Genomic DNA, 144,179 nt, shown 5'->3' on the forward strand with positions numbered 1-144,179 from the left:
CCCCTTTTTTGAATCCTCAGGTTTCCATAATTTCATTGGTTGGTGCTGGTTGATGACCAAGGCTCAGACTTTTTTTTTTTTTTGATCCTTTTTATACCAAGCATCTCAGGAATTTTAGGTGGGTACAAAGGCTATTATGATTAAAAGTATAGGTCTATTATGAATTGTGCTGCTATGAACATGGGTATGGATATGTTACTGTAATTTTGAGTTAAACCCCTTTGGAAAAATACCCAGGAGTGGTATAGCCGGATCAAATGGTGGATCTATTCCCAGTTTTCTAAGGAATCTCCACACTGATCTCCACAGTGGCTGAAGTAGCTTACACTCCCACCAACTGTGTAAAAGAGTTCCTCTTTCCCTACATCCTCGCCAGCATTTGTTGTTGTTTGATTTCTTTATGCTTGCCACTCTGATTGGGGTTAGATGGAATCTCAGTGTAGTTTTGATTTGCATCTCCCTGATGGCTAATGATGTTGAGCATCTTTTCATGTATCTATTGGCCATTTGTATCTCTTCTTTTGTGAAGCATCTATTTAGTCCTAGGTCTCCATCAACAGATGAATGGATTGCAAAACTATGGGAAATACATACAGTGGAATTCTACTCAGCTATAAAGAAGAAAATCATGTCATTTGCAAGAAGATGGAAAGACCTGGGAAATATTATGTTAAGTGAGGTCAGCCAAGCACAGAAAGAGAAGGGACATATGTTTTCTCGAATATGCCCAAACTGGGGAGTATTAGGGATACCAGAGGGATTCCAGATAATAAAGGGGAAACCTCAGCAAAGCTAGAACAGAAGGATAGGAGAGGAAGAAGGCTGAAGTTGATTAATGGAGGAGCTACATCCGAATATGTGTAAAAGTATGACTGTAGCATGGTTAACCTGGACACTCATTGTTGGGAGGGGGGAAAGAGAAGCGAGGGGTGGGGCACCAAGCACAGTCTGAATGTATGCCATTTTTAACATGTTCCACATGTAAAAAAATGAAGGTCTACTGAGGAACTTTTCCTAAGAAAGGACAAGCCAGGTAGGCCATTATGATTAAAAGTATGTTCCATTAAGGACTTTTGCCCCCAAAAGAGTATGCCCTGTAGGGTGAAGATAATGAAGTTTTTAGATTGTAAAACTGTAATTTTCACCTTCCTTTTCAATTTGAGTCTTCTTACTTATTTTTTCCTCTCCTACCTCAAGCTCAAGGAAGTGGTCATTCTGAAAACACACAGCCCCCATCCTGCCCCTTCTTGGAGGCTGGTGTTCTTTAGCTTTTGCTGGTGGTGGTGGGGCGGTGTTCACATCTCTGTCAAGCACAAGCCTGTTTCACAAGTCTCTAAAGGTCAGTAAAAAGGAAACTACTCAGATAAAGGCTCTCAAGCCTATGAAGTCTTGAAAAATTCAACTTCAAAAATCTCTTCTGAGCTGGGCGTGGTGGTGCACGTTTGTAATCCCAGCATTTGGGAGGCTGAGACAGAGGATCTTGGTTCACGGACAGCCTCAGCTACTTAGTGAGGCCCTCTGTAACTCAGTGAGACCCGGTTTCAAAATAAAGAATAAAAAATTGGGTAGGGGGTGTAGCTCGGAGGTCAAATACCTCTGGGTTCCATCCCCAGACCCTCAAAAAACAAACAAAAAAACAAACAAACAAAAACCAAACAAAAACTCTGCTGAGCTGGGCATGGTGGCACATGCTTGTAATCGCAGCATTCAGGAGGCTGAGACATTCAGGAGGCTGAGGATCGTGGTTCCCGGACAGCCTCAGCTACTACTTAGTGAGGCCCTTTGCAACTCAGTGAGACCCTGTTTCCAAATAAAGAATAAAGCAATAGGGCAGGGGGCGTAGCTCAGAGGTAGAATGCCCCTGGGTTCCATCCCCAGGACCAAAAAAAAAGAAAGAAAAAAGAAAAAACCAAAAGAACAAAAGCAAAAACAAAAAAACCTTTTCTGATGGGCTGGGCATAGTGGAGGTTTGTAATCCCAGTACCTGGGAGGCTGAGACAGGAGGATTGCAGGTCTGGTCAGCCTCAGTAAGTAGGTAAGACTCTCATCAATCTAAGGAGACCTTGTTTCCAAATAAAAATAAAGTAGGGTTCGGGTGTAGCTCCGAGATTAAATGCTGCTGGGTTCAATCCCTAGTACCCCTCCCCCACACACACAACAAAGGAAAAAAAAGGAAAAAACCTCTCTGACTTCTTACCTCGTGTGTGTTGTCTTAGAGACAGGAGCGGGGAGCACAGCAAGGAGCAAACAAGACAGTGAAGGAATTTGACATCCTGGCTTGTGGAATGGAGATAGGACCTTGCAGGTACGATGTGCGTATGTAAGGTAATAAATGACTGGACACTGGAGTCATTTGCAAAGTGAGTATTTGCAAAGTGTAACATAGGCACGCGATTTCCCCCTCCCCCCCTCCCCCCCCAAAAAACCCCACAAGTTATTCCTGAAAATGTAGAGGTATATTTTCAACAGGAGCAGCTTAAATGGAAGCAGAGATAGGAACAAAGTTATTCATTTTTTTCTTTAATTTTCAAACAAACGAACTTGACATCTTGAGCAAGATCCCGCTCTAGTACGCTAGCTGGATAGAAGTGTCAACAGAGAAAAAGCATCGCGCCCACTCCAGTGCTGGTTTCGTCTGCTTGTTCAGCGCTTCCTGGCCCGCTCTCCTTCCTCTACCCGCGGTACCACCTCCGAGAACAGGGAAGGAGGAGCCAAGGGGAACTTGCCCCCGCCCGGGGCTCCCGCGCAGCCCGCGCAGTCGAGGCCGCTGTGGTCAGGTGGGATTTGGAAAGGAAGTGGGCGCGGCGAGAAGGGGCGTGACCAAGACGCGGTGGGCGTGGCCCGAAGGCGGGGCCAGCGTCTAATCCACCCGGCAGCGGCAGCTTCTGTGTTGCCAGAGGAAGTGGGAGGAACACGGGGCGGGTCAGTGGTGGGCGTGCGCAGGGCGTGGCCAGCCAGCTGGGTTCTGGGCGTGGCCCGGGGCCTGGGCGTGGCCTGGGCGTGGCCGAGCCCTGTCACTCTACCCGCCCGCCGCCCGCTCCAGAGCTGCAGCGCCGGCCTGAGCGCGGGACGCGGCGCCCCGGGAGGAGGGCGCAGCGACGTGGCGATGGCTCCTCGGGGACTCCCGGGGTCCGCGGTCCTCGCCGCTGCCGTCCTCGTGGGAGGCGCCGTGAGTTCGCCGCTGGTGGCCCCGGGTGAGTACCGGGTCGGGCGGGGGGCCGGGTGCGGAGCGAGGGGTCGGGCCAGCGGCCGCGCTGCGCGGAGCTGCCCCGGCTCGGTTCGGGCTCCCGCGCTCACATCTGGCCGTCCCGGGGCGGCACCTCCCTTCCCGGCCGCCCGCCTCCCGGGCCGCTTCCGAGGACCCGAGTCGCCCCGACCCCGGGCTGCTCCGGGTGCAGGGACCGGCCTTGAGTCGCCTTCCTCGGATGCGCTTGCTTCCTGGCCGCGCGCCTCGGCGCCCCGCAGGTCTCTTTCTCACTCTCAAAGGCCCGGGAGCGAAGATCGTGACACAGAGGACCGAGTGCTGTCACCCCCTACACACACACACACACACACACACACACACACACACACCCAAACTCTTGAAGAGTTCCAGTGTCTTTTCAGGTGTTTGTTTATTTTAGTGGTGGGTGGGTTCAGGTCAGCGACTCCACATCCCCTTCCTCTCCATAGATTCTGTAAATAAGGCTAGCAAGAAGGGAAGGCACATATGTACACTTGCATTTCTTCTTTCCTTCCCTGCCAATCCCTGTCATCACTACAGGGACCTTCTGTGGTCTGGGCAGGAAGCCACCAGCTGAAATGCCGGTGTCCCCAGCGATGAACTATGAACAAGTGTTTTTAATTGAAATGTCTTAAGAGGAGGTGTAATTTTTGCAGAAGCCCTGTCTCACACTCTTGTTTTTATAACTACAGGCACCAGGGATTCCTTTCTATCATTCCCCCTCTTAATTGCCACCAAACAACAGCAGTTTGAAAAAATTAACTTCATTCTTCTTGGCCATTTGGGGTTACCACAGCCTGGGATCTTACGTCAGCAAGCTCTTCCAGCTTGTCTTTGGGGGTGGCTCCTCTTTAGGTCCAAATAATAAGCATCTGGAAGCCTTCCAGCAATGATTATCTCCAAAAGAATACTTTTGCTGCTCTTGTCTCCTGAGAACATTCCGCTTATTTAAAGATTTTAAACTGCCTTATCACTGTGGCCTTCACTTTTCATAGGAAACAGAACGGGTTAGGAAGGGAACAGAATGGATAATATGTCTCCTGAGTCTTTATTAGCAGACCCATATTTCCTTCAGCCATCCACCCCGGGGAAATGGCAGTGAGTGACATGTTTTATTGGATGGCAGATTTTGATTTTCACCCTCGGTTTCCTTGCTGGGATAAGTAGGTACTTAGGTTCAAATTGTACTTGAGGTTGTAGATAGTAGGTAAGAGGGCTAGAGTCACTTGATTCAGATTTGGAAAAGAGCTTAAACTGGGAGCAAATCAGCCATCAGCAGGAGAAATCCATCCGCAGAGTAGTAGGTTTGTGTTTGAGTGGATCTCTGAGTAACATCCAGGTCTCAGGAACACAGAGTGACTGGAGAAAGCTCTTACCTAATTGCACAGTAACCTTGCTGATGAAAGTTAGTGCTTAAGAAGAATGAGGTACTTAAGAGGGAAAGGATACAGAATACAAACTTGCCAGTATGTCTTGAGACCTGTACAGAGAGATGTCCTGAAGCACCAGCATCTGATTTCTTTGGAATAGAAGATGTGTTAATGTTTGTTAGAGAAAAGGGAAGAAAGAAATGGAAAGTCGTGCTGAGAACCTGCTGTATACCAGGTTTTAGATTGGACACTTTATATATGTTTTAAACTTATTTCTCCAGACCTTGCAAACTATTTTCAGTGGGGCAACTGAAGCCCCAAATCCCTTAGGTATTCTATCAGTCAGCATTCAATCAGAAAAAGTATAACCAGTAGGAAGTGTGTGTGTGTATATGTGTGTATGATTATAAGTAAATTATTCTGGGATAATCCAGCCTGGTTGATTCTCATTTTATTCTTTTTCCACTGAACAGAACATATGCCAATCTCAGTAATCTTGTTGAGATTCTAAGAGTTTAAAATATGATAAACTTGTAAGCATGGGGTTCTCAGAAATTGTGCAGTAGAGGAAAAAAAAAAGGACAGATAGCTTCACAGTAGGGGTGGCAGTATCTTTTTTCCTTCCTACCAGAAGACGCAGTCTCTTTAAACTCCTGTCTCTAAGTAGCAGCATTTGAAACTATATACCACAGACACCAGAAAGGATGATTTCTCCCATCTTGGCTTATTTATGACAAGTTCTCTGGTTACCCAACCATTAGGCTTATTAGTTTTTCTACTAGAAGTGGGCATGACCTTTGAGTTAGAAGTGGGTGAGAAAGGCCCAGGTGTTGGTGAGCTGGGAACTGCGCAACCCTTGGGTTCTGTGGGCTTCTGTCCAGCCTCCTGACTCCTCATTGAGATGCTAAAGATAAACTTGATTAAATTCTGGGTTCTCCTTTGGCCAGGTAGCCACTCAGCAGTACACCCACATCATACTTAATCAGTGGGTAGAATGATTTTTAAAAGGGCATTCCTTGGAGCTTGGGATCCTCTGATAAAATTTAATTTCAGGAGGAAATGAAAAATTTTAGAAGTGCTTGCCTGATGTTTCCTCTCTCCCCTCTGTATCTCCTTCCCCTCTGCCAAGAGAGAGAGAGAGAGAGAGAGAGAGAGAGAGAGAGAGAGAGAGAGAAAAGAAAAAAGAAAAAAGAAAAAAAAAAGATAAGAGTCAAGTAAACTAGGAGTTTGAATTGTTGGATTTAAATGAAAGCTGAGCCGGGTGTGGTGGTGCATGCTTGTAATCCCAGTGCTTGGGAGGCTGAGACAGGAGGATCACACAGGTTCGAAGCCAGACTCAGCTACTTAGTGAGACCATGTTTCAAAATAAAGAATAGAAAATGGGGATGGGGGTGTAGCTCGGAGGTAGAATGCCCCTGGGTTCCATCTCCAGTACTACAGGGGGGAAAAAACAAGTCGAAGATTTCAGCCAAAGCTGTTTTTTGATTCCAGGTATTGCTAACAATTTTATTGTTACTTTTTAACAATATTACGGTTGACTCTGATGTTAAAGTCGAATTACCTATTGGTACAATATAAAAATGACTTAAAATTGACAAGAAGAGGGATCTAAATTAGCACTGGTTATTTATTTTGAAGCTTGGCAATGTGGCCCATGCCTGTAATGCCAGTACTTGGGAGGTTGAGACAGGAGAATCTCAGGTTTTAGGCCAATCTCTCCAATTTAGCAGGACCATCAGCAACCTGGTGAAACCCTTATTCAAAGTAAAACATAAAACAGGGTGGGGGTGTAGCTCAGAGGTTGCGTGCCCCTGGGTTCAACCCCCATTACCAACTGACCAACCAACATACAACATTTATGTTAAATGGTTCCTAATAATTTTAGAGTGTGTGCTTCAATAGTTCTTAAATATTTGGTGGGCTGTTGAAAGCCAGTCGAATAATGAATTTGATGTGGCTTACAAAAACTACAGTTGGAATTTAGTACATTGTAGACACCTTATTCCTTTTAGAAGGAATTTGATGATTATTATTACCTATTATGTGGCAGGCAATGGTCTGAGTACTTAGATCATTTCATTCTTTCAACACCTTGTAAGCTATATATCTTTATGTTTTTATGGACAAGGAAATCGAGTCTCTGATACACTGAAAAAGTCACCCAGATAGGTAAGCTTTTTTTTTTTCTTTTCTTTTTTTTCAGTACTGGACATGGAACCCCAGGGGCATTCTACCTCCAAGCTACAGCCTCAGCCCTATTTTTTTTTTTTAGTCTTTTTGTTTTTGAAACAGGGTCTCACTGGGTTGCCAAGGGCCTCACTAAGTAGCTGAAGCTGCTCCGTGAACTGTAATCCTCTGGTCTCCACCTCCCAAATGCTGGGATTACAAGTGTGAGCCACCACACCGGTGCGTTAAGCTATTTTTTCATTTTGATATAGATCGGTTCCATTCTGAAGCCCATGTTTATTATTATCAATCCATTTTATTCTTTTCTGAGTAAGAAAACTCCTTTTATTCTAAGATGTTTTGATGGGACAGAGGCATGATAAAGTAGAAAGAGGACTGTGCTTTAAAGAGCCTGAACTTGAAGCCAAAGCCAAGAAGAGAGTCTGCCACTTGCATTTCCTCACCTGTGACATGGGTATTGTGCCAGCTCTGGTCTTTATGTTTGTGAGGTTGAAATGAGCTGTTGTCTATGAAAGGCTTAAGAAATGGCAAAGTGACATATGTCTATTATCCTGTGTATTTTTAACTGAATTTCTTTCCCAAAATGTCCCTGCGCCGCCTTCTTCTTCTTCTTCTTCTTCTTCTTCTTCTTCTTCTTCTTCTTCTTCTTCTTCTTCTTCTTCTTCTTCTTCTTCTTCTCCTTCTCCTTCTCCTTCTCCTTCTCCTTCTTCTTCTTCTTCTTATTATTATTATTATTATTATTATTATTATTATTATTATTATGGCACTGGGAATTAAACCCAGGGACATTCTGATCTCCTCCCCCAGCCCTATATTAAATTTTCTTTTGAAACAGGGTCTTGCTCTGTTGCTGAGTCTTGCTAACTTGATGAGCCTGTGATCCTCCTATCTCAGCCTCCTAAGTACTGGGATCACAACGTTTGTGCCACCACACTGGGCTTGATTTATAGCATTATGTCAGTTAAAATGCCTAGTAAACGCAGACCACATCTACTCTAAGGTTTTCATTCCAGAGGTGGTGATGGTTTTGCAGTGCTTGCTTATAATTTTCTCCAAGCCCTCAGGTGAGTTTGCTGCCACGGAGTGGCTTGTTTCCATTCCCCCTCAGCTAAAGTACGCTGCTCTCGGTACTTTTGGAAAGTCTGCACTCCCAGGAATTGAAGTTTGTGTAGAAAAGGGAAGATAATCACCCTTGTTTCCATTCATCTGAGTACTAGCCACTGTTAGCGTAGAGTTCTGGTCTTCTCTGTGCAGAGCCTGTCCCTCCTTCAGGAGGAACATATCCTGCCCTTTCACCTCTTGTTATAAGCAAAGATTTTTTTCCATTCTGTTATACATATTATATATATTACTATTACTATGCATTTATTATTTTACCTATGGTGCCCCCTTTTAGAAGGTTTCAATGTGGTACTGCTTGTTTTAAAATTCAGTGAACACCAGTGTAAGGCTTTGTCTAAATATTGGATGACTTCCACTGAAAATGGGATCGACTCATATTTTTATTTATTTATTTATTTTTGGTACTGGGGATTGAACCAAAGGACATTCTACCTCCAAGCTATACCCCCAGGCCATTCCCCCCCACCTTTGTTTTAAAATTTGAACCAGGGCCTCCCTGAGATGCTGAGGCTGGCTTCATACCCACAGTCCTCCTGGCTTAAGGATTGTAGGTGTGAGCCCCTGTACCTTGTTGACATTCATATTTTTGAGGTCTTTGATGACTCCTGTATTGATCTGAAGGTTGTCCAGTTTACGTCCTCACAGCTGTGGTCTAAAAGTATCATTTTTCACACTCTTGACATTTTTTTCTCAAAAAACATATTTGCGAATTTTTAGGTAAGAATTTGTACCATGATTGTTTTAATTTTACATCATCGATTACAAGCAGGTCAAATATTATTTCTAGTATTTGAGGCATGTTTACATGTCTATAATCTATTCTAAATAACTTACTTCCAAGTGTGAAAAGCTCTCAAAATAAATTTTTTTTTTAGCCTTTGGTATGGTAAAACATAACCTGAACCAGTACGAAATTCTACGGTATATATTTGTCTCACTTGGTTTGAGTATTCATGTTTTGCTTCAGTGATATTAACAAGTTTGATTACTAACTGTTACACAATCTGTGTAACATATCCTGCATTACCTTTCTGGAGTCATAGAATCTGAATTTTGAGGCACTTATGACCCGCAGGTTTTCAGATGAGGAATTATGGTCCTGTATTTTCTCTTTCTCGACTCAACTGTTCACATCTGTTGGGAGCCAAATGTAGGTATCTTATGTAAATACCCAAAATATCCTATAAAGAAACAACAAAAATCCTACAGACATTTTAAAAATAGCAAAAGATCCAGTGAAGATTTTTTTTTTAAATATAGCAAAATATCCTGTGAAAAAAGTAATTCCTCAAATGCATGGAGCCTCAGGAGAAGAATCCCTGCTTTGATACGCTCATGCAGATTGAATATAATAAGGACATGCGGACAAAGCCCAGGTTTCCTTTGTTTGGGTGGCTTTTTGGACGCGTCCCCGCCATAATGGAACCTTGGTGGAGGGATGGAGAGGTTGGGCTGAGTTTCTTCTCTGCTCTCCTCTGCCAGTTGTTGACACAGCCCTCTTTGTGGGAGAAAGAAACTTAACACCACCCAAAGGACTGTGGGGAGGGTGGGCAGGGTAGAGGGGGGCGGGCACCCCAGGCAACTTGAGTTCTTATAGCCAGCCTGCGTACCCTGAGGATCCTTTTGCCCGACCTGCATTCAGGAGACCTAGTTTTCCATTCCTACATGCAGTACCCTGTGGCCCCCAGCCTCTTGTCTTTGTTCCTTTGGTTCTGTCCCAGGACTCCAAACAGGGACAGTCGCCAGCCTGGGGGTCTTGTGTTTCCTGTGCCGGCTCGAAGCCCTTCCCTAGGTCCCCTTCCCTACTTTGTTTGCATACTTGCTGTACTTCAACCACTAATAAAAGTGCCTGTTGTACAGAGAATAAAATCTTTAAACCACTCTTCTTATCTGTATTCTGGAGAAAATATGGCTGAGCTGCCTCAAGGAGTTTCTACCACAATCACGTGAGATAAACAAGTGAGTGCTTGACACAGGGCCTGGGACACTGTCACCACTAGGAAGGCCTATTGCTATTATGTGTCCTTTACCGGACACTAACCCTTCACAGCTAAAGGATGAAAGCGAGTTGTAAGCACTCCAGAGTTTTCCTTTCTGGTTGTCTGCCATCACCTGAGGTGTCCTTGTCTCCTTTGGCTCTTCGGTCCTGGATGTGGTGCTGACTGTGAATGGGTAGAGTGGCTTTGAGGAAGCCATGCTGAGGCCCCAGGGGAGGAAGAGTAGGGGCTGGTGGGCTTGGCAGAGAGCTGTCTTGGGAGGCAGCCGACTTGTGGGGCAGAGCCACTGGCTTCTACCATTAGGCATGGGAGGACAGGAACAAGAAGGAAGAAAACATGACTTTCATAAAGATAGCATGCAGTACTTCCTTTTGGAAGATCTTTGGACTTTTCCTTAATTGACTTCTAGCTAGCTGATCTGTGGGATGAGTAGGACCGGAAAAAAATGAGAGGAATTGTGTTGCTCTTGGTCAAATTCTTTGAGGGTGAGAATGGACTTTGGTAGCTGTCTTGTCATGAATACTCTCCTTTTGCAGATGGGGAAACTGAGTCCAGAAAGCTTCAGTGGCCTGTGGGAGTCGGGGCAGCACAGTCTGTGGAGGAGCAGACCTTTAGGAAGAGGCTCTGTGTATCTTGTTCACTGGTGGAGGCTCAGATCCAGGCACAGGACCCACCCAGAAGAGAGTAGATTCTTAAAACTGTGAAAGGGGAAGGAGGCCCGAGTTAGAATCCAGCTGTTCTAACTTTTTCTTTGTAATAGAAGTGAAGAGTTACTCTTGCCAGTGCTCACAGACAGGTCTCAGCTGTAAGTCTCCTCTGCCCCTTCGCCAGAGTTGGCAAGAGGCTGTGTTGTCTGCAAGCCTCTTTGGGCTATATTGTTCCAAAGGTGGAAAAATCTGGCTATGGAGAGAAAGAGAATGATAACATCAAGTAATCGAGTACTGTCATGTGGGGTGAGGGGGAAGAGGATGACATTGGGAGGAAGTATTAATGAATGTTTCCAGAGTGAAGGTTTTCAAAACCCAAATCCATTCATGAAACTCTTTCAAAGAGAACTGAATGAAGGTGTATTTCTACAACCGGGGCTTCCAGCAAAGCTATCAGTTGTGTATATTATCCTATTCCTAATTTTATAGAATGCTCTCTACCCTTCAAAACCATTTGCCTCATGGATGTCTTAGTTTGTCTCCTGCTGCCTTACGAAAATACTTGAAACTGGGTAGTGTAGAAGAGTTGGAGTGTGCTCCATTCACAGTGGTGGAGGCTGAGAAGTCCAGGAGCACAGCACCGGCATCGACCGGGCGCCTGGTTCTTGTGGGCACAGGCTTCACATGGCGAGATGGAGCCAGTGTGGCTAGTCTGGTCTCTGTTCCTCTTCTTATAAGGTCACTAATGCCATCATGGGTGCTCCACCCTCTCATCTAATCCTAATTGCTGCCCAAAGGCACCATCTCCAAACACCACTGACATGAATGTGGGGATTAAGTTTGTCATGTGAACTTTTGAGGGACACATTCAAACCGTAGCAGCAGGTTAATTCTTTGATGTGTTTAGTCATTCAGCAAATGTTAACAGAGTGCCCTATTGTGTGGGAGGCACCGAGGATAAACTGATGTGAACAGAATGGACTCAGTCCCTGTCTTTGTGGAGTCTCAGGTTCACAGTGAAGACAGTTAAATAAACAGAACGATACAGTGTTATTATTACCTCAATGAGGGAGACATGGCACAGGGCCAGGCTCTCTCCTGGGGCTGGGGGTGGAGCACGGAAAGAGAACCTGGTGGGGGGCAGGGCTTTCAGGAAGAAATGAAGCTTAAAGTTCAACTTTCAAAGCAGTAGGACTTAGCCAGGCCAGCAGGACTGGTGGTCACTGAAGGGTGGAGGTGCCATGGTGTAGGCATGGTCTGAACTTGGCCTGCTACAGTTGCGGTGTTGAATTTTCATCTCCAGTGTGAAACATTAAGACAGTGGAAACTTGATCTGAGTATGGTGTGTAGAGGTGGGGCCTTTGGGAGGTAATTAGGATTAGATAAAATCTTCAGGGTGGGGCCCCCATGATTAAATACTGATGGCTTCATAAAAAAAGGAGGAGAGACTGGAGGAGATGGGCGTGCACGTGTATCCACATGCACTCCTGTGGGTGCTCCCTGCCTCTAGCCATGTGATGCTCTGAGCCACCTTGGGACTCTGCCAGCAGTAAAACCATCACCCTCTACAGGCCCTTGAACTTCCAGAACTGTGAGCGAATGAACCTCTTTTCTTTAAAACTTTCCCAGTCTGTGGCATTGTGTTATCAGCAGCAGAAAACGTACTGATCCAGGAGGCAAGAGCAAGCCGTGGTCCCCAAACTGGCGCGTGTGGGAGTGTGTCTGTGGTGGGGCAGGAGAACCGACTTTTCTCTCACTTTTCCCACTGATGCTGGCTAATTATCAAAAGTGAGAAGGAGAGCAGGGGAGAGAAGAGGCTGAAGAAGTAGGTGGCTTGCATCCCTCGTCATCCAGAATTCACTTCCTTCCTTCTTCGTGGACTTTCTAGATCTGCCCTCGACCCGTCCGTCCTTCAAACTGAGATCAAGGGCAATCCCCAGGACACTTTTCTCTGCATTCTCACGGGCTGTCACCCCCTGTGTGCACATGTTGAGCCCTTGAATACCTATTGCACCTGTTTTGTGTTACCTAACCCTCCACTGTATGCATTTGTTTCCAGTGTGTTTTGTTTAACTAGAGTTCCTTGAAACTGCCAAGTATACAAGGTGTGCACAAGTATTTGGTTGCCTGATCAAATTCAGTTCTTGGAACCATTATGAGGAGCAGATTGCCAACCTCTCTGTTTTGGAGAGGTGAGGAAATTGAGACTCACCTAGGAATAACCAAGAAGAAAAGGAGTGCAGTTTCTCACTCAGGTCGTAGAGGAGGGGAAGCCAGAGTCAGGTGTATATTTGGTCTTCTCAAATGTGCTTGGCATGATGTGAAATGACACATATTTTGTGCTGCCTATCACTGGCAGAAGGAAAGGTTTATACTGAACTTGTCCTTTTCATCGTAGTTCCATTTACTTCAAGAGCAAACCGAGGAAATCTGATGAATTAAATGTAGACTTCTGTTTTTGTTGGAAAATGGGTGATTTGCCTATAAATTCTCCAAATTGTCCACTTGCTTTTAGAATAAAACACAAGTTAGACAATGAGGTGGTTACCCTTGTTAACCAGCCAGATAAGTTCGAGGGGTGGAGATTTGTAAAGAACCTGTGATCAACGTGTTACGTGATAGGTAGGGTTAAAAGCAAGCAAACAATTCCTTTCAGTACTGATACTACGCCAAGCCTTCCTCTGCATCCTCCCCATCCGTGTACAAACGCATAACATGGTTTTCAGAGATTCCTGTGAGGGGTGGAGGTCTGGAGAACTCACTGGGCTTTCTGTCTCACGGTATAACTCAGGAACACTAATTTCCCAATATCGTAACAGCTCTTCAGAGCTGGAAGTCTCCAACACAATTGTGTGAATTACTCACATTATAAAAAAAACTGGCAGCTGGCAGTTTCCTGGCATTGGAGAGGTGGCAGATGCTAATGAGCATGCATTCATTTCTTTACCTTTCTTTATAAGTTCTCCCTACAGGCTTCTGTGGTCTGATGCTTTATTGCTTCCTCCCTTCTTTCCTCTCTTCTCCCCCTCCATGAAAGCTAAGACATGAACAACCACCAGAAGAAAGCTGGGGCCTTGGGCAGTGCTTAAAGCTAGGTGATAGAATCAAGAGGCAGGGTTTTGAGGGGGAAACTTACTGCACATGCATATTTGCCAAGTAGGTATCTTTTGGTCTTTGCAGGCAAAACTTGCAGGTATTTTTTTTTTTTTTAATGCACAACCTGCACTTAGTTTAAAAATGAGGTTTTCCTCATTTGAGATACCGCGAGGTATCTCAATTACCTAAGTGTATTGCAGGTATGTCAAATGAACTACATGTTTGGTTTCTGTTCTGCGCAAACTTGTTATGGATGTGGAACAGGTCGTGAGATGATGATAGGTTTGGAACCATGAGAGAAACACGGCTAGGTGCTGTGTGGGATTACAGCGGAGGAGGCTTTCCTTCTGATGAGAGGGATGGGAAGGACTTTAGAACCTAACAATTGACATTTAAGGGTACCTTCAAGGGAAAGGGGACAATGTTTCATATGAAAGTCTGGGCAGAGGTGTGGAAGTAGAAGGAAAAAAGTCAGTGCAGACTGTGGGGACAAAAGTTCACAGTGCAGCGGTGAGAGGAAACTCCACAGGGGAGACCGAGGCAGAGCTGCCGAGCTGCTAAAACTGTGCACTCTTTTGTGCAGGCTGTGGGGCTGAGGAGCAGGGTGTGGGGTGAGGACAGGGGTCAGCGAGAGGCCCTCAGGCCTTCTCTGGTGAGGGGAGAGTCCCCGAGACTGATCTGAGTAGGACTCGAGTTCATGACAGGGTCCCATACTGTCATGGAGGGAGGGAACAAATAATATTCATTTTGTTCTTCATATCTCTGAGTCATTGACAGGATCAAGCAAATAATAGCTCTTTTAAAGTAACACACATATGACCTATATATAGCATAATAGGTTTTATGTAATGCATACTGGTATATATAGATGGAAACAATTCTTGTTTTCTAGTTTAAGGAAAGCTGGGAAATGAGTATCAGGAAGTAAGTGTAGTGGATTTAGTCTGTATGGTAAGAAAGCCAAGAAGCTTTTATTAATGGTAAAAGCTGACTGATTATGTATTTGTCTTCAGTAAATCCTCAGAAATTGTACAGATCAGCCTGACTACTGAGTTCTTCACTGTGGAACATTTATTTTAAGAAGATGACTGAGTATTTTCATTTTTCATCCCTGTTTTCCAGCTAGGTCCACATTGTTTTCTTCTCCTTTCTGGTGTGGAAGGCTGTCAGTGGTAGGGCGATGCCTGTAAATAAAACATGCAGACGGGCAGGGGATGATTGATGAATCCCTGCTTGGCGGAGGGCTCCACGCTGTCACTTCCTGCAAGTCTGTTTTCCCAGTCTCTCAGTGCCTCATAATGTGATTGGATAGACCTGGGGGAGGAAAAATAACCAGTCTGGAAGAAATCTAGCAGACTGTGTGTGTGTCTGTGTGTGTGTGTGTGTGTGTGTGTGTGTGTGTGTGTGTGTGTTACTGAGAATTGAACCCCAGGGGCATTCTATCTCTGATCTATATCTCTAGTCCCCCTCCTTTTTTTTTTTTTTTTTTTTTTTTGAAACAGGTCTCTGCTAAGTTGCCAAGAGCCTTACTAAATTGCTGAGGCTGGCCACAAACCTGTGATCCTCTTGTCTCAGTCTCCAAAGTACTGGGATGGCAGGCATGCACCACAATGCCTGGCTTCTAGTAGACATTTGATGCCTCCATACTATGGAAGTGGTGGTTACACGAGTCTTTTTAGTTCCTGGGTGGGTGGAAGGGGCAGGAATATGAGAACTCTGTTGGATAATATTGATCTTTTTCATTCTGGTTCAGTGCTGTACCTTGAAATATGAATGAGTAAAGACTCTTGACTCTGAGTCAATATGGTATAATAAAAATATCTGTGTTTGATTTGTGCCCCTGATTTCTAGCACTACACTCCTAAAACCCTGGGGATTTTGACTTTTGCATGCCAGGACTATCTTTTGCTGTTTATCATGAGGCTTTAGGTAATACTTGAGTTCATTTAAATGAGGTGACTTCTGGTGGGATTTCTAACAACTTCTGGATGGGGCTGGTTGTCTGGGGTACCAGTGATGTAATTAGAGGGTTGGCACTCAAGCTGTCCACCAGCCAGTGACTTAATCAGTTATGTCTCCTGAAGAGAGCTTCCATGAACACTCTGAATCAGAGAGGCTGAGGCATCCTCTGTGTGCTGAGCTCATGGATGTGCTGGGTGGTGGTTCACCTGGGGAGGGTCTGGCCACCTGTCCCCTCCCTTCCCATCCCAGCCCTCTGCCCCTTGCATCTCTTACATTTGGCTGTTCCTGAGTTGAATTCTTCATAATAAACCTGTAATCATAAGTACAAGGCTCTCCTGAATTTTACAAGTCTTTGTTGCGAATTATCAAAACTGAGTGGGGGGTAATAGATAGTAGAAGCCCCCAGTTTGTAGTCAGCTAGGCAGAAATGTGGTTAACCTGTAGACCCCATTTGAGGCTGACATCTTGAATGAGGGCCAGCATGTGGGACTGAGCCTTTGACCCACACCCACAGGATCAGTACTAATTCCAGGTGGCATCAGAATTGAATTAGGACATACATTGGGGGGTGAAGAATTGGGTGTTAAAAAAAAATCAGTCTCACCTTTCTTGTGGGGGAAAAACCAACTTATAATATTAACTCATTGTGCCTAGAATAATCCCTTTCAACTTATACTTGTTTTCTATTTGGAGAAAGGCTCAAAGGCATAAAAAAAAGTCTAGCGAAAAAGAAAAAAATTTCCAGTGGGAAAAGCCAGTGCTTTACTTTTTCTATGTTTACCTTGTGTTCTATAGTGCAGTAGAGTGCAAGTTTTAGCACTATATGGTTTTCTTTGACCCTTGTTTCCTGTGGTTTAGGCCAAAGGTTTCATAGCATTGTTTCTTCCTCTAGTCTGTGGAAATATCTAGTTTGTCAGTATTATGGATTGTAGTTATAGGCATTTCCCTTACTGGGGGATTTCCAGTACTCTGTTTTTTGCCTCTGCAACATTAATACCACCATTAGTTTGAGTCATGTGAAATGACCAGTATTCAACTAATTTCCACCTATAGTGACAACAATTCCATATGGCTCAACCAAATAGTAATGAAGGTTCCTTATTGATTTCATTATCCATAGCTTAAAATCTAGTTCTTCTGATTATCACTAAGATATTTTAGAAAATGCGAAAGTTAGAGAAAAAATATTTTGAAGTTCCAACATTGAGTATATTGGGAACATATTATCTAACAGGCCTCATTTTTCTAGGCATAGGTCACCCTCTTCCTTTTTAGAAAACCTTTTTGTGATCTGTGTTCAAATGAAATAGAGAGAGTGTGGAAAATACTGAAATAAACTAAAACTAAAATAATCACACCACTCAAAGATAACTAGTGTAAACATTTTCTTTTGCTTATAAAACCTGGTGTATTAGCACTAAATACTGCTTTGTGTTTATTTTATCACAACATATTTCATTAATGATTGACACTATTTTGGACAAGGTGAGATATGACAAATCTGATCCCGTCTTACAAATTGTTTCTATTGTTTTAAGAGTCAAAAGGAAGTTTAAGATTTCTGAGAAGCAGCTGTAATTTCAAGTTACATATGTAGAGCAGGGCAGAATTTAAAATTTGCTTCTTATCCCAGGATCGGTTATAAATTAGCACTAGATGCCAATAAATAGATACATCTTATTGGATTGAATGTAACTTTTGAATGCATCCTCTCTTCCCAATAATTGATTTGTCTCATTAGGCCAAACCTTTCTGTCCTTCTGGAATTATTAGGGAATTAGATGAGTAATGACTGTCTGTAGATTTTCTACTCAAAATTCTTGCTCAACCCCTGGAACAGCATATTATTTAGAGCAGAGATGAACCATGGAATTTCACTGAATGTCAAAATTGTTCACTCTTACTCTTCAGAGGCCGACAGAGCACCAGGGCCTGGGCTCTGACTCTGGAGCCAGCCATCTAGACTAAAGTTCCACATCTGCTACTTGCTAGTTGTGTGACCTGGTTTAAGTTACTTGACCACTCTGCGCTATACTTTTCACATATGTAAAACAGGGTCGAAAACCTACCCCATAGGGCTATTGTAAGGGTTAAATGAGTTAATATCTACGGTGTTTGGAGTAGCAACTGCACAAATAATGCACGATTCTTAATGTGATAATTCATAGTGTTTTTTCTTTTGGGGGCATCTCAATGGCTGCTGATGGTTTGCAGAGTGGTTACTTGTGTTTCATGCCAATGGCCTTCACGTTCATTCCTCTCCCTTTCAGTGAACATGTCTGTGTCTGGGGTTTTCCCAGGGTTTGCCTTTGCTGACACCAGGTTTGTCTCCTCTCTGGGCCTCCTTTCCCTTGCTCCTTCTCCAGCAGTGGTAGTGCGGATTTCTCATTGGGAGACTTCAACCAGGACAGAATCTCAGGCTGCATGGTTACTCACCTTCATTTCCCAGTTCCCAAATTCTCAGAAGCCAAGTCACGTGTTGTCTTGCAGGAACACTGCCTGGCTTAACCTGTGACTAATTTGAAAAGTTTCTGTTAGGACTTTTGTAGCATTCTGTTTAATCATTATCCGCTTCCTGTTCCTGGAAGGAAGAGAAGCGCCGGGCCCGGTGCTGGTGATCTGGGAGTCCCGGTGGTCCTTCCCGAGCGCTGTGGTCACCTGCTGCTCCTGGCGCATTCCAGCATTCCGCACTCCCCTTTGGACACTGAACACCGCCTCCTCCAGTCCTGCTCCAGGGCCGTTGGCTTTTCCCTTTGTTTCGTTTCTATCCCTAGATGAGCTACAAGCTTTGGGAGGACCACACCTGCTTTATACTGGTAGTAATAATTACCACCCACTCATAGTTCTCACTGCAACACTGGCCAATGTTTATTGTGCACTTACTCTGTATCAAGTGTTACCGTGGTACAGCAAAACTGTACCGGTGTGAGATATAGCTGCGGGTTCTTGTTCTTAGCTATGTTGGAAAAAAAATAGCCAAAACTCTGTTTTTTTTTTTTTTTTTTTTTACTGTAAGCTTAAGCAATTTTATTATTACAAAGACAGAAAGAAGGAACAGAAATTAAAGCACTACACCAGAGGGAGTAACTTGAAAATAAGTTACTGAAGTTTTTGGATACAGAACAGTTTTTATAAAGATATATTGTCCTTTATCTTGCTCAACCAATAATCTTCTGACCTGACTATCCGCCCCTTCTCCCCAGCAAGTCTTTTGATGTGGGGATTCACTATCTTATATCCCGTCTGACCAAAATCGTCTTCATATAAGTGTAAACTCAGATCTTTTAAGATCCCCAAAATGTGTCACTTCCATAATCCAAGTCAGCTATCTCTTGAAGGCATGTGCCCTCCTCTCACATCCTAGTCTATCCACTAGAAGTTGCTTGCCTTTAAAATACAAAGGGCCCTGGCTCCCTCTATTTTCTTGCTAATCCCCCTTGGTGCTGGGAACCCTGCAGGGTCCCTTCCCTGAATGCCTGCCCGCACCCAAGCTCTGACTTCCTAATACCAAAGCTATTTTCAAATACATTTTGAAGCTCTTTCTCAATACCGGCACATTTTAGGCACTCGGGTAAGCCCAAGTTCATCTCATGTAATACTCAGCCACAGTTCCACTATTATCTCCAGCTTATAGATGAGAAAACAGAGGTGCACAGAGGAGTTCATCAGCCAGCCGGGGCCTCACAGCTAGGAGCTGAGTTGAACGCAGCACAGCTTTGCTTTGTTTTGCTTTGCTTCTTGGGGAGCAGTTGAGCTCAGCGTGGGGGCCCTGCCCTCAGACCTCAGTTCATATCTCCACCCAGCCTTTCCCCAGATGGGTGACTGACTTCATCCTTTGTGTTTTCTGGCCTCCATTTCTAAGATGGGTTTAGTAATAGTTGTGGAGATTTAAAAATAGATAATGCAAGTAAAGATGACAGGCAGGTAAGTAGATTCTCAGTGGAGTGGAGTTGCCCATAGCAGTTGGTAGTGAGGCAGCTGAGCCTCTCGGAGCCCTGAACTTGCAATCATAACCCCCAAACTCTGCATGCGGACAGTCCATATCTCCCTCAGTGGGCTGGGTCCTGTGCTGACCCAGTCTCCCTTTCTGAATTTCTGGCTTGCTCCAGCTAGGTCAGCCTTGATCCTAGTCTCCCGACTCAGTTTGTACTGTATTCTGTAGTGGAGATAGCTTAGCTGGCCTCCAACCCTGTCAGGGCAGCTCGTACCCAGAAACCAGTAATCCAGCGCCCTCAGGCTTGTCCTGGGCACCAGCTCCCTTTGTAAGCTTCTGGGATTCACTGATTCCTTAAGGAACAGCCCCCCCCCACCCCCACCCCAGCTCTGCTCTGTGGTTCCTCCCGGAAACAGGCCACATCTGGGCCTGTCCCCTGCTTCCTGTTTGATGGCTCTGTTCTGGCACTCGCTATGCGGCCTTTCTGCCGTCATTTAAGTCATTTAACCTAGGCCTTGCTTGGCCTCTTGCGAGGAATGTGCCTGAGCAGATCTGTCAGGAACTGCAGCCCTCTGCAAAGTGGGCAGTGGCCTTTGGCGAGGTTATGTAACCTCGGGTTTAGTGTCCCCTTAGGGATCTGATGGTCTGGGATGAGAGAAAGCCCTGTGAAAAGCTAGCTGAGGGCCAATTCCCAAAGCGGGGTTTAGGAATGTGCTGCTATTTGTGGCCCTCTTTTGGATCTGCATACTGGACCCCTGCGTTGATTCTGATGATCACAGTGTGTTGTTCTTTCAGAAAGGGCCTACGGGGCAAGGGTGTGAGGTTCCAGGGTGTGTCAGTTGTCCAGCTCTAGAAAGATTCTAGTTATGTTTTTGGACACAGTTGGTATTTGGCAAGTAGGGTGTTAAGAATAGTGGACATTCTACCCTACCCAAATAGAATCTTAATTAAACTGCTTATCAAGCCACAAGAAAAGCAGGTCACTCCAAATACCTGGAGCCCTCCTGGAAGGAGACAGTCTGCTTTCACAGGTGTTTAGGGGGCCCAGTGTTTCAGGAGTTGTGATAGGGATCAGAGGTGCAAAGACAGGGCACCCTGCCCTGCACTTGGGCACACAGCACTGTTGGGCTTAAACCTGGCTTCTCTGTTGAGTCTGGAGTCCCATCTGTCTTTGCTGACTGCAGTGTGTCTGAGAGGCGTGTTCTTGCAGCGAGTGGATGGGGAAGGCCATAGTAGCTTGCGGGTTAAGAGTTTTCTGCAGGGCTTTTTCTGCCTTTACCTAATGGTGCCATGTTCAGCCACTGCCTTTATTTTTAAAATAAGGATATCATCAGCTAGTCGTAGTTCAGTCTTTGGGACTAGGGTTTTAAAATAAAATAATGACTATTGGAAGTGTACCGGATGATTGAAATTTTTCTTCCTCTGTTCCCTTCTTACTTTTCCTTTTCTTCCTGGAAGATTTTTAGATGCCATATAATTAACATTGTTGGTGCATGTTATGTTGGCAGCAACTATTGCATAACTTCCAAACACATAATGGTTTGTGAGTATTTATGTGAACACACACATATGTGAACGGGATACTTTGTAATAGAGAAAGGTCTTCCTCTCTGTCTGCATGTTGGTTATGGAGGGGAAAAAATAGAGCTACACTTTATTTTATTTTATTTTATTTTATTTTATTTTATTTTTTTGGTGGTACCGGGGTTCCTGGAAACCCTTCTCCGGGCTACACTCCCAGACCTATTTTTTATATTTTTTTATTTGGAAACAGGGTCTCCTAAGCCAGCAGGGCTGGCTTTGAACCTGTGTGATCCTCCTGTTTCTGCCTCCCAGGCGTGGGGATTACAAGCGTGTGCCACCACGCCCGGCTAGAGCTACACTTTAGAGTGGCCTTTTTTTCCAGTTAAAATTAATGTTGGGACATTTTTATAATTCGGAGATTTAAAAAACCCAAAGTCAGTATAAATGTTACCTTGTCAGATCTGACTTTAATTATTGTTCATAGACGGGCGCGGTGGTATACTGCTGTAATCCTAGTACTCTGGGAGGCTGGGATAGGAGGGTCTCAGGTTCAAAGTCAGCCTAAGCAATTTAGTGAGACTCCTGTTTCAAAATAAAAAGGACTGGGAATTTAGCTCAGAGGTAGAATGACCCTGGATTCAATCCCCATTATTAACAAAAACAACAACAACAAAAATATGGAAGCGATTTTTACATGAAAAGAGGATGCATGTAGATTCTAGTCTTAATCATATTTAAAGGGTCCTTTGGAGGGAGGCAGTCTTTTAGTGTTTCAGAGCATTGGGGTGGGTCTAGGTAGGCTGCAGGCCACTTTTATGGTTGGTTGGTGATGCTTTAAACCACCTTTTCTTTTTTTTTTTGCAGTACTGGGGATGGAACCCAGGGGCATTCTACTTCCGATATACACCCCCAGCCCAATTTTTTATTCTTTTATCTTGAAATAGGGTCTCACTGAGTTGTAAAGGGCCTCACTAAGTATCTGAGGCTGTCCTCGAACCATGATCCTCCTGTCTCAGCCTCCCAAATGCTGGGATTACAAGCGTGCACCACCACGCCAGGCTTAAACCACCTATTTTTTGAAAGGTGTGTGTCACTAGATAGAACCAAAGGCCCTTTCCCCTGTCACAGGTGCTGCTAGTAATACATTTATGGGCCCCGGGACCCATTGCTTGAGCTGGTTCCTGCCCTGACACATCCTGGGGCTTGCTATTGAACCCCCGTGGGCTTCACTTTCCATATGTGCAAATGGGGTGACGAGAGAAGCTTCCTTACAGATGCCATGGAAACCAGATGAGACTGAGCATGCAACTTCCAGAAGAGTGGCCCTGTAAGCACACTGTTAGTGCCGCCGTTTCAGTCATTTTAAAGGAACAACCCATTCTTGATAACACACCACCTTTCCAAAGGACTTGAAGCAAATTATAGGTTTTGGTTTCTTTAAGATCACTTCAAACAATAGAGTTTTTGAAGAAGTCCATTTCTTTCTTGACATAATTTTACAATTTGGAAGGTACAGATGGGTCTTCAGTAAAATCCTCTGCATGCCTGTCCTCCTGCTGCTAGCCCTTTCCTGGGAGACAGACAGGGTCACCAGTAACTGAAGACTCATAAAAACCCCTAATCAACTACGCTGAAAATAGCAAAAGGAGGAAGGCTCTCCACGGCCCCTTATCCTCCTCATTCTTCACATTCTCCCAACTCGGAGGCCTCGGCTAGGGCCACGCTGGGACTCCTCAGCCTTCTCAGCCATGGAGACAGGGTGGATGTCTTCCTGGCCTGGGTCCCAAAGCGAAAACTTGGTGAGGCCACTTGCCCGGGCTGGGTGAATTCGGGCCAGCTGAGCCTTCTCTTGTCTCCTGAATGCAAAGTATTGTTTGAGGTACACAGGAAGATTCTGGAAGGATCCAGAACTTGAGCACCTTGCCTCTGAGGACACTGAGATTCAAGGAGAAACTTGGGGGTAGGGTGGGCTACGGCCCCTGGATGTGTTCAGCCATTTGATGCCCTTGGGAACCTGTCAGTTTGTCTGTGGCCTTAGAAGTGATGTCTGAGCTGGGTGTGTTGGAGCATGCCTGTAATCCCAGTACTTGGGAAGCTGAGACAGGAGGATCGCAGGTTTGAGACCAGCTTTAGCAATTTAGCAAGACTCTCAGTAACTTAATGAGATACAGTTTTAAAACAAAAAGTAAAAGAGGTGGGAGTGAAGTTTGGAGGTAGCATGTGCCTGGGTTCAATCCTCAATGCAGAAACCAACCAACCAAACAAACAGAAAGAAGTAATATGCGATGGTAAATCTAAGACCAAGAAGAGAATGCTAGGGACTTTCTCTGACTCTACTAAGTCAGAATTTCCCTTTTAGTTTTAAATCGATACTGTAGATGGTAAATATTTAGATTTCCTTTTTTTGTTTTCTCTTCAAGTTTCTTTATATTGACGTCACACTAGTTTCAGTCATTTGCTCTTGTAACAACCTGGGGTTTAGGAGTGATTCTCTTTTGCCCCCAAACTCCTGCCTGTCAAGAATATTTGTTCCTGTTTTGTCCAGCCCAATTCAGTTTTTCTTTTGAGGCCTAATGTTAAGTGTTTTTCTTCCTGGTTCACCCTTGTTGCTTTCTTTCTGGACACCTGTGGTACTTCCATAAGGAAACCCCAGCTTGAGGAGGGAGTGTGCCCCCAAATCTTCCTTTAGAGTAATTGGGTTGGAAATTGAAGTGCATTTTCCTGTTACAAATAGTAATGTCATTAGTAATGACGGTTTCTCAAGGAGCCCCTTAGCTGAATGCAGCTGGAAATCAGGGTGCACACCCGCGCGTTGCTGAGCCCAGCGTGTTTACTGAGCTAGCTGCCTGTGCTTCTGCCTGTTTTCAGATGCCGGGGGAAATCAGACTTTGGTGCTCAGGTCTCCTGGTAGCATTTTAGGGACTTTGGCAAAGTAAAGGTCGACTGAGGTGGGTGTTGGCGTGTCGAGGGCGAGTGGGCAGCACCCCACCCTGCCCTGTTGGCTTCCTCGTGAGGGAGGCTGGGCCTGCAGCAGCTGTTCCGGAGTTGCCTAGAAGCTGGCTCGGCTTTAGTGTCACCAAAAAGTTTAGCACTTACTTATCCACTGCCTCACATTGTTCTCCAGGTCCCATACAAGCCCATTTGTTCTCTTCATCCATTTGAAGCTTCTGGAGTTTGGGCCAAGGCTGAGTCACCATCTCTGGTCTCAAGGGGCATCGTCTTAGGGCTCTGTGACTTTAGTTATCTTCACAGCCACGCAGAAATGACCTGGAGATGATTCTCTGGTGTTTGCTTTGCCTCCTTTGCTTTTAATAGTGTAGGTAATTAAAGTGGTATTTAAGCAATTAACCTAATAAAGGAGGTCATTTTGCACTATCTGGTAAGCCCTTGCACTATCTAAGTCGGCCCAGGAGGCAATACATGGATTTGTTCCAAATGGCCCTTGAGGCAGGGACTGCCTGGGTCTCCTCCGGGCTCTTTCCAGTTTTTAAAGATGTGGGCACTTGGGCCATGCCCTCCCAAGACCTCCTTCCCTTTTCTCTAAAGCAATGCTACTTGTCTCTTAGTTTTGTGAGGATCAGAAACTCTTGAGGCCCTTGGGTCTAGTGGCCTAAACTCTAAATTATGTGAACCTCCTTTCCCACCAGAGGTCTAGTCAAATCTATTAATGTTTATGCAGCAAACTAAGTGGAATGGAGATTGTAAATCACTGAACATCAGTATAGGTTTTACTACCAAATGCATTTGTCAGGTGTTATTTTGTCGTGAAATGAGTTATAAAGAAGTTGGCGTTCACAGCTTTTTGGTACTGGGATTGAACCCACGGCCATTCTATCTCTGGGCTATACCCTGAGCCCTATTTTGTATTTTGAAACAGGATCCTTAAGTTCCAGAGGGCCTCACAGAGTTGCTAAGGTTGACCTTAAACCTGTGGTCCTCCTCTCTCAGCCTACCAAGTACTGGGTTTATAGGCATGCTCCACTGTGCCCGGCTACAGTTGTGTTCTTATTTGCAGTAGCATGAACCCAGAGTGATTTGTGGATAGAGCTGGAGAAATATGGGGAGCTGTGGGATTTTGAGAACTATGAAAAATAGAGGGAAAAAAAATTTCTTGCTTTTAACTTTTTAAGTAAGCAAAATTAGCCAGCCATGGTGGCACATGCTTTAATCCTAGTACTTGGGAGGCTGAGACAGGAAGATCATAAATTTGAGGCCAACCTCAGTAGCTTCTGAGGCCCTCTGCAACTTAGTGAGATCTTGTTTTAAAATAAATAATAATAATGATAATTAAACAGGGCTGGAGGTGTAGCTTAGAGGTAGCATGCTCCTGGAATCCATCCCCAGGACCACACATGAGCAAAATGAGGTCAAGAGAGGTGAAGTAACTTCAGTACTCTGAAGGTGTCTGGTGCCAGAGGTAGATGAAGAAAAGCCCTTTAGAGAGAAATGAATGTCAGGCATCTCTGTAATCTTGACCAAAAATACACTGTTCACAAATACTGTCATGAATGTTAGCTAGCCCTCCCCCCAGAGAAAAAGGTAAGGGCGGATGTGAGCATTTTAAAAGCTGTTTTCCACCCGGGTTGGCCTGGGTTGTCTGCTTACCAGCCAGGTCTTTTCCCCATCCAGTGTGTTGGGTCACTGCTGGAAACCCTAGCTTCTGAAAATGCACACCACTTCCTGATAAGAGGGGACGAATCGCTATCAGAATCATCATGGTGCTCCTGGCTCGGCTGCTTTGGTGCTAAGCTGCTTGGGAGAGGCCACAAGGATGGCTTCCAGTGATGTCAGTGTCCTCCCCTTTATTTTAGCAGCTCCCCACAGGGCTTGAGGAATGCCATTTCTGTGCCATTCTGTCTCAGCTCCGCTGGCCTTCGGGGTCTGGTTGAAATATAAGTATTCCTTGGAAACAAGCTAGAAATTTGCTTTTGATTTTTTAGATTATTTCCAGCCATTCCTCATACCTACCTCTTCCTCACCTCACTTCTTCCATCTTTTTTTTTTTTTTAAGTTTTCTTTTGTAATGTCACAGGATCTTTGCAAAACACACATACTTAGTGAATCCTCATAGTATGGTGAATTAATCAAACCTGGCTGGGTCCAGGAAGTACCCAAAGAATACTGATAAATGCTGGCCTTTGTTGGGCATTATTTATTTGTGATGCTGTGGAAGGGGACGGTTCCTTTGAGTGTCTCTTGCTGTGTGCAGAAGACCCTTCAGGGGAGGTGATGGGCTTGTTCTTGGAAAGGCAGCAAAGCTGCGGGGTTTGCTATGATTTGGGAGTTGGGGTGAGACTGAGGACAAATTTGCAGTTGTTCATGCTGGAAGCTGTTGGAGTCTGATAAGGGATGTTTTCAAAACATATCTTTCTTCTTGAAGTTTGTCACATTTTAATCTAAGCCAAATTGTAAAATATGAGGAAGCAGCCCATAATTTAGCATTTGAACAGAAAAGTGGCTCAATGAGATGGTGGAAGAAAAGTCACTGAAATATACTTGAAACAGGTGCTGATAGTTGTTAGATGATGATTTTTTTTTTTTTTTTGGATTGAAGCCAAGGGCCTTCTACTCTGAGCTATACCCCCAGCCATTGTTCTATTTTTTTTTTTTTTTTTTGAAACAGGGTCTCACTAACTTACGGAGGGCCTCACTAAGTAGCTGAGACTGGCTGCAAATGAGCGATCCTCCTGTCTCAGCCTCCCAGTATTGGGATTACAAGTGTGTACCACCACAGCCAGATTAGGATGATGCTCTCATAAGCCCCATTTAAATTCGCAGATGCTGAGACTAGCAGAAAACCCAGGCAGGATCCAAAGTGTTTTGTTGGAACCCTGGCACTGCAGCTTGGTTAGAGGCTATGGGACCTTTGGAGTGTTTCTTTGTCTCCATTTCTCCATCTGTAACATGGGGGATACTACTGGGATGCATTTCATAGGTTTGTTTTAAAGACTGAATGCTTAGCTAAGTTCTGGTTCATAAATGCCCTGAAATTGTGATAGTAGCTATTGTCAGTAGAAATAATGGTATAATAAACTAGTGTGAGTCAGAGATCTAGAACCATCTCACTCTAAATTGCTCCCTTCTCTGTGTTTATTTTATTTCTTGTGGTACTAGGGATGGAATCCAGGGGCCTTCTACCTCTGGGCTACACCATTACACCTATTTTATATTTTACTTGGAAACAGGATCTCACTGAATTGCTGAGAGCCCCACTAAACTGCTGAGGCTGGCTTCGAACCTGGGATTCTGCTATCTCAGCCTCTCAAGTACTGGGATTACAAGCGTGCGCCACCACGCCTGGCTCCCTTTTGTGTTTTAGTCCTGTTTACTTTTCATTTTGACCCTGACTGCTTGTCCCTTATCTCTGGGCTTTGCAGCCTGCACCATGCTCCCTGAGCAGGTTGGTATACTTGGAGATTTGGGGTACACAGCACATCTGTGTGCTGAGTGCCACTCTGCCGTCTTTCCAGTGGCTTCTCCCAGGCGCTCAAGCTCTCTGCCAAGCCAGCTGTGTCCTCATGCCTGCTTTTCTTCCCTACCCTACTAGTTTTCAACAGTTGCTGTTGCTTCTTCTGTAATAGAAAATAAAGGAAATTAGTTTCCTGTTTCCTGAGCTTCCTTCCACCTACCATAAAGGATGGCTCATAAAGAAGTGTCTCTTTTCCTGTTCAAGTGTTTAATTTATCTCTGTATTGATCAGCTTTGCGTTGCTGTCACAAAATACCTATGGAAAAACAACTTAAAGGAGAAAAGATTCATTTTGGCTCACAGTTCAGAGGGTCAGTCCTTGGTCCGCCGGCATCGTTTCTTTGGTCCTGAGGTGAGGCTGGAGCATCATGGAGGAACAGGGCCCAGGAGAGGGGAGGTGCTTTGCTCACGGCAGCCAAGAAGCAGGGAGGATAGAAGCAGAAGAAAGGCGCTACAGTGACCTACTTCCTCCAGCAAGGCCCACTTCCTACCATTTCCACCAGTTCCCAATGATGCCATCAGATTATCCACTCACCAATGGACTAATCCATTGAGGAGGTCCGCGCCTTCATGATCAGTCACCTCCCAGATGGCCCTGCTCTTGACATGGCTGCATGGGGACCCTGACTTTGTACAGGAGCCCTCGGGGACTCTCCTGATCCAAACTAGAGCAGTCTTCTTCCTATGGAAGCCACCTCTTCAAGATCCCGGCTCCATATTCCTTCACAGTCTTCCCCTTGTTAGACACTGTTCCTTTCATTTGACATATTAATAAATACTGCTGTGACTTGAACATGACTCCCAAAAGTTCATGTGTGGGAAAACTCAAACCTCAGCGTGGCAGTGTTGGGAGGTACAGACTAGTGCTTGGCTCATGGAGTGAGGCCTTTAGGGAATATGAGAACCTTTCTTGAGTGTTCTTCTTCTTTTGAGTTTGTGAGTTATCCCTAGAGCACTAGATTTGTTAGAGTGTGCTGCTGTGTTGCTGTAAAGCGAGGCTGCCACTTACATTAGCATTCTTGCATGTGTCCACCGGCCCTTCCGCCTGTCACACACTGAAGGGGCAGGAGGCCCTCACCAGGTGCAGCTGACCTCCCAGTCTCTAGAGCTGGAGCCACAGTGAACCTCTTCTCTTTATAAACAACTCAGTCTTGGGTATTTTGCTCTAGCACCAGAAAACAGTGAGACAAACATTTTAGTTTCATCAACAAAAATTTCTTTCCTTTATTTGAGTGTGAGTAACTCTCCTCTCTTGGCTTGCTCATTCTGGGCTTCTGGAAAGAGTAAGCCAAGGACTCTAGTTTCTCTCTTGCCTTAAAGTCTATTGGAAAACAGCTCCATCCAAGGCCACCAGAGATCTACTGGTTGTTTTTTCTCCTATTTTATTCTGTTTTTCAATCTATTTAATTTTATTTACTTAATTTTTATTTTTAGGATCCTTAAAGAACATTTACTTCAAGAGACTACAGAGAAATAGGGAGTAGACTTTAACAAGGGGGAAGTTAAGAAATTCCAAGCTCGAAGCTGCTTCTTAAATTAGAAACCAAAGATTTCCCATGTATTAGATTTGTCCAAGTCCTTCTCAAGTCTCACTCTAAAGATTCCTTTCAAGTGTGTTTCTTCTTCTCCTCCTTTATTGTAGTGGGAACACTTAACATGAGTTTTATCTTTTCAACAAATTTTTAAGGTTATTGTTCAGAACTATCAGATCTCTTGAACTTACTCATTTTGTACAATTGAAGCTTTATACTGTTTGAATAGTAGCTACCCACCATCCTTTGCCCTAGTTCCTGGAAGCATCATTCTACTCCCTGTTGCTTTTGAGTTTGGCCATAACAGGCCCTAATTATTCATGGTTTTGCTCTGGCTTCATATAACCCGAGATCAACTGTATCTAAAAATATCAAATGGAAAATTCTAGAAATAAAAACATGTTTTAAATTGCATACAATTTTGAGTAGCCTGTGAAGTCATGAACCTTCCTATACTGTTTTACCCAGTGCAGAGAACCATGCCTCTATCCAGGGTATCCATGCTGTATATGCTACCTGCCGGTTAGTCATTTACTATACATCTTGTTGATCATATCGACTGATTAAAGTGACCCCAGCCGGGCGTGGTGGCGCACGCTTGTAATCCCCGCGCTTGGGAGGCGGAGACAGGAGGATCGCGCAGGTTCGAAGCCAGCCGCGCTGGCGTAAGAGACCCTGTTTCAAAAATATAAAATAGGTTTGGGAGTGTAGCCCGGAGGTAGAAGGGCTTCCAGGAACCCCAGTACCACAAAAAAAAAAAATAAATAAATAAAGTGACCCCAAAGTACAAGAGTAGTGATGATGGCAATTGGGATATGCCAAAGAGAAGCCATTAAATCCTTTTTTTAAGTGAAAAAGTAAAATACAGTAGGCTTTTGAGAGACAACAGTCATATAATTTCTATTGCAGTATATTGTTATAATTGTTTTATGTTTAGTTATTGTCGTTCATCTCTTATAATGCCCAGATTACACATTAAACTTTACCTTATTCATTTACATATGGTACATGTGGGATTTGACATTATTTATTTATAGTTTCAGGCATCCACTGGGAGTCCTGGCATATATCCCCAGTGGGTAGGAAGTAATGCTATATTTTAGATACTTCAAATAAATGAAGTCTTGTATTGAGCTGTTGTCCTGTACATGCCACATGCTAGGTTGGCTGGGGTTGCCTAATGATGGACCACCAACTGGGTGGCTCACACACCAGAAATGTATATCACCTCACAGTTCTGGAAGCCAGAAGCCCAGCATCACCGTGGCAGGAGGGTTGTTCCCTCCTGAGTCGGTGAGATCTGTTCTGCGCCTCTCTCCCGGCTCATGTTGGTTGCCAGCAACCTTTGATGTTCCTTGGCTGTTGAAGCCCCAGATCAACACCTTTATCCTCACATGGTGTTTTCCATGTGCATGTCTGCCTAGAAATCCCCCTTTTATATAAACATTGATCATATGGGATCAGGGGTTACCCAAAGTGACCTTAGTTTAACTACTTATCTTTGTAAATAAAGTTTCTGTCTCCAAATATGGTTACATTCTGATGGGAATTAGGAACTCAACATATGAATTTGAGAGGGTGATTGACAAATTTCAAAATATAACACAAAGCAAAATTGCTTTTTTATTTTTTATTATTTATTTATTTTTGCCGTACCAAGGATGGGACCCAGGGGGTATTGTACTTCTGAGCTACACTTTCAGCCCTATTTTTAAGTCTTTTGATTTTTGAAACAGGCTTTCACTGAGTAGCTGAGACTGTCTGTGAACCACGATCCTCTGGTTTCAGCCTCCTGAATGCTGGGATTACAAGCATGCACCACCATGCCTGGCTGCTTTTTTTTCTTTTTTCTTTTAGATAGTTTCTGTTTCTTTGGATGGCAGCAATGTCCTCAGTGTTGCTGAAGCAGAAGTATGGACATCATCTATATTAAGCCACCTGCCCTCGTGTGAACTTGAGGTCCAAGAGCTTACAGACATTGGAGGCCAGATTTTACAGTTGGACTCATCCACCAAGGGTCTGACTCCCAAATGGCTGTCAACCCAACCTCTGCTTGCTCTGCTCGACATCTTTTATTTATTATTATTATTATTTTATTTTATTATTTATTTTTGAGGGGGGAACTGGGGATGAGACCCAGGGGCCTTCTACCTCTGCACTACACTCCCAGACCTATTTTGTTTTTTATATTTTATTTGGAAACAGGTCTCACTAAGTTGCTGAGAGCCTCATTAAGTAGTTAAGGTTGGCTTTGAACCTGCATGATCCTTCTGTCTCAGCTTTCTGAGTATTGGGATTATAAGCATGTACCACCACGCCCGGCTGAAATTTTTAACTTTAATTTAGTTTTTTTTTTTTTTTTTGTGTGTGTGTGTGTGTGTGTGGTACTGGGGATGGAACCCAGCGGCTTTTTACCTCCGGGATACACTCCCAGACCTATTTTATATTTATATTTAGAAACAGTGTCTCAGTAAGTTGCTGAGAGCCTCACTAAGTATCTGAGACTGGCTTCAAACCTGCACAATTCTCCTAGCTCAGTCTCCCAAGTACTGGGATTGCAAGCATCTGCCACTATGCCCAGCTCTAATTCAGTTGGTTTAAATTTACATTTAAGAAGCCATATGTAGCCAGAGGCTATTTTATTGGGTAATGCAGGTCTATAATTATGATGGTTAAAGCACTTTTATAATGTTTACCTTTTCTTAATCACTTATGTATTACATGTTCTTAGTCATTTACATATTAATATATTTAATATTTATGGTGATTTGTCTTCTGGTTACTGTTACTATTTAACAAGCTACCCCAAAGCTTTGTGGCTTAAAACAAGAATCATTTGACTTAGGGATCTGCAGTTTGGGCCAAGTTCATCAGCGGCAGCTCATTTTTGCTCTGTGCACATCAGCTGGGCTCTGGGCTCTGTTTCTAAGCCAGCTTAGTTTCTGGCCGGCAAGTTGATGGCTACTGCTGATCCCTCTCCACAGGGCAGGTTAGGCTTCCTCACAGCATGGTGGCTGGGTTCCAAGAGCAAGTAGCTCAAGATTCGGGAAGGGGAAACTGTCCATTTCTTAGGGCCCAGGACCTGGAAATTAAGCTTCACTCTCTCACTCTGCTGGGCAGGCAAAGCACAGAGTGTGTTTAAGGGGAGGAGATGTCAACTGCACCTCTTAGTGGGAGCAGTATCAAAAAATTGGGGGGCATGTTTTAAAATTATCATACATAAATACCATGGTTGATTCGGTTTTACAGATAAGGGAACTAAGCACAGAACAGTTACATTACTTTCCCAAGGTGATATGTGTAGCTCGTGGCCAAGCTGTAACTTCTGCCAGACAGTCTGAACTTTTAATGCCAGTGCCCTCTTGCATCCCCTATCATTCACATGTCAAATTTAGATCCCTGTGTTCTTCAGTTTGTCTGTGGTATAATAGTTGCAAGATTAGGTAGAAGATACATGTTTGTAAATCACGAAACTCTGTAAGTAGATAGTATGTGTAAGGGTTTTCTGAGGTCCAGCTGACGATGAAGACATGTTTTCAGCCACCTAATTCCCCAAAGGTAGTTTATGACCCACTCCAGACTGAACAGTCTGGAGATGAGACAAAACTCCTCAGTATCCAACTACTCCTCATGCATGGAGTACATTAGTAAAAGAAAGAAATAAAACTTAATTAGCAAAGTAAAAGAAGTTAAAAAAAGATGGTTTTCATTGAGAGTAAGGCTTCAAGTAAAACTAACAGTATATCTGCTTATATTTAGGGGCACACACAGTGTCATATGTTGCTTAATGATGGGGATACGTTCTGAGAAATACTTCATTAGGTGATAGTGTATTTACACAAACCCAAATGCAATCACTTGCTGCATGCTAGGCTATCTGGTACTGCCTGCTGCCCCTGGGCCCTACACCTGCTCGGCATGATACCATATTGAATACTGTAGGCAATTGTCTCACAGTGATAAGTGTTTGTGTGTATCAGCATAAAAAAGGTACAATAAAAGTAGTAGGTGATAGGAATTCTTCGCCTTCACTATAATCTTGATGAGACCACTGTCAAATATTTGGTCCATTGTTGACTGAAAAGTCATTATGCAGTGACTATACTATGTGTATAGAGTTTTCTTGGGAGAGGAATCAGAAAAAAAAATGATAGGTTATCTCAAATGCTAGAGGTAGCCTGATAAAATAATGAATGCAACCTTTTACAAACCAAGGGAAGGAACCAGTTCTTTTCTTTCCTGTTCAAAGACAATGGACATCCTGTGTGAAAGAGAGGGTGTCCTTTGTTTGTTGGCCTCTGGTTTGCAAATTAAGCTTTGTTTGATACTGTTTGCTACGGTGATGAATTATGGTCGTTTAATACCAGGTATTTGTCCCTAATACAGTCGTTATAACACTGCTTCTTTTCTCACCAAAATGTTCCCGAGAAAGTTTAAAGTTAAATGTCTATTTTCCAATTTCTGGGTTTCGTATTCAGTCTATACACATCTCCCCGATGTAGAAAGTGTCACTTCCGAATACTCTAAATGCTGAGACTTCATTTCAGTGAAATTCTGTTTTCCTTTAGTCCTTATCTACCTTCACTTGCTACGTCTCATTTTCCACGACATGATACTTTGCAGGTTTTCCGTGCAGTCTGCGCTCTCTCCTCACTGGCCACATCTTGTAATTGTGAGCTCCAGGCTCTCCCTGTCTCACTTTCGGGAGGTCACGTGGCATGCCCACAGGCAATGACATCAGGTGTGTGTTCCTGTGATGCCTTGATGTGTCTAAAAGCAAACTTCTTCTTTTCTCCAACTCTGCTCCCTTCACAGCTTCCCTGTTCTTGATACAGTAAGACAGCTCCTCGCCATTCCTTCCTCTCCCAGTGGCCTGTATTCCTTCTTTGGCATTTCTCAGCATCTGTCATGATCCGGGCACCTGACTTGCCTACTGCCTCTTTCTGATGCTCTTCTACAACTCTGAGATGATGAGACCAGGAGGCTGGTCACATAACGAGCATGCAAATATTTAAATGTTTATTTGGATCAGAGAATGGATAAACAAATGTGCAGTGTTCCTTTTTTTTTTTTTTTTTTTTGGTGGTACTGGGGTTCCTGGAAGCCCTTCTACCTCCGGGACACACTCCCACGGGCTACACTCTCAGACCTATTTTTTAACTTTTCTATGTGGAAACAGGGTTTCTTAAGCCAGCGAGGCTGGCTCCGAACCAGTGCGATCCTCCTGTGTCCACCTCCCAAGCGCGCAGTATTCCTTTTTTATACGTATCCTAGATCAAATACCCAATGTCATCCCTGATTTCTTTTTCTCGTCATTCTCTAAATGTTAGTTCACTGAATCCTTCTGGAACATAATCTTCGTGAGGGCGAGATCATTGTTGTTTTTCTCAGTATGGCGCACCTGTATCTAGAATGGTGCCTGTCAAGAAGGCGGGCGTTTGCTGAGCTGCAGAAATGGTCCTAAGTGCTTTTCCTGCAGTGGTTCATTCCATCTTCATTACAGCTCAGGATGGGTGGGTAGCCTCTGTTAGTGTGGCCCTGTCACAGGAAACCGAGGTATTGAGATGTTCTTATTTTTCTTGCCTCCCAGCCGCTAACTAGTGAAACTGAGCTTTGGACCCCGGTCTGTCTCCATAGCCCATGCTTGTAACTACTAAGTTTTGTGCTCATCACCACCTACACCTTATGTGTATCCTCTGTGTTGGACGCTTCACTGAAACCCATGTGCCTTTATAAAACCACTGTGTAGGGACTCTCACGCATAAAGTTATAACTACTTTCAAGAGGTTAAAAAAAAAAAAAAAAGAAAACTGATCCAGGCTGGGGCCCTGTGTATGAGTGGCAGGGACAGGAGGCGAGCTTGGACCATTTATGTTCCAGCCTGGGCTCTCTTTGTGCCTGTGCTGCCAGAACCTACAGTCTCTGCCTGGTGCGTGGCTTGGGGGCCAGGCAGAAACTGACTTAACAAGAACGTTTCTCGAGGTCACCAAGGTTTTCCTGTGCTCTTCGCTGACTTCTGACGCAGCTGTGCACATTCCTTTCTGCAGACAACAGTGGCAGCCGCACGTTGCACTCCAGGACAGAGACGACCCCGTCGCCCACGAACAATTCTGGGAATGGACACCCAGAGTACGTGGCCTATGTGCTCGTCCCTGTGTTCTTCATTATGGGTCTCCTTGGCGTCCTCATCTGCCACCTGCTCAAGAAGAAAGGCTATCGTTGTACCACAGAGGCTGAGTCAGATATCGAAGAGGAAAAGGTTGAAAAGATAGGTAAACGAGCTGGACTCTTGGTATTGGCGGGCTGGGAGTGGGCAACAGTTTTTAAATAAGAAACCACTTGTGTATAGTTCCTGCCTCTGAGGGAAAAGATGGATTTTCAGCAGCAGCTGCACACTACTGTGGTGAAACGTGAGTGGGCCTTTTGTGGTAATCGTAACTAGAGTTTGAAACCTTCCTTTTTTTTTTTTTTTTTGCAGTAGGGGATGGAACCCGGGGGCATTCTACCTCCGAGCTATACCCCCAGCCCTATTTTTTATTTTTTATTTGGAAACAGCGTCTCACTGAGTTGCAAAGGGCCTCACTAAGTAGCTGAGGTGGCAGTGAACTCAGCTCCTCCTGTCTCAGCCTCCCAGGTCCTGAGATTACAAGTGTGAGCCACCACGCTTGGCTGAAGCCTTGCTTTTAAATCTACTGAATACCTACTAATTATTTACCCTCTACTGGTTCTATGTCCTTGGGAAAGTTATGTGTGCTCTGAATATCTGTCACGTGTGATTTATCTTAAATTTATTTCTATTTAACTTAATTGACATTTAACTTAATTTAAATGAGGTTAATAATCTCTACCTTTTGTAGGATTACTGCAAATTTTAAAAAGAAGATGCATTGGGGATTGATACATATGACCACTCAGAAAATATTAATCCTTACTGGTTATTTCTGAATCAGATTCTAAGGAGAGTGTTCAGAAAATTAAATGTATCACCATTTTTGCAGTAGTACTTTTGCTGGGGGGTTCTGTCTTATATCTATGTGATTGACATTTCAGTTGGTTAAATAAATGATTGTGAAAGTAAGATAAAAACTAGTGGCTTAGAATGAACTTCAGAGTATCTCCTCTTTTCTTGGCTACATAGAGTTGGAGGTAGTGTTGGAATAAGCCTGAGACATGAATCCTGTTTCCCCACTGATGTTTCTTTCCATTTATTCTTTAGGGAGTTTTTCCTGACTTGAGAGGGATGGTGGATAACTCGCCACATCCCTCTTAGCCCCTCTAATGGACAGTCCTTGCATGATGGTGACATTTGGAGTAGGTCACCCGTGGAGCAGACCCGCAGGGCCAGCGGGGGGAGGTTCCTTCTTCCTTGCCAGCTTGCTGGACTGTTGGTTTTTCCACCCCCTACTGACCTTTGAGGCTGAGGAAGAACACGGTTGCGGGATGAGTCATGTGTAAGCTCATGAGCAAAGCCAAGCGGAGTGTTTGTCAACAAAGAGGGCAGCCTCCCCCTCTGCTCCTTCATAGACGTCCGTAGGTCAGTTCAGTCCTCCCTCAGCTCAGACATGAGCCTCTACATAGCGGGGAGGGACCTTGGGTGGAGATGATACTTTTCTAGTGACTAGGTGGGTTCCTGTACAACTGGGTTCATTCTTTATGTACTAGGATGGAGTGTTTCAACCCCCTCTCTTCTCTTTTCTCACTGAAACAAATGACACTGATCATTTTCCATGCGGAGGTTTGATTATATTTTTTTTAAGAGACCGTCACATATAATGCTGATGCTGAGTCCTCCAAAGTAAACTGAGTTTGTGGGCAAATAACCACAGCCAACATTTAGTTAACTGGGAAGTCCGTTATAAAAGATAAAAGAGTTTTATAAACATGAGTGAATTATCCAATTTAAGAATTAAATGAATTCTTCAAGTTTGTGTACTAAGTCTGCAATTAAATTAAAAAAATAAGGAAATTTTTTTTCTTTTAATGAGCTCTCATCTCCAATTTCCCCTAAGGGCTCAAGGAAATGATGAGAAAAAAAATAATAGCAGCGAGGACTCATGTAAATGTCTTTCCATATTGTAGCTGTGCAAAAGTGAGCAGGTATTTGATTTTGAGAAGAGATGGATGGAAAATTCTGATACTTTCCTTTGTATACCTGTTATGCTGGTAAAGTCAAAATACATTGCTCTGGGAAATGTGGGGCTGGGAGGAAACCTAGATTCTTATTAGAGCCCACGCGGTTGCCTGAGCTTTCCGGAAGCTGTTCGGTGAGGTCCTGGGCTCCGAGACTACATGTCTGATTGTGGTTGTCTCACTCTTTTCACTTGCAGAATTGAATGACAGTATAAATGAAAACAGTGACACCGTTGGGCAAATTGTTCACTACATCATGAAAAATGAAGGTATGAGCATTTTAGTATTCCACATCAATTTAGTATTCTCGTTTTATTAAGAAACCTGCTTCGAAGAGTCAGGACCTATGTGGACTCTCATTGATTTTTACCTAAGCCCCCTAATACCTCAGCTTCCAGCATTATCCACCCACGGGGACTGTTTGTTGGTGAGATCTCTGAGTGTCTGTGGGTCTCAGAGTGGCAGGGAGCCAGCTCTGGAGCTGAGGGCTCGTACCCATGTCCTGGACTCACGTCGTCCTAGTTGCGTGCAGTGGCGGCCCAGTCATATTACCTCATGAAGCCTCAGCTTTCTCTAGTAAAAGAGAATCATATTTAACTCATAGAATTGTTGTAAAATAGCACACATGAACTGTACAGTAAAATCACATGTAGGCAATGTTATTTGTTCCATTTATTTGTTTGTTTGTTTATTTTGGTACAGGGGATTAAACCCAGGGATGTGCTACTTCTGTGCTACACCTCTCAGGTGTAAATTACTGTGTTTTGGCTTGGAGCCTGTGATCCTCCTGTGTCAGCCTCCCGAGTACTGGGATTACAGGCATGTGCCACTGCACCTGACTCTTTTTGACACTTAAAGAAATTTTGCTAAATACACACACCAACAACAAAAAGAATCACTATCATATCTATGAAGAGTTAAAAACTTAAAAAAAAAAACACTTAAGCCTTATGGATTTATAAGTTGTTTCCCTGGGAATTGTAGTTTAGACCTTCATCTCCTTAAGAGGAAGATTAATTTACTCTTGATTAAATAAAATGGAGTAATTGTTCTGAGCACTGGTTATCCTCTCAAGAGGACTGGCTATTTTCTGTTGCTACAAGTGAATACTATAGACTGTGTATTTCATAGAGAATAGAGGTTTATTTAGCTCAAGGCTCTGGAGGCCACCGCGTCTAAGCATAGTGTGCCACCCGCTCTGCACCTGGGGGGCCTTCGTGCTGCATTATATAATAGCGGAAGGTGCTGCGTGACAAGAGTGATCACGTAAGACCGTGCCTGCTTTTACAACAAGCCCTTTCCCTCAAGAATCCCTTAATTTGTGAATTCATTAGGGCAGAGCCTTTGTGACCCAGTCACCTCCCAAATGCCCCACCTCCAAAAACCATGAAGAGATGGCGCTGAGGGTTGAATTTCCAACACATAAGCCCTGGGGGCCACACCCAAACCATAGCCAATTCTGTGCCTTTAAGGTGTGGAACATTCTTTGCCCACATGTTTAACAACCATGGATTTCTATACTTTGAATAGTTTGAGTTCTTAAGATTTTTAAAAAGAAAACTTCTGCTGGCTTGTCTTTGTTCTAATCAGCTTTGGTTGACCCACACAGCATGCACTGATATATCTAAGGTATTCGTCTTAAAGTTGAAATACCTTTGTCTTGATCAGTGAATACCTGCTGTTCTGTTCTCAGCTTTTCTCCTGGGGAGTTTTCCACTCCATGTCCTCACTCTTCAACAAGAGCCTCACCTGTGTCAGTGTCTTCAATTCTATTCAATTGATTTTTACTTAGAAGAATAGCAGTTCCATATGACTGGACATAATTTCATTGCTGTGTTTAGAGCACGTTTTATTTGTTTTGCATAGGTCTTTATATATATAATCTCATCTAATCTTCAAAACAGCCTTACACCCTAAATTGGGATTACTATATCTATTTTATAGTTGAAGAAGGAAAGCTCCAATGGGTTAAATTTACACAGTTAGTAAGCAAGTGCCTTAGACAGCTTTATTTTCACTTCGGCCAAAATACCTGACAAGCATAACTTAGAGAAAGAAAGATTTATGTAGGGCTCACAATTTCAGAGATTTCATAGGTTTCAGAGGTTGGTCTATGGACAGCCAGCTCATGGTGGCAAAAAATGGCTTGGTTGTATTGCTTTAGGGCAAGACAGAGGAGGAAAAGCTGCCTCCTGCTCATAATGGCAGGAGCAAAGAGAAAGGGGGATGGGGTCCTAGACAGATGCAGTCCCCAAGGCTACGCCCCAGTGGTCTACAACCTCCAGCCATATCCCACTTCCGAATCTGGCTGCATGGCACATGAGGTTTAACAGACCCAGCTCTTTCTGTCTAGTTCCAAATAGTATTCCTTTCAGACATACACTGTTGCCCCCCCCCTTTATTTCTAGTTTGCAAAAGCAGATAAATTACTCATGGTGACATTCTTGCTTATGGTTTAAACACATGTCTTTACTTTTGGAAATCAATTTTAGGTTAGATAACCATCTCTTGGGTGTTGGCTCTGTCAGCTGATCTGAGCAAATATACTTTGTTTCTCTACACCCTCACACCACACTTCTGACATGAGATGTGTGGGCCCCCCCTCCACCACCAAGCAATTCTGCAGCTCTCCAAATACCAGCTTGATGTCCTACAATTTAATTCAGTTTTGACTCTGTCTAGGAGTTAGCCTCAGATCTCCCAGGTTAAGGGCTCAGTCCTATAGGTCTGTCCTTGCTTCATACACCAATTTCAAGTCCAGGCCTTGGGTACTTCTGACCACAGGCTATAAATTGGAGAATTCCCACAACCTTCTTCTTGAGTTCTATATTTGTTAGAATGGCTTGCAGAAATACTTTATTACATTTACTGATATATTGTAGAGAATATAACTCAGAAACAACCAGTTGGAATAGACGTATCAGGCAAGACAGGGGTAGAGCTTTCATGCCCTTTGGAAGCACAGGCCCCTCAAGCATCCCTGTAGTTTCAGAATCAGAAGCTTCTCAGATCTTGTTTATAAAGCTTACTTTCCAGCCCCAGATCACTGTTATTCCTCACTACCCAGTGGTCAGCGGTTGGGGCTGAAAATGCCAACCTTCTAGCCCTTGGCCTTTCTAATGGCTGCCCCCCACCAAGTCACCTCATTAGTGTGGACTCCTGTGTGGCCCAGAGGCTCCTTATGAATAACAAAAGACAATATTATCATTCTGGAATTCCAAAGGTTTTCAGAGTCCCTGACACACCTACACACTGATTATTTTCTTCCTAATACCAAGGGTTAGATTAACCGCAGTGCTATTTTTCAGTTTATTTTTTAAATAATAGTGTTTGGGTGGTCTGTTGGTGGATTTTTCTTGCACTGTGGAAGCTTGAGAAGTACTGACAATTTTGTAGCTGAGTTTCTCTGGTTGGCTTTTAAACTATCCACATCTCTGATTATTCAAACCCAGTGAAGTTCTTCTCTTGAGACTCGGTTTATAACAGAAAGGATGCCTTTACAAACTAAGATGTTTAATGAATAGGCTCTGAAATGTGCTGTGATGATTACGCACGTATTCTGAACTACACTCAGCCTGTTTAGGTAGAGATTTGAGCATTTAGGGAGTAGGCAGGAAAGTGTCAGGGTTTAAAGCACCTGTTTTACACTCCGACAGTCCAGGACGGTCGGGCTGTGGCCAGGTCAGTCACTCTAGCTGTTTGACTGTGGCCATTCAGTTGGGCCTCATTATCTGTAAGAGGGGGGATGATGATTCTACCCGTGATTAAAAGGGTCGAAAGTGTCCACCATGGCAAGTTCATGACACTCTCAGGCAGTGACTGGCACATACCGGCCATATATATTTTGATGATGGCAGTGAGTTCTTATTTGAGATAGTTGCCTTGAGTATAAGGAAAACTTTGAAGGGATGGTGGTAGAAGAGACAGCAGGACATTTTCCTTGCCTGAACTTGACTGTTTTATGCATGTCATTGTGCAGAAATTTAAGGGAAAAGGAGAGGAAGCATTTTCTGCAAAGCACCACCCACTCAAAAATGTCCTCTGTTCTCTATGAGTTTCCTTTGCTCTATAACTGGTTCCTCCCATTCTCAAGAAGCCTACGAGAGGAAGTATTGTTGGCAAAATGTTGGCAAGTGTGAGAAAACTTTCTTTGATGGCTGACTGGAGTTATAAGTAGTACTCAAAGAAGAAAGATAGAGTCAGCCAGTGCCCCATATCTAAGGGTTCTGTATCTGCCAGTTTAAGAGCAGATTGAAAATGTTGGACAAAAACAATGGGTCTGTACTGAGCATATACATACTTTTTTTTTTCCTGCCATTAGTCATTAAACAATATAGTATGACGATTACATTGCATTTGATATTTTAAGTAATCTTAAGATGTTTTAAAATGCACAGGGAGGACTTGCATAGGTATATGCAAAGACTGCCATTTCATATAAAGGAATTGGAAATCTGCAGATTTTAGTATTTTGGGGGTGGGGTGGTTCTGGAACCAGTCGTCCCTGAATAGCATGGGATGACTATTTACTCAATAGAACTTATATCATTGTTCTTTTATCATACTTTTACAATAAAAGTAAAGCATGTATTTAAGTCCTAACGATGGTGTTATGTTAGAAATCTTTCTCATCACAGGAAACCAGAAATCCCCAAGGGACACATTACTCTAGTCCCTGGTGTGGACTTGAGATTTGCTCAGAGAATGGAGTCCTTGCATGTGTGCATGGGTGTAAATAGATATTTTGTGTCAGTCCCCTATGCCTACCTCCTTCAGACAAGGTGGATGAGAGTGATGTTTCCATAGAAACTGGAGTCTACTGTTAGAAACTTCACTCAGAGCAAACAAAGGGACTTTTTACTAATTATCTCTAAGAGATAAGGGTGAGTCACAGGAATTTATGAAAACATAAGAAACACAAGCCTAAAAAAGAAGTGTTGGTAATGATTGTAATGTATTTTATCTTTGTGATATCATTTTATAACTTGATGTTTCATTTTTTGTTTCTTCTTTATATTTTTTGATGTTTCATTTTTATAGTCAGTTGTCATTTTATAGGTATTTAATTTTCTTAGGCAACTCTTTAAACACTTAAAAAACTCATTATAAGTGCCATTAGTAAGTGCTATAGTTATTTTATACCCTTTGTTGTTTCCCTTTTTTTCGTTTCATAGTTTTTAAGTTTGGTAAATGATGGCAATGAAAGCATCAACTGGCAAATTACCATGTTTTATATACAATAAAATACAAAATTGTCTATGGGGCTATATATCTGTATTAGTTCATTTTCTGTTACTATAATAAAATATCTGAAGCTGGATTACTTTGTAAAGGAAAGAGGTTGATTTTACTCACAGTTTTGGAAACTGCAAATCAGGCAGTTCTAATGATTTGGCCTTTGCTGAGGGCCCCCTGGGCTGGGTCACATCACAGTGGATGGCATCATGGTGGAAGTATTTGAGGAAGGGGAAGGATCTCATGGGGAGACAGGAAGCCAGAGAGTGATTCATGAGTCAGGCTCTCTTGTTTATATTCTCTTTTAATGCTAGGGGACACGTGCTTATTAAGCAGGCACTCTGCCACTGGAGCTATACCTCTAGCTCTCTCTTTTTTATAAAAACTCTCTTGAGAATCAGCCAGAGTACCATGAGAACTGCATAAGTTCTTTCTGAGGGCAACACCCCCAATAGGCTTGTCACTTCCCACAGGCCCTACCTCTTAAAGGGTCCACCACCTCTCACATTACTATACTGACACATGGACACATTACTGCATCTAACACATGGGCATTTGGTGACAAATGACATCCAGACCACAGCAATATCCAGATCCATTATCTGAGAGAAAATATTCTCTTAGCTCATCTTTATTAGTCAAAAGGTAAAATGACCAACATCACTTATGTATTCTTCAGAGAGTAATGAATCTTTGTTATATGAGAGAAGATACTGTGGATCCATTTTCAGTACTTCTAATTTTTTTATTATGAGATTTTAAAAAATCAAAATGTGTTTGGAAAGAGATTTGGATATCCTCATAGTTGTGAAGAACAAAGAAAGTTTTTCTTTTAGCAAAAGATCTTATTTCTTTTTTTTTTTTTAAATCAGCATTCTTGAAAGTTGCATGGGACAAAATTCCCCTTAAAAGGATAAAAATTGGATCATGGGCAGAGCTAAAAAAGTAAAACTCTCTTACAGCACAGATATGCATACAGAACATAAGAAGATATGAAATATTATCTTCAGTATTATACTTTCATGAAAAGTAAATAGAGAAAAAATGTGGAAAAACACTTCTAAGGTGGGGGGCAAAAGGAAAATCAGGTTGAAAAACACTTCATGTAAACTCCCTAATTTTCAACACTTCCTGCAGCAGTGCTGGAACTAGAGTTAATGGTCCTCTTCTGGGAATGTCATTTGAATGTTAAATGTTAAATGTTGGCCTCGGCTTACATGATAAATAATGATTTTTTTATTCTTTCCTCTCTAGAGAGTTTGTTGTGGTTAGTCATGAGAGCAGTGCTTTAAAAATGAATGGAAAAGGTTAGGAGTCCGTAATAGCATTTGGCCTTGCCAATTAAATAACCAGAGAAACTTACCATTCACTTCAGCTTTTTTATCCCTGAAAGCCCAACTGTTCCATAAAAGGTGAGACAGGGGAGGGAGCCCAAGAAGCTCAGAGTCAATTTGCTCGTGTCAACCATCTAGCTTCCTCCTACCTCACATGTTTAGATTTAAAAACATTGAAGTATAATTTAAGTTGGCATACATTACATACGTAGTATATATATTATGTATATATTATATATGCTGCATACATAGAACACATGTATACGTGTGGGATAAGCCGTATGTACATATGTTATGTACATAAATTATATTTTATATATGGACATATATGCATATGTGGTGTGTAGGTATATATGTGTACCTACACATAGGTTTTGATCAACATCTGTTTTAAAGTATCTGTCCCGACTAAAAGGCATGTAGGTGTTGAGTTAGAGCTCAGCCAGTTGTCTACGTGAAAATCATTAGCCTTCGCCCTCCCTGTCCTGGACCCCAGGACCTCACCTGCGACCTGAAGGAGCTGAGTTTTTCCAGCAGCTGGTCTGATGTGCTGATTCTCCAGGTGCTCGTTCATCTCACTGTGACTCTATTTTTCTTTTTACCCTCTAGCGAATGCGGATGTTCTCAAGGCCATGGTGGCAGATAACAGCTTGGGTGACATTGAGAGGTGAGTGTGCGCCGCCCGGGGAGGGGCTGCTTCTCAGTGCTGGGCTCAGGTATGATGGCATTCGGCATGCTGTTCTGCTGAACCCTGGCACCATTGCCGTGTGGGTGCCAGGTGATTCTCTGCTGACGGGTGCTGGTGGATGCATCGTGGGCAGTTTGACAGCATTCCTGCCTCTACTTGCTGGATGCCAGAGGACAGCCCTCTTTGCCCCCACAAGGTGTGGCGGAAAACTCTTGTGTTAGAGAACGGAGCTGGGAGGAAGGAGGGCATGGAGACCCAGCGCAGGGCTGCTGCTTTGGAATCGGGAGACTGGTTGAGGCCACCTCCACCTCTCATTGGCACCTGTGCTTGGGCAAGGGACCTGACCTCTCCAGCTCTGGTTCACTCCTCTAGGAAGTAGTGATGACCATTGTGCTGACTTCACCGGATTGTCAATAGGAAAACAAAGTCCCTCGGGCACTGAAAGATCTTTATAAACAAGCATTAAATGAGCAACCAGGTTGGTTTGGGGATATCTGCTACCCTTTCTTTTTGTACTATTGGTTTTAGGTTATGGTTGTTGAACACAATATTTCTTCATAGATAGTTGCAGATAGCTGTATTTCTATATAATTTCCATTCCTCCAACAAGGAACATTATTGAATGCCCACAGCGCTGGTTACTGTGCTGGAGAGGCTCATTCCTGGACCCCTGTCCTGGAGGAACTCGGTCAGAGGGGATGGAGATGAGCACATAGGTTCTGGCGGACTGCCTGGTGGTAGGAGAGGTGCCTGTAACCTCAGTTCCTAGGAGGCTGAGACAGGATTGCAGGTTTGAGGTGAGACCATAAGGCATAAAGAAACCCTGTTTCCAAAAAAAAAAAAAATGCACTGGGGTGTAGCTTGTAGGTAGAGTACCCCTGGGTCCAATAACTGTACCCATCCCCCTTACACACATAGAAACTCCTGGGAGGTAAATTGAGGCTGAGTGATATGGCAAGGCGGTGGCCCTGTTTCTGCTTCCTATGTGGGTTGTACACTCGGCACAGCTTAACTATGAATACTTGTTTGCCACACTACCTTTAGATGTGCATGTAAGAAGGCAGCTAGGATTTCGGGGAAAAGGGGCCTCAGATCTCCATGTCTGAGAAGCGCTGGGATGGTGTTTTGAGGCCACAGCTGCCACCCCCACCCTGCTGCAGCCTTGACCACAGTCTTCTGGTCTCCTCCTCATCCTGGTCATCGTCTTATGTCTGTCACTGGGGTTTATACTCAGCTGGCACTTGATAAATGCTTGGTAAATTAATGTAGTAAGTGCCTGAAGTCCAGTTGCTAAAATACGGTGTCAAGCTAATGTTGTTTTTCCTGGGAAAGTATTGCTGTGGATTTTCATCATAATTTTATTTTTTTTTTGGTGTGGTACTGGGGTTGGAACCTAGGGGCATTGTACCTCCAAGCTACACCCCCAGCCCTATTTTTTTTAGTCTTTTTTATTTTTTGAAACAGGGTCTCACTGAGTTGCGAAGGGCCTTGCTAAATAGCTGAGGCTGTCTGTGAACTGCGATCCTCCGGTCTTAGCCTCCCGAATACTGGGATTACAAGCATACGCCACCATACTTGGCTTGGTTTTTAACAATTTAACGGGGGCTCTTAAAGAGCACCAGAGAACTCCGGCCTGTCTGTACTGCTGAGCCTCTGTTCCCAAGTGTGGCCTGTCCTTTAAGATGGTGCCGCAGTCTCGTGTTGTCAGCAGCCACTTCAAGGCTCCCATGTGCCTTTGGCATTCTGGCTGCCATTTCTTTTTTCTTTTTCTTTTTTTTTTTTTTTTTGGTGGTACTGGGGTTCCTGGAAGCCCTTCTACCTCCGGGCTACACTCCCAGACCTTTTTTACATTTTTTTATTTGGAAACAGGGTCTCCTAAGCCAGTGCGCGGCTGGCTTCGAACCTGCGCAATCCTCCTGTCTCTGCCTCCCAAGCGCGGGGATTACAAGCGTGCGCCACCACGCCCGGCATCTGGCTGCCATTTCTGTCAGATTCTTCAGGACTGGGACCGCTGCTGCATTGCATTTACATGGGCCAGAGGGCCGACTATTCCTGGTCACTCTGGCCCTGTCCTGTTCTAATCCCTTCTCTTCTAGGAGCTGGGGCTTTGACATGTGCCTTTTGAAAATAGCCAACATGTGGCCTATATAATCCTGCTTTTTCTGGTTTGGCTAGCCTGGTCAGTTTCTTCTAGATAGCAAAATCCTCACCCCTGTTGCCTGAAGCACTATATACAGCAAGGTGGGTAAGAGTGTGGTTTCTGGAATTTGCCTTTCCTAGGTTTAGATCTCTGTCCACACTTCTTTGCTGTGTGACCTCTGGTAAGTTACTTAGCTTCTTTGAGTTTCAGTGTCCTCATTTTTATTATTTATTTACTTATTTATTTATTTTGGTGCTGGGGATTGAACCCAGGGGCAATCTACCTCTGAGCTATACCCCCCAGCCCAAATTTTATTCTTTATTCTTTGAAACAGGATCTCACCGAATTGCAGAGGGCCTCACTAAGTAGCTGAGGTTGTCTGCAAACTGGGATCCTCCTGTCTCAGCCTTCCTAATGCTGGGATTACAAGCATATACCACCAAGCCTGGCTGTCCTCATTTTTAAAATGAGGAAATTAATAATACCTATAGCTTAAGGTTTTATAAAGATAATGAATCAACACATATAAAATTCTTAGAATAAATACTAAGTGTTAGCTGTGTGTGTGTGTGTGTGTGTGTGTGTGTGTGTGTGTGTGTGTGGTACTGGAGGTGAACTCAGGGGCTTTTCTACCTCCAGGCTATACTCCCAGACCTATTTTATACTTTATTTGGAAAAAAGAGTCTCACTAAGTTGCTGAGAGCCTCACTCAGTAGCTGAGGCTGGCTTTGAACCTGTGCAATCCTCCTGTCTCAGCCTCCTAAGCGTGGGGATTACAAGAGCGCGTCACCACGCCCGGTTGTGTTAGCTATTTTTAATACTTTGAATACCATCAACATCTGTTTGTTGGTTTGTTGATTTAAAAGCTTTTTTCCTTCGATGTGATGTTGGATCTAATATTCTGAAATTCTGACTGTCTTATGTCTTCTGACAATTCAGTTGAAATATAAGTTTTTCTATTCTCCAGGACACATAAGTTCAGAGCATCTCTGCTTAGAGTTCCAGGCAGACACTTGGCTAATCGTGAGAAATTAGTATGAATGCATGGGAAGGGAGCTGTGTGTTTTAGAAGCTGAATGCTAGCAAGTCAAGCAGCGTATCAAGCAGCCTAGAAGCAGTGGCCCATTTCCAGCCTATTAATTCCATTCTAGAAGTGATAAATCTTATCATTATTGTTCGAGATGAGCTGTCCTTACATGGTCTTGAGGGCTGAGTGCCTGCTGTTCAAAAAGTGCATTTGTACAATTGAAAGATGTGTTTTTATTTCCAGTTTAAACATTTTACATTGCAGGGGAGAGAGCCCTCTTGGTTGCATTGCTTTTAAGTAACCAGCTCTGCCTTTCCCTTCTTCTCTCCTCAGCCCTGTGACCCCCAGCACCCCTGGGAGCCCGCCTGTGAGTCCCGGGCCCTTGTCACCGGGAGGTACTCCGGGCAAGCACATCTGTGGCCATCATCTACACACAGTGGGTGGTGCTGTCGAAAGTGACGTGTGTCAACGGTGCCGGCACAAGCGATGGCATTTCATCAGACCCACCAAGTCCAAAGAAGGCCGCCCGCGTCGTCAGGGGGAAGTCACGGTCCTCTCTGTGGGCAGGTAAGGTCCCGTGGAGGCTCCTGGTCAGTGTGTGGCATAGTTGTTATGGCGGAGAGATTTATACTTGGCTGATAAATGTGGAGTGTGTTGTCTTAAGCCTGGCTCAGGGCGGATCTGTGGGCTTTTTAGATGTTTTCTGGTTTGAATTCTACATACGTCCAACAGTAGAAGAACCCTAAAAGGCTAGATCTGATGGGAGATGTATTAAGGTAAATAATTACTTGCTGCAATAAATAGAGCTCAGAATATCAACTATATGCTATGCAGATGTTTCTGTTTCACTTGTGGAAATCCAAAGCAGATGATTGGGAAATCAGTGGGTGGCTCTTCTCGTAATTAAGAGTCCCAAGCCGGGCATGGTGGCGCACGCTTGTAATCCCAGCATTTGGAAGGCTGAGACCAGAGGATCATGGTTCGCAGACAGCCTCAGCTACTTAGTGAGGCCCTTTGCGACTCAGTGAGACCCGGTTTCAAAATAAAGAATAAAAAATAGGGCAGGGGGTGTAGCTCGGAGATCGAATACCCCTGGGATCCATCCCCAGATCTGCAAAAAAAAAAAAAAAAAAAAAAAAAAAAGTCCCAGGCTTTTTCTACCCATGGTTCTACCAGACTTTTCAGCAGACGAATGTTCATAAGTGATTTTTAATGAGATAGGCCCCAGCGGGGCGTGTATCATTTTGGCTCATGTTTCACTGGCTAGAATTCATCCCTGGCCACACCTAACTGCCAGGTGGCTGGAGTGTCATGTAGTCATGCTCCAGGGCAGTGGTGATGGTTCAGCGCTCTCTGGTCTCTGCCGTGTGAGTTTTGTGCATCAGGTGACTGCTTTCTCTGAGTTCCTCTCTGCTGGGTCCTAGATGTCTCAGTCCTAACATACCGTCTCCTTGTGACCCATTTGCCTTACGAAGATCTTACAGTTCGAGGAAGGAATCAATCTGACTTGACATGAAGCACTTTCGTAGCTTCTGCGGTTTGGGTTATGAGGCTTCTGTAGGAAGTGTGTTGCTGATGATACATTTGGAAAGACAAGTGGTTAAGATCACACGTGCTGGAGTCGGGCTGGGTCAGCGCGGGGTAAAAGCTGATACAGGACCTCCATCATCCTTTCTCAGCTGACAGACCTCTGGGAACGGCAGCCCAAGCTCATTGCATTTGCCTTGTTCAAGCCTTGGCACTGTTGTTTTCAAACCTAACATCCCTCCCTGCCTCAGTTTACCCCTCTTAAAAGTGAGAATGACAGTTACACTCACCCCATAGGGTTGCTGGGAAGATTAAATGAAATGACCCAAGTAAAGGTTTCATGTGCTTTATGCATACAGGACATGTTGATTCTTCTTATTATTTTAACTCGGTTGAGTTTCATCATGTGTTGCTAAAACCCCATGCAGAAGAGGGAGGGCTCCTTGCCACTTCCAGCAAAGAAGCAGCTCATGACCGCGATGTTTTATTAAGAGGCAGAGTCATGGGAATTTATGAATGCAGATGAATGAGAGCCTGTGGCTTGTTTGGACAAAGCCCATTTTGTTTGCTTTATTTTTATTTTATTTTTTTTTAAATTTTATTTTATTGGTGCACTGTATTCATACATCATAGTGGGATACAAACTTTTGTAGACATACATGCACACATCGCCCAGTCAGCCCCCACCCGATCCCCACCCCATTCCCTCCCCATCCCTCCTTCCCATGCTTGGCTTAGTGGTTGACATCTAGTATTATAGCAATTTATCCAAAATTAAAAATGATAATCTCACATAACAGTTTCATTTGTCTGATACCAAGCGTTTGATGATTTAAAGATAGCATTTCAATATTTCTTTTTGCTTTCTTTCTTACTAGAGCATATTTTTTTCTGTTTTTTTAGGTGAAACTATCATATATTTATATATTTATTTTTCAGAAAAAAATCTATCCTAATATGGAATATGAATTCTAGATACCCAAAACGATCTTGAAAAAGAACAAAGCTAGCAGATATATATTTTCTGATTTCAAACCATATAAAGCTACAATAATTGAAACAGTGTAGTACTGTTCTAAAGGCAGATATATAGACCATTGGAGTTAAATACAAGCCTAGAGCTAAATTCTTCCCTATATTGTCAAGTTATTTTTGACAAGGTTTCCACGAACATTTGGTGGTGGAAATAATAATCTTTTAACTAAATATTGTTGAAAAATAATAATTACATGGAAAAGAATAAAATTGGACCTTTACCTAATCCCATATACAAGTATTAACTCAAACTAGATAAAAGACCTAAATATAAATCTTAAGACTATAAACTTTTAGGAGAAAATCTGGGTCATAAAACCTCACAACATTGAAATTGGCAGTGATTTCTTGGATATGATTTCAATGGCACAGGCAACAGAAGAATATACAAACTCCCTAAAAAATAAAAGAAAATATTGTATATCCAAAGACAATGTAAACAGAGTTAAAAGTTACTAATAGAATTGGATAAAATATTTCCAAATGCTATATCTGAAGGTATATTAATATTCCAACTAGAAATCCTAAAAATTAACAACAATAAAGGCAAACAATACAACTTAGAGATAGGTAAAAGACTAACATAAAAATGAATCTCCACAGATATCCAATCTTAGTTGTCTGTTGGATGGAAACTCTTGTTTCTCTGGTTCTGGTGAGTGTTACCTATTTCTTCTTTGTAGTTAATCTCTTTGAGTATTTTCTCTAGCGCTGGTTTTGAAGACATAAATTCCTTCAGTTTCTGTTTGTCATGGAAGCTTCTTATTTCTCCATCTAATTTGATAGAAAGTTTTGCTGGGTAGGAAATTTTTGGCTGGAAGTTGTTTTCTTTCAGAGTTTGGAATATGTTACTCCAAGCCCTTCTGGCTCTCATGACTTGGTTTGGGAAGTCTGGAGTGATTCTAATTGGTTTGCCTCTGAATGTCAGTTGGCCCTTTGTTTTTGTTGCCTTTAAGATTCTCTGCTTGGCTTCCACATTGGTCATTTTGACAATTATATGGCGTGGGGATCCTCTTCTCCGATCCTGTCTAAAGGGAGTTCTATAAGTTTCCTGGATCTGTGCATCAACCTCTTGCTCTATATTTGGAAAATTTTCTGCTATTACTTCCTTGAAGAGATTGTTGATCCCTTTGGTATCACTTTCTTTTCCCTCCTCTATTCCAATTATTCTTAGGTTAGCTCTCTTAAGATGGGCCCATATTTCTTCAATGTCAGATTCCTGCTGTTGGATATTTTTTTCTAGATTAGAAACTATGCATTCATTTTTGGATTGCTCATCTTCTAAGAGCGAGATTCTGTTCCCCATGTGGTCTAATCGGTTGTTTGTGCTTTGAATTGAGGCCTTTACTTCATTAATTGCATCCTTTATCTCTTTTTGGCTCTCTCTGAGTTCTTTTCGAAGCACCTCTATTATTTCTACAGTTATTTTCCTGATTTGATCTTCTAGAAATCTCTGATTTTCTGTTTTATCAGGTTCTGATGTTGCGGGGTTGTGCACATTCATTGCTCCAGTGTTATTCCTCTTTCCCATGATTTCGGAGGTTTGTGCCTTCTCTGGGTTCTTCCCTTGGGTCACTATGGCTTCATTTAAGGTGCTCTGGATCTCGAGTCTGTATTATCTCAGACCCCACTACTCCTTTACTGGGTTGTATCACAGAGTCTCCGACCCAGGGAGTCGATAGAGGCTGCTTTAAACTATGGGGGGTGCCAGGTTGCACGTTCTCCTATGGTGTGATATCTCTGCCACCACCACTCCCTCACTGGGTCAAGTCCCAGGAGGCCCAATACTGCAATTTCTCCTCTGTGGCCCGCAATTTGACTGACTGTTCTTGAGTACGCAGATGTAGCTGTACTGGACTCGGTGAATTCACTGCTGCTGCCGCCGCCGGTGTCAATATGGCGCCTCTGCCACGCCCTCGGCCATGAGGCTGGCGTATTTTTTCTTCTCTGGTTTTGATTTCCACTCTGAATCCCTGCAGCGTGTGCTGAGCTCAGCCAGTGGGAGCTTTAAATGCTGTCTGCGCCGAAAGATCCCGCCTGGCTGTTCCGCAGCAGCTCTCCTGGCTTGCTGTAGCCGTCCGTTGGGTTCGCCGCTGCTGCCGGCAGTATGGCGCTGCTGCCGCGTCCTCGGGCGCGTGTGTCTCCTCTGTGGCCCTGAGCTCTGTTCTCAGTCCGCTTTCTCTCTGGAGCCTGGTGGGTTTTTTTGTTTTTCTGGTGATGGTGTTTTCTGGCTATGAAAGGCGCTCTTTTTGTGGTAATGGAGATTGGTTGTTAGCGGGACTCTTAAGCCCCGCTTTTCTCGGTCGCCATCTTCCCGGAAGTCCTTGTTTGCTTTAAAAAAAAAAAAAGAAATTTTCAACTCAGAATGAACATGGCTTTTTAAAATGTCCCAAACCTAACTCTCTTTCTTGGATATCGGATGCTATAGGCATTTAATGATCCCAGGCTCCTTTTCAGCATGTGCTGCTTAAGAGAGTCTCCCAGTCCTACAGAATGGATGTGTTTACAGCGTTTCTCTGCTCTTCCTTTTAATTCTTAGGGTCTTTTTCTTCCCCATAGTTGGAGATGACATTTTGGACAAAAAGAGAGACCGTATTTTAGATCATTTTCAGAGAAATTAAGACTCAATCCAGAAAGAAGCTATTACTGAAAGACTCTAGGGATTTGATGATAGTATTCCAGAAAAACAGTCAAATTGAGTAAATTTCTTTACTTTCTCTCTTAATGAAAAATCTCTTTGATTTAATTTTTTACCTTAATCAATAATGAAAGTTAATTTTTTAAGACATTAGAAAATTCCAAACTCTACTATAAATAAAAAATGCATGGTTGGGCTCTGCTGTGTGTATGTGTGTGTGTGTGTGTGTGTGTGTGTGTGTGTGTGTGTGTATGCATATAGTGGCACCATCTGACAGGTGTATATTTTCCTGACATGGATATCTGTTGACCGTTTTGGTTATGTCAGTCCAATTTGTAAACCAGTTGAACGCTTTTATCCAGCCTTCTGTGGTTAAAAAAACGGATGCGAAAGCTCGTGTCCTTGTCAGAAACCACAGCTCTGAGGGCTGTTTAATATTTGAGCACCTGTGTTTTTTAATGCAGTTTGCAAGCTCTATAAAATAGCCAGCTCTGTCTGTGATGTGGCTGAATAAAAACCAGCTGGCCAGTTGGGCCGGGCGGGGGGATATGCTGGGCGGGAAGGCCCCTCCTAATGATTGATTTCACTGCTGTCCTAATTTCTGGTTGAGTTTGCTTGGGGCCCTCTGGTTAGGTGGCTTTTGATTTACGCATAATTCTCAATTACTGGAAGAGCAAAGACCATGCAATCTCCTCTTTCTGCCCTCAGGTTTAGAGTCACTAAAGTGGAGCACAAGTCAAACCAGAAGGAGCGGAGAAGCTTGATGTCGGTGAGTGGCACCGAGAGTGTCAACGGGGAGGTTCCATTAACACCTGTGAAGAGAGAACGAAGTGGCACAGAATAGCAGGTGAGCTGCAGTTCTGGAGACACTGGGAGTCGGGTGGTGTGTGGTGGGGAGTAGGTACCTTGGACATCCCTGGGGCTTGGGGGCCACATAGGAATGATATTTGGCAGTGAAATGGGGAAGCTTTTCTGGAGGCGGTACGGCTGAGGGAGACTGTGATTCCTTGTCTGCTCAGAGCTCCTTGTACAGAGGCTGCAAATTTGGTGCCTCCAGGAACTTGGCTTACAGGATAATGAGCCCAGAGGACTTCATGCAACACGATGTGGAGTGGTGGGGACTGGGGCAAACTAGAAGTCACATCAGCCATTAGGAGGGCTTATAAATAGCATGGGGAGGAAGTACCTACCGTTGCTACATCTTACTAAAAAAATAAATAAATCCAGACATTTTGTGGTACTGAGGCTTGTTTTGTTTTTTTGTAGTCCTGGGAATGGAACCTAGGGACCTTTACCTCCAGACTACACCCCCGACTTATTTTTTATATTTTATTTTGAAACAGGGTCTCACTAAGTTGCTGAGAACCTCACTAAGCAGCTGAGGCTGGCTTCAAACCTGTGTGATCCTCCTGTCTCAGCCTCCCAAGTACTGGGATTACAAGCATGTGTCACCACGCCCGGCTTGTACTGAGGCTTTTAAAATGTAAAATCACCACAGGTTTGTAGCTTATTAAATTTCCTGTAAAAAATAAAATACCATGCATAGTTAGCATGGCGGCACATGCCTGTAATCCCAGGGAGGCTGAGACAGGAGGACAGTTCCTGGCTAGCTGCAGCAAATTAGCGATACTCTCAGCAATTCAGTGAGACTCTGTTTCAAAATAAAACAATAAGAAGGGTTAAGGGTGTGTAACTTGTAAGTAGAAAGCCTCTGGGTTCAATTCCTACTGCTCAAAAAAACAACAAAACAAAACAAAACGAAAACAACCTATGCAGGCCAAATGACATGCATTCTTACTATCATTTCTAGGTAAACTTTGATTTCAATTGGACGGGAAAGCAAACCAATCCTTTTTCCTTTGACTTGGAAACCAATTTTCTTTGATCTGATACATCAAAGGACTCACGACAGAATATGACTCAATAGAAATATTACTCTGATAGGTCCCTGGTACTGCTCTTTCTACCAAAAATTCTGAAGCGATCAAACAGCAAACATGAGTGCTTCTTGGTTTGGCAATTTTACTTTTTGGAGGTACTGCTTAAAAAAATAAAAAAACAAACCAAACCCCGTGATAGCTGGGCACCGGCTTAGCTTTCATCTTACTCCTTCCTGTTCTGGCGGGATCAGCATTTGCCCTTTTTATGCTTATTATAGGTGGAAGGGCAAGGGAGTGGCTATGCTCTAAAAGCCCCAGTGGAGCCTTGGAGCCTGAACTTGAAGACTGAACATTTAAGTGTATGAAGCGAGGGAGTAGGGGTGTGTGTGGGGGCAGCCCTTGAAGGTCCAGGGGAGCAGCAAAGTCAGGCTGTCAGGTTCACATCCCAGTTTACCACTCACTCACACTGAGACGCGGCCAAGGTCCTTCAGCCTTCGGCTTCGCCGGCGTATGGAAATGAGGCTGTCTTCAGGGATGGCCCTGAGATTTCTGTGGAGTGATAGGCAATGCCTGGGGCCTGGCACACGGGAAACACTTGGTCCACGCTGCTCGGGTTGGAATGGAGGGAGGGCATAGCTGGCGTTTTGGTTGAGGCGTCTCTGATAATCTGCCAGGCTCGGAGGAGCTGAAGATGTTTGGGAACTCATCAAGAAAGTGGTGCTAGGCCAGGCATGGTGGCGCACGTTTGTAATCCCAGCATTCGGGAGGCGGAGACAGGAGGATCGCGGTTCACGGACAGCCTCAGCTACTGCTTAGTGAGGCCCTTTGCGACTCAGTGAGACCCTGTTTTAAAATAAAAAATGAAAAATAGGGCTGGGGGTGTAGCTCAGAGGTAGAATGCCCCTGGGTTCCATCCCTAGTACCGCCAAAAAAAAAAAAAAAAAAAAAAAAAAAGAGAGAGCGAGAGAGAGAGAGCGCGCGCGCTGTGCTCCTGCTCTGAGAAGCAGGAGAGCTGGTAGCATCCTAGTGTCAGGCCTGCCTTTGGGGGAATTGGATCTCTTCTCATGTAGGAGCCACATAAGTTTTGTTTTGTTTGTTTGTTTGTTTTGCAGTACTGGGAATGGAACCCAGAGGCATTCCACCTCCAAGCTACACCCCCAGCCCTGCTTTTTATTCTTTATTTTGAAAAAGGGTTTCACTGAGTTGCAGAGGGCCTCACTAAATAGCTGAGGCTGGCGGCGAACCACAATCCTCCTGTCTCAGCCTCACAAATGCTGGGATTACAAGTGTGCGCCACCACGCCCGGCCCATAAGGATCTTTTTTAAAGAGGACAAATGGCTGGACATGGTGGTAGATGCTTGTAATCCCAGCACTTGGGAGGCTGAGACAGGAGGATCTGGGTTCATGGCTAACCTCAGCTACTTAGTGAGGCCCTCTGCAACTTAGTGAGACCCTGTTTTAAAATAAAGAATTAAATATTGGGCTGGGAGTATAGCTCAGAGGTAGAATGCCTCTGTGTTCGATTCTCAGCACCACACACACAAAACAACAACAACAAAACAAAACAAACAAACAAACAAAAAACAAGAGGATATACGGTGCATAAAGGTCTGACTTTTGCCTTGGGGCCAGTTACTGGTGACCTTGGGGAAGGAGCTAAGAATTAAGGAAAAGGAAGAGGTGGATAGGGTGGGCAGTGATGGTGGCTGGTGTTAATCCAGTCTCCTAGTGTTCTAGACATTGTGCAGTATGTCTCCTGTATTAGCATTAGGTAAAGCATCTCATGGGGCCCACAGGATCACCCCAGGTTTACAGTTGAGGATATATATTTAGAAAGGGTAAGTTATATATTAGACGTCAGAGAAGGAGCCAGGATTTGAACCTGGGTCTCTGACTACAAGGTCAGTCACTCCTACCCTTCCATTCACCTGGGATACTCTCTGAAGGGGGAATCATTTCCATTGACAATCTAGAACTTCATGGTCTAATATGGTAGCAACCAATTAACCTGTGGCTGCCTAAATTAGATGAATGAAAGAAAAAATGTAGTCCTACAGTCATACAGTTCTTTGCGAGGCTCACCATTTGGAGACTATACCTAATGCCCTTGCCCCTTTTCACTCAAAAGTGAAATAAGGATGTCACACTTAAGTGTCTGGTAGCCTTGGATGAGGGTGTACAGGTATTGGATACTGTAGGTGCAGAACATTTCCATCATCAAATAAAATTTTTTCTTTATTTGTTTTTTATGTACTAGGGATTGAACCTAGGGGCATTCTACCTTTGAGTTATACTCCCAGTCCTATTTATATCTATCTATCTATCTATCTATCTATTTATATATATATATATATATATATATATATATATTTTTTTTTTTTTTTTGGTGGTACTGGGGTTCCTGGAAGCCCTTCTTCCTCCGGGCTACACTCCCAGACCTATTTTATATTTTTGAAACAGGGTCTCTTACGCCAGCGCGGCTGGCTTCGAACCTGCGCGATCCTCCTGTCTCCGCCTCCCAAGCGCGGGGATTACAAGCGTGCGCCACCACGCCCGGCTATTTATTTATATTTTAATAAGTTGTGGAGGGTCTCCTAAGTTGCCAAGGCTGGCCTGTGATCTTCCTGTCTTAGCCTCTTAAGTACTGGAGTTATAGGCCTGTGTCTCCTCACTTGGCTCAAAGAAAATTTAATTGAACAGAGAAGGTGATACCTCAGGTGTTAGATTTGACTGCCAGCTTACTGGAAGCGCAGAGAAGCATTGTGATTAAAGTCCGTGAGAACCTGCCTGTCTGGGAAGAGAAGCACCTGGCTTTCGAGTCTAAGGTGCAGAAGGCCTGGCCAGTTTTCTAGCTGGGAAGAAAGAATGGGCCGCAGTGGCAGCGTACGGATGAGTCATGAACTGGGCAGCGGGGCTTTGAGTTGGAGCAGTTGTCTACTTAAGAAGACGTGGCCCAGTCTCAGCCAGGAACTGTAAGATGATCCTCGTGTTAGATTCAGCCCTGGTTAGAACCTGGCCAAGACCTGGGAAGGTTAAAATAATTAAGATTGTTCAGGTGGCTTTTTTTTGGCCCCAATTCTGCCTATATCTGACTGCAGGAATTTAATCGTTTCAAGTTCTGGCCACATGTAACTGGTTTACAATTTGATATTCTTCCCAAAGCACACTGTCTTCAAGTAAGATTATACAAAAGGGGGTCACATTTGAGCAGGAGGCATGAGTTCTGTGTGAGGCTCACCATTTGGAAATTGTACCTAATGCCCTTGCCCCTTCTCTCTCAAAAGTGAAATAAGGATGTATTACTTATTGGTGTAAGAAGTGCCAACGTGGTGTCTGGGGTGTGATTGGCTCAGTAGAGAAGGGCCAGACTGTGTTGTGACATCCAGCTCAGTGATGTGCCCCTCATAGGCTGGAAGGGAGTGGACTCTTTGAGTTTCCAACTTGCTGTAATTAATTAATTTTATTTTTTAAATTATTTTTATTTTTATTTATTTATTTTTTGCCAGGCATAGTAGCACACACCCATAATCCCAGTGACTCAAAAGCTGAAGCAGGCCGGGCGTGGTGGCATATGCTTGTAATCCCCACGTTTGGGAGGCTGAGACAGGAGGATCGTGCAGGTTCAAAGCCAGCCTCAACTGCTTAGTGAGGCTCTCAGCAACTGAGACCCTTCCAAATAAAATATAAAATAGGTCTGGGAGTGCAGCCCGGAGGTAGAAAGACCCTGGGTTCCATTAAAAAAAAAAAAAAAAGCTGAAGCAGAAAGATTGTAAGTTCAAGGTCAGCCTTGGCAACTTAGTGAGACCCTGTCTCAAAATAAAAAAATAAAGGCTGGGGATAGAGCTTAGTTGTAGAATACCTCAGGTTTGTTTTCCTCCAGCAAAATATATGTATACAAACACACACACACACACACAAACACACACACACACACACACACACGACATTTTCAAGCTCAAAAGCAGAGAGAACAATATTATGAATGTCCTTGAACCATGGAGTAAATGAACTGTAATGTATCTTTTGGAGTACTCTGTACCTAGCAGGCCTTTAAATTTTTTTATAGTTTTATTGGGGCATTATAGCCTTAGAGTTTCACATCATTATGTAGTAAGTGGTGCTAGTGAATGCACACAGCAGTTGGTGAGTTTTATCCCCGGCACCCTCCGCGCTTCCCCCTCCTTCCCTGTACATGATACTGAGATTGACTGGAATCTCACGTATGTACATGACGGTCATAACACGTTTCCTTCATTAGTTCTCCCCCTGCACTCCCCTAGACCACCTCCCTGGCTCCCCTGGAGTTTCTCCTCCATTTTCGGAAGTTCCTCTGGTATCCCGTCACTCCATAGCTGCTGCATGTGAGAAGACGTATGACCCTTCACTTTCCGTGACCGGCGAATCTCACTTCACGCAGTGTTCTCCCGGTCCCTGCGACCACCTGGCATGCTTTGAAGGGCCGTTTCTTGTGTGAATCCTCATGCCAGCAATAGGTAGATGGTAATACCTCAGGTTTCAAGGAAGATCTTAAATGTGGCCTAATTTAAACACCTTTAGAATTAATTTACAGCCAAGCGCAGACACCTGGCTTTAGATATCACTGATGTCCTTCATCTGGGTCCAGGAAAAGCAGGTCCCTGCTCAGGCCGGACCCTCCTGGGTGACCATGTCCGATTACCCCAACAGAGTATTGGCTTTGAAAAAAGGGGAGAGAAATATCCGCCGATGTTTTTAAAAAGTATGTATTTATTAAGATTTCTCTTGCTAGTTTTCATATAGTTCCTATCCAAGGAAGGGTTTGTTTGGGGTATTTAATGTGTCTTGATTTTCCAAGTAGAAAAACCTGAAAATTTTCCTTGTGGGTCCAAATCTCTGATTTTGGACTGAATTGGTAGATTTGTTCTAGAAAGGGAAGGGAGGTTAGATAACTAGATAACTTTTATCTAGTTAAATATAGTCCTTATAGTTGTATTTTTTTCCCCTGAAAGATGTTTTTGTTCAAATTGTAATTTCACCTAAGCTATTTTACTAGGATGAATAGTAGATCCAAATTTTCTTTTGTTAATTTTACTTTTTTTATTGGTGCATTGTAATCATACATCTTAACGGAGTACAAGATGGGAGAGGCATACATGCACACGTCACTCATTTAGTCCTTCCCCAATTCCTACTCCATTTCCATTCCCTCCCTCCTCCCTCCTCCCTCCCCCCTCCTTCTCATGTTTGGCTTAGTGATTGACTTTGATATATTTGTGAATATACATCATGTATGTTAGGGAATTGCCCTTCCCCCTCCCATCCCCCTCAGTTAGGTGCCTTATTTGCTCATCTATGGTTTCTCCTTCTTTGTCTAGAGTTCCTCCTATGACCCTCTTTCTCCCTTACTTGTTAGCCGTCTTTTTCTTTTCTTCCCCCTCCTCCCACCTGGTGATTTTAACATAAGACAGACTTACTTAGGACAGTTGATCCCCTGTATCCACAGGTTCCACATGTGGATCCAAAATTTATTTTAAAAAATCACGCCTGCACTGAACACCCCTACACGATTTTCCTTGTTGTTATTCCTTGAGCAATCCGATATGACGACTATTTGCATAGCATTTGCATTGTGTTTGGCATTATAATTATCTAGAGATGATGGAAAGTTTATGGGAGGAAGTGTGTAGGTTATATGCAAAAGCTGTGCCGTGTGTTATAAGGGATGCCAGCATCCGCAGATTGGAGCCCGGAACCAAGTCCCCCACGTTCCACGGAGGGACAACCGAATTATAAATAGAACAGTACCAAGATTGGAGCAGGATTTCTCTCCCTCTCTTTCCTTTGCTCTTTTAGAAACAAAATCTGTTGTTTGTCCTCTCCTCCCCCTTACTCTTCTCACCCTGCCTCTTTGGCCCGAGCTCTCTTCTGTGGCTAGATCTCACTTACGCTCTGCCTGATTTATTTTGGCAATGCAGTTAAAATGGTTTCTTTTTTCCCTGCAGAAAATGTGTTTTGATTTCTTCTTAGAAGAATAAGCTTTTGTTCTTCACAGTTAAATAAATCGAATAGCTCTCAGTCTCCAAATGCCACTGCCTTGTCTTCATTGTCTCCGGTCTTTTGCTTCTTAGAAATGATACTGTAGTGAGCATTCTGCGTCGCGTGGTTCTGAGGCATGCGCTGCTTCTATGATTCTATCGCACTGAAAACACTGATTTGGAAAGTTTGCGTAACAATATTTAAAATCATTTATTCTTAATTTTTAACACTTTCCAAAGTTGGATTATTTGGGTGTCTTTTTTTGTTGTTGTTATTGAGTTGAGTTCCTTATACATTCTGGATGTTAACCACTTGCCAGATAGACATTTTACACGTTTTCTCCTGTTCTGTAGGTTGGCTTTTCCCTCTGATGATTTCCTTTGCTGTACAAAACTTTCATTTTTGAAAGGTTGTCCCCCCCCACTTTGGCAGTATTGCAAACCTAACTCAGGCAAGTCCTTGTGCATACTAGATACGTGTTTGGCCTTGATTTGTGAATTTGTGTGGTGTTGCTAATGCTGCCTGTGCTGTGGGGTTTCTGAGTTAGTATCTTCTATATCTTCACTGCTGTAAACAATTTCCATGTCATGTTTGGTGGTGCTAGCTGTTAGTCGGTTTCTCCAGCATCAACTTTTGGCACCGTGAATCCATTTTTACTTCCTAGCATTACAGCTTGGACTCTCGACATCTCAGCAACAGATAGTACTTGGCAAGTCCCTTGGCAATGTGGGCCATTTTCTCCTCTTTATTACAGGAAAAAAAAAACACTCCCTACTTTGAGGAGGTGGAATCAAAAGTAGGACCAAGGCGATTGCAGAGTTGTGCTGATTGTGTTCCTTCTGTTTGAAGGCTGGGAGGCTGGGGTATTGAAGCGCTGTGTGAACTCAAGGTTTTGCACTCTGCCATGGCTGCTCTTCTGTGCTTGGACGAGGCTGCTCTTCGCCGAGACTGTCTCTCAGTTTACACTCCCTGAGCATTGGTCGCTGACCACAAGTTGGCTCTCCTGACCTTTCTGCATCCTCATTTTCTCCTCTGCAGCAAGAGGGCAAACTCTGCTTCTGCCATTAGCTGGAGGACAGGCACTCTCCTGGAGGCTCCTTGAGGCCTGCCCTGTGCCACTGCTGCTGAATTCACAGTTCTCTGAATTGTCTGCCTGCCTGCCTTTCTTTCCCTCCTTCCCTTCCCTTCCCTTCCCTTCCCTTCCCTTCCCTTCCCTTCCCTTCCCTTCCCTTCCCTTTCCTCCCCTCCCCTTCCCCCTCCCCTTCTCTCCCTTTCTTTCTTTCTTTCTTTCTTTCTTTCTTTCTTTCTTTCTTTCTTTCTTTCTTTCTTTTTCTTTCTTTTTGTGGCAGTGGGGATTTAACCCAAGGGCATTCTATCCCTGAGTTACACCCATACACCCAAAGCCTGATTTTATTCTTTGGTACTGGGAATTGAACCCAAGGGCATTCTACCTCTGAGCTACACCTTCAGTTCAGTCCTTTTTATTTTTTATTTTGAAACAAGGTCTTGCTCTGTGGCTGAGGTGAGGCTGGCTGTGAACCTCCAATCCTCCTGTCTCAGCCTCCTAAGTTCTAGAATTACAAGTGTGTACTATACTTGGTATAACTAGGACTTTTATTTTTCTTAATTTGTACCTTGATACTTTTTACTTAAGTAAAAAGCCAAAAAAAAAAAAAAAAAAAAACCAGTGCCTTTTTTCTGTAAGGAGCACCTACTTCATACGGATGTTCCTTGGCACTATATAAATACCAAACAGGTAAATGTTTGATGTTATTATTACTATATAAGTTGAGCATTCTTAATCTGAAATTATGAAATCTGAAATGCTCCAAAGTCCAAAACCTTTTTGAACACTATGGTGGCACTCAAAAAGTTTCAGATTATAGCAGGTATGGTGGTACACACTTGTAATCTCAGCATTCAGGAGGCTGAGACCTGAGGATCATGGTTCGCAGACAGCCTCAGCTATTTAGCAAGGCCTTTTGCAACTCAGTGAGACCCTGTTTCAAAAAATAATGACTAAAAAAAAAAAAAAGGGCTGGAGGTGTAGCTCAGAGGTAGAATACCCCTGGGGTCCATCCCCAATACCACCAAAAAAAAAAAAAAAAAGGTTTCAGAATTTGAATTTTTCAATTATGGCTGCTCGGTCAGTAAAATCTGTACAGATATCCCTCTAAGCTGAAGAACTTTGATCTGAAACATCTTCCATCGGTTGCAAGCATTTTGGAGAAGGGATCCTCGCCCTGTACTGTATCAGGCAAGTTCAGATTAAACACTTAGAAAACAAAGGTGTTAAAAGTTAATGCTTTTGATATGTTTTAGTCTCTTTTGTCTCTCAGAGGCCAGATTAGGTATAATCTCTAAGATAGTAATAGGACTGTTCCTTTGATAGTCAGGTAGAGGGTTACTGAAGGCAAATCAGCTGACCTCTAGCCCACAAGCCAAGCAGGGAAGCCATGTCCAACTCGTTTTGTTTTCCTGATTAAACATGTGGTGCTGTTTAGAGTAATGTTATTCTTCAGTAGCTTAGTAGAGATACTGCTCCACTAAGTGGTATGTTGACGCAGGGAACTGCTCAGTTGCGTTCAGATGGCGTTCAGTTGAATCCTTGTGTTTCTAGGTCACAGAATCATTTTGATGTCAATTACATTTTACTTAGAATAAAGTCCTCTGAGTCTCACCATCCCAGGGGCTGGTAAATCATGGGTGTTCAGTCTTGTCACTTGGGAAACCCACTGCTGCTAAATATATAAGCATGTTATAATTGCTCCAAGCATATAATTCAGCAAAGGGCCACCTTTAGGCTTCCCAGTAAGATCCAGACCTGGTGTCAATGTCAGAGGATTCAGAATTGTAAGGAGTAAATACTTTCTCCTGGGTATTATTTACTGAAGAAGGCAGGGCAATTTGAAGGGATACATGTCTCTCTATGCCACCTAAAAAAGCTATTTCCATTTCAAATGGAATAAAATATCTATATATGCTTTTATTTATCCTGATGGACTCACACATAGGAAATTTGCCATCATTGATAATAAAAAGTTAAGTAAATTTCAAATATTAAATCCTTTCTCCACAGTGAGGTTTGTAACATGGCAATTCATGGGAGATACAGTGGTAAGCAAATGTAAAAAATGCTCAGCTCTATGCCAGGCCTGGTGGCACTCGGTTGTAATTCCAGCATTCAGGAGGCTGAGATGGGAGGACTGCAGTTTGCGGACAGCCTCAGTTACTTAGTGAGGCCCTTTGCCACTCAGTGAAACCCTGTTTCAAAATAAAGAATAAAAAATAGGGCAGGGAGTGTAGGTCAGAGGTTGAATGCCCCTGGGTTCCATCCCCAGACCCGTAAAATAAATAAATAAATAAATAAATAAATAAATAAATAAATAAATATGCTCAGCTCTATATAATGAAATATATACAAATTAAAATTGAGATCACTGGTTTTCTCTCGACAAGGATGAATGTTAACATTAGTGTGACCATATAACTTACATCCCCAAATGAGACTGCTGAGAATAAAAGGGGATACTATGAATTACTCTTCTAGGTACACACATATAAATCAAGACCTCAGAGAGGCTGAATAAGAGGATGAAGGGAAATGGACAGAATCCCACACTGAAGCAAGGAGGCTGCATTGGTGGTGACCTGGAAATGTGGAAATTTAAATATGTACTCTTTGACCAAATGCTTCCAATTATAGATCCTAAGTAGGACTGAGAGATAACGTTCAGTGCCGTTCACCTCAGCTTTGGTTATACTGGAAACAACTTTAAATATCCACCAGTGGGGGATTTATCCAATGAATTATGCCTTATTTGTTAATGATGGCCTGTATTTCCCAAAGATTGAAGTAAATCTATATGTAAAGATACAGAGCATCCTCTATATATTATAGATAAAAGAGCAGTATAAACTATCCTAGTTTTGTGATCCTAATTTCTAAAATTTAGTATATATTTTTTATTTTTGTTTTGTAGTACTAGTAATGGAACTTGGGGATGTACTACCTCTGAGCTACACCTCAGCCCTATTTTATTTTAATTTTGAAACAGGTCTCACTAGGTTGATGAGAGTTTCACTCTTGGCTGAGGCTGTCCTTGAACCTGTGATCCTCTTGTCTCAGCCTCCGAAGTACTGGGATTATAAGTGTGAGGCATCATGCCTGGCTGATTAAACGCAGTTTAGACCAGAGCAAGATTAGAGAACTATAAACACCAAGCCCCACTAATCTGTACCTGCTAAGATGCCATCCGTGCAGGCAGCTGCCGTAAGACAACAAGGTCATACTTTAAGCAGCCATGAGCCATGGGCCAGTAACTGGTAACTGGTGTTCAGGAGACCTTGGCACAAGGAATCCTCTCACCAAGAAGTCTGAGCCTTGAAGTTATCACTAGTAAAAACAGATTACTCGTAAATGATCATATACATGTGGCCCCAGGACTTCAATGTGAATATTGGTCTTGTAATCTTAACTCTGATTTCATAGAAAATTATTAATCCATTTGTATGGTTCTTTGGCCTGTGTCTTCAATGTGATCAAAATCCCAAGTCCTCTTGTAGTTTTTGTTGTCTTTTTTGTTGCAGTGCTTAGATAGAACCCAGGGCCTCTAGCATGCTAGGCAAGTGCTCTACTGTGGAACCACACCCCATTGCTGTCGGCACACTTCAGTCTTCTCCAGGCTTGGGCCTCTTTTCCAGTATAGGTGTTTAGTGTCATCTAAGTTAACTGACTTGCAGTGACCACCCTGCCAGCATTTCTTGCTTCTGCATATTTCTTTCTCTTGCTCCATTCCTCCCTCTATGGTAGGGTGTAGAGGAGTGAGGGTACCAGGTCTCCATGATGCCCGGGAATCACCACAGTGACCGGATGGCAGAGTGATCTCCCAGGTATTACCACATGGGCTAGCCTCCCTGCTTTCCTGGTGGTAATATTATGGCCTTGGGCAAGTTATTGAACCTGTTATGAATCTCAGTTTTCTCCTATGAAAATGGAAATTGTCGCTGACTCATAGGGTCATCTTGAAGATTGAGTTAACTTGGAGTGCTTAGCCTGGCAGCACCTGGCATTTAGAAAGACTCTGCAAATGTCATTTCTGTTGTTATTAATCAGAGAATCTTTTCCTTCCGTAATATCCTGCCCTCTGTGGTCTGGTGTCCCTTGTCCGTTAATCTGTTTAAGGCTTTTAATTTCTTAAAATATTTTTCTAACTTTTAAAGGGACAGATCTTTATTTATTTTCTGTCCTTTTTTAAGAAGGCACATACAGATCCTAACCAGAGATAAAGTGTAGCTTCTATGGAAACTAACATAGTAGTAGAATTTGGGTACATCTTTATAATTACGATAAACTTTAAAAGAAAAAGACAGACTCTTCCTTTGTTCAAGATAAACCTTTAGTGAGTGAAATAAATTCTTAATTTTTGTTCATCAGATTTATTAGGAAAGTTGTTTTACTTTGGATTTTTCAATTGTGTTTTCAATGTAATGAATTTTTGCTAAATTTCTTCCAGCTTGAGTACTGTTTCAGTTAGTGGTCTCATCATTGTGACCCAAAATATCTGACAACTATAACTTAGAGAAAGGAAGATTTTATTTGCTGCAGGCGAGAGAGAAGAGCAGGAAGCTGTAGCAACCTGTTTAAACACTATAGACACTGTCCATGGGTACGCCTGAAGGGACCCCTTTTCAGAAACCAGGTCCCACCACCAACATGGCTGCTGGCCACTTCATCTAACACATGAGGTCTGGGGGCTATTCTAAATCCAAACCATAGAAAGTATTCATTTCTGGAAAACTTTATTCACCAAATTTCCTCCTGAAAGCAGGAGAGGGAGGAGCCAAGCTTCTTAAACATAGAGGGGTCCCCTGGAGATGGCCGCTGACAGCAAGGGGTGGTGGATGTGTCCTCCCTGACTATCTTCCATTCCTCTTAGCCTCCCATGGCATCTGTGCAAGTCCACATGGGGTCTAATTGCTGTAGAACAACAGGAGCCTTTTAACATTTCTATTGGCACGTGGTGGTCAAAAAGTACTGTCTCAAAGTGTGGATTTGTTTATCCATAAGGATGTCTTCACAACTGTAAAATGAAATGAGAAGAAATTTAGCAATGTGGAACTTTACCCGGACACAGCTGGTACTCTTTAAGTACCTCATTTCCCACCAGGAATAAGGCCACAGTTAGAAATGTACAAGCTGTTTGGGCGTGGTGGTGCAGGCTTGTAATCACAGCAGTTGGGAGGCTGAGACAGGAGGATCATGGTTTGTGGACAGCCTCAGCCACTTAGTGAGACCCTTTGCAACTCAGTGAGACCCTGTTTCAAAATAAAGAATAAAAAATAGGACGGGGGGTATAACTTGGAGCTAGGGTTCCATCTCCAGTACCACAAAAAAGGGGGAAAAAAAAGAGAGAAAAATGTAGAAGCCATAGAGTACGTAGTGTTCTCTTTCTCTCTAGATTGTCATTCTGATAAGACAGGTGTTTGCTTGGAAATTCATAGCTGCTATGCCAGTAAAGTGCTATCTTTTAGTAATTGTGTTTTTTAATAAGAGAGAAAGACCAGAACTGTAATAAGAGGTTTTTTTTTTTTTTGTTATTGTTGTTTTCTTTCTTTCTTTCTTTTTTGGTGGTACTGGGGTTCCTGGAAACCCTTCTACTTCTGGGCTACACTCCCAGACCTATTTAAAAAAAATTTTTTTTTTTGGAAACAGGGTATCTTAAGCCAGCACGGCTGGCTTGAACCTGCGTGAGCCTCCTGTCTCCGCCTCCATGCATGGGGATTACAAGCATGCGCCACCACGCCCAGTTTGTAATAAGAGTTTTAAAAAGCCTGACTTTCCATTTTCTTCTTAGTTTCTGATTTTCGTAAGTGAGGGCATTGCACAGCTATTTGTATTTTTCACTTCCTCTCAAAGACATTGTGCAAAGTGCAGTTTTAATCAGCTTCAGAAAGCAGATGTTGAAGAACGCTAATGTGATTGTTTAGAGCAGAGGATGTTTAGGATTGGCGGCCCTATATTAAGCAGTATGCAGATATCATATGTAAAACCCCGTACAACTCCATGAGAGAATGTTTTAGGGATGATCCAGGTTTCACAGTTAGTAAAAGGGTCTGGATTTGGCCGGGCGTGGTGGCGCACGCTTGTAATCCCTGCGCTTGGGAGGCGGAGACAGGAGGATCGCGCAGGATCGAAGCCAGCCACGCGCTGGCTTAGGAGACCCTGTTTCCAAAATGAAAATGTAAAAATAGGTCTGGGAGTGTAGCCCCGAGGTTGAAGGGCTTCCAGGAACCCCAGTACCACCAAAAAAAAAAAAAAAAAAAAGGGTCTGGATTTGAATCCAGGCCTCTGGATCCAGGGCTATTTACTCTTAACCTACCCCGCATGCCCATTCCTTAAAGTTGGTTAAATCTATTGCATAATACTCTGTATTAGTTAACCCTTTTGTCACTGTGTTCAATGTACCCAACAGCAACAACTTAGAAGAAGAAAGGCTTATTTGGGCTTGTGGTTTCAGAGGTTCCGTCCAGGGTTAGCTGGCTCCAAGGCAGAAGCCTAGTGGCAGCAGGGAGTTGTGGAGGAAAAGCTGCTTGAGTCATGGAGGCCCGAAGAGGAGCGAGAGAGAGCCAGGAAGTCACTGGGACAGATAGTGTCCTCCAGGCCTTCTCCAGCCATGCCCCACCTCAGAGCCTTGCTGCAGTGGGGGACCAGGCTTCAGCACATGAGCTTGTGGGGGATATCTCAGACCCAAACCCCAACACACTCCAAATGGAAGGTTCTCCTAGGTTGGAGTAAAAACTTTTGCTCTGATGGAACTTTGCATTCCAGGCCTGGCATTTCTTGCCCTTGACTTTATTTATTTATTTATTTATTTTTTGATACAAAAATGTCTAGCTCTAAGAGAGCACAGAGAGAGGAGCCATAGAAATTGTGGATACCTAGTTTCTAGATTTTGGCCTAGGTAAAAACTTTCCTGGAAAATCCCCACAGACTTTACACTCTTCTTCTTCTTCTTTTTTTTTTTTTTAATTACCATTTCTCCAACTCTGGCCCTTCTAGAATTTTCTGTCCTGGAATGTTTCAGATTTATTGTCTCCTTCCTGAAAATGGTCTCAACCTTGACTTAGGTCAGCTTTACAGGACAAATTCATAATTCAGCCATGCTAGGTTGTGGCAACGCTGTGCAGGAAATCATTTATGTCCATATAACTAAAATCTTTATTTGTGCCATTTTAGGGGACAATGTATTATTTATTTTTTAACTAAGGGGATAATAGTTCTATTCCCAACTCATGTCCTTTGGAAAAATCAATCTTAATATCTCTATTTCTCTCTTTCCTATATCATAACCACTATAAATCATTCTGAATATTATAGATGAGAAAAGAATAGTATGGATGGTACTAGAATGTACATCCTGAAAGAAGAGCTGTGAAATAAACAAAGAGTAGGTCCTTAAATGAAGGCATCTCTATTAACTTTCCTCATTTCTTCACTTCTGCAAGCTGACTTCCTCTCTGGTTATGTTTAGCATTCGCAGCAGACACACTTTTGGCAGATCAGAGAATGTTTTGTTCTTTAGCCATGTCCAGTTTGCCTGCGTGGAGTGTGTGTCTCAGTGCACTCTGGCAGTTCTAGAACTTTAGTCCTGTCCTCAGTTAACCCAGTCATCAGGAAAATGAAAAGGGTACAAATCTACCAGTTAGATGCCTTTACAAAGTAGAAAACTGCTTTAAAAGTATGGGGGCTTCATGTCCAATGTAAATGTAGGCTTTAATAAGGGTCAGTTGTTAGACTTAAAAACATAAGACAGGACCACAGAGTACACGGAAGAACTGAGCTGGGAACGCAGTTCGGTGCTGGAGCCCTTGCCTAGCATGTGTGAGGCTCTAGGTTTGATCCCTAGCACCATCACCACAGAACAAACAAACAAACAGCCCCCCCCCCAAAAAAAAAACAATGAAGACCTAAGTTTGAGCATTTTATCATCGTGTTCTTATTTGTCTGATGGAATCCCAACCACATTGCCTGGGAGGCTCAGTAGAGACCCAGGGCTCCTTCAGAAAGACACCTGACCTGACGCAGATGAAGTTCCTTGTGACTGAAGATCGCCCCTCTGCAGCTCACCCCCCACAGGATGTGGTGAAGGAGCTGAAGACCGTGTCCCTTGAAGAAGAGGTATAGGAGTCCCAGGGAGCGTGCCACCTGCCACCTGCCACCTTAGAAGCACTCGTGAAAACAGCCTGCTGCCCCGGGCGCCTGTGGTTCTCATATTCCAGATTTTGGTTTCTCAGGCCTTGATAAGGAGGTCCTTTTGGAAGTGTGGCACTTAAATTTCTCTAGAATGGATTCTAGAAGTAATGTGTAATTGTAATAGGTGATCGATATGTGATCTGATGCTTGCCTTTTGTTAAAGCTCTTACCTTTTCTCTTTTCTCTTGCAGCAGTGACTTTATTTGAAGAGTTCCAAGAGACCGAAAACTTAACAAGATATGAAGTTGCCTAGGGAATATTTTTATACATTTTATACAATTTCTATCATGAAGTCAGTAGGCACGCAGATAAAACATCAAAGGGAGTGTTGTTGCTGTACTGGATACAGAATCCAGTGTAATTTGAAAGGAGTCTTGGTATAAAAGTGTGTTACATTTCCAGGGAGGGAAAGAGCTCATTTTTTATATTGTCACTGTCCCCCTCCCCCCAGCGACCACCCTTCCCACTTGTCCATCCCTAGTCTTGGTGTGCACGACACAGATTTTCCCTTAGGATCACTATGTAATGTACAGGGCAACTCTTCATGAAGTGTGTGTGTGTGTGTGTGTGTGTGTATGTGTGTGTGTGTGTTTCTATTACCCCAAACCTTACATCCCATTTTGATAGCAGTTCTAAGAAGATATTCATATATACAGTTTGGCTGTTACAAAAGACGACAAAAGGTCCTTGGAAGTAATCAACTCTAGTGCGGAGGAATTGATCCCTCAAGAGATCATGGAGTCCAAAGGGACCAGACGCGGACGGCTCCTAGAACAGGAACCCGGCATCAACTCCTGCTACTACCCTGCCACTTTTAGGTCACTTATATGCTATTGAGAGGTTTTCTTTTTCTTTTTCTTTTTCTTTCTTTCTTTCTTTCTTTCTTTTTTTTTTTTTTTTTTTTTTTTAGCTGAACTGAACAGTTCTTATTCAGTCCATTGAATAAGGAGGGAGGGAATGCTTTTTTTTTTTTTTAATCTTGTTTTGATAACCCAAGACCAAAACAAAACAAGAGAGCCCCGCTTCTGATGCACGATGGGCCTACAGGGACATGTCTGTGTGTCTTCCTTCTGTTCCTGCCTCCTAGATCTTGTAACTAATGCTCAGTATTTAAAAGACTTTTTAGTGGCTACTATCTCTTTAGGACTAGAAGAGAAAATTCTCGCTTTTTCTTCAGCTTTACATTTTATAAAATACCTGAAAGATCACAGAGGCCGAGATAGTATTTTTGGTCGATCCTGCGGTTGGGGGCAAGAGACGTCTCCACAACCTTCCTCTATCTGTCCATGTCAGTGTTGGTGAGGTGCCTTGGATACTTATTTTATTTCAAAGACAAAAAGCACATTTCTCGTTTGGCTCCCCAGGAATGCTTTCCATTAAAAATATATTTCAAAGTATTCTAAATATTTGGTTTTACTTCTGGCATCAAACTAAGAATTTCTAATCTTATAAATGAATGGCAGATTCAGTTTCATTTGACTTTTTACTGATGTATAATAAATGACATGTGCATACATTCATTTGCACAATAGAGCAGAAGTCAATAAAGAAATAAATTCACTGTGGTCCAGAAAGTACCAGTCTAGGAATTTTTGGGGTATGTGTTGGTGTAAATAGTATATGTGCGGGCTAGGCCAATAGTTTTACTTAAACGGAAACAAAAAGCTTAATTTTTTTTTTTTTTGCTTTAAAAATACAGTGCTCTCTCAGTGGTGAGGGATGTAATGTAAGATATTCTTCAGCTTTAATTATGTTTTAATTTTATTCAAGTTGGAGCACTTTTTTCTTTTAATAGCAATACAACAGGCAAGAGAATACTCAAAAATATTTAAAACTGTATTTATATCAAGAGTACATTTTTGAATATTTTCTAATACTTGAGCAGTTTTCTTCTGGATGGCTTCCAAGTATGCCAAAAGTTAAGCGTTCAATATTTTAAGCACACAAGCTTTTTACTGGTTTATACTATCTGATGAGAATACTTAAGTGTTCCCAAAGCAACTGATGTTTACAGGTCTGTGTTCCTCCTCCTTCTTTAGAAGGACCGGGGATCCACAACGGACTTACTGTCCCAAACACTAACGATGGATAGCTTCTTGGCATCATGAATGAGCGGGCTACCACCTCGACGTAAAATTTGTAAAAGAAAATTTTCACTGTTCTGAGTGTCAAATGTATTTTTAACTGTCTGGTTTGTACTTTTACGACTTTTGTACTACCAAAGCAAAGTTAAAAATAAAAAACGTTAAACACTATGTGTTGTGGTGAATGATTCAGTTGTGGCTGCTTTGTGCACTGAAGATAAAACACGGGTTATATCGTTTATTGGGCTGAATTTGACAGGGCCTAGTCTTGGGTGTCTTGAATTGTCAAGTTATCATTTGACTGATGTTCCTTTTTGAATCTTTCCTCTTGTAGAATCTCTATCCCCATAGATACATACATATGCACATTCACACGTAAATGTATATCTGTTATTTTTAATTTGGAGGTCATTTGGAGCATAGAGAAGAGTTGCAAAAGCAACACAGAGTTTGTAAATAGCCTTTAAGCTGTCCCTGTTTATGCTTAGTGTTCTACATAACCATTAACAATGAGAAAAGCTAAGAAATTAACATTGCTCCAGGTTGTTAATTAAACCAGAACTTACTTGAGTCTCACCAGTTGTCCCACTGACACCCCTTTTCTATCCCAGGACCCTTGCATTGAGTTGTTGGTTCTCCCTAGTCTCCTAAGATCTGTGACTGTCCCTTAGTTGTGTCTTGTGTTTCATGGTCTTGATGCTGTTTAATATACCGCTCTGTTCTTTGTAGAATACCCTGTAACTTAGCCGGGCATGGTGGCTCACACTCGTAACCCCCGCGCTTGGGAGGCTGAGACGGGAGGATCGCACGGGTTCAAAGCCAGCCTCAGCTACTGAGTGAGGCTCTCGGCAACTTAGTGAGACCCTGTTTCCAAATAAAGTATAAAATAGGTCTGGGAGGATAGCCTGGAGGTAGAAAAGCCCTTGGGTTCCATCCCCAGTACCACCAAAAAAAAAGAATACCCTGCAACTTATGCTCTGCAGACATTTCTCACAGCCCTTTAGATTGAGATCTGTATTAGGGAAAGGATTCCATGCTGGGCGACATGTCCGTCCCATAGGAACATATCGGGAACACGGTAATGACACGCACTACCTACGGTGGTGCCCACTTGTGTCCACCAGGTGGGACTCATATCCACCATGTTTTGCTTTGGTGAAGTTACTTTTTTTTTTTTTCTTGTAACGAATACATATTTGAGAAGAGATACTTCAAGATTAGGTAAATAGTCCATTTGTGCTTATAATTTTACCCATCTATATTTGGTTCCTAGGGTTCCAATCATGGAAAAATTACTGAAAGCTACATGAAGTAGACACCAGACATCTATTCTACTACTGAGGAGGCCAGAGTCTGAATCTAGTTGTCTCCGGGGCTGAGTCCCGAGGGAGAATCTGGCCCAGGCCTCCCACCCTTCTTCGGGAGGCTGGTGGTGATTCTTGGCATTCCTGGGTTTGCAGCAACTTCATGCCAAAGTCTATCTGCCTTCATGTGTCCTTCCCTGTCCTGTGTGTGTGTGTGTGTGTGTGTGTGTGTGTGTGTGTCTGTCTGTCTGTCTGTCTTTTCATAAGGCCACGAGTCACTGGATTCAGGGCCTCTGTAATCCAGTGCAACTTTTTTGCAAAGACCCTATTTCCAAACAGGGTGACACACAGATCTGGGAGTTAGGGCTTCAGTGTCAGCCCACCTTTCTGGAAACGCTGTTCAGCCCGGTACACCCTCCACCGCCGGATGCCGCCTGCAGGTTATGGCCGTGATAGGCGCCTTTGCAGGTTGCTGTCTTTGTCCTCTGGTGTCCTCTTCCCTTTTCCTGCCTCTGTTTTTTTCTCACTATTACGCTCTGACATTACATGAAGAAGCTCCAGGCTCATCTTGCATGTTCCTTGTCTCAGCTCTGGGACCAACTATGAATCCAAGAAGCCCTGGTTCTTTTTATTGAAGAATGATATTTAAAAAAAAAAAAAAGACAAGGTGTATTCATTGATCCTGGGTGTCCACGGTTCCCTCCCCTCCCCTGGTAACTCATGCATATGTAACATATCTTCTATATGATACTTAACTCCAACCTTCCTCCATGGTATTCCTTTTAACCTTTCCACTTAATTTTAATTTTGTCTTTTTTTTTTTTTTTGGTGGTACTCGGGTTCCTGGAAACCCTTCTACCTCCGGGCTATACACCCAGACCTATTTTATTTTTTATATTTTTATTTGGAAACAGGGTCTCTTAAGCCAGCGCAACTGGCTTTGAACCTGCACGATCCTCTTGTCTCTGCCTCCCAAGCACGGGATTACAAATGTGCGCCACCATGCCCGGCTAATTTTTTCTTCTTACAGTGAGGAAACTTGGCCCTTACTTCCTACAATATTTTTCTATGTTCAACCCTAGTGTGTGTGTGTGTGTGTGTGTGTGTGTGTGTGTGTGTGTAGTTTTAAAGTGAAAACACATTTACCAATGAGAGTACAGCACACGTGTACAACTCTTTGTTTTTAGCATCATCTAAAGTATTGCTGAAGTTCTTTAGACTGCCCCCCTGCCTGCCCCTCCCAGCATGACGATGTGATCAACACACTGTCATTTGTCACCGTGTGTTCTAACCCTCCAAATCCTGGCTAAAAGTGTTAACATGTACCTGTGCCAAACTTTACACTTTGCGGTATCTCATTAAAAATATTTTTAAAATTCTTGTGGTACTGAGGATGGAACGCAGGGACATACTATCTCCGATCTATATCGCCAGCCCTATTTTATTATGATTTTGAAACAGGATCTTACTAAATTGCTGAGGCTGGCCACCAACCTAGGATCCTCCCGTCTCAGCCTCCCCAGTACTGGGATTACAGGCATGTGCTACCACACCTGGCCATCTCATTGAATTTTATCAGGGATGTGCGTGTGTTTCATTTAAAACAAGGATCAGTAATAGGTTATACTGATGAAGTAGAAAAGCTGATGTGATAGTTTTTGCTCCATGAAAACCCAGAGCATATACACCAGGAGGACGTTAGAAATCCCCCTCAGCGTCTCACTGCACAGTTGGGAGGAGACTCTCCGGAGGTTTTGCTTGTACTTAACCAGCCTTTCCAATGTATGTTGTCTAGTATGCTGTGGTACAGAAGAGTCTGTGCTGAGTCACACTTCAGCTGCTTAGGGAGTAGTGAGCGTGGGCAACCTGGCAGACCACACGCTAACCTGGTAACGCCAACACTGGCAGCTACGGGTGGTTTTTAGCGGGGGATATTGGTTTGACCCAAAGATTTCCTCTCTTTCTTTTCTTTACCCGTCCCGTCCTTTTCTTTCTTTCCTTTTTGTTTTTGCTGTGTTGGAGATTGAACCCAGGGCCTTCCACATGCTAAGCAACCTCTCTATCACTGAGCTGCATCCCCAGAGCCCCGCTAAATTGCCCAGGTCGGTCTCACACTTGGGCGTCTCTTGGGGCAGGCTTCCATGTACCCACCAGCTACTCCATGCCCGCAGGGCTTAGATTATTCTCAAATCTCCCGGGAGGGTCCTTCAATGAACCTGGAAACACCTGAACTGACCCCTTAGGACTTGCCTAGGCACGACTGCCTGGGGGTGGCTGCCTAGCTTGGCAGGCGCCGACCTGCCATCATCAGCCGACACTTTGCCCCCTCTGCTGGCCGAACACGGCACTGCAGTAGGACAGCATTGGCATCTGTTGAGGGGCTGTATCTTCTTTTAGGCCCTTGTTCTCAGAAAGCACCCATGACTGCTTGCTGAATGAAATCACTATTTTATTAAATTATAATATCAAGTGTGGGTTTTTCCTAACCCATTGTTGGTGTGACCAGTTTGCTGCTGTTCTCATCAGGAGCCTCAGTTTCTTCCCCGGGAGCACAGGTCCTCCTGGGTGCTGCCTTGGGTGCAAGTAGGAATGCTCCATTTTGGAGGGGACCCCCTGTCCTGAATCCTGCCATAAAAGTGGTGTGTCGCCAGGCATGGTGGCACACGCTTGTAATCCCAGCATTTGGGAGGCTGAGACCTGGAGGATCGCGGTTCACGGACAGCCTCAGCTACTTAGTGAGGCTCTCTGCAACTCAGTGAGACCCGGTTTCAAAAATAAAGAATAAAAAATAGGGCAGGGGGTGTAGCTCAGAGGTTAAATGCCCCTGGGTTCCATCCCCAGACCCGCAAAAAAAAAAAAAGGTGGTGTTTCTATTGGAGATAATTTGATCTCAGAGATATAGCCCCATTTTGGCTGTTGATTTTTTTGTTTTGGTACTGGGTGTGGAACCCAGGGGCTTTTCTATCTCCAGGCTATAATCCAAGACCTATTTTATATTTTACTTGGAAACAGGATCTCACTAAGTTGCTGAGAGCCTCACTCAGTAGCTGAGGCTGGCTTCAAACCTGTGTGATCCTCCTGTCTCAGCTTCCCAAGTGCTGGGATAACAAGCATGCACCACCATGCCCGGACTTGGCTGTTGAATTTGAACTCAGGCTTTGCCACTTAATACAGTGTGATATTGAAAAAAATATTTCTTTTTCTGAGCTTCAGTATCTTCTGTGAAACATTCTGTCTTGCAGGAGTTTTAGGTTTTAAGGGTTGGAAAAATGCATCCAGTCACTGCTCCTGTTCTATCTCCATGCCCACCCTGGTGGACCAGGCACTACCATTATCAGGGGCCATCAGTGTATTATTTTGTGTTGTCATAACAAAATACCCAAGGCTGAAAGTTTTACAAGGAAAGGAGGCTTATTTTGACCCGTGATTTTGGAAGCCGAAACATGCAAGCATAGGCAGCCACATCTGGCAAAGTCCCCTTGAGTGTCATAACATGGCAGGTGGCAAATTATGGCAAAAGAGCAAGTACATGAAGAGGTCATGTGCCAGGTTCACCTTGCCTCATACAACCTGCTCTCAGGGTGACTAGTGTGGCCCCACAGACCCTAGACCCTCCCGAGAGACCTGATCCGGTCTCAAGAGATCTAACACAGTCCCCTGAGAAAGACACTCATCCACTCGTGGGGCGGAACCCCAGTGGCCCAAATATCCCTCAACCACCCCACCATCCCATCATATTATTACATCAGAAATCCAACTTCAGCATGGGTTTTGGTGGGGGCAGACCCTAGCACTTGGCAATGTCCCCTGTGCGCCGTCCCTCCATGGCTGGTCAGAGTGGACCCTAAGCACACACACACACAGTTTCCACAGAGAGTCTGCTGGGCAGCACCTTTCTTGCTCTGAACTGATTTGATTTGGTCAATGTTAACATATTCACCCAGAGCCAGGAGTGGTGGCACACGCTTGTAATCCCAGCACTTGGGAGACTGAGACAGGAGGATTGTGGTTCGTGGACAGCCTCAGCTATTTAGTGAGGCCCTTTGCAACTCAGTGAGACCCTGTTTCAAGATAAAGAATAAAAAAAGTATAGGGCTGGGGATATAGCTCGGAGGTAGAATGTCCCTAAGTTCCATTCCTAGTACTGAAAAAAAAAAAAAAGATATTCACCCAGTATAAGCAAACCCATAAATATTGCAATTTACATAATTTGGGTTTCTGTCACTTGCAACCAAAACAAACAAGCAGACAAACACCTCTTCTCTGGACTTGGCACAGGACATTATGTTGGCTCCCAGGCAGAGCACAGATTTGGCAATTTGTCCATCTGTGACCTTAAACTCCTTAGAAAACACCTTCTAATTGTAGAGTGAAGGTATGGTGTACCTTCCAGGGACCGGCTACAGTTGTCATTCAGTTGTCACTGAGACCATGTGGAGGAGTCTCCCGGCCTCAGAGCTGCCAAGTTCCAGCCCTTTGGAGTGAGGCAAATGATGGAAGACCGTCCATGTCAGACTCAGTTCTTGATGTGTCAGCCACATTTGTGAATTGACTGGGGCAAATGATGGAAGACTGTCCATGTCAGACTCAGTTCTTGATGTGTCGGCCACATTTGTGAATTGACTGGGGAGCAATCAGGTACCAGACAAACTGCTGCACCTCCTGGAACCTCCTGGTGCCAGATAATGGTTTTCTTTCTCTGATGGTGAATGGAACCAGATCTACAAGATAAGGGGCATGTTCTCTCTGTTTATGCTGAAATTTTTTCTTATCGCTTTTAGAATAAGATGGTCATCTCAGTGAGTTTAAAAAGAACTGGATTTATTTTTATTTCCAAGTTAATCTAGCTGAGAAATCATAGGCAATATGTTCATGGAGTCACAGCATCGTACCCAAATTGCAATATTTATGGGTGAATATCTTAACTCTGGCCAAATCAAACAAAAGCCATATGCAATAAAAACCAAACAAAATGCAATCCCTCAAGAATAACCAAACAGCCTCCCCAAACCCCCCAAGGTTTCTATCTTGCATTAAAATGCATTTTATTTTATAAAAATTTATTTGGGGAAGAACCTGGACCCCAGGAGGGGTCGAGCAGGGCACACCGCACCCCCGGACGAACTGGGGCCGGGGCCGCAGGACCCTGGGTCCCAGGCAGGGTTCGTGTGGGACACGCCAGACCCCCGAAGAAACCGGGGCCCTGGTTGCAAGGCCCTGGGCCCTGGGCGGGGGTTGCGCAGGGCACTCCAGACCCCCAGAAAAACCGGGGCCCAGGTTGCAGGACTCTGGGACCTGGGCGGGATTGCGCAGGGCACACCGGACTCCGGAAGAACCTGGGCCGGGTCGCAGGACCCTGGGCCCTGGGCGTGGTCGCGTGGGGCATGCCAAACCCCCGGAAGAACCGGGGCCCAGGTTGCAGGACCCTGGGTCTTGGGCGGGGGTTGCACGGGGCACGCAGGCTGGGGTTGGAGTCTGCCGAGAAGGTAGGCCAGTGCCTGGGCCAGTGAGGCTGGGATCGGAGCCTGCCATGAGGCACGGCTGCTACTAAGGCCTCCGAGGCCAGGATCGGAGCCTGCTGAGAAGGTAGGTTGGTGACGGGGCCAGCGAGGCCGAGATCGGAGCCTGCCATGAGTCAAGGCCGATGTTGGGGCCTCTGAGGAAGGGATCAGAGCTGGTGCCGGGGCCAGCGAGGCCAGGACTGGAGCCTGCCATGAGGCAAGGCCGGTGCTGGGGCCTCCGAGGTCTGGATTGGAGCCTGCCGAAGGGTAAAGCCGGTGCTGGGGCCAGCGAGGATGGGATCAGAGCCTGCCATGAGGCACGGCTGCTACTAAGGCCTCTGAGGCTGGGATCAGAGCCTGCTGTGAGGCAAGGCCGGTGCTGGGGTCTCCGAGGCCTGGATTGGAGCCTGCCAAGGGGTAAGGCTGGTGCCGGGGTCAGCGAGGCTGGGATTGGAGTCTTCTGTGACGTGCGGCCGCTACTATGGCCTCCGAGGCTGGGATCGGGGCCTGTCAAGAGGCTGGGCCAGTGCTAAGACCAGCGAGGCTGGGAGTGAAGCCTGCATTGAGGCAAGGCCAGTGTTAGGGCCTCCGAAGCCAGCATAGGAGCCTGCCGAGGGGTTAGGCTGGTGCTGGGGCCAGCAAGGCCAGTTTCGGAGCCTGCCGTGAGGCAAGGCTGGGCTGGGGCCTCCGAGGCCAGGATCGGAGCTTGCTGAAGGATTAGGCTAGTGCCGGGGCCAGCAAGGCCAGGATCAAAGCCTCCTGTGAGGCAAGGCCAGTTCTGGGGCCTCTGAGGCCGGGATTGGAGCCTGTCGTGGGGTTAGGCCAGTCCCAGGGCCAGTGAGGCCGGGATCGGAGCCTGCCTTGAGGCAAGGCTGCTACTGAGGCCTCTGAGGCCGGAATCGGAGCCTGCCGAGGGGTTAGGCTGGTGCTGGGGCCAGCGAGGCTGGCATCGGGGCGTGCCATGAGACAAGACTGGTGCTGGGGACTCCGAGGCCTGGATTGGAGCCTGCCGAGGGGTAAGGCTGGTGCCAGGGCCAATGAGGTCGGCATTAGAGACTGCCTTGAGGCAAGGCTGCTACTGAGGCCTCTGAGGCCGGGATCAGAGTCTGCCATGAGGCACGGCCGCTACCAAGGCCTCCAAGGCCAGGATTGGAGCTTGCTGAGAGGGTAAGCCGGTGGCAGAGCAAGTGAGGCCGGGATCGGAGCCTGCCATAAGACACAGCCACTACTAAGGCCTGCGAGGCCAGGATCGAAGCCTGCTGAGGGGTTAGGCTGGTACCGGGGTCAGCAAGGTAGGGATCGGAGCCTGCCGTGAGGCAAGGTCGGGCTGGGGCCTCCGAGGCCAGGATCGGAGCTTGCCAAAGGATTAGGCCAGTGCCGGGGCTAGTGAGGCTGGGATCGGAGCCTCCCGTGAGTCAAGACCAGTGCTGGGGCCTCTGAGGCCGGGATTGGAGCCTGCCGTGGGGTTAGGCCAGTCCCAGGGCCAGCGAGGCCTGGATCAGAGCCTGCCTTGAGGCAAGGCTGCTACTGAGGCCTCCGAGGCTGGAATCGAAGCCTGCTGAGGGGTTAGGCTGGTGCTGGGGCCAGCAAGGGTGGCATCGGGGCCTGCCATGAGGCAAGACTGGTGCTGGGGCCTCCGAGGCCTGGATTAGAGCCTGCCAAGGGGTAAGGCTGGTGCCAGGGACAGTGAGGCCTGCATTGGAGCCTGCCAAGGGGTAAGGCCAGTGCCAGGGCCAGCGAGGCCGGGATCGGAGCCTGCCGATGGGTTAAGCTGGTGCCAGGGCCAGTGAGGCTGGCATTGGAGACAGCCTTGAGGCAAGGCCTCTACTGAGGCCTCCGAGGCCGGGATCCGAGTCTGCCAAGGGTTTAGGCTGGTGCCGGGGCCAGCGAGGCCGGGATCAGAGTCTGCCATGAGGCACGGCTGCTACTAAGGCCTCCAAGGTTGGGATCGGAGCCTGCCGAGAGGGTAAGCTGGTGCCAGAGCAAGTGAGGCCGGGATCAAAGCCTGCCATGAGGCACAGCCACTACTAAGGCCTGTGAGGCCGGAATCAGAGCCTGCCGAGGGGTTAGGCCAGTGCCGGGGCCAGTGAGGCCGGGATTGGTGCCTGCTGTGAGGCACGGCTGCTACTAAGGTGTCCGAGGCCGGGATCAGAGTCTGCTGAGAGGATAGGTCGGTTCCGGAGCCAGCAAGGCTGGGATTGGACCTGCTGTGAGGCAAGGTCTGTTCTGGGGCCAGCGAGGTCGGGATCAGAGCCTGCCATGAGGCTCGGCCACTACTAAGGCCTCCAAGGCCGGGATCGAAGCCTGCCAAGAGTGTAGTCTGGTGCCCGGGCAAGCGAGGCCAGGATCGGAGCCTGCCATGAGGCAAGGCCGGTGTTGGGGCCTCTGAGGCTGGGATTGGACCATGCCGAGGGGTAAGGCCAGTGCCGGGGCCAGCGAGGTCGTGATTGGAGCCTGCCATGAAGCACGGCCGCTACTAAGGCCTCCGAGACTGGTATCATAGCCTGCCGAGAGGCTAAGCCAGTGCCAGGGCCAGCGAGGCTGGGATTGGTGCCTGCCATGAGGCAAGACCAGTGCTGGGGCCTCCGAGGCCTGGATTGGAGCCTGCTGAGGGGTAAGGCCAGTGCCGGGGCCAGTGAAGCTGGGATCGGACCCTGCTGTGAGGTCTGGCCACTACTAAGGCCTCCGAGGCTGGGATCAGAGCCTGCAGAGAGGGTGGGCTGGTGCCAGGGCCAGCGAGGACAGGATCAAAGCCTGCTATGAGGCAAGGCTAGTGTTGGGGCCTCCGAGGCCGGGATCTGAGCCTGCTGAGGGGTAAGGCTGGTGCCGGGGCCAGCGAGGGCAGGATCAGAGCCTGCCATGAGGCAAGGCCAGTGCTGTGGTCTCCGAGGCCTTGGTTGGGGCCTGCGAGGGGTAAGGCCAGTGCTGGGGCCAGCGAGGCTGGGATTGTAGCCTGCTGTGAAGCACGGTCGCTACTAAGGCCTCTGTGGCTGGGATCGAAGCCTGCCGAGAGGGTGGACCAGTGCCAGGGCCAGCGAGGCCGGGATCGAAGCCTGCGATGAGGCAAGGCCAGTGTTGGGGCCTCCGAAGCCAGCATAGGAGCCTGCCAAGGGGTTAGGCCAGTGTTGGGCCAGCAAGGCTGGTTTCAGAGCCTGCCATGAGGCAAGGCTGGTGCTGACGCCTCTGAGGCTGGGATTGGAGCCTGCCGAAGGGCTAGGCTGGTGCCGGGGTCAGCAAGGTAGGGATCGGAGCCTGCCATGAGGCAAGGCCAGGCTGGGCCCTCCGAGGCCGGGATCAGAGCCTGCCGAGAGGGTAGGCTGGTGCCGGGGCCAGCGAGGCTGGGATCAGAGCCTGCCATGAGACAAGGCCGGTGTTGGGGCCTTCGATGCCGGGATCAGAGCCTGCCATGAGGCAAGGCCAGTGTTGGGGCCTCTGAGGCCGGGATCGTAGCCTGCCGAGGGGTTAGGCCATTGCCAGGGCCAGAAATACTGGGATTGGACCCTGCCGTGAGGCGCGGCCGCTACTAAGGCCTCTGAGGCCAGGATCAGAGCCTGCAGAGAGGGTGGGCCGGTGCCAGGGCTAGTGAGGACAGGATCGAAGCCTGCGATGAGGCAAGGCCAGTGTTGGGGCCTCTGAGGCTGGGATCAGAGCCTGCCGAGGGGTTAGGCTGGTGCTAGGGCCAGCGGCCAGCATAGGAGCCTGACTTGAGGCAAGGCCTCTACTGAGGCCTCTGAGGCCGGGATGGGAGCCTGTGGAAGAGTTAGGCCAGTGCTGGGGCCAGCGAGGTCGGGATCAGAGCCTGCCATGAGGCATGGCTGGGGCTGGAGCCTCCAAGGCCTGAATTGGAGTGTGCCGTGAGGCAAAGCCAGTGTTGGGGCCTCTGAGGCTGGGATTGGACCCTGACGAAGGGTTAGGCTGGTGCCTGGGCCAGAGAGGCCGAGATCGGAGCCTGTTGTGAGGCACGGCGGGTACTAAGGCCTCTGAGGCCAGGATCAGAGCCAGCTGAGAGGGAAGGCCGGTGCCGGGGCCATCAAGGCAGAGATCAGAGCCTGCCGTAAGGCAAGGCTGGTGTTGGGCCTCCAAGGCTGGGATTGGACCCTGTGGAAGGGTTAGGCCAGTGCTGGGGCCAGCAAGGCTGGAATTGGAGCCTCCTGTGAGGCATGGCTGCTACTAAGGCCTCCACGGCCAGGATCGGAACCTGCTGAGAAGGTAGGCCAGTGCTTAGGCCAGTGAGGCTGGGATTGGAGCCTGCCATGAGGCAAGGCCAGTGTTGTGGCCTCCGAGGCTGCCGAAGGGTTAGGCCAGTGCTGTGGTCTGCGAGACCGGGATTGGAGCCTGCTGTGAGGCATGGCCGCTACTAAGGTCTCCGAGGCAGGGATTGGAGCCTGCTGAGAAGGTAGGCCAGTTCCGGGGCCAGCAAGGCCGGGATTGGAGCCAGCCATGAGGCAAGGCCACAGTTGGGGCCTCTGAGGCTGGGATCAGAGCCTGCCAAGGGGTTAGGATGGTGCCAGGGCCAGCAAGGGAGGGATTGGAGCCTGCCATGACAAGGCCGGTACTGGGGCCTCCAACGCTAGGATTTGGCCCTGCCAAAGGGTTAGGCCATTGCTGCAGTCTGCGAGGAGGGGATCGGAGCCTGCTGTGAGGCACGGCTGCTACCAAGGCCCCCAAGGCCAGGATCAGAACCTGTTGAGAAGGTAGCTTGATTCCGGAGCCATTGAGGCTGGGATTGGAGCCTGCCATGAGTCAAGGCCAGTGTTGGGGCCTCTGAGGCTCGGATTGGACCCTGACAAAGGGTTATGCTGGTGCCTGGGCCAGTGAGGCTGGGATCTGAGCCTGCCGTGAGGCTTGGCTGGTGGTGGGGCCTCTGAGGCTGAGATTGGAGCCTGCTGAAGGGTTAGGCTGGTGCCGGGGTCAGCAAAGTAGGGATCGGAGCCTGCCGTGAGACAAGGCAAGGCTGGGCCCTCCGAGGCCAGGATTGGAGCCTGCCGAGAAGGTAGGCCGGTGCCTGGGCCAGTGAGGCTGGGATTAGAGCCTGCTGTGAGGCACGGCTGCTACAAGGACTCCGAGGCCGGGATCAGAGCCTGCCGAGAGGGTAGGCTGGTGCCAGGGCCAGCGAGGCTGGGATCAGAGCCTGCCATGAGACAAGGCCGGTGTTGGGGCCTCCGAGGCTGGGATCGGAGCCTGCCTTGAGGCTAGGCTGGTGTTTGGGCCTCTGTGGCCAGGATCGGAGCCTGCCGAGGGGTTAGGTTGGTGCCAGGGTCAAGGAGGCTGGGATCAGAGCCTGCCATGAGGCAAGGCCGGTGTTGGGGCTTCTGAGGCTGGGATTGGACCCTGTGGAAGGGTTAGGCCAGTGCCGGGGCCAGCGAGGCCAGGATTGGAGCCTGCTGTGAGGCACAGCCGGTACTAAGGCCTCCAAGGCCAGGATTGGAGCCTGCTGAGAAAGTAGGCCGGTGCCGGGGCCAGTGAGGCCAGGATTGGAGCCTCCCATGAGGCAAGGCCGGTGTTGGTGCCTCTGAGGCCGGGATCGGCACCTGCCGAGGGGTTAGGCCGATGCTGGGGCAGGCGTGGCCAGGATCAGAGCCTGCCATGAGGCAAGGCCGGTGCTGGGCCTCTGAGGCCGGGATCTGAGCCTGCCAAGGGGTAAGGCTGGTGCCAGAGCCAGCAAGGCTAGGATCAGAGCCTGCCATGAGGCAAGGCCAGTGCTGGGGCCAGCGAGGCCAGGATTGGAGCCTGCTGTGAGGCACAGCCGGTACTAAGGCCTCCAAGGCCAGGATTGGAGCCTGCTGAGAAAGTAGGCCGGTGCCGGGGCCAGTGAGGCCAGGATTGGAGCCTGCCATGAGGCAAGGCCGGTGTTGGTGCCTCTGAGGCCGGGATCGGCACCTGCCGAGGGGTTAGGCCGATGCTGGGGCAGGCGTGGCCAGGATCAGAGCCTGCCATGAGGCAAGGCCGGTGCTGGGCCTCTGAGGCCGGGATCTGAGCCTGCCAAGGGGTAAGGCTGGTGCCAGAGCCAGCAAGGCTAGGATCGGAGCCTGCCATGAGGCAAGGCCAGTGCTGGGGCCAGCGAGGCTGGGACTGTAGCCTTCTGTGAAGCACGGCCGCTACTAAGGCCTCTGTGGCTGGGATCGAAGCCTGCCGAGAGGGTGGGCCAGTGCCAGGGCCAGCAAGGCCGGGATCGAAGCCTGCGATGAGGCAAGGCCAGTGTTGGGGCCTCCGAAGCCAGCATAGGAGCCTGCCAAGGGGTTAGGCCAGTGTTGGGCCAGAAAGGCTGGTTTCAGAGCCTGCCATGAGGCAAGGCTGGTGCTGACGCCTCTGAGGCTGGGATTGGAGCCTGCCAAAGGGTTAGGCTGGTGCCGGGGTCAGCAAGGTAGGGATCGGAGCCTGCCATGAGGCAAGGCCAGGCTGGGCCCTCCGAGGCCGGGATCAGAGCCTGCCGAGGGGTTAGGTTGGTGCCAGGGCCAGGGAGGCTGGGATCAGAGCCTGCCATGAGGCAAGGCCAGTGTTAGGGCCTCTGAGGTTGGGATTGGACCCTGCTGAAGGGTGAGGTCAGTGCTAGGGCCAGCGAGGCTGGGATTGGAGCCTGCTGTGAGGCACGGTCGTTACTAAGGTCTCTGAGCCCGGGATCGGCACCTGCTGAGAAGGTAGGCCAGTGCCTGGGCCAGTGAGGCCGGGATTGGAGCCTGCTGTGAGGCACGGCTGCTACTGAGGCCTCCAAGGCCGGCATCGGAGCCTGCTGAGGGGATAGGGTAGTGCCGAGGCCAGCGAGGCCAACATCAGATCCTGCCATGAAGCAAGGCTGGTGCTGGGGCCTCTGAGGCCTAGATTGGAGCCTGCCGAGGGGTAAGGCCGGTGCCAGGGCCAGCGAGGCTGGGATTGTACTTTGCCAAAGGGTTAGGCCAGTGCCGTGGTCTGCGAGGCCTGGATGGATCCTGCTGTGAAGCACGGCTGCTACTAAGGCCTCTGAGGCTGGGATTAGAGGCTGCCGAGAAGGTAGCCTGGTGCCGGAGCCAATGAGGCCGGGATTGGAGCCTGCTGTGAGGCAAGGCTGGTACTAATGCCTCCTAGGGCGGGATCGGAGCTTGCCGAGACAGTAGGCCAGTGCCTGGGCCAGTGAGGCTTGGGGTTGAGGAATGGCTGCTATTAAGGCCTCTGAGCCCGGGATCGGATCCTGCCGAGAAGGTAGGCCGGTTCCTGGGCCAGTGTGGCCGGGATCGGAGCCTGCTGTTAGGCACGGCTGCTACTAAGGTCTCCTAGGCTGGGATCGGAGCCTGCCAAGAGGGTAAGCCGGTGTCTGGGCCAGTGAGCCTGGGATCAGAGCCTGCCATGAGGCAAAGCCAGTGTTGGGGTCTCTGAGGCCGGGATCGGAGCCTGCCACTGTGTTAGGCCAATGCTGGGGCCAGCATAGCCGGGATCGGAGCCTGCCTTGAGGCATGGCCTCTACTTAGGCCTCCGAGGCTGGGATCATAGCATGCCGAGAGGCTAAGCCAGTGCTGGGGCCAGCGAGGCTGGGATCGGCACCTGCCATGAGGCAAAGCCGATGCTGGGGTCTCCGGGGCCTGGATTGGAGCCTGCCGTGGGGTAAGGCCGGTGCCCGGGCCAGCAATGCTGGGATCAGACCCTGCCTTGAGGCGTGGCTGCTACTAAGGCCTCCGAGGTCAGGATCAGAGCCTGCAGAGAGGGTGGGCTGGTGCCAGGGCCAGCGAGGACAGGATCGAAGCCTGCAATGAGGCAAGGCCAGTGTTGGGGCCTCTGAGGCTGGGATTGGAGACTGCTGAGAATGTAGGCCGGTGCCGGGGCCAACGAGGCCGGGATCTGAGCCTGTCATGAGGCAAGGCTGGTGTTGAGGCCTCTGAGGCTGGGATCGGAGCCTGCCGAGGGGTTAGGCCTGTGCCGGGGTCAGTGAGGCTAGGATCGGAGCCTGCTGTGAGGCAAGGCCGGTGCTGGGCCTCCGTGACCGGGACCTGAGCATACTGAGGGGTAAGGCCGGTGCCAGAGCCAGCGAGGCTGGGATCAGAGCCAGCCATGAGGCAAGGCCAGTGCTGTGGCCTCTGAGGCCTGGATTGGAGCCTGCGAGCATTAAGGCCAGTGAGGCTGAGATTGTAGCCTGCTGTGAAGCACGGCCACTACTAAGGCCTCCGAGGCTGGGATCAAAGCCTGCCAAGAGGGTAGGCCAGTGCCAGGGCCAGTGAGGCCGGGATCAAACCCTGTGATGAGGCAAGGCCAGTGTTGGGGCCTCCAAAGCCAGCATAGGAGCCTGCCAAGGGGTTAGGCCAGTGCTGGGGCCAGCAAGGCCAGTTTCGGAGCCTGCTGTGAGGCATGGCCGGTGGTGGGGCCTCTGAGGCTGGGATTGGAGCCTGCCGAAGGGTTAGGCTGGTGCTGGGGTCAGCAAGGTAGGGATTGGAAACTGCCATGAGGCAAGGCCGGGCTGGGGCCTCCGAGGCTGGGATTGGAGCTTGCCAATGGGTTAGGCTGGTGGCAGGGCCAGCGAGGCTGGGATCGGAGCCTGCCTTTAGGTAAGGCTGCTACTGAGGCCTCCGAGGCTGGAATCAGAGCCTGCCGAGGGGTTAGGCTGGTGCCTGTGCCAGCCCACATCGGTGCCTGCTTAGGGGTTAGGCTGGTGCCGGGGCCAGCGAGGCCAGCATCGGAGCCTGCCATGAGGCAAGACCGGTGCTGGGGCCTCTGAGGCTTGGATTGGAGCCTGCTGAGGGGTAAGGCTGGTGCCATGGCCAGTGAGGCTGGGATCAGAGTTGCCGAGGGGTTTGGCTGGTGTCCGGGCCAGTGAGGCAGGGATTGGAGCCCGCTGTGAGGCATGGTCGCTCCTAAGGCTTCCAAGTCTGGGATCAGAGCCAGCCGAGGGGTTAGGCAGGTGCGGGGGCCAGTGAGGCCAGAATCAGGGCCTCCCATGAGGCAAGGCCGTTGCTGAAACCAGAAAGCCCTGTATAGGTCCTCCGGGTAAGCAGGCCACTACTGGTGCTATCAAGAGTGGGATCAGAACTTGCAATGCAGCATGCACAGAGAAGTATCACATTAAATAAAATCCAGATGCTTCCCCTAACTAGCAATAACTAGGAGGAAAGGGGTAACAGGAGGAGGTCGAGTTATAGAAAGGGCCCTATAGCGAAGCAATTAAGGTGACCAATCAGAGGGGATGGGACAGGGGAGGATGGATCATCTTTAAAACTCAGGAGGTACGTAAACAAATGTATCAAAGTTAATCACCGATCAAGCATGGGATCGAGGGATGGGGAGGGAATGGAATGGGGATCGAATGAGGGCTAATTGGATGATGCGTGCTTGTATATCCTCTCAAGTCTTGTATTCCAAAGTGATGTATGATTACAATGCACCAATAAATAAATTAATAAAAAATTTATTTGGGGCAAGGAAAGGCAAAAGGGGTCAGTTTAATGAGGCATTCACTTCACATGAAATATGACTTAAAATTACAAGTAAGCATAATATGATTGCTGTGTTTCTACAGTTGTTAAGTGATGAAAACAATGAGAATTAAAAAAATAAAATTTAAGTGCTCTAAGTTGCAGATTTTACTCTAGAGAATAATTAACAATGTAGTTAGAAAAGAATGTACTTGAGTTGGGTGTGGTGGTGCACACCTGTAATCCCAGGACTTGGGAGGCTGAGACAGGATTGCATAGGTTCGAAGCAGCCTCAGCTACTTAGTGAGGCTCTCAGCAATTTAGTGAGACCCTGTTTCCAAATAAAATATAAAATAGGTCTGGGAGTATAGCCCAGAGCTAGAAAGCCTCTGGGTTCCACCCCCAGTACCACCTACAACCAAAAAAAAAAAAAAAAAAGAAAGAAAGAAAAGAATGTACTTGAGTTGGGTGTGGTGGCGCACAATTGTAATCCCAGGACTTGGGAGGCTGAGACAGGAGGATCACAGGTTTGATGAGAGCCTGAGCAGTGTAGTGAGCCTCACATAGTACAATTATTTCACAGTTAAAACAAATAAAATCAGGATGAGAATGTAGCTCTGAAGATGCCCCTGGGTTCCATCCCTAGCACCACACACACACACAAACACACACACACACACACACACACACACAAACACACACACACACACACACACACAAATATGCTTATCAAGTTCAGAAATTAGTAGTATCAGAAGTGGTCCCAGGAGCTTTGGTGGGTAGCAATCGAGGTTTAGTTATTTAAAGTGTTGGGTGTTCCTATGGAAGTGGCCGGATGGCCTCAGGGAGGTGATGGAATCTCACATCTGCTGCCCTGGAGCTGGGCATGTGCTGAGCACTTTCTACGTCCTTAAGTCTCATGATGGCCCAGTGGGGAGGAAAATGACGAGTTCCATCTCAAGATAGGTGCTGGCTGCACTCAGGAGGTACACGAGGCCCATGGGGCCACCTCATGCCTAGCAGGACAGGGAAATTGGACCCAGAGTCAATGTGAAGAACACAAGTAATGCTGATAGTAGATGGTTCCAGAGATTTTACAGGTAGGGCCTTGGCTTGCTTTTCTATTATTTAATAAAATCCTCCTTTGAAATGGGGGAAAAAAAGAAAACGAAAACCCAACATTTCCCAACCTACAATGCACATAATTTTACCCGTGCAAGACTGAGCTGAGCTTGTCCCAGCACTTTGTTCTGAGGTTCCTTTGCCTTTCAGACCTCACAGTTGCTGTGATGGTGGCACATTCTCTGAAACAATGGAGACCAAAGGCTTTCTTTTTTTTGTTTGTGTGTGGGGAGAACTTTGAGTCTATAAAGGAAGCTCCATAGCTCAGTATTAGCTGGGTGTGGTGACGCACACCTGTATTACCAGTACTTGGGAAGTTGAGAAAGGAGGATCTCAGGTTTGAGGACAGCCTCAGCAATTTAGCAAGACCCTCAGTAACTTAGCAAGACTCTGTTTAAAAATAGCTCAGAGCTTCTTTGCTTTCAAAGTAGCAAGATTCTAGGGCTGGGGATGTAGCTCAGTGATAGAATGCTTGATTAGCATGCAAGAGGCTCTGGGTTCAATTCCCAGCATTGAAAAGAATTTAAAAAAATTAAAGTGGCAAGTTCTAGCTGAACAAAGACTAGTCAGTGTGACCCTAAACAGTCTACTCACCTTAGTTTGGAATGTGCACTTTGGTAAGAGAGATGAGTAAAATTCTTTGCCTGCTTTTGCGTCTCTAGGTCATATTTTACCCTAGTTTTATATTAACTATTTCCAAATACCTAAAGGCAGCAAATACAGGCTTCTCCTAAATTCCAGACTCAGGAGCAGCACAGGGGAGGGGTGACAGGTCTTGGGGTGCATTATTAAGCAAGCTTGCATTCTCAGTGTCCGGCTTGTGCACGTGTGTGTACATACTAGGCATGCTGCCAAACATATTTTGGGTATTTACAAATTTACAGCCGGGCGTGGTGGCGCACACTTGTAATCCCAGCATTCGGGAGGCTGAAACTGGAGGATCGTGGTTCATGGACAGCCTCAGCTACTTAGTGAGGCCCTCCGCAACTTAGTGAGACCCTGTTTCAAAATGAAGAATAAGAAAATAGGGCAGGGGATATAGCTCAGAGGTCAAATGCTGCTGGGTTCCAGACCCAGACCCCCCAAAAACCCCAAACAAACAAATTTACAAAGTGTATTTATTTATTTATTTATTTATTTATTTATTTATTTATTTATTTATTGCAGTACTGGAAATGGAACCTGGGGGCATTCTACCTCTGAGCTATACCCTCAGCTCTATTTCTTCTTCTTTTTTTTTTTTTTAAAACAAGGTCTCACTAAGTTGTGGAAGGCCTAAGTAGCTGAGGCTGGCCGTAAACCATGTTCCTCCTGTCTCAGCCTCCCAAGTGCTGGGATTACAAGTGTGTACCACTATGCCTAGCTACAAAATGCTTTATATGGACTAGTCCATTTGATCTTCTAAACCAGTGGTTCCCAAAGTAGGTTTCCCATATCTTAGGGGTGTGGCAAGAAAATAATATGTAATTATTACCTCTTCTTAGTATTGCTCTACAAAGTATATTTCATATTAGGAAACAATATGTTTATTTGAAACCACGTCTCCTATTTTTAGGCAAGATGGCGGCAGCTGTGGTTGCAGTGGTGACTGTGGCGGCTGAAAAGGACCTGCATTCCTCGGAGAAGCCCTGGACACCAGATTTTGGTTTAATATCTGATTGGGACAACTTAAGAAGACATTTCTTGCCACAACTTCCTATCTAGAATACAGGAGACAGAGTGGATAATGGCAGAATTAGAAGCAAGATGACGAGGCACCCGCCAGGCAAGAAGAGTGATTTTTGGAAGAACATCCCAGAAGAGATTAGAGAAAAGACTGCTTCAGCCACTCATGCTGGGGACTCTTAACAACATACCTTGTAAGAAAAATGATCTGGGCATGGTGGAGGGAGCCCAGCAGTATGGGGCGGAAAGCCCAGCTGTGCATCCCAGGGAACTCAGTGGGCTTGGCCACTGTGCTCCTCTATGCTGCACTAGGGAGTGTGATGTGCTCAGAACAGCAGATCCTGCTCTACGTGGTGAGGCTGTGGCCTCCACTCTTGGAGGGGAGATAAAATTCATTGCTGCTGAGTGCTTGATCTTACAATCTTTTCAAAACTTCTCTTATTAAAAAGTATTGGAGAGGGGCCAAGATGGTGGTGGCAGCAGCCAGGATTCAGGAGATGCAGACAAATCCTAATCCAATCCACCGTGAACTTTTTGGGAAAAAAAATCTATGCGAAGGGGGACTGCTCCTGCTACACATGGTTAAGAATTCTGAGCATCACACCATGTAAGGAAGGTGGTCAGTGGAGAATCAGGAGGAAAGCAGCAGTGGCAGGGGCAGTGGCAGCCAGTATTAGGAGAGACAGAGATCAGATCCAATCCACCTTGAACTTTAAAAGAAATTGCCCCAAAGGTAGACTGCTACCACTGTGCATGCTCAGGAATTTTGGAAAATATGCTCTGTGGGAAAGTTGTTTGGGAGAGAACTGAGATGGCGGTGGTGGCAGCAGTAGCAGTGGCAGTGGCAGCTGCGGTGGCAGTGGCAGCGGAGGCCAGTATTTGAGAGAGGCAGAGATATGATCCAATCCACCTTGATCTTTTGAAGAAATCTCCCCAAAGGTAGAATGCTACCACCACGCATGCTCACAATTCTGGACAACATGCTGCGTGGGAAAAGTATTTGGAAGAGAACTGAGATGGTGGTGGCAGTGGTGGTGGTGGCCAGTACTTGGGGAAGGCAGAGATCTGAGTCCGGGATTGGAGACTGCCGAGGAGTGAAGCCATAGCTGGGGCCAGCAAGGCTGGGATTGGAGCCTGCCGTGAGGCAAGCCGGTGCTGGGGCTTCCAAGGCCTGGATCGGAGTCTTCCATGAGGCAAGACCGGTGCTGGGGCCTCCGAGGCCAGGATGGGATCCGGCCGAGAGTTGAGCCCGGTGCCAGGACCAGCAAGGCCAGGATTGGAGCCTGACCTGAGGCAAGGCCAGTGCTGAGGTCTATGAGACCAGGATTGGAGCCTGCCAAGGGGGGAGGCCAGTGCTGGGCTCAGGGAGGCTGGGATTGGAACTTGCCTTGATGCAAGGCTGGTGATGGAGCCTCCAAGGCCAGCGTCAAAGCCTGCCTGGGGGTGAGGCCAGTGCTGCGGCCAGTGAGTCTGGGTTTGGAGGCTGTTGTGAGGCAAGGCCAGTGCTGAGGCCTATGAGGCCAGGATCGGAGCCTGCCTAGGGGGGAGGCCGGTGCTAGGGCCAGGGAGGCTAGGGTTTGGAGCCTGCCATGACACAAGACCAGTGCTGGGGCCTCCGAGGCTGGGGTTGGAGCCTGCCAGGGGTGAGGCCAGTGCTAGGGCCAGCGAGTCTGGGTTTGGAGCCTGATGTGAGGCAAGGCCAGTGCTGAGACCTATGAGGCTGGAATCGGAGCCTTCCATGAGGCAAGGCCTGTGCTGGGGCCTCCGAGGCCGGGATCAGAGCCTGCCAAAAGGTGAGGCCGGTGCTGGGGCCTCCAAGCCTGGGATCGGATCCTCCCAAGGGTGAAGATGATGCTGGGGCCAGCCAGGCCTGTATTGGAGCCTGCTATGAGGCAAGGCCAGTGCTGGGGCCAGTGAGGCTGAGATTGCAGCCTGCCATGAGGCAAGGCCAGTGCTGGGGCCTCTGAGGCTTGGATCTAAGACTGCCAAGGGGTGAGGCATAGCTGGGGCCAACAAGGCCAGGATTGGTGCCTGAAGTGAGGCAAGGCCGTTGCTGGGGCCTCCAAGGTTGGGATTGGAGCCTTCCAAGGGTGAGGCCGATGCTGGGGCCAGCAAGGCCAGGATCAGAGCCTGCCATGAGGCAAGGCTGGTGCTAGCCCAGTGAGCGTGGGATTGCAGCCTGCCATGAGGCAAGGCCAGTGTTGGGGCCTCCGAGTAGGGGATCTGGAGCCTGCCATGAGGCAAGACCTGTGCTTGGGCCTCCAAGGCCAGGATCAGAGCCTGCTGAGAGATGAGGCTGGTGCTTGGGTCAGCAAGGCTGGAATCAGAGCCTGCTGTGAGGCAAGGCTGGTGCTGGGGCCTCCGAGGCGGGAATCGGAGCCTGCCGAGGGGTGGCAGGTGCTGGGGCCTCTGAGGCTAGGGTCAGGGCCTGCTGTGCAGTGAGTAGGGTGCCAAGGCCAACGAAGCTGGGATCAGAGCCTGCAGAGGGTTAAGAATCGGATGGGGCCAGCGAGGCTGTGATTGCATCCTGCAGTGAGGCAAGGCCAGTGCTGGGGCCTCCGAGGCCCTGATTGGTGACTGCCGAGGGGTGAGTCCAGTGCCAGGCCCAGCAAAGCTGGGACTGGAGCCTGCCATGAGGCAAGGCTGGTGCTGGGGCCTCCAAGGCTGGGATCAGAGCCTCCCAAGGGTGAGGCTGATGCCAGGGCCAGCAAGGCCAGGATTCAAGGTTGCCATGAGGCAAGGATGGTGCTGGGGCCAGAAAGGCCGGGATTGCAGCCTACCATGAGGCAAGGTCAGTGCTGGGGCCTCCAAGGCTGGGATCAGAGAGTGTTGAGGGGTGAGGCTGTAGCTGGGGCTAGCAAGGCTGGGATTGGTGCCTTCCATGAAGCTAGCCAGTGCTGGGGCCCCCAAGGCTGGGATCGGAGCCTCCCAAGGGTGGGGCTGATGCCAGGGCCAGCAACACCAGGATTGAAGCCTGCCATGAGGCAAGGCTGGTGCTGGGACCAATAAGGCCAGATTGCAGCCTGCCAGGAAGCAAGGCCAGTGTTGGGACCTCCAAGCCTGGGATCAGAGCCTGCCGTGGGGGGAGGTCAGTGCTGTGGCCAGCGAGGCTGGGATTGGAGCCTGCTGTGAGGCAAGGCCAGTGCTGTGGCCTCCGAGGCTAGGATCTGGAGCCTGCTATGAGGCAAAAACTGTTCTGGGGCCTCTAAGGCTGGGATTGGAGCCTACCAAGGGGTGAAGCCGGTGCTGGGGCCAGCGAGGCTGGGATCAGAGCCTGCCAAGAGGTGAGGCTGATGCTAGGACCAGCAAGGCCCGGATCAGAGCCTGCCATAAGGCAAGGCCTGTGCTGGGGCCTCTGAGGCTGGGATAGGAGCCTCCCGAGGGGCAGAGGCCAGTGCTGGGGCCAGGGAGGCTGGGATTGGAGCCTGCCATGAGCCAAGTCCAGTGCTGGGGCCTCCGAGGCTGGGATCAGATTCTGTCAAGGGGTGAGGCCATAGCTGGGGCCAGTAAGGCTGGTATTGGAGCCTGCCATGCAGTGAGACTGTTTCTGGGGCCATGAAGGCCGGGATCAGAGCCTGCCAAGGTGTGAGGCCGGTGCTGGGGCCAGCAAGGCTTTGATTTGAGCATGATCTGAGGCAAGACCAGTAATAGGCCTCTGAGGCCGGGGTAGTGCCTGCCCTGCGGTGAGGATGGTGCTGGGGCCACAGAGGATGGGATCGGAGCCTGCTGAGGGTTGAGGCTGGAGTGGGACCAGCTAGGCTTGGATTGGAGCCTAGAGTGAGGCAAAATTGTTGCTGGGGTGTCCGTGGCCCGGATCGGTGCCTGCCATGAGGCAGGGCTGGTGCTGAGGCCTCTGAAGCCATGATAGGAGCCTGCTGAGGGGGGAGCCCGGTGCTGGCCCTAGCAAGGTTGGTATTGGTGCTTTCTGTGAGGCAAGACCAGTCCTGGGGCCTCCAAGGCCAGGATTGGAGCCTGCAGTGTGGTGAGGCTGGTGCTGGGGCCACTGAGGCTGGAATGGGAGCCTGCTGTGAGGCAAGGCCAGTGCTGGGGCCTCCAAGGCTGGGATCAGAGCCTTCCATGAGGCAAAACCTGTGCTGGGGCCTCCGAGGATGGGATGAGAGCCTACGGTGGCATGAGGATGGTGCTGGGGCCAACAAGGCTGGGTTTGGAGCATGCTGTGAGGCAAGGCCCATGTTGGGACCTATGAGGCTGGGATCAGAGACTTCCATGAGGCAAGGCCTGTGCTGGGGCCTCCGAGGCCAGGATCAGAGCCTGCTGAGGGATGAGGCCGGGGTGGAGCCAGTGAGGCTGGGATCGGAGCCTGCTGTGAGGCAAGGCCGGTGCTGGGGCCTCCGAAGCCCAGATCGGTGCCTGTCATGTGACAGGGCCTGTGTTGGGGCCTTCGAGGCCAGGATCAGAGCCTGCTGAGTGGTGAGTCTGGTGCCAGGACCAGCAAGGCTGGAATTGGAGCCTGCCATGAGGCAAGGCCAGTGCTGGGGCCAGTGAGGCTGGGATTGCAGCCTGCTGTGAGGCAAGGCCAGTGCTGGGGCCTCCGAGGCCGGGGTCAGAGCCTCGAGGGGGTAGGCCGGCTGGCGCCAGGTAGGCCAGGATTGGAGCCTGCCATGAGGCAAGGCTGGTGCTGGTGCCTCCGAGGCCAGGATCGGAGCCAGCCAAGGGGTGAGGCCGATGCTGGGGCCAGCGAGGCCAGGATCAGAGCCTGTCAATAGGCAAGGCTGGTGCTGGGGCCAGTGAGGCCGGGCTTGAAGCCTGCCATGAGGGAAAGCCTGTGCTGGGGCCTCCAAGGCTGGAATTGGAGCCACTGAGGGGTGAGGATGGTGCCAGGGCCAGTAAGGCTGGGATTGGAGTCTGCCATTAGGCAAGACCTGTGCTGGGGCCTCAGAGGCCGGGATTGGAGCCTGCCAATGGATGAGGCCAATGACGGGGCCAGCAGGGCCAGGATGGGAGCCTGCCATGAGGCAAGACCTGTGCTTGGGCCTCCGAGGCTGGGATTGGAGCTTGCTGAAGGGTGAGGCCGGTGCCGGAGTTAGTGAGGCCGGGATCAGAGCCTGCCATGAGGGAAGGCCTGTGCTGGGGCCTCTGAGGCTGGCTTCAGAGCCTGCCAAGGGGTGAATCCGGTTCTGGGGCCAGCAAGGCCAGGATCAGAGCCTGCCATGAGGCAAGGCTGGTGCTGGGGCCTCCAAGGCTTGGATGGGAGTCTGCCGAGGGTTGATGCCAGTGCCGGGGCCAGCAAGGCTGGGACTGGAGCCTGCCATGAGGCAAGTCTGGTGCTGGGGCCAGTGAGGCTGGGATTGGAGCCTGCAATGCGGTATTCACAGAGTAACATCACAGAAAATAAAAAATCAGATGCTTTCTCTAATGTGCAAAAACTAGGAAGAAATGGGTAATAGGAAGATATCTAGTTGAAGAAAGAGCCCTATGGAGGAGCAATTAAGGTGACCTATCAGAGGGTATGGGATGGCGGAAGATGGGATCTCTTTAAAGCACATGATGTACTTAAACAAATATATAAAGTCAATCACTAAATCAAGCATGGGATAGATGGAGGGAGAGGGAATGGGATAGGGATTGGAAAAGGCTAATTGGATGATGTGTGCTTGTATATCCTCACAAGTCTTGTATTCCATTGAGATGTTTGACTACAATGCACCAATAAAAATATATTAATAAATAAAAAATGAAAAATGAAACCACGTCTCCATTAAGGGTGACTGTGAAATATTTTTAAAAGGATAATTGATACAATATCAAAAAGGTGTGATTTCCTCCTGTAGTCTTAGTGTTTTAAGTGTGGTTAGGAAATTACCCACATTAATGATTACAGACACCCGTGACCCACCCAAGACCAACAGCTCCCAGGAATATTAATGAATCAGATTCCATATTAAGAGTGGTATGTATGATTTAGCAAATGGCCTCTAGAAGGCAAGGCCCAGACCTGTACTTATTTAACAAGCATACCACTGAATTTGGAGAATGTCTGCTTTCAATACTGGAAACTAGTAATGCTGCCCATTATATAGATGAGGAAGCCAAGGCTCTGAGAATTTAAGAAACTATGGTCAATAGCAAGAGGCACGTCCAATGCCCAGTGTGTCAGGACTGACAGGGCACACGTGTGTGCAGGGCTGGGCATGTGTCCGCTGCATGGTCAGGCCTCCAAGGACCTGCAGGTCAGGATGTGCAGCTGCAGGTGATACTGATGAGCCAGCCCCTAGCACACTTCTCCATCATTAGAAGCCAGTCACTGGAGAGGTCAGTCTCTTTATACAAATACACATCCTTTGTTTTTCTTTCTCAGGATCTTATTTTATTTTTGCTTGGTACTGAGGATTGATCCAGGATGCTCTACCACTGAGCTACAACCCTGGGCCTTTTTGTTTTTTTAATTTTGAGATAGGGTGTCACTAAATTGCCAGGCCAGCCTCAGATTTTCACTCTTCCTGCCTCAGTCCCCCTAGTAGCTTGGATTCCAGTTGTGTAACACCATGCACAGCCTTCCAAAGGATTTTAAAGATTGAGTTGAAGAGGAATAAAGCCAAGCTCCCAACTGGTTAGCTCCCACACTGGCTTATTTAGGGTTTTTGAGTTAGCCTGGAGTTACTGACTTCAGGCGAACGTGGCAATTTATAGAAACCAAACCATCACTGGCAGACCAAATCCTTCTGTGTGTTCACCTTTCTACAGACCACCACTGATGTCCCTGAGGGGCCTGAATAATGAATGTCATTTCTTTTTTTTTTTAAATATTGGAGAATGCTTTAATTATAGGGTGTTAAAAACCTACATTCAATTTTTAAAGCTTTCAACATTATAATTTAGGTGGTAGGAACAATGAATACAGTTTATCTAGGAATATTAGACACAATATATAAAAAACATGAATTTATTCTACAACTTCTAATGGATTCTGATACCTTACCCATGATAATTTTAGTTTTCCATAGAATCAGAATATAAATAAAGAGCATACTTGCCTCAAACTTTAATAGTTTGACCTTTAACTGCCACTTAATTCCCAAGAAAACCTAAAATATTAAAGTGATCAAGATTCCTAATATCAACCAAAGCAAAACTTATACCAGTGATGGGATAGGTGATTTTGGTTTATTATTTACATATACCAACAAACAAAACCCAATTATCTTTCTTTCCTGTTCATCTTTGCTTCACTTTCTGGAGTTCTTTCAGGAGTTAATGTTCTAACCCTGAGGTGAATCCTGGGAGGTACCCACTGTAGAAGCTGCTGCATGCACCAGAGATTGGGTCTTCAGAGTGGGCTGGCTGCAGTGAGAACTGGAATACTGTCGGTGGTTCTCTGTTAATCCTAAAAAAGTACTGAATAGGTAAGGCAGAAAGGCATATGTTGTTGTATTATTTAAAACAAGTTTCTTCCTTGCTGTGTATATTGATATATTCTTCTATCACTCGTTAACGCAGAGACAAGATCTTACTGGGCCTTTTTGACGCCATGTTGGTATGTCATAGTTAGCATTTGGAAATCTTGGTGGGCTGTCTCCTGATCCTCAAGAAGAGCATGGAGAGATTTTGTTTTCTCATTCAACACATAGTAGTGAGTTCCCACTTTGTGCCGTGTATGGTTTCAGGGCAAGGTGCAAGGAACCTGCGAGTCATCCCTGTAGTTGGAAAAACAAATTGCCAACTGGGAGTGGTGATGCACACCCGTTATCATAGTACTTGAGAGGCTGAGGTTGGAGGATCACAGGTTCAAGAGTAGCCTCAGAACTTAGAGAGACCCGGTTTCAAAAAACAAATAAATAAAGAGGGTTGGGGGTGTAGCTTAGTGGTAGACTACCTCTAGGTTCAATATCTAGTGCTAAATAATAAACAAATAATTAAACAAACAAACAAATAAATAAATGGAAAATCCCCCAAATTCCTCATTGTTGAATCCAAAAGATTTTCCCCCCCATGTACAGCACCTGGCTTCATTCAGAGATGCTCCTTCAAGTGGTGGGTGGGCGCCACAGCAGACCAGGCAGGAATGTCGGCCCTGGCCTGAAACCTGTGAGAAACTTATGTGGTTAGCACATAAATAAGAGAGCTACCTCTACCTGTTTTCCCATAAATTATCAGGGAAAGCAAAAACCTGTACAAATAGGAGCCCCTTTGGTAAGAAGTAAAGTTGAAGTTGAGGGTGTTGGTCCATGCCTATAACCCCAGTACTTAGGAGACTGAGATAGGAGGATCACAGTTTCGAGACCAGCCTTTACAACTTAGCAAGACTCTGTTTCAAAATAAGAAACAAGAAGCACTGGGTGTGGTGGCGCACGCTTGTAATCCCCGTGCTTGGGAGGCGGAGACAGGAGGATCGCGCAGGTTCGAAGCCAGTCTGGGAGTGTAGCCCGGAAGTAGACGGGTTTCCAGGAACCCCAGTACCACCAAAAAAAAAAAAAAAAAAGAAAAGAAAAGAAAAGAAAAAAAAGGAAAGAAAAGAAAAAAAGAAAAAAAAAAAGAAACGCCTGGTCCTGGGTTGCCACAGTGGCCCTGTCCTGCCTGCATGGCCGCACACAGATGACTAAACCCGGGCGGTCAGGACAGCTTGCTCACAGACTAGGTGATTTTGGAGTCTTGTTCATTCTTCCTAGGGCCTCCAGCTTGGAGTTGCAGATGAAAGAGGGAGAGAACACAGAGGTAGAGTTGGGTAGAAAGGGGCATGGCAAATGGGTGTCCATTTGAATGGAAACAACCTACAGTTCTCTGCATTCTTTCGGGACATGGTTTGCAGTTATAACAATTTGCTCCTGTCTGCCTTGGCAACTAAGGAAAGGCATTTAATACCATATTTATATGCTAGTTCAGTTTTCCCTAGTAAGAAGTTAAATGTAGTCTGTTAGCTCCAGAAAACCTGGGTGTAATCTGTAAATTAAATTAATCTGTAAATTAAATTAATCTGTAAATTAAAATAATTGTAATTGACAGGCATGGTGGCGCACTCTTGTAATCCCCGAACTTGGGAGGCGGAGAAAGGAGGATCATGCAGGTTCGAAGCCAGCCTTGCTGGCTTAAGAGATCCTGTTTCCAAATAAAAATATAAAATAGGTCTTGGAGTGTTGCCCGGAGGTAGAAGGGTTTCCAGGAAACCCAGTACCACCAAAAAAAAAAAAAAAATCATAATTGACAACCAAGATTTATCATGGTACATAAATTGCCTCCGACATAACTGGTAAGGACTGAGGATTTCTGCAATGGCTGTGCAGAATCCTAGCCTGCCTCACAGTCAGAGTGTGTCTCCTTCAGGTTGTCCCGAATGTTTGAAAAGTTTCCCTATTTCCAACATAACTTTTCTGGTAAGAAAAGTGCTACAGAAGAAGACACTATACACAGCGGGCTGCCCAGGCAGCCGCTAGACCACCTGGGACATACAGCGAAAGCGTGTGATTTCTTTTCAACCTGTACATTCTGGCTTTCCTTCTGATGTCCTTTTGGGCAAACCTGAATATTGGGGTAAATATGAAAGGGGCCCCGACTGTTTTGAAAGAAAAAAATTGAAATTCTTAGTCATCTGTTAACTGTTTGGAAGTAGCTATTTGCAAAAAAGAATCTTTAGGACTTGAGAGTTATAGTTACGATGGAATCTGCAGCAGTTCTGAAATGTAAAATTATGCACATATGTAATGGAGAAGAGTGTTTTTAGACAGACTTATTCGCACTAATACCTTTCTCTACCCTTTCCTTGTCTGATTTTTTTTTCTCTTGCCTCTAATTCGAAGATGCATAGGGAAGTTGGGGTTGTGGGAACTCTCCAGTCCTCCTTTCCCTGGGCCAAAGGCCCAAGTCCTTTTTGTGCCGTATTCAGTGTGAACACCGTTCTCCAAGTTCCTGAAAATCAGCTCTCTCCCAGGATTTGAGGTTTAGAGGAATTGGTATGGCAGGGACCATAAGCTGACCACCTCAAATCTCAATGTCCATTCTCCCTCCTTTCAGTAACTATATCCCAAATTTATTTGGGAAAGCCAAGCACACAGCCAGAACGATAACTTTCCTTAGCCCCTTTGCAGCTAGATAAGGCCAAGTGATCAGGTGTTGATCAATGAAGTACAAGCAAAAGGGACCTTCTGGGAGGTCCTTAATAGAAAGTGCAGCCTTTGACCCTTTATTATTTTTCTTATATAGGAAGCAAATGTAATGAGGGGAGTCACAGCAAACATTTAGGATAATGGGGAAACCACAAGGCTGGGCCAGTTTGGATCATGAGCAGTCATTTTGGACAAAAATGATAATAGGAACACGAATCACTGATATGTGGGTTGTTCTACTAGCCTGGACCACTACCTACTGACTACTTTTACAAAAGAGTTGAATAAGCCTCTGCTTGTATAAACTACTTACCACTTGTAACTGAACACAATCCCAAATAAACTTTTAAAACTGGTGAAATAATGCACACTTGGAAATATTAACCATTTCATGTACTAAGTACTATAGCAAGCACCTACATTGCAGTTAACAGTACTGATAGTGCATCTTTTAAGGGCTCTGAGAGACCTTGCATACAGAGACAGCTTGTCCTTGAAACACAATCAAACCCAGGATATAGATGTTCATTCGGCATTTGTAAGAGTGTCATCCATAAGGATGTTGGAAGGCTCAGAAGTCATGTTGCATGGTGAATATTATGAAGATGAAGTGATGCCATTATAAATACCTCTCAGTATTAATTTTTAGTTGTAAGAAAGTAAAAATTATAAAAGTTTAACTAATAAGACATCATTTTTTTGAGTGTCTACTGTGTGTCAAGTGCTGTGCTAAATTCTTGCATAATTATCATCATGAGAGCTATTATTTTCCCTTAACTGATGGGCAAAAAGAAAGGATAAGTTATTTATCCTTTTATATTTTATTTTATTTTATTTTATTTTATTTTATTTGGTGGTACTGGGATTCCTGGAAACCCTTCTACCTCCGGGCTACACTCCCAGACCTAGTTTTTTAATACTACGCCCAGCTATTATTTATACCTTTAACTGCCCAAGGTCAGTTAAATTTGAGCCTAGGTTAAACCACCGAATGAGCTGGTCAAGGTGGCACACGCTTGTAATCCCCGCCCTTGGGGGGCGGAGACAGGAGGATCGCGCAGGTTTGAAGCCAGCTGCACTGGCTTAAGAGACCCTGTTTCCAAATAAAAAGTATCAAAATAGGTCTAGGAGTGTATTCCAGAGGTAGAAGAGTTTCCAGGAACCCTAGTACCACCAAACAACAACAACAACAACAACAACAACAACAACCCCACTGAATGAAAGTGTTTCCATGCTAATATTTAATATTTTACTAAATTGTTTTGACCACTCTCAAATTCTTAAATTCTCCAAGGGGCCATGTCATCATGCTTTCCTTGTTTTTACTATTGGAAGGCTGAGACCTAGTGAGAGCTTGTTCATCCTTAAGTCAACCTGAGCATCCACACACATAGTTAAAATATCCAGATTCTGAACTTGAGGGCCGGAGCCAAAGCCACGTACCACAAGCCCACTTGTCCTCTTCTTCTTCTTTATAGTCTAGCTCTTGACAGTGAAAGAAACATAGTGGGTCACTGACGTTTAGTCTGGGAAAGTTAGAACCACCTTTGAGTCGAGACAGAGAGGCGTATATGTTGTTATCTTTTAATTATAATCATATTTAATGGCATAAAAACATTCCTGATATGGCTTTGCTGTTTCCCAAACACATGAACTTAGAACCCCAGTAAGACACAAGAAGATTTAAGAATTTTTTTGGCCAGCCTCCCCAACCCCAAAGTAGATTACGAAGTAATAATGTACAAAAGTTAAGGTCAAGGTGTCTTAACATCGCAGCCATTTGTTTTCTAACCATTTGTTTTCTGTCAGTTCGGCTCCACCTGAAAACCGCTGAGCTTACCTCGCTGCCCAACAAGAGGTTAGTTATGAGTTCCCTGGGTTATTGTCCCTGAAGTCAAGCCATGCTCTGGGACACAGCAGGCACTTTAAGCAGATAGATACCTTCTCCAGACTGGGTCGATGTTTGGCTCTCAAAAGCAAGAGAAAGAATTTACAATCAATCGGAATGCTCCATGGTTGTTCACCTTTGGAGTTAGTAGGAGTTGGGATTTTAGAGCAATTTCAGGGACATCTGTACAGAATGCCTGAAGAGCTTTGTGGGTAGGCAAGCAGTTGGTAATGTCTGCATTTGCTGTGGACATGGGTGCAGCAGCCACTCAGATTTTTATTCCAGTGTCCTGAATGGTAGCCTGTCTACCCAGAGTGTTGCTCTAAATGTGTAACAAGTAACAAGGCACAGTGCTGGCCACTGGGAGGATGCTGGAAGTAAACTGGGAATGTGCTCTGGGTGCACTGGTGAGGATGCTCGGCTGTGGTCCAGGGACCACAGGCATCTCCACTCGCTTGGCACAACACTGGCCAACTTGCCCGTACCAGTCCCTGCCCCTAGTCGGCCTCTTCCACATCTTCTCCCGCGGTGGCAGCTTCTAATGCAGCCAGGGCTTCAGCCACCGCTTCATCCTCATCCTCTGCCTCCCCATCACTGTCTCTGCTGGGGCCGTCCGAGTCCTTCTGCTGGTTTCTGGATCCCCCCACGGGCGTGGCTTGTACAGCTTCCTGCTCTTTAAAGTAGATGCTTAGAACCTCTGTGGTCACAGCCTCATTTAATGAACCCCAGCTTCTCCTCATGGGGAGGGGCACATTCAAATCATGCTCGTCCACCCTTGGGTGAACTCCTGCCAGGGGCCCATCTTGTACATGGTTCTTGAAAAGACAGTCCTTTTCTTCATGGTCCACATTGCCTACAGCGGGGCTCCAAACTCCAGGGTAATCTGGGGCTGGTATTTGGAGGGCCTGGTCTGGCATTTGCAAGGCAAAGCTTTCCGCCTTAGAAGGGGCTCTGGAGTCCCCATTTCCTATAACCTGGGACTCTTCTGAGGCCCACAGCACACTGTCCTGTTTCCCAGTGTCCCCTCCTTGCAGGAAGGGCTGAGCTGGGTGGACGCTGTCCGCAGTGCTGGCCCAGGAGCCTCTGTCCCCCTGGGGCCTGGGACTCCTGGCAGGCTGCAGAGTGGCGGTGGGGCCCAGGCCGTTGACCGCGCCGCTGAGCTTCTCTGCACAGTGCCCATCAACTGCATCCTCCTGGGGGAGCAGTTCCGGGTGAGGCCAGCAGGGCCCCTGCGGAACAGCTGTCTTGTGTCTGCTCTCTGTCCTCCTCAACTCCTCGCTCTCAGGGTCATTTTTATGCACCAGGATCTCGCTGCTCTGATTGCTTTTTAATTTAACAGTGTCATCTTCGTCTATCTTGCAGCTGCTAACTTCGTTGACATAGCCAGGGGAGGGCACTTGAGCAGGATCGAAGAGATAGCTGGGGGCGGGAAGAGTGGAGACCAGTCAGGTTTGCACGGTCACAGAGGAGCCCGCTGTTGACTAGTTCTCATGCTTACTCTTTACAACCTACCTAAGAGTGTCTGAACCAAATAGGAATCACTGGTATAAAATATTCTATGTTGGGAAAGAGAGTTTAAGAAGAGGTCCAGAAGGAGGAGAGAAGTGGAGTTCAAAATAGTTTTTGGAATTTTAAAGTAAAAAGTAAATAAAACAAATATCCACTTATAGGGTAAGTACTGATGATATATCTTCCCAATGGAATATTATGCAGTCACTAATAGGATAAGTATGAAGACTGTCCTGCCATAAAAGAGACTGTGGTCTCTCTGTACCATGGGGGATTGGTTCCTTGGTATTCAGAGGAATTCTGTAAACCCTTGAATACTAAAACCCTCAGATTTAGGGATAGGGAGGACTGACTGCACTTGTAACAGATATTTTAAATGTAACAGATATTTATGAAATGTAATATGGACAAATTTCAAGGCACCTGTGTGTCTGAGGGATTAATCTTTGGTGATGCCATTTCAGGCACCCTCTGAAACTCAAGTTCTCTGGACAAATGGACATTCAATCCAAATCAAGTTCGGCCTCAGGGAACGATGGTGGTATTCACAATATGCCTTAAGCAGTGAACAAAAGTTTAACAATCTAGGCCACATGATTTTTAAATGATACCAAAACAGTGCCCAATGCTTAGTGCACTGGCAATGCTGATCGTACCTGGAACTGAGTACATAACACTGAAGTTGTGCATGGTCTCTATTCTATATTATTATTATTATTATTATTATTATTATTATTATTACTATTACTATTATTATTATTTAAACTTTTTTTGTGGTACTGGGGATGGAGCCCAGGGGCATTCTACCTCTGAGCCACACCCTCAGCCCTATTTTTTATTCTTTATTTTGAAACAGGGTCTCAATGAGTTGCAAAGGGCCTCACTAAGTAGCGAGGCTGGCTGTAAACTGCGATCCTCCTGTTTCAGCCTCCCAAATGCTGGGATTACAAGAGTGCGCCACCATGCCTGGTTTATTATTATCTTTTGAATTGCTATTTTATTATATGCTGGATTTTAAAAAGTGACTCAAGCGCTGGGCATGGGGGCACATGCCTGTAATCCCAGTACTTGGAAGGCTGAAACAGGAAGATTGCAGGTTTGTGGCCAGTCTCAGCTACTTACTGAGACAATTTAGTGAGAACATATTAAAAAACAAAAACAACAACAAAGAATAAAAAATAGGGCTGGAGTATAGCTCAGAGGTAGAATGCTCCTGGGTTCCATCTCTAGTAACACACACACACACACACACACACACACACACACACACACACACACTTACTCGATAGTCACAAATTCCTCCATTTAGGCAAAGTCTTAACTTACCTTTGTATCATTTTACAGCACCTGCACCCCATCTGGATTATCTTTTGTTACCATCTGGAAAAGAAAGTGTAAGAGGGAGAGAACATTATGAACGATATTTTAGGAAGAATTGAATTTGCTTTTTTTCTTTTCTTTCCTAGATGCTCAAATTTGAAAGGGATGAAAATAGTGGCAAAAGGTACACAGGGGTGGGGAAGGACACTGGTTGCCCAGAACAACACCTCACTAAATCCACAGATCCAGAGCCCTCGGACATGACTGACACTCGTCTCCATGACAGAACCTTCCCCTTGTCCTATGAGATATGTATTCCATCCCATTTTACAGACAAGGAAACCATCTGGGTGAAACCTGGGTGGAAGGATGCAAGAGAGAGGGGAGCCTTCCCTGTGTCTGCTTTATGGCCGCTCACAGAGGAGCCAGGATGCATACCTGGCACAGAGCACCGTACATAGAAGGCCTGGGGGATCTGGGGAGGCTGGCCAGGGCTTAGCTCCTTAAGAATTAAGGGCTGGCTGGGTGTGGTGGCGCACACTTATAATCCCAGCACTCGGGAGGTGGAGACTGGGGAACTGCAGTTTGCAGACAGCCTCAGCTACTTAGTGAGACCCTTCACAACTCGGTGAAACCCCATTTCAAAAATTAAAAAGACTAAAAATTTGGACTGGGGTATCGCTCAGAGGTGCAATGCCCCTGGTTTCTACCTCCAGTATCACACACACACACACACACACACACACACACATAGAATTAAGGGCTGCTAGTTTGAATTTGAATAGTTTGAATTTATGTGTGTGTGTGCATGTGCGTATGTGTGTGTATTTACTAAGGATTGAATTCACGGGCATTCAACCTCTGAGTCTTTTTTATTTTGAGCCTGTTTATGTGAGAAACAGGCTTTATGTTTATGTTTATGTTGAAACAGGCCCTCACTAAGTTGCTGAGAATCTCACTATGTTGCTGAGGCTGTCCTCAAACCTGTGACCTTCCTGTCTCAGCCTCCCAAATACTGGGATTATAGGTGGGAGCCACCACACCTGGCAATAGTTTGGATCTGGAATACCCCCCAAAGGCCCAGGTGTTGAAGGCTTGGTCGCCAGCCTATGATGCTCCTGGGAGGTGGGGGAACCGTAGGAGGTGGGGTCTACTGGGACGAGGTGGGGTCAATGGGCGTGCTTTTGGAGGGATACTGGGACCTTGGTCCCTCCTCTTTCTCTTTCCTTCCTGGCTGTCAGGAGATGAATAGGCCTCCTCTACCTGCTCCCACCGTGGTGTGGTGTTCTGGGCCACCACAAGCCCAAAGCAACAGGGCCAACTGGCCATCACCCAAAGCCGCCAAAACCACAGCCTAGTAAACCTTCCCTCCTACGTGTCTCCGTAACATCACTGTGATGAAACACCTAGGTAAACAGCTTCAAGGAGGAGACTTATTTTGGCTCATGCCTTCAGAGGTTTCAGTCTATGTTGACTTGGGTCCCGTTGCTTTGGGGCTGGTGATGAATATAATGGTGGAGAGTGCATGGTGGCCAGGAAGAAGAGAGAGAGAGAGAGAGAGAGAGAGAGAGAGAGAGAGAGAGAGAGAGAGAGAATGAATGTGTGTGTGTGTGTGTGTGTGTGTGTGTGTGTGTGTGTGTGTGTGTGTGTGTAGGGGCCAGGTTCCATATCTCCTGCAAGGGCACACTCCACACCCCAGTGACCCAACTTCCTTCCACGAGTCTCTGCCTCCTTACGTGCCATGGGCCTAGGACCAAACCTTTAGCACGTGGTCTTTGGGGAACATTTATGATCCAAACTGTAGCTAGGTGTGGTGGTGCACGCCTTGCAATCCCAGTACTTAGAAGGCAAAGACAGGAAGATTGTAGGTTCAAGGCCAGCCTCAGCAACTTAGCCAGACCCTGCTTCCAAATTAAGAAAAAAAAAAATAGGGCTGGGGATATAGCCAACCTTTAAAAAGATAATAACAACAATAACAAGAACATCTAAAGCCCCAGTCCCTTTGCCACTAAACACATCATCACCAGGAGGAGAGATCACTTGTTGCTGGCATGCGCTGCCTCTGTACTTCTCTCTCCTTTTTGTTCAGTCCTGGATGAGTTTCCCAGGATGTTACTGCATACATTTTTTTCAGGGAAAAAGACATGCTTTTTGGGAAGTATAGATTGGTCAGTTGGTTAGAGGAAACTAGATCTACTACTCTGAAAAATAAAATCCATCAATATTTCTTCGTAGTAGGCTCAGAAAAGCCTCCCCCAAAGTCCCCATCTCTGGAATATGTGAATATTACCTTATATGGCAAAAAGAAAAAATAAAGAGCCTTTGCTGCAGATGTGCTACCATTAAGGGTCTTGAGATGGGGAGGTCCTCCGGAGTTATTTGGGTGAGCCCTAAATTAGACTACCCATGTACTTCTGAGAGGGAGATGGGGGACATTAGATCCCAGACAGAAGAGAAGAAGGCATCATGGCCCCAAAGGCAGACTGGAGCCAGGCAGCCACAGGCCAAGGGAGAGGTGTGGAGTGGACGCCCCCAGAGCCTTGGAAGGAGGGCGGCTCTGGAGACGCCTTTATTTTAGTCCCGTGATACCAATTTTAGGGCTTCTGCCTCTAGTCCTTGAGTTTATTCTAATACAAGAGCAAACTCCTATTGCTTGTAACTGCCATGTTTTAGTACTTTTTCTAACGTACCACAGGAAATGAACACGTCCCAAGTCATTTAATTCCTGAGCCTGAGCATGGAATCTCTTATCAAACTGCTCTGGGGGGCGAACAGTCTGTACAGGAGTCACGGGCCACCTCCCCCCCTCTTGTTACTCTTTCCTGACTGTCCTTCATTTTTCTTCCTAGCGCATAGTGCTACTGGGTATTTCATCATAGATGTGTTTCTTTTTAAAATTAATTACTTCATCAATTAATTTTGGTACTGGGGATTAAGCCCAGGGGCATTCTACTTCTGAGGTATATCCCTATCCCTTTTTAATTTTTTAAAATTTGAAGTGGAGGAGGGAGGCTCTAACCAGTGATCCTCCTGTCCCAGCCTCCCCAAGTACTGGGATTGTGGGTGTGCGCCACCATGCACAGCACTGGGTGTGCTTCTGATCTATCTTTCTACAAGGACATCAGCTGGATGAGGGCCACGCTGACTCCTCAGCTCTTAGGCCAGCACTGGCACAGGAGACCATGAATAAGTACTTGAGGAACAAATAGATCTTCTTTAAAATGGATCTTTTAAATCTTACTTAAAAAGCAGAGCAGGACCTGTAAGCATTTTGTGCTTTCATGACCAATTGAGATGCTGTCAGCCGGTGCCAACCACGTTCCTCAGGAGCTATGAGCATGAGCTTTGGGGCAGAAAATCTTGCTTCCCAGCCCAGCTCGGCCTCCTACTCTCAGTGTAACTTTGGCCCCTGTCCCTTCATCTGTAAACAAGGATGATAATTCACCTGCACTGTGGTGATGTTGGCAGAAACACAAGCTCATATTCAGAATAAGCAGAGACCAGTGTGTTACCTATGTTTAGATACAATATATTTTTAAAAATATGTGTCACACCTATAAAAGAGGTGATCCAGTTGGGACAGACACAAACGAGCCACAGCACTGACACTAAGTGGTATTTATATTTAGAATAAAGGCCAGATGATATGTATCTGTCAACTGTGATACCCAAGGGAAGACATCAACCTCAGGTGCAATACCCTTTTTGCAGAAAGTGCAAATATGGTAGGGGCTCTCCTAGCAATAGGTCCCTATAATGCACCCCATTTGCAATGCACAGGAGTTTGTTCCCAGCCTCAGATCCCCACATGTGGCCCCATTTTCTGCTAGTAGTCCATAATCAGCTGAGTAACCAGGACATATAAAAAGTAATATGGGCACCTCTCCCCCTCCCTCCTCTCCTTCCCAGACCCAGCAGGGAGGAGGGAGAGCAGGGAGAGTGGGGAAGAGAGGGAGTGGGCAGGAGGGAGAGCAGGGAGGAGAGGAAGCAGGGGGATGGAAGAGTGGGGAGGAGGGAGAGCAGGAAGAAGACGGAGCAGGGAGAAGAGAGAGCTGGAAGAAGGGAGAGCAGGGAGGAGGGAGAGGAGGGAGGAGGGAGAACTGGGAGGAGGGAGAGCTGGAAGGAGGGAAAGATGGGAGGAGGGAGAGATGGGAGGAGGGAGATCTGGGAGGAGGGAGAACTGGAAGGAGGGAGAGATGGGAGGAGGGAGATCTGGGAGGCGGAAGAGCTGGGAGGAGGGAGAGTAGGGAGTAGGGAGAGCTGTGAGAAGGGAGAGCTGTGAGGAGGAAGAGCAGGGAGGAGGGGGAGATGGGAGGAGGGAGAGCAGGGAGAAGGGAGAGATGGGAGGAAGGCGTGCAGGGAAGAGGGAGTACAGGGAGGAAGGAGAGCTGGGAGGAGGGAGGCACTTTTGAGCGCATGTTGTGTGATCCCTCACCATCCCAGCTTCCCAGGCTGACCTAGGGGGATGAGGGAGGACCTTGGCTGGGTGGAGCTAGGCGCCTGCCCCCCACCGTCTGTTGCTGGGGCTGAGGCTACACAACCACCTGCACCCAAATGAAATGACCTCTAGTATTTACCAGCCCGACTCACAGCCCATAGTTCCCCTGCTTCTCATGGGCCTGCCTGCCTCAGAACGCCACAGCTGTCCGGCCCTCAGCCACGTTACAGCTGCTCTGATACTTTTCCTCCCGCAGGATCAGGTCTCCCCCTTGCTTTCTCCCCACCACCTCACTGGAGATCTGGTCCCATACCTGCGGCCACACTTCGGGGTGGGACAGCGTCTCCCTGGTGCCGGGCTCGGCCCTCTCGCCACCCTGTGCTTTCCTTCCCCAGCGACATTCCTCCTCTGGACAGGCTCTAATGTCCAAGGTTGGTGACCCGGGTGAACAGGGTGGGGACTGATGTGCTCACTCCCAGCCCCTGCACACCCCATCTACACTCCTCCTTCCTTGCAGGATGCGTCAAATCAAATCCACATCATTTCCCTTTCCATTCGGTCCCTCCCACATCCAGGGGTTGCTTATAGTGAGGAGTTTTCCTATGTCCAGGTGCAAAAAAGAAATACTCCTTCGCCGGCTTGATAGCGTGGAAGTGGAAAAAATATCTGCTTTTGGAAGCAAGACTGAGGGCCGCAGGTCCAGGCTGTCTGCTCCCCCTGCATGAAGTGAAGAACGCGGTTGTTGGGTGCCTTTTATGACTAAGCAGAATCAAAATTTGCTTTCTCTTTGGAGTGTAAAAAAGCAACAGGGAAGCAAAGGGCAGATCCTTTGCAATCATCACTGGGTTTACACAGGGAAAGAGCAAACACCATTAGGGTGGCTGTCTACCCACGGCCGGCGCCTGCCCACCCGCTCCCGGGTCCTGTGTTGGGGGTTGACTCTGTCCTGGGTTTTTTTTTTTGTGTTGTTGTTGAAGTTAAATAGTCCTGTGTTTGAAGATGGCCATGTTAATGCCCTGTCAGTTACAGGTGGAGCCTTCTTGCAGGAAAATCCTGTTTCACAATGGGGGAGGGACAAGAAGCTTTTTAGCCAGAGATAAAACTGAATAGTCCACAGCAGGTCAAGGGAATATAGAAAAAGGCTTAACCCACCCAAAAGGAGCTGCCTTTAAATTATGATCCTCTTGAAGACAGAGCCAAGGCCAAAGAATACAGGGGCAGCTGGTAGGGGTTCACGTGGCCAAGTCTGGAGCCATTAGAGCATCAAAATAAATACTAAGGGGCTTGGGGCAGGGTTCAGTGGTCGAGCGCTTGCTTAGCACGCAGGAGCCCCTGGCTTCAATCGCTGCTGCCACTAAGGAGATAAACAAAACTGCTGATATGAAGGATTGTGGTCCACTGAATAAAACGATGATTCATGAGTGCACAGTGGAACCAATAAAAAAGGAGGGGATGGGATGTTCTGCCTGCCTACACAGGTAGGAAGCCAGTTCCCACATATCCTAGGAATAATGGAACTAGAAATATCACCATTTGACAGCCATTAAATAAGAATGGATTCAAGTAAGAATCATCAATTGGTGCTGAGACTAGTGAGTGAAATTTTGAGAAGAGAATGCTCAGGCTCAAAGCATCTCCCTGGCAGATGCTCAAGGGTGAGATGAAACCTTGATGGTGGGGAGCCTGGCATGCTGTATGTCCACCAAACACACAGAGGGGAGGCAGCCACAGGAGACTCATCAACCACATATGCTCCTGATAGGATGCACCGAGGACCCAGCATTACTTCTGGGCAACTAGCCAGTATGTGTGTGGGTGGGGGTACTGGGGATTAAACCCAGGAACATTCTACTTATGAGCTACACCCCCAGTCTTATATAAAATTTATTATTATTATTATTATTATTATTATTATTTTGATCATCATCATCATCATCATCATCATCATCATTATACTGGGAATGGAACCCAGGGGCAATTCTACCTCTGAGCGACACACCCAGACCTAATTTTTTATTTTTAATTTTTGAAACATGTTCTCACTGAGTTGCAGAGGGCCTCGCTAAGTATCTGAGGCTATCTGAGAACTGCAATCCTCCAGTCTCTGCCTCCCAAATGCTGGGATTACAAGCGTGTACCACCACTTCCGGCTTTAAATTTTTTTTTTTTTAAGATACTGAGACAGACATTGAACCTGTGGTCCTCTTATCTCAGCCTCTTAAGTATTGGAAGTTCACCACCATACCCACTGGTCAGTACTCTTTTTTTATTTTTGGTACTGGGGAATGAACCCATTCTACCTCTGAGCGATACCCCCAGCCCTATTTATTATTCTTTATTTTGAAACAGGGTCTCACTAAGTAGCTGAGGCTGGCTTTGAACCTGCGATCCTCCTGTCTCAGCCTCCCAAGTACTGGGATTACAAGTGTGTACCACCACGCCCAGCTTGGTTAAAACTCTTAGAAACTACAATACCATGAAACAACCAAGAGAGATAACTGAATGAACTGCACAATCTTCTTGCTAAAAGGTCATTATGCAAGGCGGCCCATGCCTGTAATTCCAGTACTTGGAGGCTGAGACAGGAAGATCTCAGGTTTAAGGTCAGTGCATCATAACTTAGTGAGAACCTGTTCAAAAATTAAAAAAAATGAATAGCTACTGGTGCAGCTCAGAGGTAGAGTGTCCTTGGGTCCAATTCTCAGCCCCACCCCAATAAAAAGAAAAAAAGAAAGAAAAATAAAAAGAAGTATGGATAAAGACTATAGATTAGATGTGGTATTAAGTCAATGTTAATTTTCCAATTTTGATCAGTGTATTAGGGTTATATCAGAGACTGTCCTTGTTTTTTGGGAAACACATGGTGAAGTATTCAGCAGTAAAGAAATATTAAAATGATTCAGAAAAACATCGTGTGTGTGTGTGTGTGCAGAGAGGAGCCGACGACAAGGCAAATGTGAAATGAGGTAAAAAACGATCATGCTTAAGAATTCTGGGTGAAGGATATATGGAGATTCTTTCTACTTTTCATGCAACTTTTCAGCTGGAAATAATGTCAAAATAAAAGTTAAAAAAAAACAGCAGCAATATTAATCTAATAGTCGAGTGAGATTCTTATTCTGTTTGTCCCTGGAAGATCCAGTACCTCCTGGAAATCACTGATATTGAGATATTCTGTATAAAGAAAGCCATGGAGAAAGTCTGGGAAAAGAGGTCGTGAGAGGCCCACTGACCTTTGCGAGTTTACACAGGTGTCGTGTGCCTCACCGAGCACCTTTGCCCAACATTGGCCTCAGGCACCTAACCCTGGAGGTAAACAAGGAGCCTGGCTCTCACCAACAGGCTACGGCTCCATCTTGGGGGGCTCCTGCTGGGGGCACCTGGCGCGAGCGGCTGTCTGCCTCCTCTACTGCACACAGCTCCTCATGGGCCATGCTCTTCCCCGCCACCTCTGCCTCACGTGGAGCGTTTTGTCCTCAGTCAAATGAAGGAATGCCTGTCTAGTGACAGGTGGGGATGGATGGATGTGTGTTAGATTTCATAAGTTAATCCAAATACAGGGACTGTCCCTTCCCATGAGCGAATCTCACACTCACACTACCCAGCTGTCCCGAACTACAAGCCAAGCACGTGACCTGGGAGGGATGGAGCGACTTCTCCTTCCCGTTTTTCCAGCTTGGGAAAGAGCCAGCCCTCTCACCTCTCCTCTCGCCCCCGGCATAGTTCTCAGGGTCATGGACATTCGCTCCAAGGGCTATGTTAAATTAAACTTTAAAAAAGCTGCTGGGAAGTACTTTGTGTTTCTGGAAGGTTTTTGGAAGATTTGTAAAAAAAAACAAACTATAATAAAACAAAACAACACTTGATTTTAACTGTTTTGAAAAAAAATCAACTTGTTAATGTTTAGAAAACATAATTCCAGATTTCCTAGAACCTGGTCAGCAGGCAAAGTAGACAAATATTTAGTGAGTCACTACTGGGTCCTGGACTCCCGACTCAAGAAGAATGACTGGAAATTAGAGTCTGTCTGCCCAACCTCATTGACATCAGTGAAAATGCAGGTAGAATCAGGCAAGGAGATAAACTCATAATCCCCTGGCCAATTCCCTCCACAGGCAGGTCCATTTCCTCCTTTCTGGGGAAAAAAAAAAAAAATTTCTCAAGGGACAAAAAAAAATTTTTTTTTTGGTAGTACTGGGGGTGGAACTCAGGAGCTTACTACCTCCAGGCTATACTCCCAGACCTATTTTATATTTTATTTGGAAACAGGGTCTCACTAAGTTGCTGAGAGCCTCACTCAGTAACTGAGGCTGGCTTTGAACCTGCGCGATCCTCCTGTATCAGCCTCCCAAGTGCAGGGTACAAGCGTGTACCACCACGCCTGGCTCAAGGGACAAGTTTTATCTGGTATGTTTACTTTTTCCCTAAAGAAGCTGAGTGTCTATTATTTTGGAAAATTTAAAAGGTTACCCAAAGAGTTTTATTTATTATCAGCACCGTAGGCATTCTCCACAGCCCATCTGCCAGCATCATGTAGTCCTGGGGACTACATGTCCTGGGTGTGCAGTGATAGATGTATTTATAAAGTCCCACCCAAAGGGGTTCCCTGGTCAGATAGGTTTGGGAATAGCAGAAATTAAAGATGAACACATTTCTGGTCATAAAAATGAACTATTTCATGTTGTTTAACTCAGCATTTTCCCAAATTACTTGACTGCAGAACTTTTTACATAAAAAACTTACTAACAATCAAAAGAACTTAGGTTTTGGGAGATTCTTGGGGGGAACACCATTATAGGGATGATAGTATCTATTACCAAGGGAGTTTTACCTCAAAACAAATACTGAAATATGATGCCTGAGTGAACAGCCAGGCCAAATACCTAGGAGGGATGAGGGTCTCAGATCAGGGAGACCCTCCGACGGGGGAGGGGTGGCATCTACTGAGGCCCCTTCTCCTCTAGGGAGGGACTGGGGGAGAGGTTGACTGGGGATGGCTCCAGGTAGCATCTGGAGTGGCAGGGCTTCCTGATACAGTCATATTCTAATGAGAGGCCGTGTAAAATGCTTTTAGAAGCCAAAGGAATGGTCTTTGAGGGTGACACATGGATGGGCGTTTCTCAGTGAAAGGCTGACTGAGCCATTACAAGGGCTGCCGCTCCCGCCCTCCCACCCAGTGTCGCATAGGCGGTGCTGTTTCCCCGCGGAGGGTGACTACACTGCCCCTGTGCTGGTGCCGTTGCCTGAACCTGGAGTGACAGGCCAGGTCCTGAGCCCTGACCTTACTGCTGCAGGTTCACCAGATCTTGGATGATCTGTGAACACTGAGTGTGGAAATATGTTTTTGTTTTTAACAACACATTGAAAATACTATCACCTCATTTTTATTTCTGTGGTCTTTCCACTAGTATATCACGGTCATTCTGATGGATCTGAAAAACATTTCACGTGACCTTTTGCTCTACTCATGATCTAATGCCGTTTTATCCTTTTCTGATGTCCTGGTCTACCTTAAGACAGATGTTTGGGGAATGACTGTCATTATAGAGCATCTTCATGGGCTCTACAACTATGCATGGAGCCCTGTAGGTACCAGACACCACTGTGCTAGGTTCTGGGGGTACAGTGGCGTATAACATATATATTGTGTGTGTGTGTGCGCGCTCACGCACATGCACACATGCACACGCAGGGGGACGGGCAAAAGGCATAGAATAGAATAGAATTTCTATGCACACTGGGAAGATGCATCCACTGCACTGGCAGGTCAGCATGGCAGTGATTGAGTGACTTGGGTCCGGTTGATTACACCGCCCCCTTATTAGCCTTGTCACTTCTAGGCAAGTTTCTTCACCTCTGTGGGTGCTATTTGTCTAGTGTGCAAAGCAGAAGTGATACTAGCTAATACTTATCGGGACTGTTAGAAAACTTCAATGAGATAAGTATGTAAAGCATTCGCTCTCATGCCTGGCGTACTTCCAGCGCTTAACAATTATAACGATGACTGTAGCTCACATGTTGGTGTTTACTCTGCACCAAGCGCTGCTCTACAGACTTTCTTGCATTCACTCACTTCAATGAATGAATACAATCCAACTTTACCGCAGCCCTTTCAGTGGCAGCCAGTATTTTAGATGCGTGAATGGGCCTAGAGAGGCCATGCTGGCTGAACGTTATAAAAGTTAGACAGTGGGTCGTGTAGTTACTATTAATGTTAGGGTGTTGTTTTCACTATTACGACTATTTCCTGGCCTCTGTCTCTGTTGGTTCTATTTTTTTCTGAGTCCACTGGATTACACTACAAGAAGCAGCTTATGCACCAGTGGTAGCTTTCTTATTTTTGTGGGGGAAGGACAGGGGATTGAACCCAGGGGCATTCTACTTCATTCTACTTCTGAACTACACTTCTTTCCCTTTTTTAGTCTTTATTTTGAAACAGAGTTTCACTGAGTTGCTGAAGACCTCCCTCAGTTGCTGAGGCTGGCCTTGAATCTGTGATCCTCCTCTCTCAGCCTCTCAGGTGTGTACCACCACGCTGGTACTAAAAGCTAGTAAAGGAACTGGTTTCTCTTCCCTTGGGCCCTACAGAATTTTAGGGGTGTGGTTCCATCTTCTCACCACCAGATGGTAGTGTCGAGTAGTTATTTTGATCTAATTTTACGAGGAGACTTGGTCTATGGAAGGTTTCTAAAACTAAAAGGAATTATGGCACAAATAGTATAAATGCCTTACCATGTGGAAAATCTAGGGAGCAGCTGACATGGTGAATATTTTAGACAGTGCTGTCACACTTCAGCCCTGCTGACCGTGGTGCCACCATCTGCTAGGGCCACCTGTAGCATTGGCCTGCCTGGGGTTATCCCTAGTGTGGGCAGACCATGGCGGGTGGGAAGACTCCCGTGATTCCACACAGGACTCTTGGCACACAACCACTGCTCATCAGACCTCTGCATGGGAGATCTGGGTTGCTCTCTGCCGCCGTAGGTTTGTGCAATAATTCCGTGGAGGGTGTTCAGCAGTCCAGTCCTTCTTCCAGGTTAGATGCGACACTCCTGGACCTGCACTAGGGCTGTCCATGGTGTGAGTGAACTTGGAGCCCCATTTTCTGCATGAGGGAACGTGGCCATGACCCGGGACGCGAAGGTAACCCAATGAAGAAACATGGTCAGTGTGAGTGGTTTGGGGAAAGGAGCCTATTATTTATATATAAAGTAATTTCAGAGTATTGTGTATAAAAAGGCAAAATATGCATGAATGGCTGGAATAAACTGGAGGTATTCAGAGATGTCCAGTTCAACTGATAGCTTGTGGTCAGCTTTGTGCCTGTGTGTGTGTGTGTGTGTGTGTGTGTGTGTGTGTGTGTGTGTGTGTAATGAGGATCTTGCCAGACACACCAGAAGAGAGGACACCAGGTCATAAGGAAGCCACTTGGGTCTGAGTAGGGCCTGAGAATGTGCATTTCTGAAGGCTCCCAGGTGACTCTGGGGCTGCCCGCTGAGGCTCACACTTTGAGAACCACTCCTACCCGCTCTAAAGAAGCAAAGGCAGCTCAGGTCTCCTTGCTTTGCTGGTTGCTGCTTAGCTTAGGTGAGCTTAGCTGAAAAGGGAAGGTCAATGTCCTATGATCCCAGTGGCTTGGTGGCCCCTGGTGGACACTGAGGTCACTACCATGAGTCCTGAATCTTTTTAGTGACAAATGATACTGGCCGAGCCAAGTTGTCCAACATGATCCTTTGCGTAAAACATCACTTTGGTCAGAAACAATACCCATAGATCCTGTTCCCAATCCTATCTCCAAGTAGTACAGGTTTATGATCCTCTTAAGTGTCTAAAAACGTGTCCCTTTTTCAGAATTTTCTGTCACATTTGTTTTTATTCATTCTCTTATCCTTCTTCATGGCAGCCTAACAGGGAAAAGTTGGAATAAACCCACAAATATGGGGCTCACAAAAAACCTGCATATTTAGTAGCTGGGGAAGCCTGGAACAATGTGAGAGCCAGTGCTGTCCTGGCCTATTTTCTGCCCCTCTTAGCTGCTATGGCCCCAAAGGCTCATGTGTTGAAGGCTTGGTCCCCAGCACAGCGCTTTCAGAGGTGGGGTTTCGAGGAAATGATGAGAAAATAAGGGCTCTTATTCCATCAGTGGATTAATCCACTTGATAGATTAATAATGCCAAGAGACTATTGCTAGGTGGTGCAAACTTGTAGGTGGTAGGGCATAGATGGAGGAAGAAGATCTTGGGAGAGTTTCTTGGGAGGATTTCTACTGTCCTCTGCCCCGTCTCTCTGTTTCTCTGGCTCTGTCTGTCTGTCTGTCTGTCTGTCTCTCTCTATCTCTCTCCTGCCTGCCTTCCTGCCTGCCATTAGCTGAGTGGCTTTCCTCAACTATGCCTTTCCACCATAATATTGGTGCCTTAGAGCCAGCCAGCCATGGAATGAACCTCAGAAACCATGGGACAGAATAAATCTTTCTTCCTCTAAATTATGTTATCAGCAAAGCAGAGTTGGCAGGCACACTTGCTCAGCTCAGTTTCCCAGGCATCATGAGGCTCCCTTGCCCTCTGGGTCTGGTGAGGACTAGAGAGAGAAGCCAGGCTCCGCCTCCCCTCTTCTGTCCATCTTGGCTTCCTTTCCTCCACAGATCCTCCCTGCAGGGTGCCAGCTCAGCAGCCTTTCACCAAGGTTCTAGCTACTGCCCCAGCACCTCATCTGTCTCTCACAGTAGGGTGGAATCTTAGTTCGTTTTCTGTTGCTGTAGCGAAATACCACGGGCTGGATCATTTATAAGGAAAACATCTTTTTTCTTTCTTACAGCCCAAGATCTAAGGGCCATGTCTGATGAGGGTCTGTTGCTAAATTAAAACATAGAGGAAGGTATTACATGGTACGTGCTCAGGAGAGCCAGGGCGTTCCAGGGGCGTGATAGGGCTGACATCCTCTTATTAGGAACCCATGTCTGTGATAACCACAGGAATCTATTCATCAGAGTGGAGTCTTCATGGCCTAGATACCCCCAGAATTGCAGATTAAAGTTCAAGGTGAGCTTGGGAGGGGACAGACATTCAAACTACAGCAGGTGGGAAGCGCTCTGCTTTGACAGTCTGCTGCCTGGCCAACTCATTTGCTTTCTAGCTCTTACAGTACCTGCATAAGCAAATGACAGCACGATTCTATTCCCTGTGCTTGAAAGGAGGAGTTGCTGCTCCCAGCTGGACCTGGCCTAATGCAGATAACATCTTTGCCAAAGGCATTCTGGCTAAAGGGCTAAATAAGATTCAGTAGTAGTTGTGGGTTCTATGAGAATTGTTAGATAGCATATGTTGTTGCTCTTGCTGCGCACCAGACAGGGAGTGTGTGTGTGTGTGTGTGTGTGTGTGTGTGTGTGTGTGAGAGAGAGAGAGAGAGAGAGAGAGAGAGAGAGAGATAAAGAAAGAGAGAGAGATGAAGTCTCTTGATCTTCTCCATCCCAGGCCACTGTGCTTGCCACGCAGTTTCACTGCAAGATGAATCTCACTGCATCCCTTCCAAGCTCCTAAGCCTTCTTTTAGTAGATATTCTAGAATTGACATTGGAGAAAGCACCAGGAACATGGAGCATTGTCTTCAGTAATCTTATGAACATATTCAATATCATCAGTGGGTCTAGGGATGCTTGATGAATAAGTCTAGATGTTCATCATGTTTGCTAAAATGCACAAATGCTTCTTATTATTAAGTATGGATGTCAAGCAGAGCCTGGTGGTGCATACTTGTAATACCAGTCCTTGGGAGGCAGAGACAGGAGAATTGCAGGTTCAAAATCATCCTCAACAGCTTAGCGAGGCTTTCTGCAACTTCGTGAAACAGTGTGTGTAGCTCAGAATGCCCCTGGCCTCAATTTTTAGTACCATGAAAAAGAAAAGAAAAAGAAAAAGAAAAAGAAAGCACAGGTGTCAGGCTCCATCTATAACCCATTAGAAATAGACACTTAGCCTGGCGTGGTGGTGCATGCTTGTAATCCCCGCGCTTGGGAGGCAGAGACAGGAGGATCGTGCAGGTTCGAAGTCAGCTGCACTGGCTTAAGAGACCCTGTTTCCAAAGATAAAAAAGTATAAAATAGGTCTGGGAGTGTAGCCCGGAGGTAGAAGGGCTTCCAGGAACCCCAGTACCACCATATATATACATACACACTTAGGGAAGGAATATACTCCTCAGGCCTCAATTCAGCAACAATAGAAAAATATCTAAGTTCTTGTAGTGGTAATCAGGATATCTCAATGCAGCTGGGCCTGGTGACACACACTAATCCAGCTGCTGGGGAAGCTGAGGTAGAGGGTTACAATTTTGAGGCCAGGCTGGGAAACTTAGCGAGACCCTGACTCAAAACAAAAGAAAAAGAACAGGGATCTAGCTCAGTGATAGAACTCCCATGGGTTCAACCCCCCGTACCACATAATAACAATAACAAGCCAGGCGTGGTGGCGCACACTTGTAATCCCAGTGCTTGGGAGGCTGAGACAGGAGGATTGCACATGTTCAAAGCCAGCCTCAGCTACTTAGTGAGGCTCTCAGCAACTTAGTGAGATGCTGTTTACAAATAAAGTATAAAATAGGTCTGGAAGTAAAGCCCAGGGGTAGAAAAGCCCCTGGGTTCCACCCCCAGTACCACCAAAAAAAATAACAATAACAACAATAATAATAATACTCAATATACTTATCAAACTGCTTTTTAGCTGTTCTAATATTTATTAACAATGACAATTTGTTATTAGGAGGCATTTTTCACATTTTAACATTTCTGAAATAAAATAGGCCATACACTAGATGGTGTGTTAGTATTTTGTTATAGTTTGTCAGTATCCATGTGCTTTTGGTGTATAATTGTCCCTCAGTATCCATGGAGAACTGGCTCCAGGATCCCCAGGTACCAAAGTCCTCAGATGCTCTAGTCCCTTATTTAAAATTATGCAACATCTATATATAACTTACACACATCTCTCCTTACACTGTACTTTAGATAATCTCTAGATTGCTTATGATACCAAATACAATGTAGAGCTCTACAATAAGTAGTTGTTACACTGTGTTGTTCAAGGAATAACGCCAAGAACAAAGCCTGTTCACTCTCAATACAGATGTAACCAGCAAAGGCTTTACTGCATAGAACATGTCAACAGTAACATAACATTGTTTCTAAACACTCCCCATCCAGATTGATAGACTCCACAAATGTGGGACCCACAGATCTGGAGGTGTGTGGGTCCATTGGGAAAGTCATGCAAATTGTCACGGAGCTCTGAGTAGAAAGTGGCTGAGACCAAACAGAGAGACCAATTGATCACGTACAAAACCTTCTACACAATCCCAGATGCTCACCAAGATATGGAATTAGATGTTATCTCCAAGTCCTATACTTGGGTAGAACCCTCTTCATGGAAGACGCAGTAGACATCTAGTGCCATTTGAACTAGGGTATTGTTCAGAGAATCAGTGTAGCCCCAAGATGCAGGCCCAGCCAAAGATGGGGGCAGGGCAGGAGCCTCTAGGTGCTTACTAAGGAGAATTATCAGATAGCACACACAGAGTTACTTGAGAGGATATTTTTTCATGTCTGCAATGAAGGCAATGTTTTCCCATGCCACGTAAGCAGTTGTCTCTTTCCTGTGGGAGTTGGTGGACCCTCTTCCACCATCCCCTTGCTTGCCATCAATAGCCTTGTTTGACAAGTTGCATCTCAGCTCGACTTGCCAGGCTGCTGTACCCGACTTCACCTTAAGTTACAAGGCAAGCTTGTCCTCACCAATTTTTAGTACACTGCTTAACACATCAAAAGATGCCCTTGGCATTCCTGCCCGATCACTTTCATTTCTGTGGCTGCATTATCAGAAGGACTGGACAGAGAACACATAATATCATAGAGGGAGCTGTGGTATAATAGGAAATACATTCAGTCTTTGTTCCCAACTGGGTCCAGAGAGTTCCCAACACCCTTGGAATTATCGAGTCAGAGGGGTACCTTTCGTAATTCATAATAATCCCCTATTATTACACTTGAATGTATGCTAATGAGATGATTTAGGATGGAGACCTTTTATGTTTCTAGCTGAGCTCAAACAAGCTAATTTTTTGCCTTTTTTTTTTCAATTCTTTTTTTTTTTTGTGGTACTGAGTATGGAATCTAGGGGCATTCTACCTCTGCCAGCCTTTTTTTTTTCTTTCTTCTTTCTTTTGAAACAGGCTTCCAGGATCCCCAGGTACCAAAGTCTTCAGATGCTTAAGTCCCTTATATAAAATGATGCAATATCTATATATAACCTATGTACATTTCTCCTTAAACTGTACTTTAGATAATCTCTAGATTGCTTATGATACCAAATACAATGTAGAGCTATAAGTAGTTGTTTATACTTTATTTTAAAACAGGGTCTCACTGAGTTGCAAAGGGCCTCACTAAGTAGCTGAGGCTGGCCACAAGCATTAATCCTCCTGTCTCAGCCTCCCAAATGCTGGGATTGCAAGCCTGGACCACCATGCCCAGCTTTTTTTTTTTTTTTTCCATTTCTTATACTGCAAACAAATGCTTTTTGGTGATTCATTTAGTATCACATTTGGGGTAGGTAGACCGAGGATTGAACCAGGGGCTTTCTACCTCTGAGCTATACTCTCATCGCTTTTTATTTATTTAGGTTTTATTTTGAAACAGAGTCTTGCTAGGTTTCTGAGGCTGTCCTTGAATGTGAACCTCCTATCTCAGCCTCCTAAATATTAGAATTATAGACATGCAGAATCAAGTCCAGTTTAATACCATATTTTTGTACCTTCCTTTGGTGGGGGATAGCATATCCAAGCATATATTAGAGTACTGTCCAGTGGTCGTAAGTGCAAGGAAGCTGAGATAGGCCATATGGAAGAAATATGTGAGTTAAATGAGCTTCTTTTGGGAATGAGTTATAGTGCTGTTATCACTTAATTTACTGACAGTGAATTCACAATACATATTTATTTATTTATTTATTTTTACTTTTTTGTGGTACTGGGGGGTGGTGAAAACCAGGGGCTGTCTACCTCCGGGCTATATCCCAGCCCTATTTTATAATTTATTTGGAAACAGGGTCTCACTAAGTTGCTGAGAGCCTCACTAAGTAGCCGAGGCTGGCTTTGAACCTGTGCCACCCTCCTGTCTCAGCCTCCCAAGTAGAGATTTCAAGTGTGTGCCACCACGCCTGGCACCTCACAACACATTTTTAAGTAGACTATCTTGAAAGAGAAACATACAAAAGACAAGATTGTGTGTTGACTGGATGGTGAGATCATGACGAGAGCCTCTCAGGAGGCTCAGCACACATTTCTCCCAGGAGCACTGATTCCACACTAAGTACACCTCATCCTTCCAGGCAACTCGAGAGAACATAAGTACGGCACATTGAATTACGAGGATCGGCTGTAGTACCTCCCTCAAAACTAGTAAGAACCTCTCAAGATGAAGGATCGCGTCGTTTCTACAGCGCACTCACTCTCTAGCACTTTGTCTCTGGTTTCGCTTCCTGGCCCACTGGCCACCTTTCAAATCTTTCAGACAAGTTTCTCTTCTGATCGAGGACCTTGTCATCAGGGATGTCCTCTGCCTTCTCACCTCACCTCCCAGTTTAGACCCCTATTGTTACCCATGTAACTTTGCTTTTTAGCACAGATAAAATTGTTTTACTGAATAGTCTGAAGAGTCTTTGGAGCTGGAAACTCTCATGAGGTTATTGAGGAGAGAGAGAGAGAGAGAGAGAGAGAGAGAGAGAGAGAGAGAGAGAGAGGGAGAGAGAAAAGAAGAAGAAGAAGAAGAAGAAGAAGAAGAAGAAGAAGGAGGAGGAGGAGGAGGAGGAGGAGGAGGAGGAGGAGGAGGATGAGAAGGAGAAGAAGAAAGTAGAGGAGAGGAGAGGAGAGGAGAGGAGGACCTGGTATCCTTGAGCCCAAGAAGTTTGGAGTGCTGAGATGATGTCCTGGCATCAGTCTGTAGTTAATGACATGGTCCAGGATGTAGTTAATGCCTTGGCAGGATGCTGAGATGTAGCTAAGTGCAGTGACTGGTGGACAGAAAGTCAAGAAGGTCTGTGATACTGATGGCCTGGAGGAGATGGGGAGGACCCCAAGGAGAGCAACAGGTATGGGGAATGAACAGAGTAGGAGGCTGACGTGGACCTGAGCGGAAGGTAAAGCTTTGTACAAAGGAGGAGGCTGGATGATGCAGAGTCTGCAGAGGGCAATGAGGAGAAGGTGCACACACAGAGCAGGGATAAATAAGCTGAGTCCACTGGAGTAGAATATATAGGAAATCATACTGCAAGTTGGGCTAACAGTGGAAATGAGGAGGGAGTTCAGGAGAAAAGCCAGAGAATAATAAAGAGACAGGAGGTCTGGAAACCTAGTACTTGTTCCTAAGCTTGAACATATGTGAGTCTCTGGTGGGCTGAGCAAAATCCATCATCCCCAGAATTTCTGATTGAGTGGATCTGGGGTAGGACCTGGGAAGCTGTATTTCTAACAAGTTTCCAAAGAAGGCTGATACTGCTGATCCTGGGATGATACTCTGGGGTCCACTTATTCAAGGGTAAGGTCTTTATAGGAAAAAAACCCCACAATCCTATGAGGGGATAGGAGGACTGGAAATCTTTTTGTATAAAGGCTTAGTTGGGTTGTACCTCCTGACACATGCTTTAGAATTGTCTTCTCTAGCAATGAAATGAAAAAGGAGAACACAGAATTTTACTAAAACTTGAAGGAACCAGAAAGAAATCAACTTTGGAAATTGCTGTGTCTACTGGCTTTGACATTTTAAGTAATCAAAATTGTAGCCAAAAGAAAGAAAGAAAGAACTACTGCCAAGTGATAGAAAATGTAAAAGAAAGATTAGAGTCTCCTCCCCCTAAAGCACAGGGAAAGAAAATAAACTATCTTACCTGTTGGGGAGATTGTCCATTTGGTTTCTCTAGTAGTTTAACTTCTCTTCCTGCAACAACAAAAGTTTTGCAAATTGAGGTCTGGACCTCGGCACAAGTGGGGCGCATCAGAACAGTGACAGAGAACAGCGTTTCCTCAGGGTGACTGAGAAGAGGTGTGGAGATGGATCCTGGCTTGGAATAGCTGGCCCACGCAGGCCAGGGGTCTGAAAGTTTTGAGACTTGAGTTGTGCCCCAATCACTGACACAGAATCAATTAACAAATAACATACACATTAAAGTACTGAACACAGTGGTTGACACAGTATACAGTGTCAGTGTTGGCTCTGATTCCTTATTACTCCTCCTCCTCCTCTTCCTCCTCCTCCTCCTCCTCATCATCATCATCAACAGCATTTGCTGGTTAGATTTCCATGTTTTTCGCCTTGCTATTGCAATAGAAGTTTCTTGAGTCTAATGATTATATCTGATTATCTTTTTCTGTTTGTTTGTTTGTTTATTTGTTTTATGGTACTGGGGATTGAACTCAGGAACATTCTACCTCTGACCTATACCCCTAGCCCTATTTTATTTATTTTGAAATAGGATCTTACTAAGTTTCTGAGGGCCTCACTAAATTGCTGCGGCTGGCCTCAAGTCTGTGATCCTCTAGTTTCAGCCCCCACCCCAAGTACTGCGATCTCAGGCATCTTGTATCTAATTATCTTTTTTATTTTTTTCGAAAAGGAACACAAAGAAAATTTCTGAAAATATGCACTCAATTTTAAGGGAAAAATCTAGATATCCATAAAAGATTTATGTGACTAAAATAAGGAATTACTGGAATTATTCCTATGTTTGGAGGCTGAAATAGGGAAATGATGGTAGTTCCTAACAGGCAGTTGGAAGGAGGAACATATGCAGTATTTGAGAGATCACAAGCACATCATTTAGCTTAAATGATGGATGGGGACATGACAACAGAAAGGTGTAGGTGGAACAAATATTCAATAACTTTCCATTAAGAGAAAGACAGAGGGAGAACAACACAAGAGAAGAAAACAGAAAGCCCACAGATGTGAAGTACTCACTGTACTAGTCTCACATTACTATACTGAAATAACTGAAGTAATTAGTTAATAAAGAAAAAAAAGCAGATTAGCTGGATGAGGTGACAAAGTTCTGTCATCTCAGTACTGGGGAGCCTGAGAAGGATCCCTGGTTTGAGGCCAGCCTCAACACCTTAGTAAAACTCTGTTTCAAAGTAAAAGATGAAATAAAAAAAGTGCTGGGAGTGTAGCTCAGAGGTAGAAGATGAAGGGTATATTTAGCTCACTATTCTGTAGATTCCAGTGTAAGACTAGGAAGCTCTAGCTGCTTTGGGACTCTGGTGATGGTGGAATATCACAGCAGTAATGTGTGGAAGGGCAAACTGCTTATATTGTTAAGCAGGAAGCAGAGACAGCTTGAGAGGCTGGGTCCCATAACCTCTTTTGAGGGCATGCCCCCAGTAACCTAGGGCCTCTTCCTATGCACCACCTCCTAAATCCACAGCATATCCTAATATGGCCACCATGGGGACCAAGGCTTTAACACTACTGTCATTCAAACCATTGCACTATTAAATCACCAGTTCAGAAAATGAAGATTTAGCCCAGTTTAGACAGTGGAATCCTTAAAGCCCTAAGGAAAGTAGGAGGGAGGGGGGCTTTTCTAAGGCTGATTTTCAAGTTGCTTAAGAAGAACTGAGGTTCCTAAGTCATCCTTCTCTGCACTTCTGGCCTCAGGGTTGTATCTATTCTCCATTAAAGCAAAGAATTCAGGTTGCAAGTCTGGAGATGGTTTAGCCAACAGAACAAACAGCAAACCAAACAACCACCCACCTACCTGTCAAACCAACCAACCAATCAACAAACCAATCAATTGAACAATCAACCAATTGATTGACCAACCATCAACCAACCAACTAACCAACAGACCAACCAATCAATCAACTAACAAACTGGCCATCCAACCAACCAACCAACCAAACAACCAAACAACCAACCAACTGACCAACAGACCAACCAATCAATCAACTGACGAACTGGCCAACCAACCAATCAATCAACTGACGAACTGGCCAACCAACCAACCAACCAACCAACCAACAGACCAACCAATCAATCAACTGACTAACTGGGCAACCAACCAACCAACCAACCAAAAAAACAACCAACCAACCAACCAAACAAACAAACAACCACACAACTAACCAATCAATCAACCAACCAACCAACTAACCAACAGACCAACCAATCAATCAACTGACTAACTGGTCAACCAACCAACCAACCAAGAACACTTAGAGGAAACAAAAAATAAACAAAAAGAAAACTAAAAAGCAAAAGTAAAACTATCGTATGTCACTTGCATTCAAATAGAACAGAAGGGAACTTCCGGGAAGATGGCGACCGAGAAAAGCGGGGCTTAAGAGCCCCACTAACAACTAATCTCCATTACCACAAAATCAGCGCCTTTCATAGCCAGAAAACACCATCACCAGAGAAACAAAAAAATCACCAGGCTCCAGAGAGAAAGCGGACTGAGAACAGAGCTCAGAGCCACAGAGGAGATACACCAGCCTCACGTCCGAGGCTGCGGCAGCAGCACCATACTGCCGGCGGCAGCGGCGACTTCACCAGACGGCTACAGCAAGCCGAGGTGAGCCGCTGCGGAACAGCCAGGCGGGATTTCTCGCTGCAGGTAAAATCTAAAGCTCCCAGTGGCTGAGCTCAGCACATGCTGTAGGAATTCAGAGTGGAAATCAAAACCAAGAAGAAATACGCCAGCCTCACGGCCGAGGGCATAGCAGCGGCGCCATATTGCCACCGGCGGCAGCAGCAGAGAATTCACCGAATCCAGTACAGCTACATCTGCGTACTCAAGAACAGTGAGTCAAATTGCGGGCTACAGAGGAGAAATCCCAGTACTGTACTCCCTGGGACTTGACCCAGTGGGGGAGGGGCGGTGGCAGAGATATCACACCATAGGAGAACTTGCAACCTGGCACCCCCCACAGCCTAAAGCAGCCTCTATCGACTCTCTGGGTCGGAGACTCTGTGATACAACCCAGTAAAGGAGTAGTGGGGTCTGAGATACTACAGACTCGAGATCCAGAACACCTTAAGTGAAGTCATAGTGACCCAAGGGAAGAACCCAGAGAAGGCACAAACTTCCTAAATCATGGGAAAGAGGAATAATACTGGAGCAATGAATGCCCACAACCCCACAACATCATAACCCGATAAAACAGAAAATCAGAGATTTCTAGAAGATCAAATCAGGAAAATAACTGTAGAAATAATAGAGGTGCTTCGAAAAGAACTGAGAGAGAGCCAAAAAGAGAAAAAGGATGCAATTAATGAAGTAAAGGCCTCAATTCAAAGCACAAACAACCGATTAGACCACATGGAGAACAGAATCTCGCTCTTAGAAGATGATCATTCCAAAAATGAACGCATAGTTTCTAATCTAGGAAAAAATATCTGACAGCAGGAATCTGATATTGAAGAAATATGGGCCCATTTTAAGAGAGCTAACCTAAGAATAATTGGAATAGAGGAGGAAAAAGAAAGTGAAACCAAAGGGATCAACAATCTCTTCAAGGAAGTAATAGCAGAAAATTTTCCAAACATAGAGCAAGAGGTTGATACGCAGGTCCAGGAAACTTATAGAACTCCCTTTAGACAGGATCGGAGAAGTGGATCCCGACGCCACATAATTGTCAAAATGACCAATGTGGAAGCCAAGCAGAGAATCTTAAAGGCAACAAAAACAAAGGGCCAAGTGACATTCAGAGGCAAACCAATTAGAATCACTCCAGACTTCCCAAACCAAGTCATGAGAGCCAGAAGGGCTTGGAGTAACATATTCCAAACTCTGAAAGAAAACAACTTCCAGCCAAAAATTTCCTACCCAGCAAAACTTTCTATCAAATTAGATGGAGAAATAAGAAGCTTCCATGACAAACAGAAACTGAAGGAATTTATGTCTTCAAAACCAGCACTAGAGAAAATACTCAAAGAGATTAACTACAAAGAAGAAATAGGTAACACACACCAGAACCAGAGAAACAAGAGTTTCCATCCAACAGACAACTAAGATTGGCTATCTGTGGAGATTCATTATTTATGTTAGTCTTTTACCTATCTCTAAATGGTATTGTTTGCCTTTATTGTTGTTAATTTTTAGGATGTCTAGTTGGAATATTAATATACCTTCAGATATAGCATTTGGAAATATTTTATCCCATTCTATTAGTAACTGTTAACTCTGTTTACATTGTCTTTGGATATACAATATTTTTTTCTATTTTTTAGGGAGTTTGTATACTCTTCTGTTGCCTGTGCCATTGAAATCATATCCAAGAAATCACTGCCAATTTCAGTGTTGTGAGGTTTTATGACCCAGATTTTCTCCTAAAAGTTTATAGTCTTAAGATTTATATTTAGGTCTTTTATCTATTTTGAGTTAATATTTATATATGGGATTAGGTAAGGGTCCAACTTTATTCTTTTCCATGTAATTATTATATTTCAACAATATTTAGTTAAAAGATTATTATTTCCACCACCAAATGTTCGTGGAAACCTTGTCAAAAATAACTTGACAATATAGGAAAGAATTTAGCTCTAGGCTTTTAACTCCAATGGTTTATATATCTGCCTTTAGAATAGTACTACACTGTTTCAATTATTGTAGCTTTATATGGTTTGAAATCAGAAAATATATATCTTCTAGCTTTGTTCTTTTTCAAGATCATTTTGGGTATCTAGAGTCCATTTTCCATATTAGGATAGATTTTTTTTTCCGAAAAATAAATATATAAATATATGATAGTTTCACCTAAAAAAATAGAAAAAAATATTCTCTGGTAAGAAAGAAAGTAAAAAGAAATATTGAAATGTTATCTTTAAGTCATCAAAAGCTTGGTATCAGACAAATGAAACTGTTATGTGAGATTATCATTTTTAATTTTGGATATATTGCTATAATACTAGATGTCAACCACTAAGCCAAGCATGGGGGGGGAGAGATGGGGAGAGAATGGGGTGGGGATCGGGTGGGGGCTGACTGGGCGATGTGTGCATGTATGTCTACAAAAGTTTGTATCCCACTATGATGTATGAATACAGTGCACCAATTAAAAAAAAATAGAACAGAAGGCAATTTTCTAAACAAATCAAAGAGTAACAACAATAGTAAAGAATGAAAGAAATTAAAACCAAAAAAGCTTTTGGAAATTAAAACAAGCTAGTAAAAATGAATATTTGAACAGAGAATCTAGAAGAAAAAGGCAAGAAAATCTGACCTACAGTGTAAAAGAGATAAAGACAGAGCACACTGAATAGAAAATATTTTTAAAAGAACAAATAAAAATAATTTGAGAAAATTCCCCAACAAAATAATTTGGGAAAATTCCACATAGTTGAGGGAAAAGGTTTATGGATTATGAAGACCCAGAAACTGCTCAACACCATGGATGAAAATAGAATCAACATCATGATATGTCACTGTGGTATTCCAGAACTGGAAGCATGGAGAAGGCTCTGCAGGTTTCCAGAAAGAAAAAACAAAACAAAACAGATCATAGAACAGAATGGTTCTAGACTTCTTAAACAGATATGTGCATGTGCATACATGCACACACCCCTGATCATAGCCAAACTACCATACTGAGAGGGTAGGATAAAGACATTTTCACATATGAAAGTTCTCAAAAAATTTACCCTCCTGACACTTTTGCCAGGAGGTGATTGGAAGAGGTAAAAACAAAAACAAAACAAACAAAAACCAGACAAAGGAGTAAACTAAGAAGAAATAAAAGTGGCACAAGGAATAGAGCACTAAACACAAAAAAGAGACCAAGTCCTCCCCAGGTGATGGGAACAGCAAGTCTTAGAAGGCCGACAGGAAACAGGCTCCGAGAAATACACCTTCAGGTGCTTTCACTGTTGCATGTACTCATGTCATAGCATCACCTACACCGTCCTCGATGGCACAGCCCATACCCAGTGTGGCCTTTCAGTGAAGTCAAGAGATGCAGCAAGCAGGAGAGGTGGAGGCTGCTACAGCATGGTGCACTGATTTATTTTTGTGTTGCTGTTGTTATAGGTACAGAGTACAAGAAGTACACTCTAAAATAACAATAAAAGGTATAGTATAGTAAATGCATAAAATAGTTATGGTCATTTGTATCACTATTAAGTATTATGTATGGCACATAATTGTAAGTGCTATACTTTTATAGGATTGGCAGGTCAGTAGGTTTGTTTATACCAGTATCACCAAAAACATATAAGTAATGCAAATCACTATGGCACTGTGAAGGTGACAGCCCTACTAGTGACAGGCATTTTGCAGCTCCATTACCATGTCACAGGACCATCTTTGGGTACATCCATTGTTGACTAAAATTTACATGGTGTGTGGGCACAATAGAAAGGAGAGCTCATTCAGACCAGAGAAGGTAAGAAGCCTCTGGACAGCTTTCTTGTAAGAGATGAAATTAATATAATAGCTAATAACTTTCCCAAAGAGAAAGAGTTATACACCACAGAAAGAAGTTTGGATAGAGTCACCAAAAAGTATATAGAACACTCCGTAAAATGAAGCCATTTGTTACCTTTGGAAAAAGTTGTACAGTAAAGGAAATGTAACTTACTACCTCCATTAGCTGTGAAAAGTATTCATGTAGTTATCATAAATATTCATCTCACCAAAATTGGAAGTAGGGAGTTCAGTGAGAATGGTATCATTCCTTATGTGAGTTGGGGCAAGAGGTGGTGGCTAAATCATCTTACATGGTGGTATACAAAATTTCCCCTGAAAAAGGGGGGGGAAATTTTCGAGAAATATTAGTGTAATTGAAATATCAATCTAGAGAAAAAGGAAGGAAGAAAAGAAGGAAGTAAATAAAATATAAAAATAATCAGCTCAAAAGGTGATTTCCTTTGAGAAAATAAAAGTGTGAGCATTCAGGGCTTCATTTGGTGATGTGGGCACGAGTCTAGTCATAAAAGCAAAGTCATGAGAAAGTAAAGTAGATGCTCCTCACAAGTGGTAACAACAGTGCTTCCAAAAAGTCATCTCACATCCATTTACTTAGCCGACATTGATTATTAAGCATAATATGCTAACAGGTGATCATAGCAGGATGAAGACAACAAGAGCCTCACAATCTAGGGAGGGGCAAAGTATCATCAGAGATGACAAGCACAGCACTGTGGACCTTTCACCATGTCCTAGAGCTCTGCGGTCTGATAACTGCTAGCCATATATGGCTATTTAAGTTTAAATTACTCAACATTAAATACAGTTGAAAGTTCAGTTCCTCTAGGCAGCCACATGTGGCTGGTGCCGACAGGACAGGACTGTGTAGACACAGAACATTTTTGTCACTGCAGAAACTTGTGTTGGATGGTGCTGGTTGAGAAGTCCTTATAAGGCGATCTTTTACTGCATATTCAAGTACAACACTGAACCCTTGGAGGCGTCACATTCCATGGTCCATTGGTAAATTGTCCTGCAAAGCTTGATATTTAACCAGCTAAGTTATCTGCACATGGACTGGTATTTCTACTTTGTTGGCAATTTGGTTTTTGGTTGGTGCCAACCCTGGAGCTAGGAAGGGGGTATTTCCTACTTCTTCTGATACTGTTTGGGCACAAATGTCAGGGACAAAAGGCACGTCTGCAGAATGGAAAGGGGGGAGCATTCTGGAGCCTGAAACTTCTGCGTTTTGATCTTTATGAGCTGTGTGGCCTCCAGTGAATCTCTCATCCCTCCTTTCTGTTAGGGATGGAGACCAGGTGTGAATCAGGAAAAACAGATGGAGGGCGCTCATAGACGGCGGTGGGTGATACGCGGGCTGCTCACGAGGGCAGGATCTCCCGCCTCTCATTTCTCCTCACTACTCCTTTTATGGTTTTGTTGAATGATCTACTATCGCCCAAGAACTTAAGTTCTTATAGCGAGAAGAGGATCATGATGATGATGATGATGACGATGATGATGATTTGCAGTGCTGGAGATTCAACCCAGGGGCATTCTAACTCTGAGATATACCCCCGTCCTATTTTTTTATTCTTTATTGTGAAATAAAGTCTCACTAAGTTGCGAGGGCCTCACTAAGTAGCTGAGGCTGACCATGAACCTCCAGTCTCTTGTCTCAGCCTCCCAAATGCTGGGGTTACAAGCGTGTGCCACCACACACACCACCTCAGGCTGGGAATTTCTGTTCAAAGATGAATGAAGTAAAGGACACTGACATTTACCAGAAGCCTCAACAGTCCAGACCTAGTCATAGGTACTTCAGTGGGGTCCATAAATCCCCACCACAGTGTCTGAGAAGAGCTGAGAGTGAGAGGGAAGGCGGGTGGAGGGGAGGAGGCAGGAGGGGAGGTAAGTCCTGGAGGATGGCCTTAGGATGGGTGGAGGGCCTTGATTGCCTCGCAGAGGCCTGCCGCAGCCGGCCAGCCGCGGTGAGATCCGTAGTCCGCGTTGACCTTGCAGGAGGGCACACGTACCGGTGACCTGAGCCAGCCTGTGACTTAGACAGGTTTTATACTCAGAGTTTATGGCACTGAGTGGAGAGTCTCCTTCGCCTCCCTTCTGTAACTCTCACGAAAGGAACAACCAATTTCTTTCCAAATGGAGTTACATTCTAATTATGATAAGCCTGACTGGGCACCAACACCAGCTGCAAGAATTCACTTTTCCTTGTAATTGGTAAACACATTCACATTTGTTTCCTGGCTTCCTTTGATGGGTTCCCTACGCCCAGCCCTTGCCCCAAGCAGGGCCAGTATCTGAATAGAGAGGGAAGAACTCATGTGGGCTCCTTTCTATGAACAAGCTTCCCAAGCTTTGCAACATCTTCCTTGGATACGGTTCAGCTGGGGGCCTTCCCTGTATTCTACGAGGAATTCCTGGTCCTCACACTGGGGCCTTTGTTTTCCGAGGTTATGAGAAGTTAACCACTGCCCCGCACAAGGAAATATCTTTTCATTGTGTGAAGTCATGATCAAAGACGACTGCCCCTGAAGCCAAGGGAACAAAACTGTGATTTATAGCGAGAACTGCTCCACAAAAGAGAGACGGGTTACTTAAGTGAAGTGCCGTTGTCCGTGGTGTGCTCATTGCGGGATGGATTTTAAAATTTGGTCCTCAGCGCATGCCAGACTCGCAGTGTTTCCAGACATATGGACGCTTTGTTCTTTTGCATCTGTTTTGCTTACAAGCATCTCTGATTTTCTCCAAATGCTTAAAGTAGGACCTTGTTGCAGTAAAAATTATATATTTTAGACACTGTATACATATATATGTACATAGATAATATGTAACTGTTAAACATATATGTAACTGTTAAACATATAAAAATAGATTTATTTTTATAAGTCTATAGATTCAAAATTATTTTTGATATAATATCTAACTGTTAAACATATAAAAATAGATTGCTAAGCATAGTGGCATATCCCTCTAATCTCAGGACTTGGGAGGCTTAGATATGAATACTGCAGGTTTGAGACCAGCTTTGGCAACTTAGTGAGGTTCTTTGCAACTTAGTGAAACCTGTTTCAAAATTAAAATAAAACAAAAACATAGGGCTGGGCATGGTGGCACACACCTGTAATCCCAGCATTTGGGAGGCTGAGACCAGAGGAGTGCAGCTCTTGTATAGCCTGAGCTACTTAGTGAGGCCCTTCACAACTCAGTGAGACCCTATTTTAAAAATAAGAAAACAATGCTTATAATCCCAGCGCTTGGGAGGCTGAGACAGGAGGATCGCACAGGTTTGGAGCCAGCCTCAGCTACTGAGTGAGGCTCTCAGCAACTTAGTGAGACCCTATTTCCAAATAAAGTATAAAATAGGTCTGGGAGGATAGCCTGGAGGTAGAAAAGCCCCTGGGTTCCACCCTCAGTAACACACACACACACACACACACACACACACACACTAAAAAAATAGGGCTGGGAGTATAGCTCAGAGGTAGAATGCCCCTGGGTTCCATACCCAGTACCACACACACACACACAAAAAAAAAAAAAAAAAAAGAAAGAAAGAAAGAAAGAAAAGAAAAGACAAGAAAGAAAGAAAGAAAGAAAGAAAGAAAGAACAGAGTAGGGGTAGAGCTCAGAGGTAGAATGCCCGCGGTTCAATTATTGGTCCCACAAAATTAACAAATAAAAATAAAAGTAGATTATATGACATGCACATCTGTACATGTTCAGAGAGTTTGGGAAAAGGACAACCGTGAAAGCAGCATTATCTGCTCCACTTTATACAGGAATAAAGGACTTGGCTTAGCCTGTTCACCAACTTGCGGAGGTAACACAACTATAAAAGGCAGAGCAAGAATTCAAGAGCGTACAGCTTTTCATTACACTGCAGAGTTCTCAGTACGACAGGATATTCACCGTACAGAGGGGGGACCTGCAGCATAGGAGGGCCACTGACCCACGCCTCCCACCCGTGAAGGGCGTTAGAGGCGGGTTCTAGACAGGTATCCACAAATGCACGCCAAGAGCTCCGTGGAGAGGACTGGAGGAGAGCGTGCTCATCACACGGCTTTAAAGTTCGGCCTAGTTTACCTGTAATAAATCACCTGCAGCTCCTATAAACTAGTACTTTTTTGTGAGAAGAGGAAAAGCCTATCACTTCTGTGCATGTATAGGATAGTGCATATTTGTTCATGTGAACAATTAAAATATTTTTCAATATATACAATCCTATTTTGTCATTATTTTGCTGCTGAGAGCCTTAGAAGCAACAAAAGAGTCATCCAGACCTTTTCAATGTCTGAAGACCTTGATCTGATCCTGCAGCCACTCTAAAACAAAAACAAAAAACTGGGTTGTATGTGCAGCATAAATGTAATTCAAAAGGAAATATCAAGGATGGCTTCCATGCAATTATATAAGATGTAAAACCTTGAGGCAGATACCTTCACTGTGTGCCTCGTATACAGACACCACTATTGTTGAGTTCTTAAGTATCCACATCTTAGTATCTTAATAACTGGTATCTTAGCTGGGCACAGTTGTGCATGTCTATAATCCCAGTACTTGGGATACTGAGACAGGAAGATCACAAGGTTGTGACCAGTCTCAGCATCCTAGCAAGGCCTTGTTTTAAAACAAAAAAATAAAAAGGGCTGGGGGGTTAGTTCAGAGGTAGAATGCCTCTGGGTTCAATGTTCAATTCTTAGTAACACACACACACACACACACACACACACACACGCCTTGTATCTTATGTGTTACCATACTTTGTACGGGGATAGGGCAAGCAATTGACTACCAGATACTATGATTATATGATTATACTGCCATAGGTCTTCTAGCTTCGGGGACCTCTCTTTTCTCACATTGGTTGGCAAAGGCCCTGCTGCCAGGAGCCCACCCTCTCTGCCTCAAACTCCGGTCAACTGCACTCCACGAGTGACTGAGACTACACGCGGAAACACAGGGGAACATTCCAACGAAACTGGCAGGGCAGGTACATTCCTTTTGAAAATAAAGTTTTATTGGAACACAGTCACACCCATTCATTTCGATGTTACCTATGGTTTTTAGCTCCACACAATTATGTAGTTACAACAGACACCACAGTATCCACAAAGCCTAAAATATTTACTAGTTGGCCCTCTATGGAAAACGTTTGCGGACTCGAGCTTTACAGAATAAACAAAGCACGTGATGAAGAAATCAGGCATGCCAGCAAGCACAGGGGCGAGTGTGGAATTGGCTCTTCTGAGGCCCTTCCAGGCACTGGAGTGGGCACGGAAGCAGGTTCCTATGCTGGTCCAGCCCAGAGATGCCCACAGTCCTGGGTGACACCTGGACAGCACCACATGAGAGATCTTGAATCAACTCACGTTGTGCACAGATTCTTGAATGACAGAAAGCATAAGATAACACGTTTGTTGTTTTAAGCTGCCAAATTTAGAAGTAATTTTTACACAGCAATAGAAAACATAATTGCGCATCTTCAACTAGGCTCACCCTACTTGAAATTATGCCTTCCGGGTCAAAGTTCTACTGTGATATCTCTGTGAGCTTTTGGCCCCAGTGCTGCAATCTCAAATGGAGTCATCTGAGGGCTGGACCACTGTTTACTATGAGTCTATCTCCTGCCCCTGTGGCTGGTTATGTAAGCATCTTTCTGATTGGTGCTATGTCTTACTCTATTTGATTTAGTTCCTCCTTCTCTTGCGCCTCCTGCTCCTGCTCCTCTTCCCCCTCCTCTTTTTTCCTTCTCCTCTGTCTTCTTTTCTCTTTCTTATTCTTATACTGGGGATTGAATACAGGGCCATTCTACCTCCAAGTTACACCCCAACCCTTTTTATTTTTATATTTTAACAGGGTCTTGCCAAATTGTTGAGTCTGTCCCTCAAACCTGTGTTCCTTTTGTCTCACCCTCCCATGTACTGAGATGACAGGCATGCACCACATGCCCAGCTAATGCCCATTATTCATAGTGGAACTAAAATAGTAAATATTTATTAAGTGCTTATCATACTACACCTAGTGTTTGATGTGAATTATCTTAACCCTCACAACAACCTTGAGAGGTTGGTGCTATTTTTAAGCCCATTTAACAGGGCAGGGAGCAAAGCTTAGGAAGTTAAGGGACTTGCCTTACATCTTCAAGTCTCAGGAGATGTGGCTTCGGCCTTGGGCAGCCACACTGATCCATGATCTCTACAATGTCACGCTTGCTTAAGACACAGCCTCCTCACCCTATAAAGTGGCAACAGTGGTGGTCCCTCTCCTGTCTCTCAGGAGAAACACAGGAACTGAAGTTGCGATTTTTTAGTTCTCAGAAAAAGATGAATTAAGATAAAGTGACTCACTGATCTTCTGACCTCTTAGGTATGGCAGGTGGAAAAGTGATCAGAAAACCAGGTGTGTGTGGGACGGGGTGAGGCCCCAGCACCTGCCGGCTCAGCTCCCTTCCCTTCTGCTGCTCCTCCTCTGTCCTTAGCATCACTGTGGCCCCCACCATTTGCAAAAGTCCCCACAATGGTGGATAGAGGTCCTGGGACAAGGTGGAGAAATTTCCAATTCTTTAAAAAATACCTTATATGTCATTTCTTTTTGTCTTTCTTCTCTCTTCTCCTCTTTTTTTATGGTACTGGGGATTGAACCCACGTATATTCTACCTCTGAGCTACACCCCTAGCCCATTATTATTATTATTATTATTATTAATTATTATTAATTATTATTATTAATTATTATTATTAATATTATTATTTAGAGTCTCACTAAGTTGTGGAAGATCTCCCTAAGTTTCTCAGACTGGCCTCAAACTTATGATCCTCCTGTCTCAGCCTCCCAAGTTCTGAGATTATAGGCATGCACCATCATACTCACTCAAAAATACCTCCTAGTTTCAAGATGGGTGATTTTAGTGGGACTGTGTGGTGCTGTCTTCTCCCTAGAGGCCTCTCTATATAGTTCCTCAGTGACTCTGCCTGATGCCTCATCTTGTACTCTTCCAGAAACCATCCTGCATGCTTCTGGGCTGGACTAGCTATCTGGGGTCTGGGCTACCCCAGCACTCTCTACAACTCTTAGATGAGAGAGCTGCAATGTTTCCCAACTGAATCCTCAGGATGTAGTAAAGTGTTTATACAGGCATTTAACTACTTTGGTTGAAAAAAGAAAGCATTTCTACTAGGCAGTCTATGCTAGAATGTAAATTCCACAAAAAACTGCCCTATATTTAACCCAGTACCAAGAACACAGTGGGTGCTTACTCAATTTTTGGCCCTTAAAAACCTGGCCTCATACAGTAGATTTAGGAGAGTGTGGTAAGGTTAAAGGAAGCAGAGTAGAATTCACAAATGGCTTCAAGTTTGGGGGGCTGGATCTAATCAAAGTGCCAGTGGTGCCCCCCTAGAATGGCTCTGCCTGGCCTCCAAGAATACAGGGTCTTTAAGGTGAGTCATATTCCCTGGGTTTGTAATTCCAGAGCATCTGTGTGTGAGTCCATCTTCCAGGACAAGCATCACTATATATTCTGATCCAATTGCAGCAAGAAGATTGGATCTAAATTATTTGATTCTTCGAGAAGTGACTTTCTAATGTTAAAACTAATTGCTAGGTGGGTATGGTGGTATAAGCCTGTAATCTCAGTACTTGGGAGGTGGAGATAGAAGGACTGCAGGTTTGTTGCCAAGTCTCAGCAACTCAGTGAGCCCTCAGCAACTGAGTGAGATCCTGTTTACAAGTAAATAATAAAGTAGGGCTGGAGGTGAGGCTCAGATACACACATACACAAAAGCAAAAACAACAAAAACCCCTCAAAACCAAAAACATAACCAAATTTTTATTTCTGTATGAATTACTAACTTTAACATGCTTCAATAAATGCCACTGGGGAACACACACACACACACACACACACACACACACACACACACACACACAGAGTTTCCCCCTAACCAACAGCAAAATCCAAAGAGATCAAAAGTTTTCTTTCAGAGTCATTTATGATGAGTTAGGTAAAACGGGCATCCTAGGAAAATGAAGGGTCTGACATATAGTTAATAGCAAAACCAGAAAGACCTCTGCAGGGTCATCCCTGGGAGAACAGGCACTAGAAGTGTTTCTTACCCTTTTTTGATAATCCACCTGCTTTTCTGAGAACCTAGAACTTTGCAGACATGACTTAGTGTTCTAAGGTGACGATTTGAACCTGAATCAGATATAACTTGACTGGGATTGTTTTTAACTCTTCTTAAGACTTGGCTCCCACAAAAGGAAAGCAATTTTCCAAAATACTGAAAGAAATCCTAGTTGCTAATTCATTCATATTATTTTCATGAACATATATTAGAGTTTCATAAAAGTTAGCTGAAAAGGAGGAACATTCTCAAGATTTTATAGGTCAAAGAAAGTTCACTTATTTATAAGCTAAAATTAACAAACTAGCTCTACCTTCCACAGTCTGGAATGTCATGCGGAAACATAGTTTGTGGAAACAATCCAAAATCAATTAAAGTAGATTTAAGTAAATGAGCATATAAAAATATGAATGCCAATCTGCAGATGACAAGAGTATTTCTAGAGCATGGTTTAGTGTAGAAATAAAACAAAATTAAAAGCTGATAAGCTCAGCCTACTTTAAATTTACTCAACTGAGTAAATATGAGACTGGATTAAATTTCTAATTTTTCAAATTTTAACATTTTCTTAGTTGGATATACTAACAGGTAAAGGACATCACCTTACTGTTCTTTGGGGTTTGGTAGGATTTCACTGGTTAAGCCAGAGGCAGCTGGAAACAAATCCTATACTATTCATTAGAAAAATTAGCATTTGCCATATGCACTGCCACAAAATATATGACTTATCTGTTACCTGCTTTTGGGTAAATTGAAGACTTCTTGATAGTATTCACTTTTTTGAGTGAACAGGAGTAGAAAATTTAGTAGCAGTCCTCAGGATGCTTTTTAGCATCCTTTAAAACAATGGGACAAAAAGCTTTGTTCCTATTTCAACCATATTCATTGTTTGAGGGGGGGCACGAGGATTAGTTTGTGATTCAGGGAGGTGCAAAGCATGCAAACCAGTTGACCCTCACAGGCAATGATAGGTGGTAAATGTTCCATAACTGGTTGTATGGGGGAAGCTTATTATAAATAGAAGATGTTTATCACACAGTATACAAATAATGATAACTAATATATTTTTATTTTTTAATTTATTTTTTTATTTTTTTGTGGAACATATTAAAAATGGCATTCATCTAGACTGTGCTTGGTGCCCTCTCCCCCTCCCCGCTTCCCCTTCCCCCCTCCCAGCAATACTTTTTAAAAATAATAAATTCCAAAGAGACTACTGATTATCACAGAATGATTTCAATGAGTTTTGCCAGATTCTTTTATTCATATTCCACCCATGATTACAACTGAAGAACAGGTGTAGCTCTGTGCAGGTTGACATTTTCTTTTAAGTTAATAATTATTTAGAGGGAAGCGAAACAATGAACATACGTGGGAACTTCACATTAATGACGTTAATTTTACCTTAATGACATGAGCCAGTGTTTGCTGAACTGAGAATTGCTTTTGAGTACCAGAAGAAAAATGTCCTCAAATAAATTATGGCTATCGACTCCAATCTCAATATGTATTAACATTTTCTCTATGACATTTTAACCATAGACAATCAGCAAAATAATAAAGCAGGCCCTGATTCATAGCATTTGCCAGTTTCCATGGTGTAAATATTCCCGCCACGGCCGACGTCAAGCCAGCTATGTTGAGTCAATGAACACAAAGTTGGAAAGAGAAGTACGGTAGCACATCATTATATGTTTCCACCACACGGATACAATAGATGCAAATAACTTCAAGAGTATAGAAAATGCTAAAAATATTTAGGAAGTGATGAGTTCTGAGTATTAACTTTGGTTTTAATCCAATGTATTTAATATTATTTCCAATATTATTAAAGTCTCACAAAATTTCAGCAACTTCCAAGTCCCACAGCCAGTTCCGGCTGGCTCCCGCACAAGCCTGTGAGAGTCTGTGCTTGAAGGGAGAATGCATTTCCCAGGCAAGTTCCCCTTAGCCACAGGTCACGGACCTCCCATTAACAGTGATCTTAAGGCCTGGCTTGCCCTGCTGTGTGTTAATCAGTCTCAAGGGGGGTAGGATGTCTGGCTTTAAGTTCCCAGTAGAATATTAACATTTAGTTAAGGAAAGCACACGGGAGAAAATGACTGCAGCATAGTCATGTAACTTGGAGACCATCCTCAGTTTCCTCATCTGTAGAATGGCAAGAGTCCAGTTTCTAGGGCTGGTATAAGGATAAGAGACAGGATCTAGCCAAGAGGCTAGGATCGTGCCTCAAGCACAGCAGATGCTTAATAACTAAAGGTTCATCATGAAGGCCACGACAGAGTCACTACAAAATACTCCATTTCTGGACCCATAAAAGTGTCAGTCACAGAAGTGATTTCCTCTTTTCCGGGGGAAGAGAAGTTTCAGATATGACTTGCTGATGAGTCTAAGAAAAACCCAGTCACAATACATTTCCTTAAGTACATGGAAGACCTACCTCCCCCAAACCACTATTTCTATCTCTTCTCAGAAACTACAAAAAAGAGAAAAAAACAAAAAAAAGTGAAGATAAATTTGTGATAGAAGAATTCAGACTAGACCTAAAGGGAAACTTCTGACAATAAATATTTTATGTAGGGACCATGGCACATGTGTCAGATGCTGGAAATTGGGAAGGATCAGATATTTTGAAGAGTTTTTGAAATTTTCAAAAATAATGTTGTTTCACAGTATGTATCATTAATTTTGGGACTCAAAGCCTTTTTAGCTGCTTTATCTTTATTTTCTTAAAAAATAAAACAAACATTTAAGGAACAAAGCAAAATAACGTAAAAACAAAAGGAACTATATTCTTTTTAATGTGGGACAATACCTGTCTCAGGTTTTGTATTAAATGAACTAGAGCACTTGGCCATGGACTGTGTCTAGCACACACCTGGAGTGAATACCTTATGGTAGCTGTTGTAGGTCACACACTGCATTCTTTTTAAAAAACAAGTCTAGGAAAACTTGGGTTACAGACAAGACATTGATGAAAAGGCCAGACTCTCTTCCAGCTTTTACGGAGCTGGGTAGCAAGCTAAAACTGATATTATTTCTTCCCCTCCAGAATGCAGTCGATTCTTCCAAAAATAAACACAAACAACTAACAAATAAACAAGTAAAAATATGACCCACTTATGGTAAGTTAATAAACAGACTAAATCTCAGGGAAGTAAGAGATTCAAATACCCATGTCCCTTTTATTTCATATATACTTATAAAATTCTCCTTCCTTCCTTCCTTCCATCCATCTATCCATCCATCCATCCATCCATCCATCCTTCCTTCCTTCCTTCCTTCCTTCCTTCCTTCCTTCCTTCCTTCCTTCCCTCCTCTTTCCTATTGGAGATTGAACCCAGGTGTATTTTACCTCTGAGCTACTCCCCTAGCCCCTCATTTTTATTTTGAAATAGGGTCTTGTTGTTGCTGCGGATGTCACTAAGTTGCTGAGGCTGGCCTCAAATCTTTGACCTGCCTCAGCCTCCCAAGTACTGGGATGACAGGCATGTGCATGCCACCAGGCCTGGCTATAAATCCTGTTCTTTATTCTGGATTTTTGTGACACCAAGGACTAATTGATAGATCACAGACAATTCCATTAAATCCTGAGTTTCAAGCACAGAAAAGACAATAAAGCTACTGAAGTCAGTCTAACCTTAAAATTATAATCTTATATATAGCATCAACAGTATACAACCACATGGTTGAGAAAAAATGCAAAGAAAATGCCTAAAAAATTTAAATAGAAATAATTTTTAAATAACTAATGGCTATAATTTCAATTACCTAAAACAAAAAAATGTATTTATGTAACAAATATATGAACTCTCTAACCCAGTTCAACATGTGTTTCTGGAGAAATCACAGAATTTAACCAAAAAGCTAAAGAAAGCTTAAGGGCACAAGGTCTTGAGGTAACATATTATTAAATTAAGTAGCGCTCAAACTCAGAGATTTGAATTTTAACTGCTTTATCATCATGTATCATAAAAAGTCAAGCTGGATTTCTAGGTAGAAAACATCGTAAATTGAAAAAAAAAAGAACAAAATATGATAAACCAAATACTATCAAGTTATCAAAGTGAAACTCTCTAACCCATGAGCAATAAACCAGATTAACTAACTTGTATTTTTAGAAGTAATAATAATAAGCATGTGTATTATCTGTGCCACGCTTAAGCTGAAACCATGCAGGAATGATCTCTCCCCTGGCAGAGTTTATACAGCGCACACAGAGACTAGCTGTGTTCACAGCTCAGTTCCTTAAACAAAAGTGTCCATAAGTCTGAACTCGATCTGCCATCATAGTATGGGCATTGGGAAGGAATGCTAAGTGAGTTTCCTGGGTTGATCTTCCTACCTTAACTCTTGCTTCCTC

At 45.4% G+C, this 144,179-nt stretch overlaps 2 protein-coding genes across 2 annotated transcripts; one reads left to right on the plus strand and one right to left on the minus strand.

Annotated features, from left to right (window-relative positions):
• Positions 1-3,106: 3,106 nt before the first annotated feature.
• Positions 3,107-53,660, plus strand: RELL1 (RELT like 1; the record flags this gene model as incomplete). The annotated part of the gene is made up of 6 exons (XM_080697006.1): positions 3,107-3,194; positions 35,110-35,334; positions 37,390-37,461; positions 44,371-44,428; positions 47,950-48,183; positions 53,525-53,660. 6 exons carry the CDS (start codon positions 3,107-3,109, stop codon positions 53,658-53,660), a joined length of 813 nt encoding a protein of 270 aa, XP_080553132.1.
• A 49,801-nt stretch (positions 53,661-103,461) lies between these two features.
• Positions 103,462-105,831, minus strand: PGCKA1 (PDCD10 and GCKIII kinases associated 1; the record flags this gene model as incomplete). The annotated part of the gene is made up of 2 exons (XM_080698037.1): positions 103,462-104,383; positions 105,800-105,831. The coding sequence occupies 2 exons, from the start codon at positions 105,829-105,831 to the stop codon at positions 103,462-103,464; spliced, it is 954 nt and encodes a 317-aa protein (XP_080554163.1).
• Between the last annotated feature and the right edge of the window lie 38,348 nt (positions 105,832-144,179).

The sequence above is a fragment of the Muscardinus avellanarius genome, assembly GCF_963383645.1.
Source record: "Muscardinus avellanarius genome assembly, chromosome: 6".
In the NCBI taxonomy this organism is placed as follows: Eukaryota; Metazoa; Chordata; class Mammalia; order Rodentia; family Gliridae; genus Muscardinus; species Muscardinus avellanarius.